The following is a 133,576-nucleotide window of genomic DNA, read 5'->3' on the forward strand; positions in this document are numbered from 1 at the left end:
ACACCGTCAGGTGGCGTCTTTAGCCCAAGCCTCGCTCATAGCATCCATCCACATCGAAAAATAGCTCTCCGAGGCTCGCCTGGCTGTCGTACCACGTTCCCCGCTCGCCCTGTGAGAAGTAACGGCCAGGCTAGAGGGAATACACGACGGGCGTAGCGTTTCTCTTCGCATTTCATGACGCTTTGAAGGAATGCTTATTGAGTATCAGTGTTTACTATGTGCCTGTTAATGCCATCTTTGCGCGGGATTCACCCCATATGCGGTGTCCAGGTATACCTTGACAACTTCAGCTACCGCAAGGGTTAAATCGTGATCATGGCTGTTAGTCGTCGGTACGGAGATGTGTCACTAGGTGTCAACCTAAGTGCGTCCGCATCAAGCGGTGCTATATCTGCCAAACAACTCTCATATACAAGCTCTCATATACCAGTGCACTACAATCAATCAACTACTTCTGTGACGACACGCTTCACTGTCGTGTTATACCGACTCCTATGAAGGAGGGATCAGCCATCTTTTTTTAATTATTATTTCTTTGATGCGCACCAGCTGTGGGCGAGCAGGCTATTTTTTTTTTTTTGAACGCGACCATCACAGCTTCACAGGTCAGTCAAGAAAAACTTCGCTTTAAAACAGCGTGTTGGGCTGGTTCGTACTACATAGTTCGAGGTTTACCGCAGTGGAACGAAACAGGACTACAGAAAACACGAGAGCGCCACAGTGATCTGTCCTTGCGTCTTCTGTCGCCCTGCGTCATTTCTTCGTGTTACACCACAAGATGTGCACGCAATAAATGCCAATTTATAGTGGCATTCCATTTTTCCATACCATTCCAGCAACACTCATTGTTCGACAACTTTTTATCACTTCAAGCATTCAACATAGCTTGAACTGCCATCTTGTTTGGTTTTCCACTATATTCGTTCATCCATTCTCTGGTCATTAGCTCCAATTATACTGAGTAGTTAACAAAGCAAATGATATAGTTTATCAGTAAAATTGTTACGCGCTTATGTTTTTCGTGTTTGTCCCACCAACCAAATGAATAGGGTCGTGCATGAGTATAACCTTAGCTCCGCCCCTTTTGAAACTGCCAGCCGAAAATGCAGACTAATCGACAACTAAAAGCCGCATCGAAAGCGATTAATGGCTAAGTCTGTGAAGTGTTAATCGCTAACCGATGAAAAAAGTTAATCAGCTATCCCTAGGCCAGAACGTTACCTCGCTGCAGATCGCTGGACTCGCTCTGCTTTTGGCGTTGTCCGTGGGCGCCATCTAGTCAATCGCCTGCCAACGTTCTGTATCTAAACGCTCGCTTTCCGAACAACCACGCCCATGCCCTCGAAGATGACATAATTTATGTTCCGCTTTTCTGCCACGACTTTCTGGCGATAGCGGGGTCGCATGATAAGCCAAATAATGCTCCCGCATTACCGTAGAGATGAGTTAGAGTACTGTTTTCTAGCTCACTGTATACTCGCCGACAACTTTTCTTGGCAATGAAGCAGAGCCAAATCGCACGCATCTTACAGCTCATTTATGTAATCCCACAATTGTGCCCGTATTTTGTGCGTGAGTATAAAAAAATGATCGCCATCCCGCCCTGCGAACGTGAGTGTCCAGCGAAGCTGTATCAAACACCACACGTGCTGATTGGGAAGGGGGGTACGTTTTATTATTGCTTTAGAGTAATGGTAGTGATAACCACCTTGTAGCCGCTGTTGTAGACCATGATGGGTTCCGCGACCATTTTCAGCAAGACGAATTTGTTCTTTTCGTCGAGCATTGTACTCCCGCTGTTCTTCCGGTGACCCTAATTTCCGTGGTCTACCCGTGGCAGTCTTAGAATGAACTCGCTCAGTTGCTAGGCTGGTCTCCCTTTTATATATGAAAGCGGAAAAGACACGCGAGGAGAAGGAAGGGCCGTTTGACGTCATTCGAAGACCTCGTGTGAAGTGCAAAGCAACTGCAACCTAATCTTTACCGGGAAAGGGTGAGAGGGTGTTTCCATTGTTCACAGGCGCCTTATCATCCATCATGCGGATTTGATTGGTTTTTGTAGCGTTAGCTACACTTGCCTAGCCAGAGCAGGTTTCGCGGGGGTCATCATGAGCCGTGCTGCGCATGCGCGCGCGACTCGCCGCTGCTGCTCTCTGCATTCGAGAGGGGTGACGTCGTAGCCATGGCGCGCGCAGCTATTAGATGCGAAGTATCTTAAGGCGGAGCTCAATCCGGTGGTGGTGTGCGGCGTGACCACCCTTACTGCGCATGAGCATACCCTCTCCACACACCTCCTCTCCTCTCCCCCTCACCATTCCACATGTCATCTACCCTCTCCCATATACCCTCTCCACTCACCCTCTCCGCTTCCCTTCTCCACTTTCTCTCTCCCCTCCCCTCTCCCATTACCCTCTCTACTTCCCCTCTCCCCTCCGCCTTTCCACTCTTCCTCTGAAACGCGGACTAGACATGCCGAAATTCTCTCCTGCGCAACGCCGCGATGAGCTCGAGCGCATGCGCGTCCCCTCCCCTTCTCTCTCCACTCCTACGCTGCCCCCTCTCGCCCGCCTGTCGACCGCGTTCCCCGCTCGCCCTGTGAGAATTAACGGCCAGGCTATATGGAAGATACGACGCGCGTAGCGTCGCTCTTCGCGTTCCACGACGCGAGCTCGGTAGCATGCCCAACGAACGCCAACGGAACGCGATCGTGCAAGTGCTCCGGCTTCGCATCTACTCATGGTCCCCTTTAGCGGGAGATGGTGCATTCGCCTTCGCTGTGCAGTCCCCGTCTGAGAGTGCGCTGGTGCCGCTGGATAGCGCCTGTCACTGGCGTTTGCAGGTGGGTAACGCCATGGAGAAGGAGAGCGCAAATGCTGCTCAACGGCGCAGAAGAGCCGAGAAGCTTATGTCATCGGATCCAGAAGCAGTTGTCTGGCAATTAGCGGTTCAGCGTACGAAGAATGAACAGAAGGCTAATAATTAGGGGTGTGCGAATATCAAATTTTTCGAATACGAATCGAATACGAATACCCACCTTCGAATATCGAATCGAATATCGAATATCAAAGGAAAAATACCTCCACAGTAACGATATTTTATTTAACATGTAGTTATTTGAAGAAAAAAAACATTAATAGCCTAACTGGCAACACAACATACACTGCTATCTCCAGAACACAATGTCCAGGCTAGCACAATGCACATCACAACACAAGCAAATATCACGGCACAATGAAAGTAATGACTACATGTTATCATGAAGAAATATGAGTTGCTCCACATGATCAGGCAGCAGGTGCTCTCTTGCAACAGAGACACCCCCCCCCCCTGCCACTGAAAAGGCACGCTCGCTTGGAACAGAAGCTGCTGGTATAGGGAGTTACATGGGGCAAAGCTTTGCCAGAGTGGGGTATCTGAAGGTGCCTACAGTCCGCCACCAGTCACATGGGTCACTGTCTTTCTTCAGAAGTGGTCCCGCATAGTGAACGAGTGCTAGTGCGGCACGTTACGGCCGCATAATATTAAAAATGTACGGTTACGTGATCGCCAACAGCGCTGCACGTCGGAGATGCACCAGCAATAAATCATACGTATTGGGGCGCTCGTCGCAAGCAGATATCATGCCTTCGTGTACTTACGATGTTTATCGCTCCTCTCGGCAACATTTTTAGCGATACGAACGCAGCAGAAATGTGGAAGACGAGTTATTTTATGCATGATAATCAAATCGCATATTCGAATTTTTCGAATATTTGAAGTTATCGAATGTTCGAAACTTTTCGAATACAAGATTTTCGAATCGAACACGAATATTTCGAATGTAATATTCGACGTATATTCGAAACTTTCGAATATTCGCACACCCCTACTAACAATCCTAGACAATCTGGAAAGCTAAGAATAATCAGCTGAACCTTTGCTAACGCTACGTATATCCTGGCATAGCCGAGCTAAGCCACTGCAATTTTTTTGTGTGTGGGTTTCTTCAGTGAAATGAATACTGAGATCCATGCTGTATACCTGATTGCAAAGAAAGATTTACCGTTTGCCTTCAATTGCTAAAGGGCCCCCAAACCACCCAGAGGTCGAAATTAGTTTGCGGCGTTGCAGTTGCGCACGAGTCTACAGCGATCGCTAGCACAGTTACAGGCGTTTGCTCGTTTCGCTCTTTCCTTCGCTACGCTGCTTTCGTCGGCTCCTCTGTCCACCAGAGGAGGCGTTGGTCCACCTCTCCGAATGCACTTCCACAGCTTCCGAGGTGAAAACGCAAAGAGCGCGCGCATCTGTTAGCAGCGGAGCACGCGGACGTCTGTGGTGAGTAGTGGTATTCGCACAATTTATGTGGCACATACGCTCCATAGGAAGTTTGTGATGACGCCACGAAATTTTTAGACCAACCAGAGGCATTCAGCTTCTCCGTAAAATGCTCCTTTATTTTTCATATGTAGCTGTTTAAGAGACGACGCAGCTCACACCAGTGAAATATTTGTATTTGTTTTATTTTATACGTCGTCACTTTGCGCTTTTGCACGTGTGAGAAAGTCGCGCCTCTGACGTGTACCTCGAGCGCTTAACGGCTTCGGCGTCGATATACTGCACTATACATATATACTAAGCGTAGGAGTACACGGGCAGAAACTCCGCCCCCGTAGCCTTCCCTGGCTCTTAATTCGTTGCCAAGAACAGTTGTCATTATGGGCTTGGCAGTATTTCGTGGTACTGGTCAGCTGAGTCTGTGTTTAGGAAAACTCGAAACAAGACGGAAGCACTGTTTATGGAGCCAAACATACGCATGCGTGCCCAGCCTAAGTTATCTTGAAAAGCCTCCGTGCTCGATCTGGTTGCGTTCCAGAGTTTTGCTACCTATCCAGTTAGCTCTACTCATAACCTGGACAACAAAAGGCTCCGAAAAAAAAGAACTAAGGTTTAAATGCCATCCTTTAACCAAACGATAACAATGTAATTACAATGTCTAGAATGGAGCTCTTAAAATGTCTACTGCGAATTACTCACCAAGGAAGGAGCAGGTTCAACCAAATGAAGCACCGATACCCACAGCTATAGGGAATCCAAGCTCAAGTTTCGGCGCGACGACAGCGCCGCGCCAGCCGCGCTGCGGCTCTGTCGGAAAGCTCTAAACCTTCGGCGCGGCCGACTCAGCCCCTTCCACGGTAGCGGTAGCGCACGTGCGCACGCGTTCTTCTCTCGGTGCGGGTAGAGTGTACTAGAACAGGGGAGTGTCCGGAACGAGCTTCGAAAAGTGAAGCCCAAGCAGGGTCAATCCGCTTGTAGCGCTGCGATCGGTAGTCTGCAATGTGCCGTCGTTTAAAAGATGCGCGCTGCTCCGCCGAAATGGTGCAAAGGTAGAATGCCCGCTTCCCACTCAAAAGGCCCGGGTTCGAATCGCAGCTGCAGGTGGTGGGTTTTTATTCTTAGTGTCACCTTTTGTAGCTGCATTGGTTTTCCTTTGTTTCTTAAAACTAGCTTAAACTGCTACGTGTTGGTTCAAAAAGTAACGCAAAATGTGAAGTAACATAGAAGAAATTTGAGAGCGAGCGCAGTTATTTGCAGCGCCACCGCCCGGGATTGAACAAAAACGTAAAGTATAGCCTCCGAGATTATCGCGAAGACGAGACTCGAAACAAGATTTCACATTTTACGTTACTTTTTGTAGCAATACGTAGCAACAGAAGCTAGTTTTAAGAAAGAAAGTAAACAACCAACGCAGCTATAAAAGGTGACACTAAGAATAGAAACCCACCATCTACAGCTGCGATTCGAACCCGGGCCTTTTGAGTGGGAAGCGGGCATTCTACCTCTGAACCACTTTGCCGGAGCCGCGCGCAACTCTTAAACGATGATACATTGCACACTACCGATCGCAGCGTGCAGGCGGATTGACCCTGTTTGGGCTTCACTTTCTGTACATTGGCGCTGCGGCCGTTCCGAGCACTCCCCTGTTCTAGTACATTCTAGTGCGGGTAACTGGGGGGCCGTCAGCTGGGTACGTTGAACCAAGAGGCTTGCTGTGCGAAGCTGCGCATTTCAGCGATGGCAGAAGCGACCCCGCGGAAGCGCAAGCGTGGTCCGAAGTATTGCGGTTTAGCGGCCAGCCACAACAGTGCAGACAACACCAAGGCACGCGATTCACGTGTTAAACTGTATCGTTTCCCGGGCGTGTCGTACGAGAAATAAAGGCGGCAAGCGTGGATAGCTGACAGCGCTGTCTCGCCTTCTATTTTTGGCTGTCTGAGTTCATCGCTTTCGTTCGTTCCGACTACCTGAATCGGTAAGTAACGCGGCGCATGCACGCAGCGACTACAGTAATGATTACTCGCTGTCTTCTCGCATTGTTAAAGTCCAGTTACGGTTGTAGGTTAAGCAACTTTGTGTTTTGATTCCCCGTGTTCGTGAGACCTACCAGTCATTGTTGAACGTTCACATTCGCGTTATACCGTTAGCATTGCGCGGTTGGTTGAATTCAACTGAACTCGGCACATCGTCAGAAGTTCGGCGCCTGCATTTCACGCGTCGGGAAGGCTGCTTTATCACGCCGAACGGACGTCTGTGCATTTGCAGCAACTTTGACATCGTTCTGCAGGTCTGCTTTGTTTTTGTCACTTTATTAGGGTGATATATATTTAAGCCGTTAAATATAACTGGCACTTAATACATGCTTTGCAATTGCAACCTTGAAGTAACCACCTCCTGACTTTGTGCGATTTTCTAGGCGCGTTCACGCAGCAGGTTTTATACGCCTGTCAAGCCGATATCATAAAAAGAGACTGCAAGCGTGACGCGAGAGCCGAAAAAACGAGGCGAGCAATTCATCTTGCTTCACAGTGGTTAAAGCTCAGCTAGCTGCCTCGCGTCTTAATCGGCGGGTGATTCTCCAGCGGCACGGAGGACATGACTCTAACCTTCTCAGGAAGCAGTGCCATGGCCGTATAATCTTTTTTTCGCACGCCGCAAACGTTTGTTCACGAAAGTACACGGCTGCTACTGTAAGCATGCCATATCAAAACAACAAACATATGATTCGTAGTCCACGCCGCAGAACATCGATAGCGTATACGGCTTCATTTCGGAGTGCATGTGGATCATTATTCATCTTTAACATGACAGAATGAGACTTACCTCGAGGTATACGTCCTACACGGTGTAATCGCGACTTGGGAAATGCATTTCGCTTTGAGTCGGGCGTGGTTGTCGTCGATCGTCTGCTCTTCACCGTTAACGTGATTGACGAGCTTTCCTCATTTTATCAAGTTCGCTTTGCGGAAGTGCCAGTCAAGCTTGAAGATCCTTTTGAAGCCGCACTGCACGCGGTACATTGGGAGACGCCGCAAGTGCACCGCGAGAGCTCTGCACGTGCACGGGGGGGGGGGGGTGATTCTTAAAAGGAAGAAGGAAATGAAAATGAAAATTGGGTGTAGAGTGCACGATAACTGTCTCTCAAGTGAGGACACCTCAACCGATACACTCACGGGGGACTGGGGATTGAAGGGACAGTGAGAGTGAAAAGAGATGGTAAAAGAAAAAAAAGGAAGGTATGAGTGGAAAAAAAAAAAGGTGAGGGGGGGGGGGCAGGAGAACGGGCGTCCGAGTCACCGTGGTGAGCGGCTAGAAAATTCGTTCGACTAGGCCGGCATCCTCGAGAAAAGCGAGTAGGGCCGCAAGGGCTGATCGGCGACGGTGCACGTGGCCGGTGGGATGGAGCAAGTCCTGTAGGGTCGCACACGGCAGTTCGACGAGTCGGTACTTCATGACGAGCCGCTTCCGCGCGGTGTTGAGAGAAGGGCAGTCAAACAATAGGTGGCACAGGGTTTCGATCGCGCCGCAATCGGTGCAGTTCGGTGCAGCGGCGCCGCGAAGACGATGCCTGCGTTCCGCGGGCCACACTGACCCGGTCCTCAGGGCAAGAAGAAGCGCGCGCTCGCGGCGAGTGAAAGCGAGCGGCAACGCGGTGGCGAGAAGGGAAAGCGCTCGCTGATCACGCCCCAGTTTCTCTTTTTCTGCCAGAGATGGCGCTGCCTGTCAAGAGCTAAACGTTGCTTGGGAAGCCTATAGTGTACTAGACACTATACCCATAGCAATGAATGCACGACTGAATGAATGAATGAATGAATGAATGAATGAATGAATGAATGAATGAATGAATGAATGAATGAATGAATGAAAACAATTCCCGCAGGTCTCGCGCGTTGCGGGAATTGGTTTCATCCGAAGCAGTCAGCAAGTAGCGTAGGTTGCGGCAAGTAGTATACCGGATTTCTTGCTTTGAAAAGCCCAGCGTTACGAGGCAGATGGACGCCTTTGTGTAAGTTTAGTAGCTGTGTGCATATCGTGGGCTTGTGAGGCACGTCGACTTCCCGGAATAGGATCTGGCCACTCAAGCATGCAGTGTATTACAGAGCAACTCTTTGGTTAATTTTCTGAAATAAAAATGTTTTCTACCATATTCAGCGACATCATACAACATTACAGACTAAACAGACGCAAATACCTTCCACCACACGACAAATTAAACAAAAGGCAGGCTTTAACTTGGATATTACTACAAACAGACACTTACCCCAGCCCAGCGATCCTACGCATCTGTTATCCGAGCTTATACCCGACGGACGCGTGTAAAGCGTGCGGAGAAAGAGCCACACTGCGGCACATGCTCTGGGAATGTGCCGGGAGAGCTAATGTCGCTGCCGCCGCTCACTTCGCGACGCATGTTAGGCAGGGACGAACTGCTACCACCGCGCGAGGGCAGGGGCCGACCGCCGCCGCGGCTGTGGTCACTGCTGCGGATCGGCTGCGTCGGCTTCGCTGCCGCTGGGAGGCGGCACTCACCAGCGACAAGCTGACCGACCAACTTTGGGCCGTCCGGCAAGCCGAGGGTGCCGCCCGGGTCCAAGGGCTTCAAGCCGTCACCTGACGCCATTATCATCGACGGAGAGTGGGACGGGACAGGGGTTAATCCCCTCTTCCCCCGCCTCGTCCGGACTTTTAATAAAGTTTATTCACTCACTCACTCTACCACCACCACTCACTTTCAGCTGATATGTTTTTATGGCAACAAAATGCACGCTACGGTCCGATGATGTGCATGCGCTCTATTAAAGAGAACGAGTAAAAAGGACATCTTTTTGTCTCACAACGGCAATAATCTCACGTGCCTTTCCTTGCGTTACCCCTGCGCGCCCAGTAGTTTTAGGTCATGAACAGCATGCATGTTATCAGCGTGACATGGAATCCTTGATAGGAAAGTGGTGAGCGCCGAGTTTTCAAGAAAAGAAACCCAAGCAAGCCAGCTCACGATTATTGTTGTGGGACGAGAAGACACCCTTTTACGGGTTTTTTTTTCACAAGAAAGTGTCTTATGCCGGGGTCGACCAAGACTTTTGTGACGTATTTCCGTCACGGATATGACGTTGATAAAATGGACGCCAACGGATGAGAAAGAAACCAGTTCCCCCGCCGGGAATCGAACCTGCGACTTCTCGGCCGCAAAGATAAGCGCCCGGCGCTCTACCGACAAAGCTACCAAGGCAGATGCACGCCACTCCACCAACGCGCCTTAAATCTCTCACACATTCTCTCTCGCGCGGTGCTCTCTGTTGGCAGGGCTAGGAGGGATGGGGTGGTGCCGCCGTCTGTGAGAGGAGAAGTGCAGTGATGCGGCATGACATTTAGTAGCGCCGATAGAGAACAATTCGGCGACGACGAAGTTAAAGCATGGCCTCGGAGATCGCGTGCCGGCGCACAATCTCGAAGGCCATGGTTAAAGCGTCTCGATGCCACTGGTCGCGCTAGCATCGGGGAGTCGCCCTAGACGCAGTTACATTCTTTGCCTTTCGCTTCGTGCTAGCGTGTGACGGTTCTTTGTCGGAGTAGTGCAGCTTCCAGATGCACCAACGGTGTTTCGCCGCCGACTGCTTCGAGTGCAATAAATAGCATAATGAAGCTGCTGCAGTAAGAGCTGCAGAAAGGCAACGATGTCAACGAGTGAATGTCGTGCCTTGGTGAAGCGAGACAGAAGCCAGCGGGACGTGGAACTGCACGGCTTCGCGGCTCAAACTGCGAACCTGCGCCTCCCGTGTTGCTGAAGCGCAATATGGTAGTGTATGCATGAGCACAGGCGCAGGTTGCCCTATCACTCGGGAGCGCACACCGTGCCGTTTTTCTTCTCAATTGACGACGCTTCGAAGAAGTACACATCGAGTACCGGTGTTTTTATGTGCTTGTTGATGTCATCCTTGCGTGGGATTCACAATACGCCGTGTCCAGGTATATGTTAAAAACTTCAGCTACCACAACGGTTAATTCATGATCATGGGCGTTAGTCGTGGCTTTGGAGATATGCCACTAGGCGTGTATATGTATATGAGTATAAATTGCTCCGCCTTTTTGAGCCCGCCTGCCAAAAATGTTAAATCGAATGATCGATTAAAAAACTCTCATCGAGAGAGATTCATTGATTAAGGGCTGAGGTGGCGAACTATTAATCATCAATCGACTGAAAAGATCAATCGGCCATCGCTACTCTAGGTGCTTCCGCCTTCACATTCTTAAAAAGTTCTAAGCATGCCCCGTAATTTTTTATCAGTCCGAGAAAAAATGCGTGCAGCTGACTCACTTAAGTGGTCTTTCCGACGCACTAAGAAAAAATAGAGTATGTGTTACCATTTTTCGCGAATACTTACTCGCCACGTAAATGACACTCTTTAAAGGGTGACGTTAACTCTCTCTTGGGTCCAACGACTCTCCGACGAGAGAATAATGATCTCCAAAGAGAACTCTTGTGTTGTCCTTAAAGAGAGTCATATACGTGGTATGTCAGAAATGAAAAAAAAAATTGAAGGACTCTTTTTTTTTAGATTGTAGCGCCTACTTTAATGCGCATCAAGCTCATTCTCCCTTTGCGAAGAGTGACCACCTCAGTCACGTTGGTATTAAGGCGAAAGCCCTAGGTGCTCATCAAACGCTAAAATTTACCGTCGGCGTCAGCGGCGTCAACACGAGCGATCCAAAAAAAAAAAGAAATCATCGTCACGCGATGACGTCATTGTGAAGGCACATATTGCCGAAATTTGTGACGTCATTATGACGTCACCATGACGCAACATGATGACTTCATCACATGACATCGTCGCTTGGTCGAAGGTGCGCCGATCCCGGGGGCACTGCAAAATCACGTTACGTGCAGAAAGCTTTCATTGCCTCCGATCCCGAAGGAAATGCAAAACCACGTTGGATGCAAAAAAAAGGAGGGTGGGGGGGGGGGCGGGAGGACTAGTAGATCGACTGAGAAGAAACAGATGGCTTTCGCCTTCCAGTCATCTTGGATGAATGCATAAGAGACCATGAGGAGGCTCCCTGGCGAGCACATTTTACGTGCGATGTTACAAGCAGAAAATTGCGAGCGGATACGCACCGTTCGTGGTCGTCACCGAAGCGGAACCGGAAACGGGCCTTCCCATTGACCACATCGCTCATCTGGGTGTCCCTCAAGCAACGGTCATCCGTTCCGAAGGCTCCTTCTTTCACGGTACGGTAAAGCACGTACCAGGTGGCGCCCCGAGTCGCGCACTGCGACCAGTGAACAGTGGATATTCAGTAAACCGTGGAATTGTTGGTGACTGCTAGCGACATCATGAGTATATGACTGCCAGTGAGACCTACTTACACAAGTTCTAGACCTTTCCGTGTAGACCATTTCTACACCTTTCCCTGTAACATTAAGCATATATCATCTAACCTAAAGTCCCTAGATTTTTCCCTGTTCTTTCTTAAGTACCGACAACCATTGAAGCGCCGCCGACGAATCTCATTGGCTAACGCTCGTTTTCGGTAGCCATGTTCTTCCTAACGCTTTCCCAGCACCCGGTGAAATGCGTTCCCCTTTCACTAATGACAGGGGGTTGACGGGAGGAGAAAGGCGCGTCGCGTTAGCATATTGTCCGCTGAAAGATGCGTGGCTAATCTACTTAGACGCACATGGCTGTGTAAATCTTCCATGTTAGGAAGAAAATGGCGGCAGACGCCAGCTGCGCGTGAGAGAGGGCCGGGAATGGAGGCAGTTGTCGGTACTTAAGTAAAAAGGAAAAATCTAGGGACTTTAATCTAACCATACCGTACACGGGAGGCCTATAGTTTCAATGTGAAAGCATTAGATGCCTCGTCAAACGCGAAAATTTACCGTTGGCGTCGGCGGCGCCAACACGATCGCGTGACGGTAAAGATCATCATCACCCCATGACGTCACTATGTGACGTCGCCACGTGATAACGACTCACAAAAAGACGTCACTATGTCACGTGGTTCTGGCGTCACCATGACGTCACCATGACGTCTTCGCATAATATTGTCGCTTGGTCAAAGGTGGGCCAATCTGGGAGGCAGTGCAAAACCAGGTAACGTACAAAAAACCTGCAATGCCTACGATACGTAAGACTGACAGTTGGGCGAGTTGGTGCGGATGCATCATTAAGAAAACGGCGTGGACAGAGAAAGAAAGACTTCCTTGTTCTGGGCTTTTAAATAAAACTTCAGTTCTGAGTAAAGTGGCTCTTGTGCCTGTGCGGTAAAAGTCTTTTCGTTTTCTGTCGCGCCGTTTTCCTAATAATGCCTACGATCCTGCAGGCAGTGCAAGACCACGTTTGGCGCAGAAAGCTTTGGCCTTTCAGTCGCCTTGAGCGAATGCTTAAGGGAACCTGCGAGTTTTCTCTAACCTTTAACTATGGCTTAAATTGCTTTTCCCTTCATTTGCCCTCATCAAAAAGGTGTCTGGCAATGACATGACGAATATAAGAAAGCTCATAGTTGCATTATCTTTTTTCTTCGAGACAAAATCTCTCGCTCTCTCTCTGTCCTCTTTCTTACCCCTATTTCCCCACCCCTGTGCAGGGTAGCCAACCGGTCACTCGCGCCAGGTTAACCTCCCTGCGTTTCCTTTTCATCTATTTCTCTCTCTCTCTCTGTTCTTCGAGACAACCTACGGGATCGATGTCTCTTATACCCGCATATTTGTTTGTTTGGCAGTCCGTAGGTTTCTCAAGACACTAAGCCAGCCCCATAGCTCCAAATGACCTAGCTTTTTCTTTTTCTCCCGGTGTTTTCTTGGCAAGGTGTAGCGGACACTCTTTTCACAAACTAGAATCTTCTGCAACCGTCTTGAAAGCTCATATGTAGATTGTAGATTGTCACTGTTTGCATATTGTAGCATGTAAACTGGCTTTTCGTAGTCAGTGCTTAGATTATCATCGAATGAAGCTGTTTCAGACTTAAATGGAAAAAAAAAACGGAAACTCTTAGGGCATCATGTAAAACTGCAATCAGAACAAAATATACACTAGCCCGCAAACTGTACTTTCACGCCTGTTAGCGGACTTCAAAAAAATTATATTACATTTTTTTTTTCGAACACACATAAAGTATTGTTGAACCCCCTACCCCCTCAAAAAAATTCTGGCCACGCTACTGCAGTGAACACCTTACAAGGTAAATTAAAAACAAAACAAAAGCCGCGTATACATCACATTTTTATGTCTTTTTTTTCTCTTCACTCTCCTTTCTGATGACGGCTCTCCGTGGCATAGCATTCGCGAACCGCTCGCGCAATGTCAGTGCGGCGGCGAATGCCCGCCGGCGCGTCCGACTTCACTGCTGCTATATTGTTGCCGGGAGTTGTTCACCTAGAGGACTAGGTGAAATGCCATAGTTCCGAATAGCCAATGTTGCGCGGTAACGTGAATAACGGTCTCAAACAGCACCCGGGAGCGAAACTTGAGGCTAAATAGTGTTCATATATGCTCCGATTTTGAAAATAGGCATTTATAGCCATTTTTAAGCATTTAGGCACAAACCAGCAAAATAGGCATTTAGAGGCACTTTAAAAACGCTATATACGCCCTTCTTAACCTCTAATTCATGCTCGCATATCAAAGTAGCGCGATAGGAACGCAAGGAACAAAATAGGCATTTGCCTAAAATCCGGTCCCTACTCATTACGATGCCACATAACATGGCGTCACATGATGACCTCCACATCGTCGGTTCGTCAAAGGTGGGCCGACCCCGGCGGCATTGCGACGCCACGTGATGCGCAGAAAGCTTCAGGGCGGCGAGAAGCATCAATACAATTGACTAAGAAGGAAGAGATGGCTTTGCGTCGTCTTAGGCTAAAAGGGGCATGCGACCTTGCTTTCATGACTGCAATAAACCTGTGAACTGTTAGTTCAACGCCTGTCCTGCGTTCCTTGTGTTCAAAGCTTTTACTGTACCGCCTTTTTACTACGAATATCAGCCAACCCACCTAATTTGATACCCCTATGCACTTCATCTTTGTGCGGGGTTCGACATCTCTCTTTGCCAAACTTCTTGCAACATAATGATAGACGCCGCAGCGGTCTCACCTTCCCGATGTCCTGGTAGGTGGCGAGATCAGACCTTTTGTTCAAAAAATCAAGCTTAGGGGGTCCAGAGGCCCAGCAGCACGCGCAATATGCGCACAAGGTGGCCACCAGCAGCCACGCCGAAGCCATTAGAATCAACACGAACGTACTGCAGAACGGAAATTTCTAAGTCGATTGTGGGCCCGGGCAATGTTGCGTGGTAGCTGGAACGCTGCTTAATTTACAGCCAGCCGAGCATTGTGTATATATACCCATTTCAATTAGCCCTCTATTTTTTTGTGCTTGTCGCATTCAAGGGTTCACTGAACTCACACGCCAGGAGCCACGCGACGGTCTGGCTCACACTTGTGGCGCACCGCCAGCGTAAACATTGGTGCACACGTGTTGTACGCGCCATCTGTATTTGCGTGGTATCGGCTGTGTAGGCGAGCACGTTGACCCTCACGGACTCGCTTCCTGCGAAACTGCGATGCACCCAGGCACGGAAATGCGCAACCATCGAAGCGCGTGCCGCCTGAGGTGAATGACCTTCCGTCGCACATTTTTTTTGTAACAGAAAGAAACAAGCATATTAAGCGCCCTCAAATTTCGAACGTTTTATTCATCTTATGTTACTTTACAATGCCAAAGCATTCCGCACCACACTACATGCATACCATTCTGCACCATATTGCATGCATACTAGGCATGGCCGATTAATTTCCTTAGTCAATGAAGGATTAATCTTTTCCCACTTTAGCCCTTAATCGGTGAATCCTAATCGATGAGCGATGTTCGTCGATTAATGAATTTATTGGCATTTTTGGCGGGCGCATTCAAAGACACTACTTAACTTCTGGGGTGTACGTGCAAAACCACAATATGATTATGAGAAAGGCCTTAGTGGAGGGCTCCGGAGAGCTCGAGCACCTGGGGATCTTTAACATAAATTTCACTTAAATTTCACAACACGGGCGTCTAGCGTCTTCGCCTACATCGAAAATGCAACCGCCGTGGCCGAGATCGAACACGCGACGCTCGGGTCAGCAGCCGAGCACCTTGGCCATTAAACACCGCGGTGGCTGCTATTTCAAAACGTCTGATACAGTTTACCCTCGTACACAGTTTATACCGTTCCACCTTCGGAACAAACAGTGTTCGGGCTCTATTTATTTGTATGGAAGGTGGAGAGAAGATGAAAAACACTAGTGGGTAACAGTTTGATCAATCATATTTAGTTTGTTAAAGACTGGATGTAATTGGTTAATAAACAGTCAAGCGATAAACGACATATGATGTAAAGCCAATCGAGACCGCAATTCAGGGTATGATCGGGACGTGAAGTGATTAAAAACCGTCGAACAAGGAGTGTCGCTGGAGTGTTGTGGAATTGTGAATGCCGCTATGAAATGGCACTTATTGAGCGTATATAATCCGGATTAAAGCCAGGGCTTAAGCCCAGCAGTGCCAAGAAAATTAATTTTCTTTTATACATTCTTTTTTTTAGCGATGATCGTCTCAGGTGGCGGATGGACGGACGGACTGTCTGTTTTCTCGTTGAGTCAACACAGGAATACTTACGCATTTAAAAGCCCCCTCTTGGACAAGATGTAAACTTAACATGGAGGATTTTAAACGTCAGCAAAATTTGTACTCCGCGAAAATTTACTGCGAAACTCGCGCTTCCATGGTCGCTGGGTGCGGCTACTCTGCGGCTGTGTCAGACGTTGACGAACGCTAGGAAGATTGTGAAAGACACTATGCCGATTCCGACCGAAAATTACCTTCTATGGGAAACTGCGACCTACAATAAAGCTCTACGCTTACGCATGGCTTAGACAACTCCAAAGAGGTTAAATAAACCTCCGTGGACGCTTATTTAACCAGTTGTTTAACCAGTTGTGAACAGCAGTTGTTAGTTCGCGCTCGTCCTGTGTATGTTCTTTTCGTGCGTCCTTTCTGCTTTAGAGCGCGCTGCAAGTTTCGAGCTGCTTGCCGTTCTTCCGGTGACATTACAATTTGTTGCTATGACATTCATTCCTTAGCACTTGTGGTGAAACAATGCACAACAAACGCTCAACTACCCCTGTGAAGACATGTTTCACTTTCGTGTTATACCGATTCTTATGAAAGGGGTATCAGCCATTCTCTTTTTTTTCTGGTGTGCCCCATTCAGAGCTCCGCTAAGTGTATGCGTGTTATGGCGCTTGAAATGCGAAGCATTTCTTAGCCAACCCCAGGGACCTTGAGCATTTCTATCTATCTATCTATCTATCTATCTATCTATCTATCTATCTATCTATCTATCTATCTATCTATCTATCTATCTATCTATCTATCTATCTATCTATCTATCTATCTATCTATCTATCTATCTATCTATCTATCTATCTATCTATCTATCTATCTATCTATCTATCTGTCTGTCTGTCTGTCTGTCTGTCTGTCTGTCTGTCTGTCTGTCTGTCTGTCTGTCTGTCTGTCTGTCTGTCTGTCTGGACGCCTACGTCTGGGTGCTCTCGTGATCGCCTCCTTAACTTTGTGTAGACCAACATTAGCATGGGAGGGTCAGAGGGTTTGACGAATATGACTGCCGGATTATCAGGTTATTCATGCCGGTGATGGCATGAATAACCTGATAATCCTGTCGCGTACGTTGTCAAGCCCTTTCCTCTGGACACGTGTGGCACATACCCGTATACTACGGGCCACGGTAAGCGGGTGTGCGCCACAGGTGATTGACAGTTTATATTTCCCGGGAGCGGCGAGAACAGATATCGGTAATTTGAATTCGAGAGCTTATAGAAAAGCCGACATCGGCAGCGTTGACCGGACGAATGCAAAGAATAAAAATCAAGATCCCAGCAGGAACCGAACCAAGCTTTCTGCGTGGCAGTGAGGTGTTCTACGACAGAGCCACACCACGCCTTGAATTAGCTTTGGAAAAAGACCTTGTGCAGGCGTAACGTCGGTGCAGCGTCAATTGTGGTTGCAGGGCTGGCTATCTAATTTTATAACACAGCAATAAACATTACATATATGCAATCCTAAGATACAGGCACCATGCCGGGTTAACGTCAGTTGTGGTTCCAGTGCTGGCTCCGTTTTCACAGAGGTCTAATAAACATCACATTTGCATTCCTATGCTAACGAAAGTTACGTATCATATTCACATCATCGCCCTGTAAGGCGCGCTTCATTTCGATAATACTCCCGTCACGGCTGTAAAGGGAGTGCTGACGTTACGTCAGACCATAAATTACCCTTTAAACGCCAGTGTAGTCGACGTGTCTGGTAAGACCACGACGTGCACACAGCTACTACGCTTGCAAAAGCACATTGATCCACCTAGCAACGCTTGACTCAAGGCCAAAAAAAAAAATCAACAGAGACAACTACTCGCTCATTGCTTCGCATGAAACCGATTCCCACAAGGCGTGGGATCTGCCGATTCTTTTTTTTCGGGGATGGGTTTCGCGGTCCCCCAAAATGGCTTCGCGGACAACCTGGGGTCTGCGGACCCCCATTTCAGAACCACTAAGGTAGGTCCTGCCTTTTATTTGGGGACGAATACGTAACACACATTTAAATGGCATCATTCCAAGCATTTTCTTTACCTTCTAACCACTTGCTTAAAGGATAAAATGGAAACTTAATTCGTTTTTATGTACATTTTATTGCGCAGGTTACAAGTGGAGCTATGCCGAATAGGCAGCCGAACTCGGAAGTACTGCCAGACCTAGCACGGAGGGTTTTCATGATGATTCAAGCTTGGTGTGTCGTTTCTACATTCGGCTCCAACGATAGCTGCTCGGTCGTGCTTCTATGCCTTCCTATCTCACATTGCAAAACGCATCTTTGGGGACCTGTACAAGGAACAATCGTGAGTTAATTTGATGCCGCAGATGCGAGCTTATAGGCGGCACTACTCGTGTTCGCCGCATTCTCGATTGCGCAGGTAGTAGTGTCTTTTAGCAAGTTGCGGAAGTACGTACGCAAATACGGTAAGGCAGTAGGGTAACGCTCCTCCTCTCCCGCTCGTTGTGCTTGACCCGCTCCCTGTTCCAGTGACAGTGCGCCCCCCGAACGACAGGTTCCTCGTCAACAATTCGTAGGCTGACAGGCAACAATGAGGCGTGACAACCCCATAGTAATTTTTGAAAAAAACTTTTGAGGTGTTGGGGTGCCTTCAGCGGCAAAAACACAACGAGCGGGAAAGGAGGAGCGCTACCATACGGCCTTACCGTATTTGCGTACCGTATTTCCTTAACTTGCTAAAAGACTGTAGTATCAATTGCCAACTGATATAACATATGAACTTGCAAAGCCTATAAAATGAATACATGCCGCACGAAAACCGCTGTGTTAGGTGCGAAGCACCTTTTGCGCTCGGGCTGTCGGCGTCTCCTGTCCTCGCCCGTCACGGTAAATCAAGCGGCAAATAAGACGGCGCGTTAGCTCAGGAAAAGCTCACGAGAACGCGCGCTCGTCCGCGGGGGACAACGCTACGTGCGCTTCTCCGAGTGGCAAATGAGACGTCGTTGACTCAGGAAAAGCTCTATTTCTGCGATGGGCGCTGGACGCTGTCTGCAACGCTGTCTAGCAATGAGAAAGCGCTGCCCGCTCATTGCTATTGACGTGTCCCTATGGGAAACACCAGTGCTTCGCATCTCCCCAAGTTTCAGGTTAGTGGAACTGTCTTGCATAGTATAGTATAGTATAGTATAGTATAGTATAGTATAGTATAGTATAGTACAGTATAGTACAGTATAGTATAGTATAGTATAGTACAGTATAGTACAGTATAGTATAGTATAGTATAGTATAGTATAGTACAGTATAGTATAGTATAGTATAGTATAGTATAGTATAGTATAGTACAGTACAGTATAGTACAGTATAGTATAGTATAGTATAGTATAGTATAGTACAGTATAGTATAGTATAGTATAGTATAGTATAGTATAGTATAGTATAGTATAGTATAGTATAGTATAGTATAGTATAATTAGTATAGTATAGTATAGTATAGTATAGCAAGGGGTGGGAAAGGACAGTTAGGGTGAGGAGGAAGGATGAGAGGAGGGCAACGCCACCAGCTCTGCCGCTGCCTTGGCCATTACTATATTACGTAGCTGTTTCAATTTTTTTTAACACGAAAGTGTTTTATGCCAGAATCCAGCAAGACTTCATGAGGTATTTCCGCCACGGAAATACGTCATCAAAATGCACGGCATCAGATGGCAAAGGGAAAACTAGAAGAAAAAATGGAATGTAACGAGAAGAAGGGAAAGCAGCTCGAAATTGTCAGCGCGTCGCTCGAACCCAAAGGACGCACGAAAAGAGCGCACACAGGACGAGGGTGAACTATCATGTGTCACAGCTCGATACTTGAAGCGCACTGCTGAAACATAAAGCAGGACGCACGAAACGAACGAACAGGTATACACAGGACGAGCGCGAACTAAACGTCGCAGTTGTTACTCATTTCTGTTTGAACAGCGCGCTCCTTTCGCAAACGCGGCTGCTGCAGCAAGCGAAGTGACCGTCGTAGGCTCTGTGACTTCAGCGCGGACATCGCGGGGAAAGCACAAGACATACAACCCCCCGCTCTACCCGCACCCGCCCCCCTTCTTTGCTTGAGATAAGCGCACGAAGGCGACCATGCCCTGCAGGGCAAAGAGCATCGGCGTGCTCCTCGCCCAGCGCGCTCCTCGCGCCATCTCGCTGGTAATGAAGAAACGCTTATAGGCGCCTGCCGTCTCTGAGTCCGGCCAGCGGTAAAAGGTGTGTATATAACGCTCGCCGTTAGCTACGTGGCCGATCTCCGTTCCGTGGCGTAGTGGCTAGCGCTACGCGCTGCCGAGCGAGAGGTCCCTGGTTCGATTCCGAGCTTCGGAAGCATTTTTCTGAGTTATTTTTCTGTGGGGCGTTTATATATATATATATATATATATATATATATATATACTTATACGGTGCATGACGGCGGCGGCAACGGGGACGGACAAAAACCAGCCGAGACTGTCCACATAATTGCTCTCGCAATAAAAGGTCTCAGTCCGCGACAATAGGTGACGGACGCTCTAACCACCGTGCCACGGTCACGCATGCAGGAAGTGTCACGAACGCGCCTTTTATCTCTCGCAATTTCCTCTCACAGCGTTCTTGGTTCGCGGGGTGGTGTCGCCTTCTGGGAGCGCTAAAGTGAAGTAATACATGGCTTCCGCGACTAGCTCCGGCAACGCGCCGTTGCACCGTTGCTGCGGCCGTTCCATTCGGCGCGTTTCTAAAACAAATGTAATTTTGTCAACGCCTTACACCCCGAGGAGGCGGCTTTAGCTCAAGCCTCGCGCATAGCATCCATTCATATTTAAAAAAATTGACAGCATATCCACGGAGTGAATGATGATGAGTGGGCGAAGCTGCGAAGGTTCATCGGTAAACCGTGAATCTTCCGTGAATTCTGCCCAGTACATCATCACCGACGTGAGATCGGGCGCGTTTATACTAAAGGTTCGATGAGAGTTATGACGACTTCCAGCTGACTTTAGTTTTACATGTACGCTGTGAATTTTCATTGTTTAGAAAACCATTGCTTTAGAAAACATCTGGCGTCTTTCGTTAAGCAGCTGGCGTCTTTTCGTTTTGCTTTAGAAACATCTGGCGTTCTTTCGTTTTGCTTTTAGAAAACATCTGGCGTCTTTCGTTGGTTTATTTCATCAATCAACGGCGTTTTGAACAAAATTTTTATTGTTTAATCACGCACAGGAGAAATCTCACCAGGCACTACCTCGGAGGTAAACAATGGCTGCTAATGGGAATGAGAGACAGAAGAAGTCGGCTTTTAGCTAACACTTACACTTCTACTTCTACTAACGTTTCCTACTGGAACATGCCAATGGCTGCTAATGGGGAATGAGAGACAGAAGAATTCGGCTTTTAGTTAACGCGCACGCTGCGAATTTTTTATTAGATGCGAAGTATCTTAAGGTCCAGCTCAATCCGGCGGTGGTGGTGGTGGTGGTGTGCGGCGTGACCACACTTACTGCGCATGCGCATACCCTCTCCACACACTTCCTCTCCACTCACCCTCTCCACCTTCCCTTCCCCTTCCCCTCCTCACTTTCTCTCTCCACATTCCCTCTCCACTTTCCCTCCCACTCTCCTCTCCACTTTCCCTCTCCACTCTCCCCCTCCCATCCCCCTCTCCCATCCCCCTCGCCCCTCCCCCTTTCCACTCTTCCTCTGAAACGCGAGCTAGACATGCCGAAATTCTCCCCTGCGCAACGCCGCGATGAGCTCGAGCGCATGCGCGTCCCCTCCCCTTCTCTCTCCTCTCCTACGCGCCCCCCTCTCGCCCGCCTGTCGACCGCGTTCCCCGCTCGCCCTGTGAGAATGAACGGCCAGGCTAGATGGAAGATACGACGCGCGTAGCGTCCCTCTTCGCGTTCCACGACGCGAGGTCGGTAGCATGCCAAACGAACGCCAACGGAACGCGATCGTGCAATTGCTCCGGCTTCGCATCGCCTCATGGTCCCCTTTAGCGGGAGATGGTGTAATTTTTGTTCAACAACGCACAGGAGAAATCTCCCACCGGCACCACCTTGGAGGTCAGGATCTGGTACTAGCGTTAAGACTGGTTACGCACTACGACGGGGACGAACGGGTGCCGCTTTAAGGAGCTTCGCCCCTAAAAAATAGCTCTGCGACGCTCCCCTGGCTGTCACACCGCGTTCTCCGCTTGAGCCGTGAGAAATCGCGGCATGACTGCAGGGGAGTTACAACACGCGTTGCGTTTCCCGTCGCCTTTCTAGCCCGGCCGTGGTGTGATCTTTCTGTTAAATATTTAACATTCCCCCGGATGGCGATCTCAGCCCAAGCTCAGTAAAGAAAATCAGCGTTCAATAACCGACGCTCTTCTGGCTCTCACATTGCTTTCTCTTATCACTCTCTCCCCGTGCAAATGAAACGGCCTGAACAACATTAACAACGGCGTGTTGTTAGAGCTAATTGCGGAGGCAAGGAGTAGTGCATCATGGCACTAACAAGCAGCGACTGCGAACGGTTCGGTAGTCTCAGCGCAGTGGGGGCTTTCGTTGCAATACTGTAGAACACTCTTTGGTCGGTGAAGTGCGGCGTCCACGGTTCTTCGATTCGATGACGATGAAGTACGCGATTCACCTTTCGCGTCAGCGTGTGACGCCTCCTCGCGAGCGTAGGGCCACTTCCAAATGGACTAATGGTGCTGCTCTTTCGCCTACAGCTTCGAGTGCGCTGGCATCGACTACTAGGGATCGCACACCTTCCCGTTTCTCCTCAAATGACGACGCTTTGAAAGAGCGCACGCCGAGTTAGTGTTTATTATGTGCATGTTTAAGCCATCTTCGCGCGGGATTCATTGTATGCTGTATCCAGTTGTATGTCAACTTTACAGTTACCACAAAGTTGCCAGAACATCCATAATGTTCATGGATGTTAGACGCCGGGATGGAGATTTGCCATCAGGTATCAACGTGGGTGCGTCCACATCAAGCGGTGCAATAGCGGCCAAACACCAATAGACAAGCTCTTGTATATCAATGTATAGAAAACATTCAGCTACTGCGAGCACACGCTTCACTTGTTATACCGATTCCTATGACGGAGGGAGCAACCATGTTTTTAACACGAAAGTGTTTTATGCCGGTGTCCACCACGGCTCCACTGACGTATTTCTGTCACAGATATGACGCTGTAAAATATACATCAACCGATGGCAAAGAAGAAACTAGAAGAAAAAGTTCCGTTGCCGGGAGTCGAACGTACAACTCCTTGCTCCGGAGCGCGCGCCGCGAAACCAGTCGGCCACAGAGCGTACGTTGGTAAGCTTACTAACGGTGAGCTATTTATATACACCATTTACCGTAGGCGGTACTCGGAGCTCGGTGGCTTCAGCGTGTCCTTGTTATCACTAGCGAGATGCTGCGAAGGGCGGGGAGGTCGTTGCCCCGCGCATTGCGATGCGAGCGCGTCTCCACAGAGGGTGTCTCTCCTGTGCGCGCGCTTATCTCGTGATGAGGGCGGTTTGTACATACGTCTTGTGCTTTCACCGCAACTTTAAGCTGACGTTACAGAGAGCACGAAAGTCACTTCTCTTGCTGCAGCGGCCGCGTTTCCGAAAGGGGTGTGCTGCCCACACACAAAAAAGTAACAACTGTGACAGTTGTTAGTTCGCGCTCGTCTATGTATGTTCTTTTCGTGCGTCCTTTCTGCTTTAGAGCGCGCTGCAAGTTTCGAGCTGCTTGTCGTTCTTCCCGTCATATTACAGTTTGTTGCTATAACATTCATTCCTTAGCACTTGTGACGAAACAATGCACAGCAAACGCTCAACTACCCCTGTGAAGACATGTTTCACTTTCGTGTTATACCGATTCTCATGAAAGGGGCATCAGCCATTTTCTTTTTTTTTTCTCGTGTGCCCCATTCATAGCTCCGCTAAGTGTATGCGTGTTATGGCGTTTTAAAGGCGAAGCATTTCTTAGCCAACCACAGGGACCCTGAGCATTTCTATCTATCTATCTATCTATCTATCTATCTATCTATCTATCTATCTATCTATCTATCTATCTATCTATCTATCTATCTATCTATCTATCTATCTATCTATCTATCTATCTGTCTGTCTGTCTGTCTGTCTGTCTGTCTGTCTGTCTGTCTGTCTGTCTGTCTGTCTGTCTGTCTGTCTGTCTGTCTGTCTGTCTGTCTGTCTGTCTGTCTGTCTGTCTGTCTGTCTGTCTAGACGCCTACGTCTGGGTGCTCTCGTGATCGCCTCCTTAACTTCGTGTAGACCAACATTGGCATGGGAGGGTAAGAGGATTTGACGAATATGACTTTCTCGTAATATCACGAATAACGTGAAAATCCCGTCGCGTACGTCGTCAAACCATTCCGTCCAGACACGTGTGGCACATACCCGTTTGCCAAGGGCCGCGGTAAGCGGGCATGCGCCACAGGTGATAGGTAGTTTATATCTAACCAGGAACGGCGAGAACGGACATTGGTAACTTAAATGCAAGAGCGGTAAGAAAAACCGATATCGCCAGCGTTCACCCGATGAATGCAAAGAATTAAAAAATTGGGGAGGGTCGAAGCATGTAGGGAAGGGTGTTTCAGCTCTGCAACGGCTATTCTGGTTATGGTGCTGGCTATCTAATTTTATAACAAAGCAATGAACGCTATACATATCTACTCCTATGATACAGGAGTCATGTCATGTTAACGTCTGTGGTTCCAGTGTTGGCTCGGCTTTGTAGTAGTCTCATAAACATTACATTTGTATTCCTGTGATTCAGCAAGCAATATCCAAACGTTGCTCGACCCCGGAGGAATACGTTAACGAATGTTACGTATGATATTCACATCAGCACTCCGTAAAGTGCACTTCGTTGCGATAATACTGACGTCTGGGCTCTAATGTGAGTGCTGACGTTACGTCAGACCATAAGATAACCTTTAAACGCCTGTGTTGTCGACGTGCCTGGTAAGCCCACGATGTGCACACAACTCTTCCATTTACAAAAAAACACGTCGACCCACCTCGTAACGCTTGGTTCAAAGCTAAAAAATACAGCATAGAACTAATCGCTGATTGATTCGCATGAAACCGATTCCCACAAGGCGTGGGACCTGTCGAATTTTTCACTGGGAGATCCAGAGCGGCCTACAAAATCCTCGAGTGACCACTTGGACTGCACCGAGCCGGATCTGCCTTTGAAACACAGGAACGCTCCGCGCGAGATCACGTCAGAAGTTTTTACGCACACGTAACATAAACCGGTTCCAGTAACTGTTGCTGCTGCGCTCTGAACGTTTTCGCGGCAACCTTGGTCACTGTAAAGCGCGAATACAGTTGCTAGCAAACTGACAGAAGTGATCTATGTCGTTCTTTCTGCTTCCGAACCGGATCCGGACTTGGCGATGTTACAAAGCAGATACGAGGGTCCTGAGCCAGCTGTCCCCAAGCGAGTTTTCCCGTATCTTGGACCCCCCCCCCTTCATTTCGGAGAACGGATTTGACACCACACCTGCCGTCTTTTCCCTGAACTGGGCGCTTCGACTGGAAGCTGGCAGCTACGCGCGGGTCTCTTCCGTGGAACACGTGTTTGCAACGAGCTTGTTTTGGTGAAAGCTGATGCCTTTGTTCGTAAAGGGATTTTCAGTTCCCCGAAGTGACATTGCCCCCCTTTCTTCCGAACTGGTCGGACGTGGAGAGTGAGAGTGCAGTGGTCCCTGGCATTGTTATCCTGGGGGCGGTGACCAATGTGTCGAAGAGACGGACCATCTAAAGGCACGCATGTTTGTGATTGGACGTTTGCTAGTTATGCAGCTTCAAAGGCATGCACGTTTGTGATTGGACATTTGCCGATTAAGGAGTTTCCCTATCTTGGGAATGAAGCGTATTTAAGGAGCAGCAGAGCGTCTGCTCGGGACGTATCGGTCGGACTAGATGTCGTTCTGACGATCCTGTCCTCTACGATGTTGTAAATAAACGTCTGTTAAGTTTTCCTCAACGCCGGTCTCTCTGCCTCAGCTTCCTGCTGTTCTGGACATCCCTGGGCCTGCGGTACGACTCCCGCCCCTCAGCTCCACGCTACCCCCTGGGTCCGCGTCGGCCAACGTCGCCGCTCGTAACAACTCTTTGGCAGCGGTGGGATGGATCCAAATACCCACCCGTAACAGCGGCGGAGCAAGTGAGAGCAATCCGGCGCGAAGAGAGTTGCTCTGAAATGACCCGTCGAACGCGCGAACCCGCTGAGGATCGACCAGCGAAACACGCCGCAAGTTTCGTCTGTTTGTTTTTCCTAAGATTAGCTACAGATTAACTCCCGTTTCGTTAGAATCTCCAGCCTTTTTTGGCACTGGAATTCTCGTTTGCTTTACCTGCACCAATACAAGCAGTGATTCGCCCAAAGATTTGGATCGCCAATCCATCATACCAGCGCAATTACGAGGAAATATCCATCGGAGAGGGAAGTGAGCTGTAAGACTGAAGGAAAATGAGTGTCGGCCCAGCACACGCTGCCGCTCTACAGACAAAGTTACGGCGTCACAGCCGCACAAGTGAACATCGATTAAAAGCTACCCCAAATAAAATATTTTTATTGATATGAGTGGGCTCTATACAACGAGGGAACACACACAGTAAAAGAAGTAATCTGAGCTAAAAGAGGTACTTGGGCTAGTTGGTGGTAATTCATTGTGCAATAACATCGCTAAAAAAGACAAGGACCAAGAAAGAAGACTCAGCGCCTCTATTCTTTCTTTCTGTGCCCTTTTCTTTTTTAGCGGTGTTGTTCTCGCAGCAAAAGTTTTGACGAAGTGTTCGCTCGGAAAGGCTGGCTGCGTGACCTAATGTATGCTCATTGTGGTGGGAGAGAGGGAAGGCACTTCACTCGGACGGCTGTGCCATCACTCTAACTTGAGAAGGCAGTCGGCACTAGAGAATAGCTCTCATACGCCCACCATGCACTCGGCGAAGCATCACACTCGCGGCTCTTGCTCAGCATTCTATTACCATTTCAAAACTTTTGCTTAACTCTGTCACTATCTGTGAATTGATTTTAAAAAAGATGTTAATCGATGAAATGAAAGGCGGGCATCGATGACGAATAATCGTTTTGTCGGACACTTTTCATCGATTAATCGATTATTCATTCATCAGTACTACCAACCCACTACACCACACGGCACCATACTGCTTTATGATGCTACACCATACTGCATGTAGTTACGACCGGCTCTAGAATTCACGATGGCAGGCGCCATTGTGCATGAACCTGTCAGTCTGCAGGTGGGTCGGCGCTCGGATGGAGGCACGGGGCGCCGCATTTTCTTGGAGGGGCTTTTGCCGAGCGCGCCGGGAAGGCCGCTGTGGACGGGTTCCCAGCAAAACGACTGGGAATTCACGGGCATCCCTTCCTTTGCGCGGCGTTTACAATTTGGGATGGTACCTCTGGCAAGGTTCTCATCAAACCACTGCATTCTTCTACTCGAACGCAGACATAAAAGTTTGCACGTGCTCGAGTAAGCTGTCTCTATGTCCACCGAAGTCGACAACTCCCCTTCTGGACTCTTCTTCCTCGCCGAGAGCTCTCGGGATCTGGGCGCTCCAAGTGTGGGACCCGCGCGTTGACATTGTGCGGCGCGCTTGTGGCCCGGTTGGACATCGTCTTCGGCCAGGCCCTTCACCAGGTGTATACATGGCTTGCACGTGACGTCACCGTTGCTGCGGTCCTACTGCGGCGGCCATATTGGTTAACAGCCGCGCAGAAAAGCCGTACGTACTTACCTGCCGTACGACTACAGTGTTCTACAGTACGACGGAGCTGACGGAGCCCCACTGCCACGCTCACTTTCTTTTTCGCGAGCCGTTTCTTGTGCATCGTGTCACCAGTTGGCACAAGGCAGACGCTAAATGCGGCATACTATTCAGAACTGATAAGGCAAGCGTGTATTCGCTATGAGGAAAAGGTGCGCTTGTGCGATGGAGTGGATCCCTAGACGCTTCGACCCGGAACGGACACGACTTCTAACATCTCCGCCCTCCCAGAAGTGTCGCACGGCGACATCGTGAACTATTTGGTTTTCAGCACTAACATTGTTACTCTGGGCGAAATAAAGGCGTCACCGGAATCGCACAACTACTTTATCAGCGGCTGGATAAAGAGCCTGTCTGCAAAGGAGCTTCGTGACCGTTAATTTGATCGTGCTTGCAGAGGTAGGTTGAATGGTTCATCAAATTGACCCATTCGCCAGCCCCGAGTTATCAAATAGCGATGCACGAACCGAGCTAAATCAACAAATGCTGATGTTTGCGCTCAGTTCTCATGCGAGAGCGGCGAGGCGCTCACGCGGCAGCGCGTTTTCCGATCGCGCGTCCCCCTAGTTGTCTGTTTATAAACACGGAGGGATGTATGTACGTGTTTATGAACTTAGTGCTGAGGATTTAGTCACTGCATGCGGACCGTCATCGTGAGCGAGCCGCATTCGGCTTCATCAACACGCATCTGCCTGTGCTCGGCGCCGTTCGGCCTCCGCATGCCGCTTTTCGTGAAGCTGTTTTCCGCTCACTCATGTCGAGCAGCGCCTGCATGCTTAGAGCTGTAGCCGAGTCGTAGAGACGGCGCCCTGTCTGGGTTCGTCTCGTCGAACAACGCGGACGGCTTTTCTACGAACACAAGATCATCCGCGTTAATTAGTGTCTTCATATCTCTTTTCGCTTGCCTACTACGAAGTGCGCTCCACATACACGAACGCTGGGGTTTTCTTCGTCGAAATTTGCACGCCTTATGTACGCTAGCCAGGTCCTCCGACGGTTGGCGCTGAGGAGTTTCGTACACTCGCACTGGCATTCAATAACCTTTGGTATTTGAAAGAAGCTCCTACTAGTGGGCTGCTTCTTTCTTCCGCAGCTGTCGCTACGATTATAGCCGCCGACAACTGCTCATATAATCATAGCGGAGGAAGAAACTCGCCGGTGCGGCGAGGCAGCGCTGAGCAAGGTCTAACCGCTGTTCACCATTATGGCCGACCCGCTCCGAGCTGTGACATCAAGTGACGTAGGCGCAAGCCATGTATTGTGTGTCGAGAAGAAACTCAGGCCGGTAATTTCAGATAAGGAAGGGTATTTTGTAATTATGCCGGACAGTTTGTTTTCAGAAAAAGCATTTACAGCCATAGAAAAGAATTTTAGGACGGTAAAACTTAAGCCATCGGTAGTTAGGCAACGTGCTGTCGACCTTTTGTTAAGACATAATCTTGAGAGAATAGCTTGTAATGTCAAGAAGGCTAAATCACTTACTTTAGAATTGTTTTTTTTTCAGCCAAAACACATAAGAACGAGATTCCGTTTCGAGCAATCGTTTCAGAGCAAGGCACCTGGCAAGTCGTTGTATCTAGTTATTTGCAGAACTGCTTAACCTCTTTGAATTTTTCAGACCCTTTTCGTATGCGTAATTCTCAGGCGCTAGTTCAGTTCCTCTCAGAGGAGAACCCGGCTGTTGTAAGGCCTTTAGTATGGATATTGAAGACCTGTATTATTCTTTGCCGCATGATGACTTGTTAAAAATGTGTTAATGAATGTATTAACGAACAAGAGCACCAGACGGTTTTCACCGAAAAATGTGGTATTTCTACCGGTGCATTTCTAGAAATCCTTTCCATGTATTTAAAGTCGACGCTGGTAGGTTGGAAGGAAGGCGTTTATGTGCAGAAATCAGGGATATGTATTGGTTCTAAAGTTGCTCCGGTTCTTAGTGATCTATACCTTAGCAAGATTGACAATCTTTTGGAAGGCGCCTTAGGTAATTCGGTTATTAAGGTTTTTCGTTATGTGGACGATTACTTGATTTTTTGTAGTGATGAGGACTTTGAAAAGGTGGTAACTTCCGTGAGCGAAAAATTTGAATTAAATGGAGGAGGGCTGAGCTTTACTAAAGAGGTGCCTCAGAATAATGGAATACAATTTCTAGACATTTCGTTAACGTTCCGGAAGAACCACGTGTGCTGGCAGTATTCTCCTAATCTTCCAAACCGCTGTTAAATTTTTCGTCGAAGCACTCGAAGGTTGTAAAATACGGCATCGCCATGCCTTGCCTTAAGTCAGCCCTCACCAAGTCGTGTGAGCACAACATGAGTGATAGCTTTAGCGCGCAGGTTACGCGTCTTTTAGATGTAGGGTATCCTCGTGATGCACTGGCCACGGTCGCTGAGCGTTTAAAGAAGCCTATTTTGTTAAGTCCGAGCAAGGTTGTAGAAAGCGATAGGAAGAAACGTGTCGTAGGTATACCGTACATTCATTGCATATCTCACAGGCTAAAGAAAGTAGGAAGTAGATACGGCGTTAATGTTGTTTTCACGGCTGCCATAAGCTAGGTAAGATTTGTGCCGCTGTGCAGAGGAAGAATGAGGGAGTAAAAGGCAAGAAGCGGACCGATATTTGTTTAGTAAAACACACCAACAAATTCACTGATTGCCGTACGAGTGTGGTGTATAAGATCCCTTTCAGCTGCGGCCGCTTCTACGTAGGACAGACGGGCCGATGCATTAACCAGAGATTGTTGGAACATAAGAGATCGCTAACAGGAGGCTCACCTTCTAATCTATCTTTACATTGTCGAGATTGTAAGTGCACGCCAAAATTCGATGAATGCGCAGTGTTGTACCGTCATAGAAATGAAGAAACGCGCCTGATGATTGAAGCATGGCATATCGAGATTACTGGTAGCGCATGCGTGAGCCAACCGTCGATTAACTTGCATAAAGATAAAATCAAATGCCGTAACAGTACCTTCCACGTAGACCGCCACGCGTGCCGGATTGATAGATAGGTTCGCTGGTTGCATGGGCATGCGCAGATAAGTTTTCGTGCCTTCTTTCTTTTCAGCCGTTGTGCGCCTCTTCAGTTGTTAGTCGGCGTTTGTGGCGTCCTGATCTCTTTCTTGTGTCCGTGTTTGCACGCCCTGTCTCTTTTTAGAATGTCTGTCGGTATCGTTGAACAAAGTGTGTTAACAACCCAGGATGGACAATTTGTACTGTGTGATTTTGCCTTACATGGTGTATGTTGGCGAATAATATGTGTGTATGCTCCAAACATCGTACAGGAAAGAAATACATTTTTTGATTATGTGGCCAATCTTTTGACACCTGACAGAAATGGGGTTCTCCTAGGAAATTTTTAATGTGTTTGCATGCCGGAAGGTTGTGTACAGAATACGAGAGGTAGAGATACGAGTGCAATTAGGCTTCATGAAATCGTCTCGAATTTTGAGTTAGCCGATGTCGGAAACATCTTAAGTGGAAATGAAGTTTTCTACACTCACTTCCAAGGGGAGAGCCATGCTCGGCTATACCGGATATACATTAAGCGGGTCTTGTGCCAATGCTCACGAACTACGCAGTGAAACATGTGAGCTTTAGCGACCACAGCATGGTGGTGTGTACGGTCGGGAAAAAACACAGTGGGTCGAAGTTTAACTAGGAACTCTGGAAAATGAATGGTAATATCTTAAAAGACGAATGCTTCGTGAGAGCTATAATGGAAAAAATCCAAACTGTAAGAAAGGAGGCTGTGTCAAATATAGCGGAGGCATGGGAGAATTTTAAAAACGAAGTAAAACTACTTGCGATCGAGAGGACGACGGTGATACGCCGCAAAGCAAAACAAAGGGAAAAAGAATTAAAAAACATGCTAGGTTACTTTCAAAACGCCGAGTTCACTGTACCGGGATTATTTTGTACAGGAATAAAAACGACCAAAAGCGAACTTGAAGCGATGGATGCGTAGCGTTATCAAGGCGCAGTGATAAGGGCACGAACGGAGCGATTATGGCAAGGGGAAGCGCCAAAAAAACGCGCATTCGGTGAAGAGAAGGGTTACGCATCAAGTAACCATATTAAATAAATCTGGTTCAACGACGCTTTGTCGGCAGACCAATGTACAATAGAGACAGCCTTTGTTGAGCATTACCGTTCATTAATTTGTTAGGCAGACAAGTCAAGGTATCCGAAGAGTTCGTAGATACCTTTCTGGCGCTTCTGCCAAAGGTAGATGACGAAGTGAAAGAGGGACTCGAAAGGCCCATCTCAGTCACTGAAATTTTACACGCGATAGAAACCCTTGGTAGCGGAAAGTCACCAGGACCTGATGGGCTGGGAGCGCTCTTCTACAAAACGTTTAAGAGGGAAGTTGCTGAAATACTTCACAGCGCTATAGCAGAAGCATACGAACTTAACCCTTTGTATCCCAGCGTTCACATATTTGGACAGAACATATTAGCAAATTTGAATTAAGCTGGCTAACGCTTTGCCTTAAAATAGATTTGAAATTTTGGCATTACCCCATGCAGGAATAATGGCACCGTTTCAAATCGATTTTAAGGCAAGGTGTTGACTAGCTCAATCATGATTCCCGAATATGTTCTGTCCACATATGTGGACAATGATAGCTACCACCGTCATTTAGAAGAAGCCACGTTGTGCTAATACTTAAAACAAATGACCCAATTAAGCTACAGTCAGTAAAGTGATATAGACCTATAAGTCTCACGAATGTGGATTATAAAATATACATGAAGGTACTAGGGAAAAGACTACAGTCTGTTATTAACACAATAGTTGGTCCTCACCAAACTTGCGGAGTAAAGAAGAGAACAATATTCACTAATATTCACGTCGCTAGAAGTATACTGGAGTGTTGCGACTCGAGCCTCGGGTGCGTTGCAATGGTCCAGCTCGATCTGGAAAAAGCTTTCGACAGAGTTGCTCACAGCATTCTTATGGCCACGTTAGAATACATAAATGCGGGGGGAATCATTCAAGACGGTGTCGCCATAGCTTATGAAAAATGCTCTGCTCAACTGATAATAAATAAGCGACTGAGTGAAAATATACCGGTGCTTTCAGGAGTGCGTCAAAGGTGTCCCCTGTCGCCGTTTCTCTTTGTTATTTTTCTCGCGCCTTTCTGTTTAAAGATACTTGAAAACCGAAATATCCGTGGCTATCGTCTAATAAATCAAGAGGTAAAAATACTAGCGTACGCAGACGACATTGCGCTGTTCTGCACAGACCAAGAGAGCATTCGGGAGGCAATTAAAGATGCTAGACAATTCTGTAGTAGCACTGGTAGTGTCATAATCTGGCAAAAAAGCTTAGGCTTCTGGCATGGCCAGTGGAGTAGTAGGCGGACGGTTTTCGTAAGCATAGCGTTCACCGACACCCCAAGCAGTTACCTTGGCGTGCCTCTGCAACATTACCAAGATGCGAATACGCAGTGGACAGAACAAGCTGAAGGCGCAAACAACCATGTGGGAAGGCAGGAGCCTCTCAATATTTGCGAAATCGGCAGTGTGTAATGTATTTCTTGTCGCCAAAGTGCTTTAGATGTTACATGTATTATGCATGTCCCGAAGGAGTGTGCAGAAGATGCACAGAATTTTGGCTGTTTTCGTGTGGGGATCTAAATCGGAGCGTACAATTCGTTTGAATTTGTTTCATTCATTGAAAAAAGATAGACTTGGATTACAAAACTTGTTTTTCAAGCAGATAGTGGCTAGATTCATGTTCGTGCATGATGAAAGTAATGGTTTCTTGCGATGTGTCATCCACAAGCGACTGGGTGACGCAATGCCAGATTTTCTAGTGACGTCAAGCGCAGCACCAAAAGTGTCAGTGAAAGCGTTTTGGTATGAGATAATAAGTGCTTATCGGTTCCTCAGAGCGCACTTTTCGTTAGAATAATTGGGCTCTGTCAGAAAAAAAGCGATTGTACAGAGATTTGGTGGATGTTATGTGTCCAGTTCCAAGATACCGGGCGATATATGCACTCTGGAATGAAAAGAACGTTTTAAAACGGGTTAGAAGAATGCCAGTGAGGGCTACCACAAAAACGTTTTTCTTCATGCTGCATACGGGCGCGCTTCCTATCAAACCGTGGCTAAAAGAGAAGGGAATATTTCTACCTTGCGGTGTAAACTGCTACATTTGCAAGAAACCTGGGACCACTGAGCATATTTTCTTGGATTGCTGGGACTCCGTCTTCCTTTGGGATATTCTACAAAGGACATTTGAAAAATAATTCTCATTAACATCATTCGCTATCCGGTTTTTACCATTTGAAGAAACAGCAGGTGTGCCCTACGACATGGTGATGCTACTTTGTATGCACAGCGTGTGCAAAACACGAATGGCTGTGCGAAATGAAGACGTAGATATAAGGCCTGCTAGTGAATACTTCAAAGAAAATGTTCTGTTTATTCGAGATGTCTACAAATATCTTAGTGAACCACCAGAGCGCTTACCTGCATTTGAACAATAGGCTACCATGAAATACTATTAACTTATTTCAACAAGACTTACAATCGCTGATTGCACAGTTTGATATTTCGGCTCGGGCCGATAGTGTCTGTGGTGTCTAATGTCTGTATCGCTGTGAACAGATTTAAAAAAAACGCGTCTGACTCCAGATCACAAGGTTGCGTGTTCGAATCACGTCCGGGTCAAAAGTGCTTTTTTCTCCTTTTAGTAGGAAAATTACTACTACGATGATGGTCTCTGCCCCAATTAAGAAATGCGCCTTTTCGGTGTCCCTGGATGTACGGTCGCTTGGAGTTCATAATAAATCAGCATTGTTCGCGCCTGCTGATCAATGTCCTTTTGGAGAAGCCGGCGAGTCTCAAACATTGGCAGTCTGCCGTGACTCGGTGGCGCGGATTCTACTTCCGGCCACCGTAGGGTGCGGAGGTGTCTGACATGAGCTCCGTCGGAGCGGCCCAGCAGGGCCACGGTTCAAGGTTTTTTGCCAACGAGGCTCCGGATTACCAGGTACTCTTGCCTCAACTACCGACAGGGCGACTCGTTAATAATACGTTATTTTTACACGCCGATGTACAGCGGTGAGCACTCTTAGGGTGAACACGCGAGCGCGTGGCCGACGGCACTGTCGGCGCCGCGTAACGGTCATCGGTGGAAACATTGCGCATGCGCATCATGCGTTCTACGAAATACTCTTTCCACCGCGCGCACACAAGCGTATCCCCAACAAACATATCTATGACGCAGTGCGCGTGGTGTAAAGAATGTAACGCAAAGCACATGCTGCGCATGCGCAATGTTTCCACCGATGACCGTTACGCGGCGCCGACAGTGCCGTCGGCCACGCGCTCGCGTGTTCACCCTAACAGTGCTCACCGCTGTAAGTACGTGCAAGGCCATACGGGGTGGAACATTTCCGTGATATGCTGTCAAGCATGAAATTGCTGACGGACATGGTTGCCCTGGGGGCGTATCGAATGAGTCACGTTTGGGCCGTAACGTTCAAAAGCTGTGACGCAGTGAAAGAATTGTTACGGGCGAAAGAAGTGGATGTGAAAGACACCCGGTGGATCGTCATTGACCCCGGCAAGCCAAGCACTGCACCTGAAGCTACATTGGATGCTGCATACCCTGCCGGATGATGACATTCGTGAAGCCCTGGCACCCTACGGCCGAGTCATCGACGTGGCGAGGGAAAAGTGGCGTGTGCTCGGCCTTCAGGATAAAGGCTCTTCGACTCGACTGGTCACCTTGGTGCCGAGGAAGGGCCTGGGGGCGGATGACGTACCCCATCTGCTACGCATAGCAGGTGAGGAAGCCCTAGTAGTTCTTCCTGGAAGAGCACCACTCTGCCTTCGGTGCCGCAACACAGGACACATCCGGCGCGACTGCCGCGTCCCGCGCTGCACACGTTGTCGCCGTCACGGCCATGAAGAGTCGCAGTGCGCGAGGACGTACGCAAACGTGGCAGTGCCAACGGCCGCAGACGAAAACGCTGAGCTTCTTATGGTTGAAGTGGAAGCTAAGGAAGCCTCAGGCGGAAGCGCCAAGGAGGCGAAAGCCTCTGCAACGGAATCGGCGAAACCGCAGGGACAAACGGCCGGAGCAGCGCGTGGGCCAGGAACACCTTCAAGACATGTGAACAAGGACCCCACCATCGACGTCCAAAAAAGGACACCGCGACGAAGACAGCGCCGGACATCTCGTAATCAGCTGGCAGCGAACCTATGGACGTTACCAAGGCTGGAGGCTCAATAGGGAAGAGGACGCGAGAGGAGTCAACGAACGACGGCACGAAGACCGACGCAATGAACAGCGAGGAACCACCGCAAAAGTTGGCGGGAAGGCGCCGGTTGTCAATACGGCCTCCGCCGAATATCCCGCTGGACAAGAGAACGACGGAAATGTCACCTAAGTAGACTGAGAGACTTGCTTTTGCGAAAGCGCTCGGTCGCGCCCTCGAGTGCTAACCAATACCGAAGGAATGGCGTGGACAGTGGCGCCTCGAGAAAGGTACGCTGTGAACTGCATCTGTGTAGAAAACCAGCTGCTCTGGCCGTAATGAACACTTGTTGACATAGCTATGAGTAGAGTTAACAATACATAATCACGCGTAGCACTGTTATGTGTTGTGTTTAATTCTTTCAAGTATTAGCAATGAGTTTGTAGAGAGGGAATTAGAGTCGCTACTATTAATGTGCGCGGCCTCGCAGCAAGGCGGAGGCAGTACCAGCTGAGCCGTCTATGCGTTGAAAAGGACCTTGATATTATCGCCATACAAGAGACGAAAGTTGAAAGTGAGGAGCAAACAAACAAAATGGTAATGCCCTTTAAAACATATTACAACGTATGCATCTGTCACGCTGTTGGCACGTCTGGTGGCTGCGCTGTCTTGGTTCGAAGCGGCATTGGTATAAGTGAAGACGCCGTCACTGTGAACGAAAACGGACGACTGATAGTCCTCGACTTTCATTTTAGCGGATCACAATGGAGGCTTATCTCTTTGTATGCCCCAAATGATATAAACGAAAAGGAAGTTTTCTTCACGAATGTTGAACGATACCTTCAATGCGACAGACAGATCATTTTTCTGGGTGATTTTAACTGTGTGTGCTATGCAGAAGGTCGCGCTAAACGTACTACCGCTCGTGACAAGAGTGCAGTGTTCTTAAACACTTTAATAAGCGATTACAACCTAGAAGATGTAGGTCGCCTTATGGCCAGTACATTGCAGCCGCGATTTGCGCACTATCAGCGAGATAGCCAGGCAAGACTCGACAGAGCCTATATATCGTTAGATCTAGTGCATTTTTGCGATAGCTATGTTGTACAGCCGGTGTCTTTTAGCGACCATAGCATAGTATGGTTTACACTGGGCACCAAGTCCAAAAAACTGCGGTTTGATTGGGCGATGTGGAAGTTTAACGAAAAACACCTGGATGATGACAAATTTGTGAATTATGTTACCAGCCAGATTAGAAACTTGTTAAGAAATAAGTTTATTACATTACGCGGAAGCATGGGAAGACTTTAAGGTCCACGTGAAGATGACTGCGATTGAGATAGGCACCACTAGACGCTATAATGAAAAAATGAAAGAAAACGAGCTCCATAAGGAACTCAATTTCCTTATTTCAATGAATAGTGCGCAGCCACGAAAGTATCGCGAAGAAATTAGAAAAATAAAAATCGAGATGGAAGCCATTGACACAGAAAAATATAGAGCAGCGATTATTAGGGCACGTGCGGAAAGACTATGGGCTGATGGAACGCCGAAAAAACGCGCTCTTGCTGATGAAAAGCGGTATGCGAGAAAAATAAGATAGGACAGATTACTTATCGTGATGGTGTTATTTCCGACAAGAATATGATAGAACAGGCCTTCATAGAACATTACCGCCAATTGTTCGGGGTCCCAATCCATGCGGGAGATGAATATGAAGCATGGTTTTTGAATTTCATGCCACGTGTCGATGACGAGGTCAGAGCTGGTCTGGAGGAACCGATAAGCGCGCGGGAAATAGAACGCGCAATCGAAGAACTTCCTGCAGGCAAGTCGCCAGGTCTCGATGGATTAGGAGCTGCTTTCTACAAGGCATTTGCACCTTGGCTTGCTAAAGTATTGCAGCATGTATACACGGAGGCATACGAAAAGCAACGGGTGCCACCGTCTTTCAGGAGTGCGCACATTGTTTTAATACCTAAAACATTTGACCACAAGACGCTCTTATCGGTGGGTGGTTACAGGCCAATCAGCCTTACAAATACCGATTACAAGATATTCATGAAGGTGTTGGCAAAGAGACTTCAAGCAGTCGTAACTGAACTAGTCGGCCCGCACCAAACTTGCGGCATTAAAGGTCGCACGATTGCTACAAACACTCACGTAGCACCAAGTGTTCTAGAGTGTTGCGATGCTTTCGCTGGACGCGTTGCTTTGTTGCAGCTTCACCTGGCGAAAGCCTTCGGCCGCGTGTCCCACGATGTTCTTTTTCTTATTTTAGAGTACGTGAATGTTGGAAAAATAATTTTAGATGGCGTGAGAATGGCCTATGACCAATGTACTACACAGATTATAATTAACAAGTCTCTCAGCGCAAAGCTTTCAGTGATGTCTTCCCTCAGACAAGGGTGTCCTCTAAGCCCATTGCTTTTCGCGCTATATCTCGAGCCCTTTTGTTTAGCAGTGATGCGCAATGAAAACATCTGAGGTTTCAAATTACAACGTGCGGAAGTTAAAATACTCGCATACGCTGACGACATCGCGGTTTTCTGCGAGGATCGCGACAGCGTTCCTGAAGCTGTAAGCCTCGTAAAGACACACTGTGAGCAATCTGGAGCTCAGATAAATTGGGAGAAGAGCCTCGGGATTTGGCACGGTCACTGGGACAATACACCAGCTCATTTTGCAAACGTCCGGTGGTCAACAAGGCCGGCTAAGTACTTGGGTGTCCCCCCCTCGAGCACTATAAGGACAGTAAGCAGTATTGGTGTGACGAGGCACAGAGAATGAGGGAAAAAACAAAAGCTTAGCAGGGGCGCGATTTATCAATGTTTGGACGCGCTACCGTGTGTAATAATTTCTTAATGGCGAAAGTGTCGTACGTCTTGCAAATCCTATCCATGTGTCGTTCAATGTGCAAAAATGCACCGTGTTTTTGCCGTATTCATATGGGCTTCAAGTTGGGAGAGGGCAAGCAGAACCAGTTTGTTTCGTTCCGTCCACAGTGGTGGGCTAGGTCTGTCACATTTCTTTATCAGACAAATTGTGTCTCGGTTTCTTTTTTTGCGTGAGCAGACAAACGATTTTCTGCGCATAGTGATTCAAGTTCGATTGGAGAAAGCACTGCCGCAATTTCTTGTACCTTCCGCAGATATGGCGGGAGGAAGCGTCACTGGCTATTAGCTTGAAGCGGTTGATTCTTTCCGTTTTTTATACACTCGCTTTTCAATGGAGTATTTGTGTTCTGTGGCAAGAAAAACACTGTACAGAGATTTAGTTGATTAAATGTTGCCGATACCTTTGTACAGATCTGTAAACTGGGGAGGCCACGGAGACGATGTATTGAAACGGGTTAAAAAGATGCCAATTAGACCTTCTCAAAAAACGTTTTTCTTCAAGCTACATACAAACACGCTACCCGTAAAAACATGGCTGGATGAAAAAGGCATAGATGTTTCATGGACTGTAAACTGCTTACTTTGCAACAAACCAGAAACCATCGAACATGCTTTCGTCGACTGCTGGGATGCAATCTTCCACTGGGACGTCTTACAGCGGATCCTTAAAAAAGAACTACCGATTACGCCTTTGGCAATTCGTTTTTTGCCAACAGATAATGCGGGGGGAGTTCCGTACGATATGTTTATGCTCCTTGGCCTCCACAGTCTGTGGAAAACTAGAATGACAGTTAGACATGTTGATGTGGATGCCCGTTCGACGAGAGTCAACTTCATCGGAAGTATTGCGTATATTCGGGAAATATATCGTGCGCAGAGTGAACCACCCGTGTGGGTGGAGATTCTTGATGATTTAGTGAAACTTAAGAGATTTTAATAATGTCATGTTAGCCAAAGTGTGGTTGACATGTTTTAGCATGTACATATGTATTCCTTTGTTATGCATGCAGGCAATAAAGAAAAAAAAAGACTCGGTGGCGCAACGGTAGCGCGTCTGACTCCAGATCAGAAGGTTGCGTGTTCGAATCACGTCCGTGTCAAAATTGTTTTTTTTTTCATTTAGTAGGAAAATTACGACTACGATTATGGTCTCTGCCCCAATTAAGAAATGTACCTTTTCGGTATCCCTGTATATAAAATCGCTTGGAGTTCATCAAAAATCACCAATGTTCGCGCCTGCTGATCAATGTCCTTTTGGAGAACCCGGCGAGTCTCAAACATTGGCAGTCTGCTGTGACTCGGTGGCGCAACGGTAGCGCGTCTGACTCCAGATCAGAAGGTTGCGTGTTCGAATCACGTCCGGGTCAAAATTTTTTTTTCATTTAGTAGGAAAATTACGACTACGATTATGGTCTCTGCCCCAATTAAGAAATGTACCTTTTCGGTATCCCTGTATATAAAATCGCTTGGAGTTCATCAAAAATCACCAATGTTCGCGCCTGCTGATCAATGTCCTTTTGGAGAACCCGGCGAGTCTCAAACATTGGCAGTCTGCTGTGACTCGGTGGCGCAACGGTAGCGCGTCTGACTCCAGATCAGAAGGTTGCGTGTTCGAATCACGTCCGGGTCAAAATTTTTTTTTCATTTAGTAGGAAAATTACGACTACGATTATGGTCTCTGCCCCAATTAAGAAATGTACCTTTTCGGTATCCCTGTATATAAAATCGCTTGGAGTTCATAATAAATCACCATTGTTCGCACCTGCTGATCAATGTCCTTTTGGAGAACCCGGCGAGTCTCAAACATTGGCAGTCTGCAGTGACTCGGTGGCGCAACGGTAGCGCGTCTGACTCCAGATCACAAGGTTGCGTGTTCGAATCACGTCCGGGTCAAAATTTTTTTTTCATTTAGTAGGAAAATTACGACTACGATTATGGTCTCTGCCCCAATTAAGAAATGTACCTTTTCGGTATCCCTGTATATACAATCGCTTGGAGTTCATCATAAATCACCATTGTTCGCACCTGCTGATCAATGTCCTTTTGGAGAACCCGGCGAGTCTCAAACATTGGCAGTCTGCAGTGACTCGGTGGCGCAACGGTAGCGCGTCTGACTCCAGATCAGAAGGTTGCGTGTTCGAATCACGTCCGGGTCAAAATTTTTTTTTTCATTTAGTAGGAAAATTACGACTACGATTATGGTCTCTGCCCCAATTAAGAAATGTACCTTTTCGGTATCCCTGTATATAAAATCGCTTGGAGTTCATCAAAAATCACCAATGTTCGCGCCTGCTGATCAATGTCCTTTTGCAGAACCCGGCGAGTGTCAAACATTGGCAGTCTGCCGTGACTCGGTGGCGCAACCCACTTCCGGCCACGACAGTGAACGGACGTGCCATCATGTGCTCCCGTGTAGGGGCGGTTTCAGCGGCTCGTGTGGGCCGCGGTATCAGGTGTACCGAAAAGCCAGGCGAAGATTTCCAGGTTGTTCTGCCTCATTTGCCTTCAGGTGATTCTGTTTTGCACACGGTTTTTTTGCATGGCAATTTAAAAGCCAGACCGTATCGAGTGGAGCATGTCCGAGACAGCCTTGCTCGTCTTTCGCTGCTGCCGGAAGTGGTCGCCCTTGGGGCATACCAAATGAATCACCTGTGGGCAGTGACGTTCAAGGATGATGAAGGCAAAAAGAAGATGCTGGCGGCGGAGTCATTCGACGTCAAGGACCATCGCTGTATGGTGATTGACCCCCGTGACCGTGGTGTGCGGCTAAAGCTATACTGGCTGCTTCATGGCGTGCCGGACGAAGACGTGCGAGTTGCCTTGACGCCTTTCGGAAAAGTCACCGAAATAAGCAGAGACAAGTGGAAGGTCCAGGGTTGCAGTGACAAAGGGTCAACTACCCGCTCGGTTACAATGAAACTGCATGTGGGCGTTACTGTGGACGACCTGCCACACCAACTGCGTGTTGCGGAAGACATGGCGCTCGTCGTCATTCCTGGCAGAGCACCGCTCTGCCTCCGATGCCGGGGCATCGGGCACATTCGACGGGACTGCCGCGTGCCGCGTTGTGGGGTTTGTCGTCGCTATGGCCACGATGACTCTCATTGCGTGCGGTCATACGCCAGCGTTACCGGGCCAAGCCGAACGGATGAAGTCTCTGAGCACCTGATGGACGCCGCGGACGCCGAAGAAGCGAGCAGGGAGGACGACAATGTGGAAATGCCTGTAAAGCCCCTTGAACCTTCTTCAGGAGCCGCACAGGAAGGGACCAGTGAAAGCGACAAGCCCCTTGTTGCGCCAGGAACGAAGGCAGAGAAAAAAGCAGGAGACGACGACGCGAAAGCCGCGAGCGAGTCATCGTCAGCTGCGCGAGAGGTCGGCCCGGGTGCAACGGACGTCGAGATGACCGCGGCAGGAGCCATCGCTTCAAAGCGGGCTCGTGAGGCATCTGACAGCACAGGAAACGTGGGCACGTCAGGCACCGGAGAACCTCCAAAAAAGACAGCGACTGGTCGGCGGCCTACCTTGAAACCAAGGCCAAACCTGCCGCCTGACCGTGGGGAGACCCCAACGCCGCCTCCGCCTTAGCGGAGGAGACGTTCCAGAGGAGCACAAGTACCCACTGCTGCGACGTGAGTAGGACACCCGGCCAAGCAACCATCACGAAATGGCGACTAACTTTAAACCTAATATGCGCGTTGCGACGTTGAATGCAAGGGGACTGTGTTCACGCAGGAGGCAATGCCAGATTAGTCGCATTCTTTTGGAAAACGACGTAGACCTTTTGGCTGTACAAGAAACTAAAATGGAAAGCGAAGAACAAACTGAGCAAATGGTTCAAGTTTTTCGCCCTAGGTACAATGTATGCGTTTGTCATGCTGTGGGGCGGTCAGGAGGTTGCGTCGTTTTCATTCGTAGTAGCATCGCGGTTGTTGAAAATGTGTCCACCTGCGATAGCGGTAGGCTGGTTGTGTGTGATTTTATTTTTTCTGGAATGCCTTGGCGTGCCGTGTGCATTTATGCACCGAACAGAGCGCACGAACGAGAAGAATTTTTTAAGGCGGTTGAGGGGTTTTTAAAAACAGAAAGAAGTGTTGTGTTCCTAGGAGACTTTAATTGTGTCTGTAGAGCTGAAGATAAAACGACGAATATCAGTGTGCGTGATAGAAGCGCAGAGTTGTTGAGCGCAATAGTGACCGAGAGAGAACTGGAAGATATCGGTTACGTAATGACGCGAGAGGGCCAAGTACGGTACACGCATTTTCAAGGTCAGTCGCATGCAAGGTTAGACAGAATATATTTGTCGGCGAAGTTGGTACCTCTATGCTCATCCTATGAAACGCAGCATCTTAGTTTTAGTGATCATTGTATGGTCACGGTTAATATTGGCGAAAAACGAAAGGCTGCGACGTTTAATTGGTTTCTATGGAAATTTAATGAAAAGCTACTGCAAGATGAAGTATTTGTCACGAAAACCAAAGAATGTCTTACAAATGCTCTTCGTTTAGAAACCAACAACTTCATGTCTGTGTGGGAGCAGTTTAAGTGTGACGTAAAGATGGTTGCCATCGAAAGAGCCTGTGTATTACGTCACAAGGAAAGGCAACAAGAGAAGCAATTACAAAGTGAGCTGGACTACATGTTAAGCGTAGAAAACGAAGCGCCGGGAAAGTTCAAAAAAGAAATAAAAGAGGTGAAAGCAAAGCTCGAATTTATCGACGAAGATAAGTACCGCGGAGCAATGATAAGAGCACGCACTGAACGATTGTGGATGGGCGAAACGCCCACTAAGCGAGTGCTCAGTGAAGAAAAGAAACATGCCGCAAACAAAGAGATAACTGAAATACGGTATCGCAATCACACTACACGTGACCGTGCAGAGATAAATCTTGCTTTTGTTGAGTTTTACACGGAACTTCTGAGCAATAAAATTAACGACCCCAAGCGCTTCAAAGAGGACTTTCTGGCCCTTATGCCAAGATTGGAAGACTCTGAGAGGGAGTTAATAGAAGCAGAAATTACAGTGGCGGAAATTGAAGCAGCTATAGACGGTCTAAATAACGGCAAGTCACCGGGGCCGGACGGCCTGGGTGCTGCCATATACAAACATTTTAAGACAGAAATGGCAGTAGCATTACATCGAGTTATCACAGAATGCTATGAGAAGAAACAGGCACCTCACTCATTTAGGACTGCTCACGTAGTATTGATACCCAAAACTGAGGATCCTGCAAAGTTAAGTTCAGTAGAGTCTTATCGGCCCATTAGTCTGACCAACACCGACTATAAAATATACATGAAGGTGTTAGCTACACGGCTCCAAAGTGTTATCATGTCCCTAGTCGGCCCACATCAGACATGTGGTATTAAAGGCAGAACCATCTTCACGAACATACACATAGCCAGAACTATCCTGGAATGCTGTGACGCAATGCATGACCGCGTGGCCATAATTCAGCTAGATCTGCATAAAGCGTTTGACAAAGTTGTACACGAAGTTTTGTTTTTATTGTTGGAGCATGTGAATGTTGGATCTGTTATTACCGAAGGTGTTAAAATGGTGTACCATGAGTGTACGGCTAAGCTAGTAATCAATAAAGAATTAACTGCTTCTATTCCAGTGCGCTCGAGCGTGAAACAAGGATGTGCTCTGTCGCCTCTCCTTTTCGCGCTATACTTGGAGCCATTTTGTTTACGTATGCTTGCAACCCCTAGTGTAAGAGGGTATTCCTTTTTGAGTAGCGAAACCAGAATATTAGCCTATGCTGACGATATTGCCGTGTTCTGCACTGACAAAGAAAGTGTGCAAGAAGTTGTAAGAATAGCTACAGATTTCTGCGCAACGACCGGTAGTGCAATCAGTTGGCCAAAGTGCCTTGGCTTTTGGCATGGCAATTGGCAGAGCACACCTGAGGTTTATTGTAATATGAATTGGAAAATCACGCCGGGAAAGTACCTCGGCGTTCCTTTAGACCATTACCGGAATGCTACTGAGTACTGGTCTGAGGAAAACAAACGCATCAAAAATTGTACCGACAAGTGGGGTGGCCGCAATTTCTCGATGTTTGCAAGAGCGTCTGTTTGCAATGTATTTTTGATTGCCAAAGTTTTTTATGTTCTGCAAGTGTTAACCATGACCCGAACTTCGGTTCAGAAAATGCACCGAGTATTCGCGACCTATATATGGGGATCGCAGTGGGAGCGCACGAGCCGGTGCAATTTATTTCATAAGGTGAAAAATGGTGGCCTAGGGCTATTGCATCTGTTCCTTAAACAGCTGGTGAGCAGATTCGTTTTTGTTCGGGATCAAACTGATATTTTTTTGAGAACTGTGATCCAAGCGCGATTGCAGAATCCCCTACCCGATTTTGTTGTGTCGTCCTTTTCTTTTGAAGCTGGACCGCTGAGTCCTTATTTGCGTGAAGTTGTTTCGTCTACACGCCTGCTCAAGGAAAGATTTTCTTATGAATACTTGTCTGATGTCACCAAAAAGAAACTGTATCGTGATCTTCGGGATGTGTTTTTGCCAGTACCATTATATCGAGCTCCGTACAGGCTGGGTCCTGAGCGCGATGTGTTAAAGCGTGTTAAAAGAATGCCGGTTAGACCCTCAGTCAAAACCTTCTTTTTTCAGGTGCATACCGGCACTCTCCCTGTGTTGCCATGGTTAAAAAGTAAAGGGCTCTTTGTACCCTGGTCAGTGAACTGTTTAATATGCGGGAAACCAGAAACGATAGAGCATATTTTCCTCGATTGCCACGATGCTGTATTCTTGTGGGATGTGCTACAACGGACACTAAAAAAAGAATTACCTATTAGCGCATTCGGAATTCGCTTTCTTCCATGTGCAGGTACAGGGGAAGTGCCGAGTGACATGCTAATGTTGCTTTGCATGCATAGCGTATGGAAGACAAGAATGGATATCCGACATGTTCATATAGAGGCTCACTCAGCAAGGGACTATTTTGTTGAGAGTATGCTGTACACACGAGACTTGTTCAATGCACAGCCTGAACCTCCAGAGTGGCTACCTGTACTTGATCAATTGGCTTCTGTGAAGACTCCAGATCAGAAGGTCGCGTGTACGAATCACGTCCGGGTCAAAATTAGTTTTTTTTTTCCATTTAGTAGGAAAATTACGACTACTATGATGGTCTCTGCCCCAATTAAGAAATGTGCCTTTTCGGTATCCCTGTATATACAATCGCTTGGAGTTCATCAAAAATCACCATTGTTCGCACCTGCTGATCAATGTCCTTTTGGAGAACCCGGCGAGTCTCAAACATTGGCAGTCTGCCGTGACTCGGTGGCGCAACATTCCACTTCCGGCCACCACAGTGAACGGACGTGTAAAGATGAGCTCCCTCGGAGCGGCTACAGCGGCCCAAGGCCGCGGAATCAGGACTGTTGAAAAGCCGGCTGAAGATTATCAGGTTGTTTTGCCGCATCTGCCCACAGGTGAATCAGTTTTGAATACCGTTTTTTTGCACGGTTGCCTGAAGGTACGGCCTTATCGTGTAGAACATTTCCGAGACGCCCTTGACAAGATGTCGCTCCTGCCCGAGGTGGTTGCCCTAGGGGCGTACCAGATGAATCACCTGTGGGCAGTAACGTTTAAAGACGAGGAAGGGAAAAATAAGATGCTTGCAACAGAGGCCATTGCTGTCAAGGATGAGCGCTGCATGGTCATTGACCCTTGTGACCGAGGCGTTCGACTGAAGCTTTACTGGTTACTGCGTGGTGTGCCCGACGACGACGTGCGAACGGCATTGGCACCCTTCGGAAAGGTGACAGAAATTTCACGAGACAAATGGAAGGTGAAAGGCTGCGTGGATAAAGGGTCAACCACACGCTCAGTAACCTTGAAACTGAAAGTGGGCGCTACCGTTGATGATTTGCCTCATCAGCTGCGAGTCGCTGAAGATGTCGCACTCGTTCACGTCCCAGGCAGAGCCCCGCTCTGCCTCCGATGCCGCGGCATCGGTCACATACGTCGCGAGTGCCGTGTTCCACGTTGCGGGCTCTGTCGTCGCTACGGCCACGACGAGACCCAGTGCGTGCGCTCCTATGCAATGCGCTCCCGGGGAGACGCATTGTCCGAGCACATGATGGATGCAGCTGATTCAGAAGAAGCCACGCGAGGACATAGCGAAGAAAGGAAAATGACGGCACTAGTAGGTTTGCACACTCCGTGCGAAGGCGTTAATAAATCGGAGCCGAAGAAAGTCCCCGAACCCGACGCTACGGCTGAGAAGCCAATGACATCACAGAATGAGGAAAAGCACGTCGAGAACCCCCCAGAAGTCTCATCGCCCGACGGGGAAGAGAACTCGAAAATCACCGATGTTGACATGGCAGCAGCCAGCGGACCTGGAAAGCGGACTCGAGAAGAGAGCGAGGAATCTTCGACTTGTGCGGCCGGGGGCAGCGGGGAACCTCCCACAAAGACTGCAGCCTCCCGACGACAGTCTTTGAAACCCGCGCCCAATCTGAACGTTGCCCGACGGACTACGTCAATACCGCCGGCTACATAGCGGCGGGCTCTTCCCACCTCCCCCTCCCTTACCCCCCTTTTTTTTTTTCTTTTGCTTTTCTGTCACTCAGATAAGTGTAGTACATGCGTGGGGTGCACTAGAATTATCATGAACATCAAACGTGTCACTGTGACCATCGATAAGCCTGTGTTGCACTGCTCGACATACAGACGTGAGTAAATTTATTTTCTTTTGTGTTAATCACAACCTAGGATGGCTATGAACATTACAAATCCCCTGCGTATCGCAACACTCAACACAAGAGGTCTTTCTGCGCGAAGGCGGCAGTGTCAACTAAGTCGTATTATGTTAGAAAATGAAATCGATTTGTTAACGGTCCAGGAGACCAAAATTGAAAGCGAAGAACTAACTGATCGAATGATTCAAGTATTTCGTGAAAGATATAATGTATGTGTAAGTCACGCAGTTGGAAGGTCTGGAGACTGTGCTATATTTATCCGCAAAAGCGTTGGCATTGTCGAGTCAGTGTTATCTTGTGAAAGCGGCCGCATGATTGTTTGTGATATTAATACTTTTGGAAATCCTGTGCGTGTAGTTTGCATTTATGCACCGAATAGAGTGAGTGACCGAGAAGTTTTTTTTAATAGCATTCGCCCTTTACTAGAATGTGGAAGAAATGTGTTTTACAGCGAAAGCTGTTATGAGATCATTTCACCGGCCGTTTTTGGCGCCGTAGTTGTCCGCCGCCGCCGGCGCCGCCGGTGTCCGTAACCAGTATCGCTCGAAATAAGAAAAAAAACTAAAGAAGAAAAAAATTGGCCGCGTATCTGCGTGCTTCGCTGCAAATGTCGTCTAAAGACGATAGAAGAAGCGCTGCGTTAAAGTCACTGTTACGGGAAAAGTACCGCGTTCCTTTTCTCTTCGCCGCCGCGCCCTTTCGGCGGCTTCGCCACATAAATGGTCCAGCTCGCTCGCCTCGCTAGTGTCTCCCGGCCGCAGACGCACGGCGCTTTAGAGGGCGATTGTTTTTATAGGCTCAGGAAAGCGTATAGGAACATTACGACATCCCGTATCGTTTTGAGACTTCATCGAAAGCCTATCGAGGCATCGAAGAATGCCCGGGTAAGGCTCTCTTTGCCATTCCCAGCGGGAAAAAGGATGCCAAACGACGGGCTCTGTGGCTGCACAGAATTAGGCGGGAAAATTTTGTTCCCACGACTGATACCCGCATTGTGAGGTAAGCGCTTCATTGAGAATTCGCGCATGTTTCGGGGAATGTTGGCCCCTACCCTGCACTAGTGCAGCTTGTTCGCGTGGTTGTCGCAGGAGGTTCATGCACAATAACATTTTATTATGTTTGGCGTAAAATTGACGCTTTTGGGCTCACATATAATGATCAGCGCGCCATGAAAACTGACTGCTACAGATTGGTACTGCCTGACGTGACTGTATGACGAACACAAATAACAGATGGTAGCATGAAAATAATGGATGATGCTCTCGCGGCCGGTTCGCTTGTTTGATATGCCCCGAAATCGGTATTGCGTGACGTGACTGTATGACCAACATAAATACCGTGCGGTAACATGAAAATAATGGTACGCATGTCATGTAAGGCAGGATCTACATGCCATGCTCATGATGCTCTCGTGGCCGGTTCGCTTGTTTGATATGCACCAACATCGGTATTGCGTGACGCGACTGTATGACCAACATAAATACCGTCATGATTTTCACGTTACCACTTGTCATTCGTGTTCGTCATACAGTCACCTCACGCTATACCAATTTGGGTGCATTTCAAGTTAGCGAACCACCCGCCATCGCAGCATGAGCGTGGCAAGTAAGTCATGCCGTACATGACATGGAAGTCATGATTTTCATGTTACCACCTATCGCTAACGTTAGCCATACAGAAATAGCTCGTCATAAAAAAATTGGTATATATGCATTTCATTAAACGACCGCGAGCGCCCCGAAACCATGTCGTGTAAATCACGTTTTACATGGCATGTCTGTCAAGATTTGTACGTTATAACCAGTCACTTCCCTACTGAAAATTCCTATATATACAGGACCCATACATATGATGTTATTGGATACAGGTCGTATAGGGGATACGGCTTTATAGGTGATACAGGTTTATAGGTGATACAGGTTTATAGGTGATATAGGTTGTATAGGTGATATAGGCGGTATAGGTGATACAGGTAGGTTGATTATATGGGTGTTACAGGTGATATGGGTAACATGGGCCGAATCAGCGATTTGAGTCACAAATGACGTGCGGCAAAGGAACATATTGATAAAGACATGCCAGTTTATTAAGCGTGTAATAAAAGCAAATATATACAGCAATTCAAGCTGTAATGATATCTCGCAGCAGTCTAATTATAAGAATGTAAGAATTCACTCTTGCAATTACATATATACTTCAAGAAAAACGATCAGGCAAGAATATTTGGTAACTGATTATTTATTTAAATCTCATCTCCGCAATAAAACGGTTCATCTTTTTCAAACATTCAGCTCCCGGCACTTCGTTGCGCTTCTCGGCCACATACTTGTGAAGGCATCTGTGGAATAATGAGCAGGAATGTGAAGGAATTTTAAGCACTCATAAGTTCACATGTATGGTAAAATGGAACTATTGACCAGCTATTGACTGTGTGTACTTAGTTTCAATTGAAACAGTTTAGGGGAGTGTATATTCAACCCTTGTTGGGTTCAGTCAAAAGCACCTGGTATGCAAGCGCGTTACGCAATTGTCAAAAATGGTGGCTGAGTTCCTCAGCGTTTAGGATCCTAGGTTATTTGCGACATTTCTTGAAAACTAGTCACTTAAATATTGTGTTTTAGAAGCGGTACCCAATTATATACATTAAATGCTATCAGTGTATTTTTTAAGCATTTATAAGACTGATCATTCGAATTTACTGTGCCAAACATGAAACAAATTCTGCATGCCGCCTTCAAGACATTTCCCTAGTGAGAATTTTTCCTTGTGTGCGCTGACGTTTCAATTGTTCAATCCTACGAACAAGGTAAAAACTGGGAGAGAAGTCGCAAATTAGTACACGGGCACACTATTCACATGAATGGCACCATACACGCACATGCACAGTGATGCAGATGCTGTGATTTCTTCATTGTGTAAGCTGCAGCGGACCTTCGGTGTTCTGTAAAGTGTTCAAGTCAAAATGGAAAACACAGATCTGTTAACATCTATATTTATTTTTACGAAAACTCCAATAGGGACGAATGCCATCATTTAGTTGGCGTAGCGCCTGTTTCCGAATAACCAGGGCAAGGCCTGCCTGTAACAAATACAAAAAAAAGACAGAAAACCTTGTCATAAAAAATAAAATAGCTAGAAGAGGACGGTTTAATAATGTAAACCACAATAGTTACGTAGTTGCATGCTGATACAGCATCCAATGACTTTTTTCAGTTTTCATGACTTTTGAGTAGAACGTACGAAGGCAGTGAAAATGATAAACTTACCTTCAAAGATAATCAACAGAGGCGCGTGGTTTGGAGATCCAGCAAATACAGAAAATGTTGATGGCACATCATGGTGACGGTATCTGTCTCTGCAGCTTTGCAGAAGGGAAGCTGCGATGGAGTCTTGCATGTAGGCTGAGGTGTCCATTTTTCCGCAGGAAAGTTGCGATGCTGGGTCTGGTGAACAACCGTTCCGCCGAAGCAAACTTCCATGTACGGCCACAATTGCAGCACATGAGCGAAGTATGTTCTTCACTCTTTCGCTGATAGCCTGTGCACATCGCGATACTCGATGTCCACGAAATCAGAGCAAGAGAGATCGCAAGTGACGAACACGACCCGCACTCGTGACGCTGGTGAGCAATTCTGAAGAAGAAAGTGCGGCGCGGAGGGATACACAACAAGAACTAAAGTGACCGTCAGAAATTTACACTGGTGTAACTGCCAATAAATTCTGCTAAGCTTATTTGTGAACTATCAAGTTTTCATGGCGCAATATTAGCACCCTATAAAATACAAATAGATCTTTTCTCGCGTTATTTTCTTGATCGCAACAGTAGACAGGCCACCTTGCACCTGTGCAGCGAAAGTTTGCGACATGCGTTCTCAGAATTCTTCCCCCCTCATGGTCTCGCCACGTGCAAAGACTACCGCCCGCGACTTACCAGACAGGCGAGTTTCGGGACAATAGGGCGCGCCTTTTCCCCACCACGGCCGGTCTGGAGGCGCGCGCTCGCTCCACGAGCGCGCGCCTCTAGACCGGCCGTGTCCCCACACGGGGAGAGCAGCTTAAAAATGCACGACCGTTGAAAGACGCGTTCGTCGAATCCGCATTCTTTTCCCGTAAGCCGGCTATACTCGCGGACAACTTTTCTTGGCAATGAAGGGAAGGCTAGAGAGCCGAACTACGCGTGTGCTACCGCTGAAGATTATAGTCCCACAATTGCGTCCGTGTTTTCTGCGTGAAAATAAAAACAACAACATTGCTTTATTTTCTACGGGGCGCTGTTTGAAGAGACGGTCAGCGCGCACCAAGGAGATATTTATATTTGTTTTGATTTACGCAGTGTCATTTCGCGTTTTTGCACCTGTGAGAACGTCGCACCTTTTACGTGCACCTCACAGTCAAAATGGCGCCTTCGTCTTCAGGTGAGCGCTCGTCACCCTCCAGATTTTCCGACGACTCGCCGAGGGAGCCTGTGACGAATTTCACTAACAAATGGCTGTGTAAGCCTGTGACGGCCGCTCGAATAATGAAATGGCCGTCACAGGAGGTACGGAAGGTTCACAAACAAAACTAAATTCGAAACGCGCGCCGAACCGGACTACTTCGCGGAGCAGTACATGTGCAGTAGCTCCGCCCCCGTAGCCTTCCCTTCATTGCCAAGAAAAGTTGTCCGCGACTATACCACGACGTGTTTTATCCACATTTTTATCGTACTTCTCATGAATAAATAGTAATAAAATAATAATAATAAAGACACTGCCTGTCAAAGCATTGAATACACATCCCGATAAACACTGAATCAAGGGTATTTTTGCTAATTTTGGAAGGCAGCGTTTTAGCAAATCATTGAAGCAAATGCACGTGTCGCACTTGACCGCGACACGATCGGTCTACACAGTTCAGAAACACGTGCGCCGCACAGTCAGTGCCTGAAAGCATATGCTTGCATGCAGTTTTATGTAATACAACGCCGCTCCACTGAGTGCTGTAACTGTATCCTCAAGTTTGGTTTATGCCTAATTCAGGACCCTTATTAACGAATGTGTCTCACAGAAAAATGGAAAAATATGCGTAAGAGAAAACTGCAGCCAATAGTGGTGCTGGCCATATGACACACACGCACACACACGCACGCACGCACACGTACAAACACACACACACACACACACATAAGTTTTGTGAATTCTACCCCAGAAGCTAATGTAGGTGTCAACATCCCTCATTGAGAGCGCTCAATACTAGGTCAATTAAATGTGCAGTGACCGTGGGTCAATTAAAACTTTCTTAATGTATGTCAATTAAAAATAAAATGAGTGAGAGTCAACTGAATATTTCAAACCTAATGTCAATTCAATGTTTATTGAGGGCACTCGATCATTAGAAGCTGCCGTTTATTTGACCAGCTATTGAGTCAAAAAGGCCTCGGTTCGGGGTCAATTGACACGCAAAGTGCATTTTTGTAAGGGGTGCGCGTGCAAAAAGATGTTGTAAGAGGTGTAGATGAAAGCGGATGATTATGTGCTGCACTGCCACTTGTCAAGATAAAAAAAAAGCCAGCTGGTTCGAGAGCTAGATTGAGATGAAAGGGTATTTCAAAGATAACATTGAGAATTAAGTGCTCTCCTGCCACTTATAAAGATAAAAAGGCGAACTATTGATCAGGAAGAGATTGAGAGAGGTTTCAGTGAGAGCGGATGAAAGAAAACAACTCCTGTGTTGATCCTATATGCCGCCATATAGGCCCTGGGAGGCCCTATTTGTATCCTGTAACCGCCATATGGGTCCTCTGGAGGTCCTATTTGAGTCCTATATACCGCCATATGGGTCCTCCGTAGGTCCTACTTGCGTCCTATATACCGCCATATGGGTCCTGTTTAGGTCCCATTTGGATCCTGTTTGGATCCTATATACCCCCACACGGTCCTATACAATTCCTATATTTAGTCCTGTAAGTCCTGTATAAAATTATACGGATCCTGTATGAAACCATATAGGTTTTTTTCAGTAGGGTTATGTTCGTCCTACACTCTTGTAACGCCATGCCAATTTTGTTGTGTATCAAGCTATCGAAGCGGTCGCGAGCGCACCATGAGCGTGGCATGTAAATCATGCCGTACATGGCATGCATGTCATTATTTTCATGTTATCACCTTAATTTAAATTTGTCATACAGTCATGTTATGCCATACCAAATTTGGTGCACTTCCCATTAACGAAGCGGCCAGGACAGCACAAAGTCGGGGACAGATAGATAGATAGATAGATAGATAGATAGATAGATAGATAGATAGATAGATAGATAGATAGATAGATAGATAGATAGATAGATAGATAGATAGATAGATAGATAGATAGATAGATAGATAGATAGATAGATAGATAGATAGATAGATAGATAGATAGATAGATAGATAGATAGATAGATAGATAGATAGATAGATAGATAGATAGATAGATAGATAGATAGATAGATAGATAGATAGATAGATAGATAGATACGTACATAGTCACAAAAATTCGCTAAGAAATGATTCGCATTTAATAAATGCAGACAGCCGAGCGCGTAAATGCCGCGCAGTTCGCATTTCTTTATCGCGTTAGTACGCGTGCGTGCGCATGTAGGCAAGTGAAAATTGCCGCTATTTCTTTCCTAATTAGTCAGAGAACAACGGTATGCTTCATTCGGGGCTGCAAAATCGCACGCAATGCAAAAAACATGCGTTACTCCACGCGAAATCAACACCGCACCGCCGCAGCTTCGGCGGCGCTGGACCAAATATGGCGGCGCGCACGACGGTCGCGGTACTTTTCCCGTTCCAGTGACTTTACGCTGCGTGAGATATGGACGCCATCTGGCAATACGTCGGGAAACACGAGTACTGTGTTGCGGGCTGGTACTCCCGGCGCAGCGGCAGGCGAAGACCGGCGGTGACCAACGCGACCGGTGGGGACGCCGGCCAGCCCGAACACGCTGTTTGGCGCGATGCGCCGAAGGAGAAGAAACGTCCGCACTCAACGAGTACTCTCCACACACTCTTTTATTTACACGTCGCCTGGGTAAAACAGCAATGCCAGAGCGGCGCCCCCTGTCATTCGTACAATGCAATACTGAACCGAAACCGAAACACAACATGAGCTTGTGCAGAGGGCACGGAGGAACACAAGTTTCAGCGCAGTCGCATTTTCAGCGCAGCTTAAGAAACTAGGGTTGTAACATTGTAGGGCAAGTAGGGCCAGAAGGACCGTCACGACGAAAACCTGCCTCCTCAGTCGTATTCGCCTGGAACGTTGGTGTGGCTTCGCGTTCCCTCCTCCACTCCTGGCCTTTCCACAAAGCTACTGCCTAAGTACGAAGGCCCCTACCGCGTCCTACGTCAAGCATCCCCAGTTAACTATATGATTGAGCCTGTTCAATCATCTACGGGCCGCCGTCGTCGCGGCCGCGAGACTGTTGACGTCGATCGACTGAAGCCGCATTATGACCCACCAGCTGTACCTGTTCCTTAGGTCGCCAGGATGGCTCCTTTTCCGCGGGGGAGTGATTTGTAACATGGTACGGCGCAGACAAGAACGCCTGCGAAAGAAGAAGACGAAGACGGTGGCTGTTGGCGCTCGCGCTTGCTCGGCTTGGAGCGCTGATCGCTTCAGCTGTGGCAATCTTTTAATAAACGCGTTACTGTCTCAACGTTAAACGCATACCATCAAGGTCTTTAAAATTGCGTATCTATGTATTTTCTGTTAAAGGAACACACCGCCTAATGCTTACCTAGTGATGTTGCGCCTCAGATATGCGTAATGTTTGCTTTTTGATCAACAATGTACACAAGTATGAACCTAGTCAGCCGTTCACGATGGCTGGCCCTTGGGCAAGTGGTTCAACTTTGGCCGAGTGGTTGAATCGAGGGACGTGCCGACAAACAGAAAGACAGACAGAAAGACAGACCAAAATTTCTGCTTTTAAGTTCCCCAAGAAAGACTATCGTCTTTAAAATTCCAGGATGGAACGAGGTTCGAACCTGGGCCCTCTGCGTGGGAGCCCAGTATTCAACCTCTGAGCCATGCCGGTGCTTGAAACTGCTTTGCAAAAAGGTCCTGTACAGGCTTCATGTCGGGAAGGAACCACATTAGCATATGCAATATAGCGTGGTAGAAGAGTAAAATAAGCACCAAGCGTCGCCCAACGCGAATTCTGTAACCAGGCGTCACACAATGCGAATTGCGTAACGAGTATGTTGTTGAATGCTTCCAACCCATTACAAAGGGCTCTGCCATAATTCTTCATCGTCATCAGGCACAGCATCAACAAAGTGCGCATAATGCCTTACATGCGTTTAGCAGGTACCACGGCTCCCCATACAATGACAAAAAATGGGACAGTGCCTGCTGCCCTAATTCTCAAAAATTGCAATAATTTATGCGTAGTGGGTTCCTCGCAAGCGCGTTTGTATTAGTTGCCAAGGAAGCCCGTAAGCGCATGATCCGTTTCCTCAGGGTCTCAGCAAAATTACAGTGATTTAGAGCGTAGTGGGTTCCTCGCAAGTGCACTTGTATTGGTTGCCAAGGAAGCCCATAAGCGCATGATTCATTCCCTCGGGGTCTCAGTAAAGTTCTTTGCCCCCCCCCCCGTCCCTCTTCCACGTCAACGTATGTTATACAGCATGATGGGAGAGGGAAATAGCGCCGGGCGTCACCCAATGCAAATTACATAACTGGTGGGCCGTTCAAAGCTTCCAACCCATTACAAGAGCTGAGCCATAATTCTTCATCGTCATCAGTCGTCGCGTCAACAAAGTGCACATAATGCCTTACAGACGTATAGCTGGTGCCTCGCTTCTCCGCAGAATGACGAATAATGGCTTAGTAGGTGCTTCCCAACTTCACAAAAATTGTGATTTATGGCGTAGTGGGTACCTTTCTAGTGTACTTGTATTGTAGTCGCAAGAGAGCTTACAACGGGCTCTAGAAACGCCGCTCTTCCAGCTTTCGCTGTGACTGTGCTGCGGTTTCAGCGCAGGCCTGGCGTTTTTTTGCTTGGGGATTTCAATTGTGTCTGTAGACCTGAAGACAGAACGAACAAGCCCAACCAGAGAGATAAAAGCGCGGATGTGTTACGAGAAAGGACAGATAAAAATGAACTCGAAGATATAGGTTCAGTGTTGGCACATGTCCAGAAAGCAAAATACACTCACTTTCAAGGCAACACTCATGTTAGATTGGACAGAATATATGTTCCTTTAAACCTGGTGTCTCTCTGCTCCCATTATGCTACACAATATGTTAGTTTCACTGATCATTCATTAGTAATGGTTACCTTAGGAACTAAGAAAAAGGTGTCGAGGTTTAGCTGGGAGCTGTGGAAATTCAATAGCAAATTACTAGAGGATGAAATTTTTGTTGAAAACATAAAGAAGTATATCGAGGATATGCTGTCGAGTCACACAAGTAAATTCATGGGACTTTCGGAACAATTTAAATGCGAATTCAAGATCGCCGCCTTGGAAAGAGCGAGCGTGTTAAGGCAAAAAGAAAAGCAGCAAGAAAAGCAACTGCTTAGCACGCTAGAGTACATGTTCGATGCAGAAAGCAGCAAACCTGGCTTGTTCATGAAAGAAATAAAAGAAGTAAAGGCGAAGCTTGAGGCGATAGATACGGAAAGGTACCGCGGAGCGATGATAAGGGCTAGGTGTGAGCGGCTTTGGTTGGGTGAGACGCCCACCAAGCGAGCACTCAGTGAAGAGAAAAGACATGCCTTGTCGAAGGAAATTAGCGAAATTCGTTTACGGGACAGCATTACCCGCGAGACTGAACAAATAGAGCTTGCTTTCACCGAATACTACAGAAACCTTTTCAGCCTTAAAACATGTGACACCGAAAGATTTAGGGATGTGTTTTTGGCACTTATGCCTAAACTAGATGATGAAATAAGGCTATCACTTGAAAGGCCGATAACGGTCTCAGAAGTTGAGCAAGCCATAGAAGAACTGAGCTCCGGGAAGTCTCCAGGGCCAGATGGTCTTGGAGCCGTGGTGTACAAGTTTTTTGAAAGCGAATTGGCAGAAGCGCTGCATCGAGTTATACTTGAATGCTATGATAAGAAACTTACACCTTCGTTTTTTCGAACATCTCACGTTATACTGATTCCCAAAGCTAAAGAACCATCGAAACTGCTTTCAGTAGAAGCATATAGACCGATAAGCTTAACAAACACCGATTACAAGGTCTACATGAAAGTTTTAGCTCACCGCTTACAAAGTGTGATAAAGTCCCTTGTTGATCCTCACCAGACCGGTGGAATTAAAGGCAGATCCATTTTTACAAATATTCACATAGCAAGAACAGTTCTCGAATGTTGTGATGCCATGGAAGGTCGAAGTGCAATGATTCAACTAGACTTAAATAAGGCTTTTGAAAGAGTGATACACGAGATATTGTTTTTAATACTGGAACATGTGAATGTGGGATCAGTAATTCTGGATGGTGTTAGAATGGTATATGACAAATGCACAGCGCGGTTAGTGATAAACAGAAAATTGAGTGAATATATTGCAATTGAAGCATCTGTTAAACAGGGATGCTGTCTGTCGTCCGTCCTTTTTGATCTGTATTTAGAACCCTTTTGTTTAAAAGTTCTTGGGAATCCAAGTATTCATGGCTACACTTTTTTTAATAGTGAAGACAAAGTACTCGCTTATGCGCATGACATAGCTGTCTTTTGCAGAGATGAGCAGAGTGTTCAAGAAATCATTGAAGAGGCTAAGGATTTCTGTAATGCAACTGGAAGCATGATTAGCTGGACAAAATGTCTCGGCTTCTGGCACGGAAACTGGGAGCATACTCCAGATATGGTAGGCAGTATACCTTTCAGCACAATCCCTGGAAACTATTTGGGAGCGCCTCTCGATCAATACAATGGAAGTAAAGACTACTGGACAGACGAAGCAAAAAGAGTAAAACTGCAAACAGAAAAGTGGGGTGGGCATAATTTTTCCATGTTTGCAAGAGAAGCTGTTTGTAACGTCTTTCTGATCGCTAAAGTCTATTATGTGCTACACGTTTTAAGCATGGCTAGAGTATCAGTTCAAAAGCTGCAGAGGGTTTTTGCAGTGATTATCTGGGGATCAGCTTGGGAGCGCACGAGCCGATCCAATCTTTTTCTTCGGGTTAAAAACGGTGGTCTCGCGTTATCTCATTTATTTTTCAAGCAGATTGTAACAAGATTTCTTTTGTTAAGGGACCAGAGTGACCCTTTTCTTCGCTCGGTAATCCAAGTGCGATTACGAGATTCATTGCAAGACTACGTAATTTCAACGCATTCCTTGGGAACTCCGAAATTGCCTGCCTTCTTACGTGAAGTTGTAGCCTCAATGGAGATTCTTAAGGCAAGATTTCCCTTACAGTACTTAGCAGTTGTAGCGCGTAAACGTTTGTATAGAGATCTACTAGATGTTTTTTTGCCGGTTCCAATGTATCGGGGATTATACCACTTGGGCCCTGAACGTGATGTGTTCAAACGGGTAAAACGAATGCCAGTGAAACCGTCAATGAAATCTTTCTTTTTTCAACTGCACACGGGAACCCTCCCTACAAAGCCATGGTTGCAGAGCAAAGGCCTCTTTGTTCCATGGTCGGTTGACTGTCTTATTTGCAGAAAACCGGAAACCATCGACCACATATTTCTGGACTGTCATGACTCGATTTTCCTTTGGGATGTGCTTCAACGGACTTAAAAAAAAGACTTGCCTTTAAGCCCTTTCGGAATTCGCTACCTGCCATGCACGGTAGGTGATGAAGCGCCATGCGATATATTTATGCTTGTGTGTATGCTTAGTGTCTGGCGTACGAGAATGGACGTCAGACATGCGCATTTGAAAGTGTTTCCGGCAAATCATTAGTTTTTGGAAGAAGTAATCTATATGCGTGATGTGTTTAAGGCACTAAGTGATCCTCCAGAGTGGATAACAGTTCTAGATGAACTTGTTAAAGCTAAGTACTTTTTAATATAAACGATCTAGCCAAGTGCTAGTGATCTGACCTTTTGCATTGTTGTACACTTCATTTTTTTATGTACTGTTTGAGTCAAGGCAATAAAGAAAAAGAAAAGACTTGGTGGCGCAACGGTAGCGCGTCTGACTCCAGATCAGAAGGTTGCGTGTTCGAATCACGTCCGGGTGAAAATTGTTTTTTTTTTCATTTAGTAGGAAAATTACGACTACGATGATGGTCTCTGCCCCAATTAAGAAATGTACCTTTTCGGTATCCCTGTATATACAATCGCTTGGAGTTCATCAAAAATCACCATTGTTCGCGCCTGCTGATCAATGTCCTTTTGGAGAACCCGGCGAGTGTCAAACATTGGCAGTCTGCCGTGACTCGGTGGCGCAACGGTAGCGCGTCTGACTCCAGATCAGAAGGTTGCGTGTTCGAATCACGTCCAGGTCAAACTTGTTTTTTTTTTCATTTAGTAGGAAAATTACGACTACGATGATGGTCTCTGCCCCAATTAAGTAATGTACCTTTTCGGTATCCCTGTATATACAATCGCTTGGAGTTCATCAAAAATCACCATTGTTCGCGCCTGCTGATCAATGTCCTTTTGGAGAACCCGGCGAGTGTCAAACATTGGCAGTCTGCCGTGACTCGGTGGCGCAACGGTAGCGCGTCTGACTCCAGATCAGAAGGTTGCGTGTTCGAATCACGTCCGGGTCAAACTTGTTTTTTTTTCATTTAGTAGGAAAATTACGACTACGATGATGGTCTCTGCCCCAATTAAGAAATGTACCTTTTCGGTATCCCTGTATATACAATCGCTTGGAGTTCATCAAAAATCACCATTGTTCGCGCCTGCTGATCAATGTCCTTTTGGAGAACCCGGCGAGTGTCAAACATTGGCAGTCTGCCGTGACTCGGTGGCGCAACGGTAGCGCGTCTGACTCCAGATCAGAAGGTTGCGTGTTCGAATCACGTCCAGGTCAAACTTGTTTTTTTTTCATTTAGTAGGAAAATTACGACTACGATGATGGTCTCTGCCCCAATTAAGTAATGTACCTTTTCGGTATCCCTGTATATACAATCGCTTGGAGTTCATCAAAAATCACCATTGTTCGCGCCTGCTGATCAATGTCCTTTTGGAGAACCCGGCGAGTGTCAAACATTGGCAGTCTGCCGTGACTCGGTGGCGCAACGGTAGCGCGTCTGACTCCAGATCAGAAGGTTGCGTGTTCGAATCACGTCCGGGTCAAACTTGTTTTTTTTTCATTTAGTAGGAAAATTACGACTACGATGATGGTCTCTGCCCCAATTAAGAAATGTACCTTTTCGGTATCCCTGTATATACAATCGCTTGGAGTTCATCAAAAATCACCATTGTTCGCGCCTGCTGATCAATGTCCTTTTGGAGAACCCGGCGAGTGTCAAACATTGGCAGTCTGCCGTGACTCGGTGGCGCAACGGTAGCGCGTCTGACTCCAGATCAGAAGGTTGCGTGTTCGAATCACGTCCGGGTCAAACTTGTTTTTTTTTTCATTTAGTAGGAAAATTACGACTACGATGATGGTCTCTGCCCCAATTAAGAAATGTACCTTTTCGGTATCCCTGTATATACAATCGCTTGGAGTTCATCAAAAATCACCATTGTTCGCGCCTGCTGATCAATGTCCTTTTGGAGAACCCGGCGAGTGTCAAACATTGGCAGTCTGCCGTGACTCGGTGGCGCAACGGTAGCGCGTCTGACTCCAGATCAGAAGGTTGCGTGTTCGAATCACGTCCGGGTCAAACTTGTTTTTTTTTTCATTTAGTAGGAAAATTACGACTACGATGATGGTCTCTGCCCCAATTAAGAAATGTACCTTTTCGGTATCCCTGTATATACAATCGCTTGGAGTTCATCAAAAATTACCATTGTTCGCGCCTGCTGATCAATGTCCTTTTGGAGAACCCGGCGAGTGTCAAACATTGGCAGTCTGCCGTGACTCGGTGGCGCAACGGTAGCGCGTCTGACTCCAGATCAGAAGGTTGCGTGTTCGAATCACGTCCGGGTCAAACTTGTTTTTTTTTCATTTAGTAGGAAAATTACGACTACGATGATGGTCTCTGCCCCAATTAAGAAATGTACCTTTTCGGTATCCCTGTATATACAATCGCTTGGAGTTCATCAAAAATCACCATTGTTCGCGCCTGCTGATCAATGTCCTTTTGCAGAACCCGGCGAGTGTCAAACATTGGCAGTCTGCCGTGACACGGTGGCGCAACCCACTTCCGGCCACGACAGTGAACGGACGTGCCATCATGTGCTCCCGTGTAGGGGCGGTTTCAGCGGCTCGTGTGGGCCGCGGTATCAGGTGTACCGAAAAGCCAGGCGAAGATTTCCAGGTTGTTCTGCCTCATTTGCCTTCAGGTGATTCTGTTTTGCACACGGTTTTTTTGCATGGCAATTTAAAAGCCAGACCGTATCGAGTGGAGCATGTCCGAGACAGCCTTGCTCGTCTTTCGCTGCTGCCGGAAGTGGTCGCCCTTGGGGCATACCAAATGAATCACCTGTGGGCAGTGACGTTCAAGGATGATGAAGGCAAAAAGAAGATGCTGGCGGCGGAGTCATTCGACGTCAAGGACCATCGCTGTATGGTGATTGACCCCCGTGACCGTGGTGTGCGGCTAAAGCTATACTGGTTGCTTCATGGGGTGCCGGACGAAGACGTGCGAGTTGCCTTGTCGCCTTTCGGAAAAGTCACCGAAATAAGCAGAGACAAGTGGAAGGTCCAGGGTTGCAGTGACAAAGGGTCAACTACCCGCTCGGTTACAATGAAACTGCATGTGGGCGTTACTGTGGACGACCTGCCACACCAACTGCGTGTTGCGGAAGACATGGCGCTCGTCGTCATTCCTGGCAGAGCACCGCTCTGCCTCCGATGCCGGGGCATCGGGCACATTCGACGGGACTGCCGCGTGCCGCGTTGTGGGGTTTGTCGTCGCTATGGCCACGATGACTCTCACTGCGTGCGGTCATACGCCAGCGTTACAGGGCCAAGCCGAACGGATGAAGTCTCTGAGCACCTGATGGACGCCGCGGACGCCGAAGAAGCGAGCAGGGAGGACGACAATGTGGAAATGCCTGTAAAGCCCCTTGAACCTTCTTCAGGAGCCGCACAGGAAGGGACCAGTGAAAGCGACAAGCCCCTTGTTGCGCCAGGAACGAAGGCAGAGAAAAAAGCAGGAGACGACGACGCGAAAGCCGCGAGCGAGTCATCGGCAGCTGCGCGAGAGGTCGGCCCGGGTGCAACGGACGTCGAGATGACCGCGGCAGGAGCCATCGCTTCAAAGCGGGCTCGTGAGGCATCTGACAGCACAGGAAACGTGGGCACGTCAGGCACCGGAGAACCTCCAAAAAAGACAGCGACTGGTCGGCGGCCTACCTTGAAACCAAGGCCAAACCTGCCGCCTGACCGTGGGGAGACCCCAACGCCGCCTCCGCCTTAGCGGAGGAGACGTTCCAGAGGAGCACAAGGACCCACTGCTGCGACGTGAGTAGGACACCCGGCCAAGCAACCATCACGAAATGGCGACTAACTTTAAACCTAATATGCGCGTTGCGACGTTGAATGCAAGGGGACTGTGTTCACGCAGGAGGCAATGCCAGATTAGTCGCATTCTTTTGGAAAACGACGTAGACCTTTTGGATGTACAAGAAACTAAAATGGAAAGTGAAGAACAAACGGAGCATATGGTTCAAGTTTTTCGCCCTAGGTACAATGTATGCGTTTGTCATGCTGTGGGGCGGTCAGGAGGTTGCGTCGTTTTCATTCGTAGTAGCATCGCGGTTGTTGAAAATGTGTCCACCTGCGATAGCGGTAGGCTGGTTGTGTGTGATTTTATTTTTTCTGGAATGCCTTGGCGTGCCGTGTGCATTTATGCACCGAACAGAGCGCACGAACGGGAAGAATTCTTTACGGCGGTTGAGGGGTTTTTAAAAACAGAAAGAAGTGTTGTGTTCCTAGGAGACTTTAATTGTGTCTGTAGAGCTGAAGATAAAACGACGAATATCAGTGTGCGTGATAGAAGCGCAGAGTTGTTGAGCGCAATAGTGACCGAGAGAGAACTGGAAGATGTCGGTTACGTAATGACGCGAGAGGGCCAAGTACGGTACACGCATTTTCAAGGTCAGTCGCATGCAAGGTTAGACAGAATATATTTGTCGGCGAAGTTGGTACCTCTATGCTCATCCTATGAAACGCAGCACCTTAGTTTTAGTGATCATTGTATGGTCACGGTTAATATTGGCGAAAAACGAAAGGCTGCGACGTTTAATTGGTTTCTATGGAAATTTAATGAAAAGCTACTGCAAGATGAAGTATTTGTCACGAAAACCAAAGAATGTCTTACAAATGCCCTTCGTTTAGAAACCAACAACTTCATGTCTGTGTGGGAGCAGTTTAAGTGTGACGTAAAGATGGTTGCCATCGAAAGAGCCTGTGTATTACGTCACAAGGAAAGGCAACAAGAGAAGCAGTTACAAAGTGAGCTGGATTACATGTTGAGCGTAGAAAACGAAGCGCCGGGAAAGTTCAAAAAAGAAATAAAGGAGGTGAAAGCAAAGCTCGAATTTATCGACGGAGATAAGTACCGCGGAGCAATGATAAGAGCACGCACTGAACGATTGTGGATGGGCGAAACGCCCACTAAGCGAGTGCTCAGTGAAGAAAAGAAACATGCAGCAAACAAAGAGATAACTGAAATACGGTATCGCAATCACACTACACGTGATCGTGCAGAGATAAATCTTGCCTTTGTTGAGTTTTACACGGAACTTCTGAGCAATAAAATTAACGACCCCAAGCGCTTCAAAGAGGACTTTCTGGCCCTTATGCCAAGATTGGAAGACTCTGAGAGGGAGTTAATAGAAGCAGAAATTACGGTGGCGGAAATTGAAGCAGCTATAGACGGTCTAAGTAACGGCAAGTCACCGGGGCCGGACGGCCTGGGTGCTGCCATATACAAACATTTTAAGACAGAAATGGCAGTAGCATTACATCGAGTTATCACAGAATGCTATGAGAAGAAACAGGCACCTCACTCATTTAGGACTGCTCACGTAGTATTGATACCCAAAACTGATGATCCTGCAAAGTTAATTTCAGTAGAGTCTTATCGGCCCATTAGTCTGACCAACACCGACTATAAAATATACATGAAGGTGTTAGCTACACGGCTCCAAAGTGTTATCACGTCCCTAGTCGGCCCACATCAGACATGTGGTATTAAAGGCAGAACCATCTTCACGAACATACACATAGCCAGAACTATCCTGGAATGCTGTGACGCAATGCATGACCGCGTGGCCATAATTCAGCTAGATCTGCATAAAGCGTGTGACAAAGTTGTACACGAAGTTTTGTTTTTATTGTTGGAGCATGTGAATGTTGGATCTGTTATTACCGAAGGTGTTAAAATGGTGTACCATGAGTGTACGGCTAAGTTAGTAATCAATAAAGAATTAACTACTTCTATTCCAGTGCGCTCGAGCGTGAAACAAGGATGTGCTCTGTCGCCTCTCCTTTTCGCGCTATACTTGGAGCCATTTTGTTTACGTATGCTTGCAACCCCTAGTGTAAGAGGGTATTCCTTTTTGAGTAGTGAAACCAGAATATTAGCCTATGCTGACGATATTGCCGTGTTCTGCACTGACAAAGAAAGTGTGCAAGAAGTTGTAAGAATAGCTACAGATTTCTGCGCAACGACCGGTAGTGCAATCAGTTGGCCAAAGTGCCTTGGCTTTTGGCATGGCAATTGGCAGAGCACGCCTGAGGTTTATTGTAAAATGAATTGGAAAATCACGCCGGGAAAGTACCTCGGCGTTCCTTTAGACCATTACCGGAATGCTACTGAGTACTGGTCTGAGGAAAACAAACGCATCAAAAATTGTACCGACAAGTGGGGTGGCCGCAATTTCTCGATGTTTGCAAGAGCGTCTGTTTGCAATGTATTTTTGATTTCCAAAGTTTTTTATGTTCTGCAAGTGTTAACCATGACCCGAACTTCGGTTCAGAAAATGAACCGAGTATTCGCGACCTATATATGGGGATCGCAGTGGGAGCGCACGAGCCGGTGCAATTTATTTCATAAGGTGAAAAATGGTGGCCTAGGGCTATTGCATCTCTTTCTTAAACAGCTGGTGAGCAGATTCGTTTTTGTTCGGGATCAAACTGATATTTTTTTGAGAACTGTGATCCAAGCGCGATTGCAGAATCCCCTACCCGATTTTGTTGTGTCGTCCTTTTCTTTTGAAGCTGGACCGCTGAGTCCTTATTTGCGTGAAGTTGTTTCGTCTACACGCCTGCTCAAGGAAAGATTTTCTTATGAATACTTGTCTGATGTCACCAAAAAGAAACTGTATCGTGATCTTCGGGATGTGTTTTTGCCAGTACCATTATATCGAGCTCCGTACAGGCTGGGTCCTGAGCGCGATGTGTTAAAGCGTGTTAAAAGAATGCCGGTTAGACCCTCAGTCAAAACCTTCTTTTTTCAGGTGCATACCGGCACTCTCCCTGTGTTGCCATGGTTACAAAGTAAAGGGCTCTTTGTACCCTGGTCAGTGAACTGTTTAATATGCGGGAAACCAGAAACGATAGAGCATATTTTCCTCGATTGCCACGATGCTGTATTCTTGTGGGATGTGCTACAACGGACACTAAAAAAAGAATTACCTATTAGCGCATTCGGAATTCGCTTTCTTCCATGTGCAGGTACAGGGGAAGTGCCGAGTGACATGCTAATGTTGCTTTGCATGCATAGCGTATGGAAGACAAGAATGGATATCCGACATGCTCATATAGAGGCTCACTCAGCAAGGGACTATTTTGTTGAGAGTATGTTGTACACACGAGACTTGTTCAATGCACAGCCTGAACCTCCAGAGTGGCTACCTTTACTTGATCAATTGGCTTCTGTGAAGCCTTTTTAAAGCATACGCGCTGGCTAAGCTAAGCCAGTGCTTTTATAAAATGTATATATTCTGTATGTGATCATTTTGGTTGTGGTTGTAAAAAGCAATAAAGAAAAAAAAAAAAAAGACTCGGTGGCGCAACGGTAGCGCGTCTGACTCCAGATCAGAAGGTTGCGTGTTCGAATCACGTCCGGGTCAAAATTGTTTTTTTTTTCATTTAGTAGGAAAATTACGACTACGATGATGGTCTCTGCCCCAATTAAGAAATGTACCTTTTCGGTATCCCTGTATATACAATCGCTTGGAGTTCATCAAAAATCACCATTGTTCGCGCCTGCTGATCAATGTCCTTTTGGAGAACCCGGCGAGTCTCAAACATTGGCATTCTGCCGTGACTCGGTGGCGCAAGGGATTCTACTTCCGGCAGCCGAGCTGTTCGGACGGGTGAATCATGGGCTCCGACGGAGCAGCTTTTGCGGCACCAAGCCGCGGTAACAGGCTTATCGATGATAACGAGGAAGCGAATTATCAGTTTATTTTGCCACCTCTGCCGAAGGGACATGTCGTAAAGAACACTGTGTTTTTGCATGGCGACGTGCGAGCAAGGCCCTACAGGGTCGAAGATTTCCGCGACGCGCTCGACGCGACTGGATTGTTGCCGGAGGTCGTGGCCCTTGGGGCATACCAGATCAACCACGTGTGGGCAGTCACCTTTTCGAGCGACGACGCGGTAAAGAAATTGCTGGCATTCAAGGAGCTCAACGTGAAGGGGCGTCGCTGCGTCGTCGTCGACCCTCAAGACCAGCAGGTATACGTCTCCGCCTTCATTGGCTACTGTATTGGGTGGCGGACGAAGATGTAAAGACAGCGCTGGCAGCCTTTGGCAAAGTCATTGAAGTGACACGAGAACGTTGGCGCGTCAGAGGCGTCGGTGACAAGGATTCGACGTCACGGACGGTACTCTTGAAACTGAAGAGCGGATTGAAAATCGACGACCTGCCGCACCAAATCCAAGTTGCAGGTGAACTGGCCCTTGTTGTGGCTCCGGGACGGCCTATGCAGTGCCTACGGTGCAAGGCAGACGGCCACGTTCGGCGCGAGTGCAAGGTGCCGCGATGTTCGCGATGCCGAATCTTTGGGCACTCTGAAGACCAGTGCGTACGCACCTACGCCGCAGCCGTGGGGCCACCAGCGAGTGAAATACACATGGAGATGAGGATGGATGCTGCTGAAGCCGACGACGCCGCCAAGGGGGCTGGGGTCCAGGAGACCGCCAGCGACGGGGCGGAGACATCGAAGACAGAGGGAGGTGCGGAATGTGAACCTGTAAACTCCGAAAAGAAAGACCGGGCGACACCGAGTCATGCAGAAGAAAGGGAAAACCGCCCTTTAGTCGACGATGCCACGCACGGACCAGAGGGAGGAAACCCGTCCCAGAGCAGCGACGATATGGATACAAGTGGCCACGCTTCTTCCAAAAGACCGCTGGACACTACCGACGAGAAAACTACTGAGAGCCACGCCGACGGGCCGCCTGCAAAGACAACTGTGACGAGAAGGACCAGCATCAGGCCCCGCCCATACATCCCGCGAGATAGAAAGGGCGGCGACAAGCCACAACAGACTACGGACCACGCCAGACCAACGGATGGTCCCGGAGACGTCTAGCCACAGGCTAGACGTGGTGGTGAGCACCGAGCTCCGGGCCTCTCTTTCTCTGTCCCGTCCTAGCAATGGCAACCTACCCGACGCTTAGCTTAGGCACGCTAAACGTGAGAGGTCTGGCCGCCAAGCGTAAACAAAGTCAAGTGTACAGGATGATGGTGGACCAAGACCTCGATGTTTTAGCCGTGCAGGAGACAAAGGTCGAACGGGAGGAGGCGACCCGGAGCATGTTGCTAAGGTTTACGTCGATGTACTACGCGGTAGTGAGCCACGCTAAAGGAACATCAGCGGGCGTTATTTTATTTATGAGGAAAATGCCCGGGCTATCTATCGAAAATTATTATTCGTGTCCTTCGGGCAGACTAGCGTACATTGACTTTACTGTTTGTGATGTTATGTGGCGAGTGTTGTGTGTATATGCACCGAATAGTTGTGATGAACGCACTCAGTTTTTTTCCTCCCTAAAAACGCACATCTGCATGCAGAGAAAAGTTATTATTCTAGGAGATTTTAACTGTGTACTCAGAGATCGAGACAGAACAGGCAGGAGAACAAATGATAAAAGCTGCCATGCACTCAATGAATTATTGGCAGAGTGTGACTTAGACGACGTGGCGGAATGCCTAGTCGGAACACGCGATGTTCAATACACGCACTTCCAGGGCAATAGTCACGCTCGTCTGGACAGGATGTACGTGTCTCTAGACGTGATACCCCTGTGCCGCAGCTACGCAGTGACGCCTCTTTCATTTACAGATCATTGTTTGGTAAAGACATGTATTGGACACAAAAGAAAACGCAACACCTTCACGTGGGAGATGTGGAAAATGAATTCCAAATTGTTAAAGGACGAGCTTTTTTTAAGCAACGTGCAGGAATACTTGAAAGAAGTAGAAAATAACAAGGTGCAAATCACTGAAAGGTGGGAACATTTCAAACAGCGAGTTAAGTTAACCGCCATCGAACGATCATGTAAAATAAGGCAGGAAGAAAGAGCTAAAGAGAAAGAACTAAGGACGGTATTGGAAAAATTAACGGCTTTAGAAAGCAGCCAACCGGGCGTTTACAAAGATGACTTGCGCAGCATTAAAGCGAAATTGGAGCTCTGCGATGAAGAACGATATCGGGGAGCGATTATTCGCGCTAGGGCCGAGGCACTGAGAGCAGATGAGGCGCCAAATAAACGCGCGCTAGGGAAAAGTCGCATGCGCGGCGCAACCATATAGATGCAATAGAAGTAGATTGTCACGAAATACCTGGCTGTGAGGGCATAGCACATGCGTTTTTCGAGCACTTCCAACAGCTTTATGCATCGAGAACTGTTGACGTAGACGCTTTTAGATCTGCCTTTTTGGGACGTATGCCGCAACTCAACGATGATACGAAGAACAGGCTAGAGGCACCGATATCAGTCCACGAAGTTGAAAAAGCAATCCACAACTTAGAAATAGGAAAGTCGCCCGGTCCAGATGGCCTAAGTGCTGCCTTTTATAAACAGTTTAAGTCAGAGTTAGCGCCCCTGCTTGCGGATGTGTTTAACAAAGCGTATGAAGTAAACGCACTGCCTTATTCTTTCGGGGAAGCGCACACCGTGCTCATCCCCAAGTCGGATCAGCCTGCGAAACTGAAACATGTTACGTCGTACAGACCAATATCGCTTACGAACAGCGATTACAAAATATTCATGAAGATAATCGCAGACAGGTTACAATCAGTAATGAAAACCATCGTAGGCAGGCACCAAACATGCGGCATCAAAGGACGTACCATCAACACCAACATACACATAATGAGATCGATTCTAGAATGCTGTGACGCGTTGAGGGAGCGAGTCGCAAATCTCCAACTTGATTTGGAGAAGGCCTTTGATTGTGTTGCTCATATTATTCTAAGAGCCATTCTTGAGCATATAAACGTCGGGTCCATAATTGCTGACGGGATAGCCATGGCGTACCGGAACGGCACTACTAAGCTCATAATTAACAAGTCACTGGGGGCCCCCATCAGCATACAACGTTCTGTTCGTCAGGGCTGCCCAGCCAGCCCACTTTTGTTCTGTATTTATCTAGAGTGTTTGTGTTTGGCAGTGATTGAGAACAAATGTATTCAAGGATTTACAATGCAAGCGACAGAAGTCAAACTCCTGGCCTATGCTGATGACGTAGCCGTGTGTTGTAAAGACAAGCAGAGTGTTTTGCAAACGATAAATGTTGTTAAAAACTTCGGTGAAATCACTGGCAGTAGAGTGAACTGGAGCAAATGCCTCGGTATTTGGCATGGGGAGTGGCCTGAAACCCCTGCTATATTTGCCAATGTCAAGTGGTCGACAGTGCCAGCAAGGTACTTAGGCGCACCGCTTCAAGCTTACAAGCAAAGTGACGAATACTGGCAGGGCGAGCATAGAACTGCTAAAGAGAAGGCTGAAGCTTGGAAAGCTAAGCACTTTTCAGTATTTGCCAGGGCTACTATCTGCAACTTGTTTTTCGTCGCTAGGCTATGGTATGTTATGCAATTCATTTTCTGTAATAGGGTGAATGTGCAGAAATTGCACAGAGTGTTTGCCGTGTTTGTGTGGGGTTCCGGATGGGAGAGATGTAGTCGCAACAATTTGTTCAGAAGGGTGAAAGATGGAGGGTTAGGGCTGGCCCACCTGTTTGTGAGGCAACTAGTTGGACGGTTCCTATTCTTCCGCGACAACGAGGACCCATTTCTGCAAGCAGTCTGTAAAGTTAGGCTCGCGCATTTGTTGCCAGAATTAATTGTATGTTCTCAAAGTGTGCCGGCGGCAGTGTTCGGTTTTTACCGATAAATTGTATTCAGCATTCGTTTCCTTGCTGTACGTTATTCGAAAGAATACCTGTTTACGGTCACAAGGAAAAAGCTGCGCAATGATGTATTGGACAGCCTTTTTCCCCCGCCGCTGTACAGGGCGATATACAGTCGAGGTCCAGGTCAGAATGTCCTCAAACGTGTCAAAAGAATGCAGATGTCGCCAGGTATCAAAAGTTTCTTTTTCAAACTGCACACAGGTACACTTTCAGTTGCAACCTTTTTAGAAGAAAGGGGCTTTTACATGCCATGGGGATCGCAATGTATCATATGCAAACAACCTGAGACAATAGACCACGTATTCTTAGACTGCTGGGAGGGAGTGTATTTTTGGGACATTTTACAGCGAACAGTAAAGAAAGAATTTCCACTTGACCCCCACGGCATCAGATATTTGCCGATAGGAGATGAGGACGGAACACCTTTCGATCAGATAATGGTAACTGGCCTCTACTGTATATGGCGCTCACGCATGGCCGGCTTCTATTGTGATCCCGATAGAAGACCAGTCCATGTGTATTTTCGAGAACAAATAACTCGTTTTCTTGATGTGATGGCTGCACAAGAGTGTCCGCCACCATGGCTGGCCAGAATAGAACCCCTGGCCAATCTTAAGGAATTCTAAACAACGCCTGTTCCGATTTGACAGGTGGCAGTTGATTATTTATTTGTCATGGATAAGCATTCCATTTATTTATGTACATATGTTGTTTATGTTGATGCTCTCATGTACTGCTGATTACAGGCAATAAAGAAAAAAAAAACTCGGTGGCGCAACGGTAGCGCGTCTGACTCCAGATCAGAAGGTTGCGTGTTCGAATCACGTCCGGGTCACAATTGTTTTTTTTTTTTTTTGATTTAGTAGGAAAATTACGACTACGATGATGGTCTCTGCCCCAATTAAGAAATGTACCTTTTCGGTATCCCTGTATATACAATCGCTTGGAGTTCATCAAAAATCACCATTGTTCGCGCCTGCTGATCAATGTCCTTTTGGAGAACCCGGCGAGTCTCAAACATTGGCATTCTGCCGTGACACATGGCAGTTCGCCATGCTGATATCAATACACTGCCCATTCGTGAATATTTCCGCCAAATGATCACGAAGTTTATTGAAGAGTGTGAAACTAAAGACCCAATTCCAGAGTGGCTCGAACATCTTGAGCCACTTATCCGTCTAAAGGAATTTTAGTCACTATGTAACCATTCCGGTAATTACCTCTGTATGTACTGTTTATGCACTGTAATATTATTGTATGAGGTGCAAAAGTAAGTAATAAAGAAAAAAAAAACTCGGTGGCGCAACGGTAGCGCGTCTGACTCCAGATCAGAAGGTTGCGTGTTCGAATCACGTCCGGGTCACAATTGTTTTTTTTTTTTCATTTAGTAGGAAAATTACGACTACGATGATGGTCTCTCCCCCAATTAAGAAATCTACCTTTTCGGTATCCCTGTATATACAATCGCTTGGAGTTCATCAAAAATCACCATTGTTCGCGCCTGCTGATCAATGTCCTTTTGGAGAACCCGGCGAGTCTCAAACATTGGCAGTCTGCCGTGACTCGGTGGCGCAACGGTAGCGCGTCTGACTCCAGATCAGAAGGTTGCGTGTTCGAATCACGTCCGGGTCAAAATTGTTTGTTTTTTTCATTTAGTAGGAAAATTACGACTACGACGATGGTCTCTGCCCCAATTAAGAAATGTACCTTTTCGGTATCCCTGTATATACAATCGCTTGGAGTTCATCAAAAATCACCATTGTTCGCGCCTGCTGATCAATGTCCTTTGGAGAACTCGGCGAATCTCAAACATTGGCATTCTGCCGTGACTCGGTGGCGCAACGGTAGCGCGTCTGACTCCAGATCAGAAGGTTGCGTGTTCGAATCACGTCTGGGTCACAATTGTTTTTTTTTTTTCATTTAGTAGGAAAATTACGACTACGATGATGGTCTCTGCCCCAATTAAGAAATGTACCTTTTCGGTATCCCTGTATATACAATCGCTTGGAGTTCATCAAAAATCACCATTGTTCGTGCCTGCTGATCAATGTCCTTTTGGAGAACCCGGCGAGTCTCAAACATTGGCATTCTGCCGTGACTCGGTGGCGCAACGGTAGCGCGTCTGACTCCAGATCAGAAGGTTGCGTGTTCGAATCACGTCCGGGTCACAACTGTTTTTTTTTTCATTTAGTAGGAAAATTACGACTACGATGATGGTCTCTGCCCCAATTAAGAAATGTACCTTTTCGGTATCCTTGTATATACAATCGCTTGGACTTCATCAAAAATCACCATTGTTCGTGCCTGCTGATCAATGTCCTTTTGGAGAACCCGGCGAGTCTCAAACATTGGCAGTCTGCCGTGACTCGGTGGCGCGATTCCACTTCCGGCCGCGCTAGCGATAGGACGTGTTTTCATGTGCTCCGTAGGGGCGGTGACAGCGGCTTTGAGCCGCGGAAACAGGATGGAGAGCAGCAGTTCTGAGGATTACCAGGTGGTTCTACCGCAGTTGCCTACAGGTCCGTGCGTTTTAAATACTGTTTTTCTGCACGGGGACATAAGAGCCAGGCCATACCGGGCCGAAGATTTTCGTGACACGTTGGCCCGTCAGGGATTGCTGACCGAGGTCGTGGCCCTCGGAGCATTCCAGATGAACCACGTGTGGGCGGTGACTTTCTCAAGTGCTGAAGCAGTGAAAAAGGTACTGTGCCAAGGTGACTTGAAGGTGAAGGACCGAAGATGCCTCGTCGTGGACCCGTGGAGCCAGGACGTTCGTCTTAAGCTCTACTGGCTACTGCACAACATTCACGACGAGGAAGTTTGCTCGGCACTAAGCCCGTATGGGAAAGTGAAAGAAGTAACCCGTGAACGCTGGCGCATTCAAGGCATCCAAGACAAGGGATCATCGACGCGCACTGTTTGCCTGAAGTTAAAGCCGGGCGTGACTGTGGATGATTTACCGCATCAGCTACGCATCGGCGGCATCATGTCGCTTCTGGTCGCACCCGGACGAGCCCCGTTATGCCTGCGATGCAACCGAACGGGACATATAAGAAGAGACTGTCGAGTGCCCCGCTGCGTGGTGTGTAAACGTTTCGGTCATGAAGAAAGCGAATGCGTGCGAACCTACGCCAATGTAGCTGGCCCTCCGAAAGGTGATGAAGTAACCCGCGAACACTTAATGGATGAAGCAGACGCTGAAGAAGCCGCCAGTGGATCAATGATGGCGCCGCAAGCTACAACTCCGGAAACGGTGGTGCATGCAGCGGACAAAGAAACCCCGAAGTTGCCTCCGAAGATGGCCAAAGTCGACACCGATGAAAAGACAGACAGGAGCTCGGAGAGGGATTTGAAGACGACTACCGATGAGACGTCGATGGATACAAGTGGAGCGCCGTTAAAACGAACCCTTGAAGAAGACCCTCAAGGAAGTGTGGGTGATACCAGCACTAAGGAACCGATGCCAAAGACGCCATATCGTCGGATGACCTTGAGGCCGCAGCCTAATTTGCCAGCGAGCCGGAAACCGACGGACACAGCACCAACTTAGAAGGTCTTTCTTTTTCTTTTTCTTCTTTTTCTTTCCTTTTTTTCTTTTTCTTTTCTTTTCCCTTTTTTTTCATTCTTTTACATTTTCGACCGTAAAAGGTATTTCGTATCACGTGCTAAGTAACGGGCTTGTGTGTAGCTTTGTCCGCCTCTTCGTCACAACAAAATGATTCGCATAGACAAGCCCTTGCGATTAGCTACTATCAATGTAAGGGGGCTGTCAGGACGAAGGAAGCAATATCAGCTACGACGCCTTCTTGACGATAAAGATCTTGATATTATTGCATTGCAAGAGACAAAGATAGAAAGTGAGGAAGGGACGGACAGAATGGTAAATCTTTTTACGTCGCGCTACATTGTGTGCGTATCTCATGCATGCGGAAGAGCCGGCGGCTGTGCACTCCTAATTAGAAAAACGTTGGGTACAACAATTGAAAGTGTTATAACGGATGAAAATGGACGCCTGGTTGTGTGCGATTTATTGTTATGTGCAATGAAGTGGCGCGTTATTTGTTTGTACGCTCCGAATGGAATAAGCGACCGGACGAGCTTTTTTGATATGTTGGATGGCTATTTGAGAGTAGAAGGGTGTATTATAATGATGGGCGATTTCAACTGTGTGTGTAATGTGGAGGATCGTGTACATGCACCACCGATTTATGATGCTAGTGCAAGAACTCTTGTCAGAATGATAGAAGAGCATGAAATTACAGATGTTGGTTATGTATTTGCAAATACAAAAATTCCAAAGTTCACACACTACCAGCGAGATAGTCATGCGAGGTTAGATAGAATTTATGTTTCAACCCCAATTATATCGCACTGTAGCGACTATGGCGTATCAAATGTGTCATTTAGTGACCATAGTGCAGTCCATGTTTTGATAGGTCCGAAGAAGCCCTCAAAGTTTAATTGGTCACTGTGGAAATTTAATGATAAACTTTTAGAGGATGAAGTATTTGTTAGCAAAGTAAAGAATGGTATTAGGGCGTATCACGAAAGGCACAAAACAAGTTGTTGCGAAGCGTGGGAATATTTTAAGGAGCAACTCAAATTAGACGCCATTGAAAGATCGTGTGAACTAAAACAGAAAGAAAAAAGGAAAGAAAGGGAACTACAAGCTGAGCTAGATTTTCTCTTGAGCAAAGTGAGAAGTGCTCCTGGAAGCTCAATGTTAGAAGTACAAAGAAAAAAGGCCGAAATGGAACGATTGGACGTTGAAAAGTATAAAGGTGCTATTATCCGCGCACGCGCAGAAAAGTTTTGGTGCGGCGAAGAACCAACGAAGAGGTCAATATCTGACGAAAAGGGCTATGCTGCAAGAAATGAGATAAATATCATAACGTACCAGAATGACGTAACCTGGGATAAAGAAATAATTCTACGCGCTTTTGAAAACTACTATGAGGGAATGCTGGGGCAGCAAATGTCCTTTTCAGAAGGATTCGATGAAGTTTTTCTTCAGAAAATGCCTAAACTCGATGATAGCGAGAGAGAAAACTTGGAGGCCCCTATAACGGTCGCGGAAATAGAAAAAGCCATAGAAAAATTGAGCAATGGTAAGTCACCAGGACCAGATGGTTTCGGTGCAAGCTTCTATAAGACGTTTAAGGAAGAGCTAGCCGGTATCTTGCATGATGTAATAACGGAGGCGTATGATAAGCAAGTACTACCTCCATCTTTCCGACGAAGCCTTACAGTGTTACTCCCAAAATCGAGTGATCCTGAAAAACTACTATCAGTGCGACAGTATCGACCAATTAGCTTGACCAACACAGACTACAAGATATATGCGAAGGTATTGGCAAGTAGGCTGCAAAATGTAGTAAGAAAATTAGTAGGTCCCCACCAAACGTGTGGGATAAAGGGGAGGTCTATAACAACAAATATTCACGTGGCAAGGACGATCCTTGAGTGCTGCGATGCCTTCTCGGAAAAAGTTGCGATGATACAACTAGACTTGGAGAAAGCTTTCGATAAGGTGGCGCATGAAATTCTTCTCCTTGTCATGGAACACGCCAATGTAGGATCTGTCTTACTGGAAGGGGTAAAGATGTGCTACCGCAACGCATCGACGCAAATTGTAGTTAACAAAATGTTGACTCACAGCATTAACATCAGGACGGGTGTAAAACAAGGATGTGCTCTCTCCCCACTACTATTTGCAATATTCCTAGAACCGTTTTGCTTAAGTGTGATGCATAATAATGACATCAAAGGATTTAGTCTTGATACCAGCGAAATAAAATTACTAGCGTACGCGGATGACGTTGTAATATTCTGTAAAGATAAGGAAAGCGTAAGCAAGGCGGTTGAAGTGACTGCAAAGTTTTGTAGCATGACCGGCAGTGCTGTAAACTGGAGCAAATCGCTGGGTTTATGGCATGGAGGCTGGGAAGCTACTCCAATGCTTTTCGAAAGCATGACATGGACCACGACACCGATGAAATACCTTGGCGTACCATTAAAACATTACAATGACACAAAAGAATATTGGCCACAGGAAATCGATGAGGTGAAGGAAAAAACGGCTAAATTCGGAGGCCGCAACATGTCTATATTCGCACGAGCGACAGTGTGCAATATCTTTCTGGTCGCGAAAATATGGTATGTACTGCAGTTTTTATGTATATCAAGAATGAGTATCCAGAAGCTACACAGAGTTTTCGCTATGTATATATGGGGTTCAACTTGGGAGCGAATGAGCCGTACTAATTTATTTCTACCACTGAAGGCAGGTGGTCTCGGATTAGCACATTTATTTTTGAAACAGGTAGTGTCACGATTTTTGTTCTTGCGGGATCAAAGAAACAACTTCCTGCGCACAGTTATTCAACTAAGATTAAGTGATGCTCTCCCAGAATTTGTTGTCTCATCAGATTATAGAAAGGGTTTGAGAATAACAGGATTCCTGCGTGAAGTGGTATGGTCCTTTCGGTTTTTGCAAGCGCGTTTTTCATTGGACTATCTTAGTAGTGTTACAAGGAAAAAATTGTACAAAGACGTCATTGACGTCACTTTACCGATGCCAGTATACCGATCCATGTACGATAAAAGCTGCAGTGCAAACGTGTTGAAACGAGTTAAGAGAATGCCAATACGTGCGTCGTGTAAAACCTTTTTCTTTCAGCTACACAGTGCGACATTGCCTGTGAAACCTTGGCTAAAAGAAAGAGGGATTTTTGTGCCGTGGACAATCAATTGTCTCAGATGCAGAAAGCCTGAGACGATTGAACATATATTTCTGGATTGCTCTGACGCGCTATTTCTGTGGGACGTGCTACAACGCACCTTGAAAAAGGACTTACCAGTAACACCATACGGCATACGCTTTTTGCCAACGATCTGTGACGATGGTGTGCCGTATGATATGTTCATGGTGATGATGCTACATAGCATATGGAAGACTCGTATGGCAGTGCGCCATGAAGACATCTGTATATTGTCACCGAGAGAGTACTTCAATGAGAGCATTGTTTATATACGTGAAAGCCTTAAACACATGACGGATAAACCAGAGTGGTATCATCTCCTAGATAGTTTGATATGCCATAAACCTTTTTAATGTCAAGCGTTGGCCAAGATTGGTGAATGTTTGTTTTATCATTTGTATCATGGTTTTGTATTGCAACATCGCAATAAAGAAAAAAAAAGACTCGGTGGCGCAACGGTAGCGCGTCTGACTCCAGATCAGAAGGTTGCGCGTTCGAATCACGTCCGGGTCAAAATTGTTTTTTTTTTTCATTTAGTAGGAAAATTACGACTACGATGATGGTCTCTGCCCCAATTAAGAAATGTACCTTTTCGGTATCCCTGTATATACAATCGCTTGGAGTTCATCAAAAATCACCATTGTTCGCGCCTGCTGATCAATGTCCTTTTGGAGAACCCGGCGAGTCTCAAACATTGGCAGTCTGCCGTGACTCGGTGGCGCAACGATTCCACTTCCGGCTTTCGAGCGAAACGGTCGCGGGATGTTTGGCTCCGATGGAGCGGGTTCAGCGGCCCGTGTGGGCCGCGGTAACAGGGTTATTGTGCCTAGTTCTGAGGATTATCAGGTGATTCTGCCCAATCTGCCTTCCGGACGCATCGTTGCGAACACGGTTTTCATGCATGGCGATCCAAGAGCCCGGCCCTACCGCATCGAAGATTACCGGGACACTTTGGCCAAGCTTGGTGCGCTCGCCGACGTTTTGGCGTTGGGGGCGTATCAAGTGAATCACGTGTGGGCTGTGACAATGATGAGTGCTGACGCTGCTCGGAAATTGCTCTCCGCCGTCGACGTGAAGGTAAAGGATCGCCCATGTTTGCTCATCGACCCAAAAAAAAATCACAGCATATCCACGGAGTGAATGATGATGAGTGGGCGAAGCTGCGGAGGTTCATCGGTAAACCGTGAATCTTCCGTGAATTCTGCCCAGTACATCATCACCGACGTGAGATCGGGCGCGTTTATACTAAAGGTTCGATGAGTTATGACGACTTGCAGCTCACGTACGCTGTGAATTTTCATTGTTTAGAAAACCACTTGTTCAGAAAACCAGGTACTCTGCTATAGTTAGCCATGCCGTAGGAAATTCTTCCGGCTGTGTGCTCTTCGTCCGGCAGAGTCTGGGTGCTGAAATAGAAGCCGTAACGTCATGTCCGTCTGGTCGGCTCAGTGTGCGTGATCTCTTGCTTTCATCTTTGGAATGGCGTGTAATTTGTTTGTACGCAGCGACTGTTGCCGATGAAAGACGCGCATTTTTTGAACACCTAAAACAGTATACCCAGTGTAACCGGCTCCTTATCATTATTGGCGACTTCAACTGCGTTCTTTCAGCCAATGACAAAACTAGCGCTCGACAGTACAAGGATGCAAGTACCGTTGTACTAAGCGATATAATAAGTGACCATGGCTTGGAGGATGTGGCCGAATGTCTCGGTGGTGGGAGGACTAAGCAGTACACCCACTTTCAGGCAGCCAGCCACGCCCGACTAGATAGGGCGTACGTCAGCCTTGATTTGGTGCCATTTTGCAAGGAATACCGTGTTAGCGCCGTTTCACTTAGTGATCACTGCTTGGTGAGCTTTCTAGTAGCTAGCACGAAAGAAAGGAAAAGGGGCTTCGAGTGGCAACTATGGAAATTAAATTCGAACCTGCTGAGCGATGAAAAGTTTATGGCAGAAGTAATGACGGAAGTTGAAGAAATGAAAGTGGTGGGTAAGAAGATGTTCAGAGAAAAATGGGAGAACTTCAAGCAGGCGGTTAAAATGAAGGCTTTGGAGCGCTCGAGTGCTATAAGCAGAGAAAAAGGAGCAGAAGAAAAGCAGATGCGCAGAAACCTGGAAAAATTGATCAGCGAAGAATGTAGGATGCCCGGCATGTTTATTGACGATATTCTAGCGTTGAAACGCAAAATAGAACACTTCGATATCGAAAGATACCGTGGTGCTATGGTGCGGGCAAGGGCCCAGAGATTGATAATGGGAGAAGCACCGTCAAAAAGGGCGTTGGGCTCAGAAGAGTGGCACGCGCGACGTAATCAGATAACAGAAATTGAACACGATGGTAAAGTCAGCGATGCAGGAGACGATATTGAGCGCGCTTTCTTTGAGCACTTCAATGGCTTATTCGCCGCCTGCTCGGTCAACGTCGACCGTTTTAAAAAAAGTTTTTAACGCTGATGCCAAAGCTAGACAACAATACGAAAGAAATATTGGAGGAACCCATTTCAGAAGAGGAAGTAAAAAGTGCTATTGAAAGTATGCATCCGGGGAAGTCCCCTGGCCCTGATGGTCTGACTTCCGCCTTTTATAAATGTTTCAATTTAGCAATATCACCAGTCCTAACCGACGTATACAATGAGGCATTCGAGCTGAAAGTGTTACCCCCGTCCTTTTCTTTTTCCCACACTGTTCTTATACCGAAATCGGAAGACCCCGTTGCCCTGCGCAGAGTAACTTCTTACCGCCCAATCTGCCTCACTAATGGAGATTATAGGCGATGCGCAAAGCGCCGACCACGCCATCTGCCGCCATGGCTCGGAAGCGCTCGCGGGGCCAGGCGAACAGTGTTTCAGCGAGCGTCTACGCGAGTGCACGGATTGATGTGTTTTTCAACGTGATTTAACGACTCTCTCGGGCTTCAGCGATGTCGAAAAATGACTGCTGCGTTGTCGGCTGCTCAAACACATACAAAAACTCGCCAGGAACGCACTTCTACATGTTTCCGGTGCTATTTCATGAGCGAGAGCGACGGCGACGGTGGATTGCGGCTGTCCGACGCAAAAGGTAAGCAATCGCGCTTTGTTTAGGCACTGTTAGAACGATTACCGTGTTTTTATTTCTCCATTTATGTCGCTACGTCTTCAGCGAACGCTACTACGTTTACATTTGGTCGCCTCGCCTGCATTGTAGACGCTACAATGCACATGAGGTTATCAATGATAAGACGCGATGCCTAGGCTCTCTTGAAAAACGAATGGCGCGAAGCGCTATGCCAGAGAATGTGGGGCAGGTGGCGGCTACTTTACAAAAATCACAGTTTCCCCGCAAGGGCGAAGCAATGAATGCGATAGCAAGAAACTAATGCTATACGAAGTGAGGCTGGCCAATGGATACTCTCAGTTTTAACAGCGCTCCTGTTGCAAAGGCGGCCGAAGCAGTGAAGGAAACTAGCGTGCTTCAAGTGTCGAGCTGTGACACTTGATAGTTCGCGCTCATCATCTCTTTGTTCGTTTAGCGGCGTCTCTCGAGATCGAGTTACTTTCGTACGCTCCGTAACATGAGCGCGGACATCACGGTGAAAACTTGAAACATCCCTCTTGCCCTCACCACGAGAAAACCGCGCGAGCAGACAACGGAAGGCCAAGGTTCTCCCTGCGCAAACATACGAAGAAGCGAGCGAGCTCGCCGACCACGTTTAAATGCGCCGGTCGCGCTCCTAGCGCCATCTCGCTGGTAATGAAGAAACGCTTATCAGCGCTGCCGTCTCTGAGTCCGTCCAGCGGTAAAGGGTGTGTATATAACGCTCGCCGTTAGCTACGTGGAGGACCTGCGTTCCGTGGCGTAGTGGTTAGCGCCACTCGCTGCGGAGCAAGAGGTCCCTGGTTCGATTCCGCGCTTCGGAAGCATTTTTCTGAATTATTTTTCTTTGGGGCTTTTATATATATATACATACTTATACATATAAGGTGCATGACGGCGACGGCGACGGCAAAATCCAGCCGAGACTGTCCATATAACTGCTATCGCAATAAAAGCGCCGTGGAATCACACGTGTGTTGCACGAAATGGGCTGCATTCTACCTAATGACGGCACTGGAATGCGATCACCGGTGCAGAATGTTCGCTGTGCGCTCGCCTCAACTGTATGCATATTGGCTGTAAAACATGGCACCTGTTCGCACTGAAGGCTTTTGACAGGACATTCAACCGATTCAACCTCCCTTTGAATGCCTCGTAACAAGACTTCATGCTAATAAAAAACACCCTTGATGTATCCCACTAATACTCATTCGCTTTACACAAGCTGTGTTATGAGTGGGGCCATAGGCGTGCTCACGGGGCGTGGGGGCTTTCCTATTTGCCTAAGAGGGGGGGGGGCGCAAAATCTGCCCCTTCTGCCCCATCTGTCTGTCTGGCGCGGCTAAGACGCCACTCCTCCTGAAGGCGCACGCCAGAAGAAGCCTCATCCATCAGAGAAACCGACATTTTGTGCCAGAACTGTTTCAACCGCTTCAAACAGATCGCCGTAGAGTCTCTGGATGCATCTCATTCTGACGAAAATTTTGTTCCCGAACAAATTGCTGTCGAAGAGCTACACGTATTCGTGAAGACAACAAAATATATTTTTTTCAGCGAAATTACAGGGGGTCGACGGACATGCACCGACGTTCTTCTCTGAAGACACCCAGCAAATACGTAGCCAAGCTGCTATGACAAGCTAGGTGACCACCAGCTCCGCAGTGACTCAGTCCCGCGCCACTAGCGCAAGCTGCCGAGATATTTTTTCGCAAGTTTATCGTGCTGGTTTCAAAGTTTCACCAACGCTGACCCTTCGCGTGGCCGCACCCGTGAAATCCATGCGCCGGCGCGACAGCGCTCCCTCAAAATCTACTATATAAACACATGGCGCGTAAACGAAGCTACTGTGTCGAGAAAAAATGTTGGTTCATGCGTCAACGCATGCAGGCATTAGTGATCGGGACGTTGTAAAGAAAGCGGTGTACTTACGATGAGCTCCAATTCGTAAGGAAGCTTTTTGACGCTTGTCTGTGGCAAACACTTGGCGCGTATAGTGACAGTGTCGTCCCACACAGCTGTTACATCGGACACATGTCCACTGTTATAAAGCGCGGCTCCTTTGCGCACACTATCGCCGCAAAAGTAATTATCAGGGACGCGCACAAACGGCAAATCGCACGCGCGCACTTCCGTCATGCTTGCAGTGAAAGGAGGCGTCCGCTACGCGACCCGTGTGCGGTTCCAACGGCCGCCGCTACGCAGCTTTCAGTGGCGCCCCTATAGGCGCTGCGCATCGCGAATAAAATATTTATGAAAATCCTAGCTAAGAGGTTGCAAACGGTCATTACGGAGCTCGTGGGGCCGCACCAGACGTGCGGCATTAAAGGCCGAACTATCTTCACCAATATACACGCAGCACGGAGTATCCTCGAATGCTGCGACGCTATTGGTGCACGAGTGGCAATGCTCCAGATCGACCTGGAGAAGGCTTTCGACAGGGTGCCTCATGAAATTCTTCTGTGCATTTTAGATCATGTGAATTTAGGTAAAATAATTAGAGAGGGGGTTGCCATGGCCTACCGAGACTGCTCAACGCGGCTAATCGTTAACAAGGCGGTGGGGGTGCGCATCCCAGTCAAGCGTTCGGTCCGTCAAGGTTGCCCTCTCTCGCCACTATTGTTCTATTTGTACATAGAGCCCTTTTGTTTGAGTGTCATAGAGAAGGACTGTGTTCGTGGGTTTAAGCTGCATGAGGTTAAAGTCCGGCTTTTGGCCTATGCGGAAGATATTGCCATTTTTTGCGCTCATTCAGACAGCGTAACACAAGCTGTCAAATGTGTTAAAAACTTCTGTGCTGCGAGCGGCAGCGCTGTAAACTGGGGCAAATGCCTGGGCTTTTGACACGGTGACTGGCCAGAAACCCCAGACAGTTTTGCCAGCATGAGGTTCGTTACGACACCGGTGAAATACTTGGGTGCCCCCCTCGAGTGCTACAAAGACAGCGATTCCCACTGGAGGAGCGAAGTGGATAAACTGCGGGACAGAGTAAATAAGTGGAATGGCTGGAATTGGTCTATGTTTTCTAAAGCCACCATTTCCAATACTTTCCTAATGAGTAAAATTTGGTATACCCTACAAGTCTTACATTGTTCAAGGGTAAACATCTAAAGATTTCACCGTGTGTTCGCAGTGTTCGTATGGGCATCGTCTTGGGAAAGATCAAGTCGTACCAATTTATTTCTTCGAGTGCGAAATGGAGGACTGGGCTTGTCGCATTTGTTTTTGAGACAGGTAGTCAATCGGTTTTATTTCTTTCGGGACGTTAACAACCCATTCCTTCGCACTGTCTGTCAACTTCGCCTGGGGCAACACTTGCCTAACATGGTTGTCTCAACCGGCAGTGTGCCCGGTGGTGTTTATGGTTTTCTTCGCGAAGTTGTGCTTTCCTGTAGGTTTCTGTCAGCGCGGTTTTCACTTGAGTACTTGGGTGAAGTCAAGCGTAAAAAACTGTACAAGGACCTATGTGATGTATTTCTACCAGTGCCTTTATATCGGTCCCTTTACAATGTAGGCCATGGGCACACCGTACTAAAGCGCGTCAACGCGATGCTAATACCGCCAGGCGTTAAGAATTTCTTTTTGAAATTACACACCGGTACGCTGACTGTCAAATCATGGATGGCTGAAAAGGGGTTTTATATGCCTTGGGGCACGCATTGCATAATATGCAGAAAGGAGGAGACAATTGAGCATGTATTCCTGGACTGTTGGAATGCTGTCTTTCTTTGGGATGTGCTTCAGCGCACAATCAAAAAAGATTTTCCTCTTGATGCACATGGGATCCGCTATTTGCCAATACAAAGTGACGACGGTACCCCATGCGACCTGATAATGCTCATGGCTCTTCATAGCATCTGGAAATCCAGAATGGCAGTCAGGCACGTTGATGCAGATGCACGACCGCCTACGCAGTACTTTTTTGAGGAACAAAAGTTGCAGGAATTTACTCCAGAGTGGTTGCGACACGTTATTATTTATTATCGACGATGAAAACATTTTAACGCATGTGCGGCCACTACATTTGAGCGGTCGTTTTTAACGTTGTTTTGATTGTGTTGTGTAAATATTTGTAAATATGTATATTGTTTATGTGGGCCAAAGACAGGCAATAAAGAAGAAAAAAAGACTCGGTGGCGCAACGGTAGCGCGTCTGACTCCAGATCAGAAGGCTGCGTGTTCGAATCACGTCCGGGTCGAAATTGTTTTTTTTTCATTTAGTAGCAAAATTACGACTACGATGATGGTCTCTGCCCCAATTAAGAAATGTGCCTTTTCGGTATCCCTGTATATACAATCGCTTGGAGTTCATCAGAAATCACCATTGTTCGCGCCTGCTGATCAATGTCCTTTGGGAGAACCCGGCGAGTCTCAAACATTGGCAGTCTGCCGTGACTCGGTGGCGCAACGGTAGCGCGTCTGACTCCAGATCAGAAGGTTGCGTGTTCGAATCACGTCCGGGTCAAAATTGTTTTTTTTTTCCATTTAGTAGGAAAATTACGACTACGATGATGGTCTCTGCCCCAATTAAGAAATGTGCCTTTTCGGTATCCCTGTATATACAATCGCTTGGAGTTCATCAAAAATCACCATTGTTCGAGCCTGCTGTCAATGTCCTTTTGGAGAACCCGGCGAGTCTCAAATATTTTCAGACTGTCGTGACTCGGTGGCGGGATTCCACTTCCAGCCACCGTAGCGCGCGGTTTTGTGATTCATGGGCACCCAACGAGCAGGTACAGCGGCCCCCCAAAGCCGCGTACACAGGTCAACGTATATGCCTTGCCAGGACTGCCAATTTGTTTTGCCGACTCTGCCCGCAGGTACGACCACTGCGAACACTTTGTTTCTACACGCAGACCTAAAAGCCAGGCCTTATAGGGTGGAGCACTTCAGAGATGCGCTCGCGCATATTTCGCTACTATCGGAAGTGGTCGTGCTAGGTGCTTATCAAATGAATCATGTGTGGGTGGTGACTTTTTGTGACGACGAAGCGCAGAAGAAAATGCTGGCAGCAGGAAATATCACTGTGAAAGACCGACGGTGCGTTGTTGTTGAACCCTGCAACCAGGCAATACGACTGAAGATGTACTGGTTCTTGCACGGCGGCCCCGATGAAGACGTGCGAACTGCATTGTCTCCGTTTGGGAAAGTCGTTCAAGTCGCCAGAGACAAGTGGCTTGTGCAAGGCTGCAACGAGAAGAGCTCCACAACGCGGTCTGTAACCCTCCAGCTCGAAGCAGGCATCAGTATTGAAGACTTGCCGCACCAACTTCGAGTGGCTGAGGACTTAGCTCTCGTACATGTACCTGGCAGAGCACCGCTCTGTCTCCGGTGTCACGGCACCGGTCACATACGACGAGATTGTCGAGTACTGCGCTGTGGCCATTGTCGCCGCTACGGCCACGATGAATCCACGTGCGTGCGATCGTATGCCTCGGTGATTGGACCACCCCAAGGCCAAGACTTTTCGGAACACATTATGGACCTAAATGACGCCAAGGAAGCTGCACGAGATCCCGTACCAGAAGACGGCGACAACACCAAGCCACCGGAAGCGCAAGAAAATAGCAAGGACATCGTGAATAATAAGGACCCCGACCCGATGAAACTCAAGACAGACCAAAAGGTCGATAGTGTAAGTGACCTCAATATCATCCCGCCTTCAACAACGACCTGCGACGCCAAGGAAACTGTCGACGCTGAAATGGCAACAGCTGCGAGCACATCGACGAAACGGTCACGCGACAGAGGCCAAGACGACGTTGGTAACAGCAAATAAATGGGTATCGACGTATCTCCAGCGAAAGCGTTTCCTCTTCGGCGAGGAAGCCTCAGATTCAAGCCGACAATACCGCCTGACCAGAAACCACCGCCAGCAAATCCCTTGCCTTAGCAGGGGAACTGTTCTTGTGGTACAAACTCAAACACTGGGATCACTGATCGGACACCCTTTTCGTAACAAGATGGCTCCAAACACAAGAAAAAAAACCGTGTATTACAATTCAGCAAAACCCACGCCTTGTTTAGGTGCACTGCAATACCGACCCACAATGTGAGTAGTATGTATTGATTGATTGATTGAATCACTTTATTGAAAAACAGTCCTGAAGCTCGGTCTTTAGGCCGAGGCGGGCCGCGTCCACGTCGGCACCACCAGTCCGAGACGGGTGGCGGCGTCGTGGGCCTTCTGGACAGCCCTTAATTGATCGTCGAGTTCGTCGCTCTTGATGAGCCGCATCCACTTCTCCCATTCTCGGTCGGGATCGGCGAGAGAGGCGGGGCATCCCGCCATCATGTGTCTGACTTCCATGACGCCATTACATGCATCGCACGCTGTCCTTAATTCCAGCTCCGGATAAATTTTATTCACGTTGTACGGTGTCGGGTAGGTACCCGTCTGCAGTAACCGCAGACTGACCGCCTGTGGTCTATTTACTTTTAGGTGAGGCAACGGAAAATGCCTACGCTCCATGTAGTAGTGCTTTGTAATTTCGTTGTACTATACTGCATTACCAATTTACTATGGCTAACAAACTTAATACTCCTTTGCGTATAGCAACAGTAAATGTCCGCGGTCTGTCAACGCGCAGGAAACACTACCAACTGAACCGCCTTCTAACTGAAGATAGTCTAGACCTAGTGGCCGTACAAGAAACAAAAATTGAAAGTCAATAACAAACCGATAAAACGGTCGAAACGTTCAGGTCTACATTTAATATATGTGTATCTCATGCTGTTGCTGCGTCTGGAGGCTGTTTGATATTATACCGGCATTCAATCAAAATTGTTGAAGTTGTTACCACGTGTGAAAGAGGAAGGCTTGTTGTGCTTGATTTATGTTTTGCGATAGGCTGTGGCGCGCAATATGTGTTTACGCACCAAACAGAGAACAAGAAAGGCAGAAATTTTTTGAATGTGTACAATCATATATAAAGTGTGACCGCAATGCTGTTCTATTAGGAGATTTTAATTGTGTGTGCAGACCACAAGACAGAAGTAAAAAGTTGCTGTCCAGAGATGAAAATGCGATGTACTTAGATGAGACATCATACGAATGTCACTTAGAAGACGTAGGAAGTGTGCTTACGTCTAGAAGCAACATGATGTACACCCATTTCCAGGGAGACTGCCACGCAAGATTAGACCGCATCTATGTGCCAGTTGAATTTATACCGCTTTGCACCAGCTATCTCGTACAGTGCGTCAGTTTTAGCGATCATTGTCTAGCAGCTGTTACTATCGGTGAAAAGGAAAAAGCGTGTCGCTTTAACTGGCACACATGGAAGCTTAACGATATGCTGTTAGAAGATGAACCTTCCCTTCAAAAACTGAAAGAACAGGTCGATAACTTACTAGACGATGATTGTGATAACTTTTCGCCCTCTTGAGAAATGTTTAAATTTGACGTCAAACTCATGGCAATAGACAAAGCGTGCACACTACGCAGAAAAGAAAAAAAATCACAGCATCTCCACGGGATGAACGATGATGAGTGGGGCGACCCTCCGGAGGAAATCATCGGTAAACCGTGAAACTAGTCTGTGAAATTCGCCCAGTACATCATATAAAGAGTGTGAAACACCGTGTATATAATAAACATCAAACTTTTATTGTACTGTTGGTTAACCTGATCCCTTCATTATCACCGCTTTGTGGTAGGTGAAATGCATGGAAAGCGTCCGCTCCCGAGCGAAAGAGAAAGCGCGCCAAGAGCGAGCGCCTTGTCTGCCTCCACCCGGCGACTCCGAGCGACAGAGAAAGCGCGTTCGGCCTCCCCGTTCTCAAACGGCTGGATCTTCGCGACGCTGCCGTGCCGCTTCGGCCTCCCGTTCTAGCACTGCGGGGTTTTCCCGGCGTCGCCGAGCAGCCTGACGACACGCTTCGGCCTCTCGTTCTCGCACGGCCGGATTCTGTCTGCGAGCGAGCGTTGCCGCCGCTTTGCGCGCTCGTCGCTCCGCCGCCTTGTCTTCCATCCGGCGACTCCGAGCGAAAGAGAAAGCGCGCCAAGAGCGAGCGCCTTTTCTTATTATAACAGCGCCATCTATCATCTTTAATCATCAACGTATACGAAAAACCACTAACACCGTGTAGTGATACTGCCGCGCCTCTTGTGTTTCATGAGTTGAAGCTACACTCCCCAAGACTGTCGGCAACGCTCAGCGCAAACCGCGCCACATTGTTCGCGAAGTTTCCGGATCACTGTAGATCGTTTTGTTAAGATTGCGCGCCGCACGCGAATGTTCCAGCTTTGCCGAGAGATAACGCCGCCACCAGCGATATCGCTGGAAAGTTCGATAGCGCCTTTATAAAAGCCGACACGCTTGACCGCTTGTCAGTTGATCGACGGCCGACGCTCTGTCCGCCGCTATCAGCGTATTGCTGTAGCTTTCAGTTTCTCGGCCACGAGTTCGGCCTAATAAAGAGTTTCATCTCGACTTGCTGACTGCTGCCTTCATCGACGTCACGACCACGTGACATCTGGTGGAGGTGATGCTTCATGATCCGGACGCCACCGCGGGGTGCTGACCCAAGCCCAAGCCGCGACAAGGACGACGGCAAGGAGAGCCCGGATCGTCGAACAAGCCGCAGGCAGAAGGGACTGCAGCCAGAGCACAGGCTCCTTCCCGAAAAAGACAGACAGCCGCAGATCCCAACATCGACCGCAGCGACGATGACCGACCCCGCGCAGCCTGCGCCGATCCTTCTTCGGCAGCCCAAGGAACCGCCAACCTTCCGTGGATCGTCGTTTGAAGACCCGGAAACCTGGCTTGAAACATACGACCTTGTCGCCGCCTTTAACAACTGGACCAACGAAGACAAGCTGCGCCACGTCTACTTCTACCTCGAAGACGCGGCCAGAAGCTGGTTTGAGAATCGGGAGTCCTCACTGCAGACCTGGGATCTTTTCCGCAGCGCATTCCTGTGTCGTCCGCAGGGAAAGAGCCGCTTCTTTGCTGGAGACCCGGGTGCAGCTGCCAAACGAAAACGTCACCATCTTCACAGAAGAGATGACTCGACTTTTCCGTCAGGCCGACGCTACGATGGCGGAAGACAAAAAAGTTCGCCTGCTCATGCGGGGTGTCAAACAAGAACTTTCGCGGGACTTGTCCGCAACCCGCCCACGACGGTCGCCGAATTCCTCACCGAGGCTACGACTATTGAAAAGACACTGGACATGCGGACGAAACAGTACAACCCCGCAGGGGCGTCTGCGCAAGCAGGCGTTTGGTGTGTAGCGACACCACGGACCCGAGCTAACGGGGGGGTTTTGACCCTTTCCCACGCCTCGCCGTGCGTGGCTTTGCCGTGTCCGGGGAAAAGGGGATCGTGGGGGTTGAGCCGACGCCGGGTGATTGGACCTTTAAGGCCCCCCGGCAGAGGCAACACACCCCTTTGGCCCCGGCTTCACGTAGACGGCACCCCTGGGCTGACCCACCCAGGGGAAATCGGCAGTCGCCTTTTCCTATCTCTCTCACACATCTTCGTCTTTCTCTCTCACTGTTCACCTTTCCTGTCCTCTACTCTCTTCAACTTACTTCCTTTTTCATGGCGGCAAGGGTTAACCTTGTGTGGGTAGCCAGCCTTGGATACGCCATATTTGGTTAGGCACTGACTACGGTGACGGGGCCCGTCAGCGCAGTACCGTCGTAAAAGTGACGGGGCCCGTCACCGTAGTGCGAATTGTAATAGTGACGGGGCCCGTTATAATAGCGAAGTACTTATAGTGACGGGCCCCGTCGTCGTAAAGCGGTGACTGCGGTGACGGGGCCCGTCAGCGCAGTACCGCCGTAAAAGTGACGGGGCTCCTTTACCGTAGATTTTTGGTCGTTTTAGACGTCCACGTCGTGTGATGTTCATGGCGTAGTTGGTAGGAACCGTATAGTTGGTTGGCGCGCTCTCCATAGTGTTATGGCTGCAGGTCGTCAGTTCGATTGCTCCCGCTTTTCCTTCCTTTTTTTTTCAGGTTATGCGTCAACATCAACGTTACTGCTCTGACGGAGTCGTAACTTTTTCCTTCATGTCTGCGGCGGTTAGACAGCCAGGCTCCGTGCAGACGTAACTCCGCCGCCAATGAAGGCACCCCTAGCGGCAACAAGCGCACACTTGACGGGATACTCTCACCCGCTCGCCCTGCTCGCTCAACGGTTCCGGATGACGGCGCGCGGCCTTCTCGCAAGCTGTTCGTTTTGTGTCGGTTATGCTAAACTCTAAGAATAATTGCTGCGTTGTTGGGTGCAGTAACACCTACAGAAATTCTCCAGGTACGCGATTTTACTGGTTTCCAATGAGAGACCATACGCAGTCTGCACGTTTGCCTAGCATATGTCAATTACCCTGTGCGCCTTGGAGATACAAAAAAGAAAAAAAATGTGCCGGCCTAAATAAGTGCACTAAATGTACATCGCAGAGCAGACTCATTGCCAAGACGAAGTGTCAAAAGGTATTACTTCACACCTTTGTCGCAGTAATTATGCAGAAACGCTCGTTTGACGAAGCATTTCTGTTTAATAACATGCGTGCTGACAGTTTGGCCACTTCCTGATGTGGCACTTCGACATACTGCTTGTATATACTCAGCAGCTTGCCTGAGAGCCTACATAAAAATGAGCAAATAATCCGTTTCAAAACAAACAAGCTCAGCGTTTGAGTAGAGGCAGGAAGGAGCATGAGGTGGGACTGCGATATGCCGCGTCGCTGGCCTCTGCCCGGAGCACGTCAGACAAGGTGCACTCAGTGCTGCCGAAAAACCTCAGCACGTGCTCGACGTCGATGCTCTTTGCCCTAACTGTAGAGGCAGAAGTTCCTCCAGATTATTTGTAATGAAGCTGACAAAAGGAGAGCAGAAAAAAAACTCGCTCACTTTCTTTTCTTTTTCTTTGTGATTGCCACAGTTGAGTGTTTCGGGTAGACGTTTTTAATTAAAGGAAAGCCCCATTATCGCGGTTTCATTGTCTTCGATGCGCAAGTAATTTTATTCAGGCGCAATGGAACTGCCGCGGCGGTTTTATACTTTCCTGCGACTCCGGCACGGCACTCCCAGTTGGCCGCACGGATGTCCCTGCTTTAAGTGATAAGAAAACATTACATGACCTGTAACTAAGAAAAAGCAAACTTAAGTGACATACCTCGATTTTCACGGATCTTCCCTGGCGCGTTCAGAAGCATCTGTGGTGCGCACTTCCCCGTGACTGACGATCCGCCGTGCAACGTCTCTTCCACGAAGCCGTGAACCTCGCCAGCCTCGCTTAGATCGAGAATCTCTCTGCCCTTATTTAGATTAGCTCCTCGGAAGAAACCATATATAGCACGTAGTTCTCTGAACCCAAATGTAACAATAATTGACACGCTTTGCAGTGCCATGGCTAGCTAACAGCCGCTGTGACGACCGCTCGGCTGCACTGGTTGAAATCGGTGCAGTGAACGCAATGCAATCGCCGGTGTTGTCGTCTCTTTCAAGCAGCCGCCAAGTCTGCTGCCACGTTAGCCTAAGGGCGACAAGCTGTGATCGTTTAGTGAACGAAGCGGCGCGCAGTTTCGCTCAACGAGCCCGTAGCCTCCGTGTCCTCTTCCCTTGCTCATGCATTTTATGCTGCCGCGTTCCCCTGAGGGTGCACGAGGTCTGGCGAAAAGAAGCATACCCTCTAACATCAAGGGTTTGTGGCAGCTGCTAACAATTTAACGTCTTTTGAAAGCGAACGGAAACGAAAACGCGTCGAGCGAAGCAGCAGAACACGGCGCAGAGGCTTGCTGCCGCTTGCGTCGTCTGCTCCCGTATCCCGTCAAGTTTGCTGCCGTGGCCGCTATGGCGTTGGAGGCCGCGCGCGACTGTGGCGGCTCCTAACGTATGCACGGTGCCTATGCAACCTCGGTTCTAATCGCGCTGAATAAAAAAATTTTTTGTGTCTTTTTTTTTCTTTTTTCAACATTGTTTCACAATAGCGTCCCGAGCTTCCATCTAGTCAACACTAGTTACTCCTTCGTGGTAGCACGGACTTAGCGTGGGAGAGCGGAGCCCGTTAATCAGCATGTCGCTGTGCCGCTGACGCTGCATATCAGCATGCCGCCAATGTCACTGCGTCGCTGCTCCCCCCCCCCCTCCCCCCCCCCGAAATGTTTTCGTACTGACGTGCACCGCCGACCAAAACAGCCACCTGCGCCTGAAGTCTTCTTGGATTTTTTCTAGAATTGCTTTCCATGGTCGAAAGAGATCTCGGAGGGAACATTGCTGATTTGACTGGCTGTCCTCGCTGTGCCCATCATGGCATCGCATGACCGTCAGCGGCGCAGCGACATGCTGATTAACGGGCTCCGCTCTCCCACGCTGAGCCGTGTCACCACGAATGAGTAACTATTGTTGACTAGCCGGAAGCTCAGGACGGTATTGTGAAACAATACTGAAAAAAGAAAAAAAAAAGGAAACATTTTCTTATTCAGCGCGATTAGAACCGAGGTCGCATAGGAACAACTATAGGCTTGTGCGAATAGTAAATTCTAGGTCCGAAGCGAATTCGAAGAAACTTTGAGTAGTAGCAGGATTTGACTTTCGGTGAAATGCAAGTGATAACCTGTAAAATATGTTAATTAAAATTTACTATAATTAGAGCATATAAACCGGTATAACAATAAGCTTTTAAACTTAAAGAATGATGAATCGATGTGAGGGTAATACAGTAAAACCTCATTAATTCGAAATTTTATTTCGAAATCCCGCATAATTAGAAGGATTTCTATGGCCCTGTATTTTTCAATGTAAATCTGAGTGGATAATTTGAAGCGGCAGTGAGTACCACCCCGGTTAATTCAAAAACTTTGGGTGCCATGTGCCAATTCCCGATCCCGATTTAGCCGCAAATCCGCAGAAACGATGGCCCTTAGGAGCTACAAGGCAATGCATTGTAGCGATACTAATGAGTGACAAGTGAAGCATCCCAGCCTCGCTGCTGCCAGCGCAAGAAAAAAACAAAACGAAAGGCGGTCTCGTGCCAACTGTAATGTACGCCTGTGGAAAAGAAAACGTGCTTCACTGCAACACAGCGGTGACACGCGGGCAGCATGACGAATGCTTCTCTCAACGTCAGTGCGTCATGATTTAACCATTCTTTCAGGCAAAATAGAGAAATTAATAAAGGGCGGTCTGACGGAATTCGCGATGTGTGTGAACCTCCGATTGGCGGTTGCTCCGGCAATTTGCGCACTTGCACTGCTGGCGGAGTACTTGCCCGCAACGCCTACTTCGAAAACTCAGTTCGAAAGCTTCAATGATCCTCTTTTTCCACCCAGAACACATCGCGAATTCCGTCACACTGGTCATTATTACATTCTTTATTTTACCAGAAAGAATGGGCGAGTGGCCGCATCATGACGCACTGACGCTGCGAGGAGCAGGTGGCATGCTGCCCGTGTGTCAACACTGTGTTGCAGCGAAGCACGTCTTTTTCACAGGCGCGCATTTCAGTTGATCACGAGACCGTTTTTTTTTTTTCCTCTTTCTTTTTTTTTTCTTGCATTGGCCTCAGCGAAGCCCGCCGTTTCCCCGGTTTAGCGGCAAAATTCGGACCAAGTATTGCTGGAAAAAACCCTTGTAGCCGCAAACTAGCAGGCACAGCAAACGACCACCTCTGATTACTTCCAGTAATACAATGTTCCTTGCATCTCGCCTTTTGTATGTTTGGTTAATTCGAAAACCCGCTTAATTAAATTTGTCACAGTCCCAGTGACTCTGAATTAACAAGGTTTTACTGCATGTTCATTTAACATAGAAGTGGGGCTTCGCGGCAGTGCGGATTTCTACTGAAAAGGTGTGTTCACGGTAAAGCACACCTCTATTGCAGTGAAACCACCTTTACAGAGAGTTACATGCGGTTTTATATATATGTTTATTCGTTCATTTCGAATACTTCGAAATTTCCTAGAATTTAAATTCGTTTCGAAGCGAATTCGAATACTGTAATGTTCGTTCGAATATTCGAACTGCTCGAATATTCGCACAAGCCTAGGAACAACGCATCATCCGAACGCTAGGGCTGTCTAACCGCCGCAGACATGAAGGAAAAAGTTACGACTCCGTCAGAGCAGTAACGTTGATGTTGACGCATAACCTGAAAAAAAAAAGGAAGGAAAAGCGGGAGCAATCGAACTGACGACCTGCAGCCATAACACTATGGAGAGCGCGCCAACCAACGACGCCATGAACATCACACGACGTGGGCGTCTAAAACGACCAAAAATCTACGGTAAAGGGGCCCCGTCACTTTTACGGCGGTACTGCGCTGACGGGCCCCGTCACCGTAGTCACCGCTTTACGACGACGGGGCCCGTCACTATAAGTACTTCGCTATTATGACGGGCCCCGTCACTATTACAATTCGCACTACGGTGACGGGCCCCGTCACTTTTACGACGGTACTGCGCTGACGGGCCCCGTCACCGTAGTCAGTGCCATTTGGTTATAGCGGTAACGTACAGCTGGCGCTTGCAGGATGTGCTTTTCACACTTCCTGCAGCGTCCCCTAGTTGGGCTCCGTGGTGGGTGGTTGGCGTTACTGCCGAAACATACGACATCCTATGGATAGCTCTTTCCCGAAACTTCCCGATCGTCCCCATAAGAGGGGGCGCACCGAAGATGTATTTCGCTTTGTTGGACACCAGAAAGAAACCTTTCCACGTTATCATGTCGTACATTCCGAAAAAGCAGGAAAGACAGTGAGAATGATCTCACCTTTCCTGGTCTCGAAAACACTGTCAGATATAATTGGAGCAGGCTACAAAGCATCGAGAATGGCAAATGGAGATCTCCTCTTAGAACTCCGCGACCGAATGCAGCATCAGAAACTGTCGAATCTAACATCATTTGGGGACGTCCCAGTGACAGTCACCCCCCACCGCGCGATGAACACATCCCGTGGTGTTGTCTCAGATGATGACCTCATGGGACTAACCGAGGCTGAACTTGTTGAGGGCTCGAGTGACCAGAATGTCCTGAATGTGAAGAGAATTAGCATGAGGCGCGATGGAAAGGAAATACAGACCAAGCATCTAATCCTTACTTTTGGCTCCAGTATCCTGCCCGAAACGATCGAGGCAGGGTACATCAAACTCAAAGTCAGACCCTACATTCCAAATCTTCTCCGATGCTTCAAGTGCCAGCGATTCGGCCACAGTTAACAAAACTGTCGCGGCCGCTCTACCTGTGCAAAATGTAGTGCAACTGAACATCCGTCCGAGTCCTGCGAAAATGCTGCACACTGTGTGAACTGTGATGGGGACCATGCCGCGTACTCGCGATCGTGCCCATCATGGAAGAGAGAGAAGGAAATAGTTGTAATTAAGGTCAAAGAAAACATCTCCTTCAAGGAGGCACGCAGGCGTATTTCCTACCTACCGAATGGTAGCTTTGCCGATGTGGCGCGACAGGGGGCAGCGTCACAACGGCTTCCGGCGGCTGTCCAGCGCACACGCAGTGAGCTGGCAGTGACGCCAACTTCCCCCTCGGCGGCTGCAGCCAGGGCTGCATCGCCATCTCTAAAAAATGACCCACCAGCCTCTGAGCAGGTGGGCCCAAAGGCTCTGCCTCCTGAGGCGAAGCCTCTTCGGCGAACATCCAACGCCTCGCAAGAGGTGATGGACACTAGTTCGAGTGAGGCGGCGCGGAAAGCGCCAAAGGAGCGGCGCGACTCTGTCGACCGCTCTAAGAAAGGAAAAATTCCTATTACGGGGCCTAGAAAGAGCTCCGTAACTTGAGGTTTCTCTAAACACACAGCACTAACCTGCCATTCAACATGGATACGCAGGTATTGCAATGGAACGTCAGAGGTCTTCTGCATAATCTAGACGACGTTAATGAGCTCCTGCGTAAATTCAGTCCAAAAGTGCTGTGTGTTCAAGAAACACATCTTAAACCGACACACACAAAGTTCCTCAGACAATATGCCATATTCCGCAGGGACCGTGACGACGCAGTCACTTCGTCCGGTGGTGTGGCGCTCATAGTTGATAGTAGCGTTAGCTGCAGGCAACTCCATCTGAGAACACATCTAGAAGCAGTCGCTATTCAAGCGGTGCTTTTTAACAAGCTAATCACTGTCATCTCATTATACATTCCCCCAGGCTATAGACTTAGTAGAACTGAATTCCAAAACCTAATTGATGAGCTTCCTGAACCCTATTTACTAGTTGGAGATTTCAATGCACATAGCACTCTTTGGGGAGATTCTCGTTGTGATGCGAGAGGAAGACTGATAGAAAATTTCCTATTCTCTACTGGTGCATGTCTGCTCAACAAAAACGAACACACATACTTCAATGCCACGCACCAAACATACTCATCTATCGACTTAACCATCACATCCAGTACTCTAGTTCAGTATCTTGAATGGCAGGTTATTAAGAACCCATACGGAAGCGACCACTTCCCTATAGCGATAAGCTTAACAAAACGAGACAGTGGTTTCCCCCCAGCTTCCTCGTTGGAAAATTAAGTCGGCAAACTGGGAGCTGTTCCAAGAACACACATATCTACAGTGGGATGACATTGCTTCCTCTAGCATAGACGACGCTGTGGCGTATATAACACATTTTATTATAGACGCTGCTGAAAAATGTATTAAACAAACCAACAGACAAGTCAGAAAACGTCGTATACCCTGGTGGAATGAAGAATGTAGGGAGGCAAGAAAAAAACAGAACAAAGCTTGGGCTCTACTTCGGGACCATCCAACAGCTGAGAACCTCGTTAATTTCAAGCAAACAAAGTCGCAGGGCAGACGAGTCCGTCGACAGGCTAGGAGAGAAAGCTGGCAAAAGTACATATCTAACATAAACTCTTATACGGATGAGGGTAAGGTGTGGAATAGCCTAAACAAAATAAATGGCCGGGAAACACAACCACTACCCTTAGTAAATACCGAATGCAATAGCATGGAAGACCAGGCAGACTTTCTGGGTGAACACTTTCAACATATTTCTAGCGCATCCCACTATAATCCAACTTTCCTGAGGTTCAAGGAACGCGCTGAGCGGGAACGCCTTGAACGAAAGTGCGCAAAAGATGAACCTGACAACCGTCCGTTTAATGTAGCCGAACTCAAGGCCGCTTTGAACTCCTGCCACAACTCAGCACCAGGTGGTGATCGTATAATGTATGAGATGATCAGGAACTTACACCCCGAAGCACAGAACGCACTTCTGTCTCTGTACAACACCTTGTGGGCAGCTGAGTACATTCTAACGTCTTGGAAAGAAGCCATTATAATTCCAATACACAAGCAAGGGAAAGATCCGTCCTTAGCTAGTAGCTATAGGCCAATAGCATTGACGAGCTGCTTGTGCAAACTCTATGAAAAAATGATAAACCGGCGATTAATCTATCTTCTCGAAAACAACAACCTACTAGACCCACTTCAGTGCGGCTTCAGGGAGGGTCGCTCAACACTAGACCACCTTGTTCGCATTGAGGGAATAGTTAGAGATGCCTTTATCCATAAACAGTTTTTTCTTTCCGTATTTCTCGACCTCGAGAAAGCCTATGACACAACATGGCGATTTGGAATCCTCAAAGACCTGTCCGCGTTGGGTGTTCGGGGCAACATGCTCAAAACAATAGAAAGTTACCTGTCCAATCGCACTTTTCGCGTTAGAGTGGGAAATGTCCTGTCAAAACCGTTCACTCAAGAAACTGGTGTGCCACAAGGAGGAGTGCTTAGCTGCGCCCTCTTCATTGTAAAAATGAACTCCCTTCGTACGGTTATTCCTCCCTCAATGTTTTACTGTATATATGTTGATGACGTCCAAATAGGCTTCAAATCATGTAACCTTTCAATCTGTGAGCGACAAGTTCAGCTTGGCCTGAACAAAATAACTAAGTGGGCAAATGAAAATGGTTTTAAGATAAACCCCCTTAAAAGCTCATGTGTTCTTTTTAACAGAAAAAGAGGCCTTGTATCAGATCCTGAGGTTACGCTGGATGGACAACGCTTGCAGGTCAACAAAGAACATAAGTTTCTAGGTGTCATTCTTGACTCAATACTGTCCTTCATCGCACACATCAAGTACATTAAAACAAAGTGCCTAAAAACAATGAATATCCTAAAAATGCTGTCACACACAACTTGGGGAAGTGACAGGAAGTGCTTAATGAACCTCTACAAGAGTCTTGTCAAGACACGTTTAGACTATGGAAGTGTGGTGTATCACTCTGCCGCACCAAGTGCACTGAAAATGCTTGATCCGATTCACCATTTGGGCATACGCCTAGCCACTGGCGCCTTCAGGACGAGCCCAGTACAAAGTCTCTATGTGGAATCAGACGAGTGGTCACTCAGTTTGCAACGGTCATACAATATCTTCACGTATTTTCTGAAAGTGAATGCACAATCTGAACACCCTGCTTATCCTACTGTAAATGACACAGGATGTGCCACACTATTCCACAAGCGACCGGCACTAAGAGAGCCGTTCTCACTTCGTGTCAGGAAGCTTAATGAAGAAATGGATGTCTCGATTGTTACACACCATGTAATGCCCCCGGCGAGACCACTCCCGCCATGGCAGTGCCAACAAATTGACTGTGACATATCCTTCACCAGAACTTCCAAACATGCTCCACAAGCGCATATACATACACATTTTCTTGAATTACAGGCAAAGTACTGTTGTGCTGAGTTTTTTACTGATGCTTCCAAGTCGCATGCCGGTGTTCATTATGCAGCGATCGGTCCTTCATTTACAGAATCCGGCGCTATGCACCGAGAAACAAGTATCTTCACAGCAGAAGCCTTTGCACTATTGACTGCTGTGAAATATATCAGCAAAGAAAAGTTAGAAAAATCTATTATATTCACAGACTCTCTCAGTGTGGTGAAAGCCATCATGTCTCTCCGAAAGAATAAAAACCCTGTAGTGATAGAACTATATGCACTCCTTTGCACCATGTATGCATCTGGCCAACATGTCGTGTTATGCTGGGTGCCTGGACATAGAGACATTGAAGGCAATGTCTTGGCTGACCAGCTAGCCACTTCTGTCCACGTAAATGCTACTAATACATCTATGGGGGTTCCCGTAACGGACCTGAAACCCTTTTTAAGGAAAAAGCTCAGGGCCTTCTGGCAAAGGTCATGGGATCTAGAACCAGATAACAAATTACACTTGATTAAGCCACACCTTTGTAGTTGGACGCCCACTGCAAAGACACGCCACACCGAAGTAACATTATGCAGACTTAGAATAGGACACACACGCAGCACACACGCGTACCTTTTATCCGGTGGTGAGCCACCCAGCTGTGATAAATGTGGCCAGCCACTCTCAGTCCTTCACGTCTTGTTGGAATGCCGAGAACTTGAAGTGCTTAGGAGAAAACATTTTCCAGTACCAGTCCGACAGCAAATCCCACTACACCCAGCAATGTTGCTAGGCAAGGATCCGTTTTTCAAATATGAAGATCTTTTAAGATACTTCAAAGAACTTCGTAATTTTCACGTCATATACACAGGTGATCCGTAGCACGGCCTCTCACAAGAGGTCGATGTTGCGGTAGTCTCTTAAGAGAAAGCACCTACCTCAGACCCTTGGTCTCAAGGGCGTACGTGAGGTTTTCGTGCTACCTCCATGCTCTATTTTAGTAACACAAGCACTACTGATTTATCCTCACCACACAATTCACGCCACTGTCATGATTTTAGCCATTATACTTTTTACGCACCATCACTGCGAACAATTTTAGGCCCTTATACAGCCATCTAACATCCTCATTAATCACATCCCATACCATGACCTGGCACTCTTTGGCCACCACTGGCGCTTGTGCCAAAAAATACCATATAACAACAACAACAACGAAACGGTACAACCGCTCGCCGCTGTCTGCAACCTATTCCGAAGTGCACTCACTAGCCACCGACGACTTGCGCGAAACCATTCGAGCGATCGTGCGGGAGGAGTTGCTCAAGCTGTTACCCTTCGGCGCAGCCTCAAGTGGATTCGATCGCAGACATTGTCCGCGAGGGAATCAAAGAGTCACTGGTTGTTGCTCAGCCGGCGCCGCCGCAGCTTCAAGCAATGAGTTATGCTGCTGCAGCCCGACGCAACGCCCCCCCTCCTCGCCCGCGTCAAGACGCCGCGCCGCCCCAGCAGTTCCGCCGCCAGGCACCACCGCCGCCACCACCGACGCCATACCGCCCGCCAACCGGCCAGCGATACACGCCGAGGAAGACCGACGTTTGGCGCGCCCCCGACCATCGTCCACTCTGCTACCACTGCGGAGAAGCCGGCCACACCTACCGCCGCTGCCAGTATCGACGGATTGGACTGCGCAGGTTCGCCATCGACGCGCCGCGTCCACAGCAGGGTGAACGATCACGTGACATCGCCGACTATCTGGCAGGAGCGCAGTGGACCTCCCGAGGACCTTCCCGATCGCCGTCGCCAGGCCGCTACGCCTCTCCCAACGCCGCCTGTACACTGGCCCATTCCGGGGCCGGTCGCCTAGCCCGTATCCGGAAACTAAGGGCAGCAACCGATGGAGGTGCGGTTGCTGTACGACGAAACATCGAAGATCCTCCGCCGCCGACGACGACGCCACGACGAAACCTTGAAGACCCGACACGAACCAGACAGAGCCCTGACGACGAAGCCTCGCGGACCGAAGTGGACCTGACAGCGCAACGGGGAAGCAGCGGAACAAACGGACGTAGCCGTGACCCGACGCCACGACCTAACTGCAATGCAAGACGACGAACTAGCGACCTCGACGTCCTTATCGACGGCCACAGCGTTACAGTTCTCGTCGACACCGGAACCGACTATTCTGTCATCTGTGGACCGTTTGCCGCGAAGCTGAAGAAAGTTAGGACATCCTGGGAAGGGCCCGAAATCCGGACAGCTGGAGGTCATCTAGTAACACCGGAGGGAATCTGCACAGCGAGACTCACCATTAACAACCGCATTTATCCCGCGAACTTCGTAGTCCTTCAGCGTTGCTCGAGAGAGGTCATTCTTGGTATGGACTTCTTAAGCCTTCATGGTGCAGTCATCGACCTGAGATCCAAGTCGATAACACTATCCACAGAAAAAGCACTACCGGGGTACACGCCGCCAGCGAAACACGCCTTGAATGTGCTGGAAGACCAGGTCACCATTCCCCCTCGCTCCAGCGTCATCATTTTTGTCGGCACTCAGAAATCAGCAGACCTGGAAGGCGTCGTCGAGGGCGATCAGCACCTGCTTCGGAACCGTCAGATTTGCGTCGCAAGAGGCATAGCCGAGCTGCGCGATGGCAAAGGAAAGGTAGTGCTGACAAGAAGAAGCAGATGCTTTTAATGAGAAGAAGGAGGAGAGGTCGGCCTGGAAAGCGGGTTCTAGCCTGCTACTCCTCACGGGGGTACGGGGAAAGGGGAAAGAAAGAGAAAGAGGGAGGTGTGATGATAGGCGACGATGGTATGGCAAATGAGTCACTGTACACACTGTTTTGCACGGGGACAGGGCACGCGCAACTTCAGCCACGAATATAGGCACCTGAACATTGGTACGACGGTCGCCTACATCGACGAATTCGTGGACGCCAGCAATGCTTTCGCCTTCGATGCTACCGAACCTGCTTCGAAGGATCGAGATCCCCAAACAGATTTCGACGTCAAACCGAGCCTCCTGAAGCACAAGCAAGACCAGCTTCAAACCCTGCTCCTGCAATTCAAGGACTGCTTTTCGTCGTCGTCAAGAATTCGACAGACCCCGTCGCGAAACATCGCATCATAACAGAAGAAGGTGCCCGACCAATCCGTCAGAGCCCGTACCGAGTTTCGACGCGGGAACGCGAGGCCGTTAAGAAACAGGTCGACGAAATGCTACGCGACGACATCATCCAGCCGTCGAAGAGTCCGTGGGCATCCCCAGTGGTGCTAGTGAAGAAGAAGGATGGAACTCTACGTTTTTGCGTCGATTATCGTCGCCTGAACAAAGTGACGAAGAAGGACGTGTATCTCCTTCCCCGGATAGACGACGCCCTGGATCGATTACACAACGCAAAGTACTTTTCGTCGATGGACCTGAAGACCGGTTACTGGCAAATCGAAGTCGACGAGAGAGACCGAGAAAAGACTGCCTTTATAACACCAGACGGCCTGTTCGAGTTCAAGGTCATGCCCTTTGGTCTTTGCTCGGCACCTGCGACATTTCAACGCGTTATGGATACAGTACTGGCCGGCTTGAAGTGGCAGACGTGCCTCGTGTACTTGGACGATGTCGTTGTGTTTTCCTCAAACTTCGACGAACACCTTCGGCGCCTTGATGTTGTACTTCAAGTAGTCAGGACCTCCGGACTCACCCTGAAGCGTGAAAAGTGCCGCTTCGCGTACGAGGAGCTCTTGTTTTTGGGTTTTTGGCTTGTGCGCCTACTACAGACGCTTCGTCAAGGAATTTTCACGAATAGCCGAGCCACTAACGCACCTCACGAAGAACGACGTGCCATTCAAGTGGGAAACGGCGCAAATCGAAGCATTTCAAGAACTTAAAGGAAGCCTTCAGATGCCTCCGATACTAGCGCATCTCGACGAAGACGCCGATACGGAAATCCACACCGACGCAAGCTGCGTAGGACTCGGCGCCGTCCTCGTGCAGAAGACTGACGGGCTGGAAAGGGTCATCAGTTATGCTAGCCGGTCGCTATCAAAGGCAGAAATCAACTATTCCACAACAGAAAAGGAGTGCCTGGCCATCATCTGGGCTACATCGCAGTTTCGGCCCTACCTCTACGGCCGGCCCTTCAATATTGTGAGCGAGCATCACGCCTTGTGTTGGCTAGCTAACTTGAAGGACCCTTCAGGTCGCCTCGCGCGGTGGAGCCTACGACTGCAAGAATTCGACATTACCGTCGTATACAAGTCCGGACGAAAACGCTCTGACGCCGACTGCCTGTCTCGTGCCCCCGTCGACGCGCCGCCGCAAGACGACGACGATGACTGCTTCCTCGGAACGTTAAGTGCCGATGACTTCGCCAAAAGGCAACGAGCCGACGCAGAACTTGGGGGCCCTATGGAGTACCTCGAGTGCAAGACCGCCGATGTTCCGAAGGTATTCAAGCGAGGACTGCCGTCGTTTTTCTTGCGGAATGGCGTTCTCCTGAAGAAGAACCTCTCGCCCCTTCGAGCCGACCACATTCTTGTCCTGCCCTCATCATTGCAACCAGAAGTCATCCAGGCCCTACACGACGACCCGACGGCTGGACACCTCGGTGTTTCCTGCACGCTCGCCAGAATACAGGAAAAATACTACTGGCCACGCCTTGCTGCCGACGTCACGCACTACGTTAGGACTTGCCGAGATTTCCAGCGACGGAAGACACCGCCGAATAGGCCAGCGGGACTTCTGCAACCAATCGAACCACCTCACCGGCCGTTCCAGCTAATCGGGATCGACCTACTGGGGCCGTTCCCGACGTCGACTTCCGGCAACAAGTGGATCGTCGTAGCAACTGACTACCTCAACCGCTACGACGAGAGGCCTTGCCCAAAGGCAGTGTGGCCGAGGTAGCCAAGTTTTTCGTGGAGAACATCGTATTGCGTCATGGCGCCCCAGAGGTCCTCATCACAGACAGAGGCACCGCCTTTACTGCGGACCTCACTCAGGCGATCTTCAAATACAGCGAGACGAGCCACCGTCGCACCACCGCCTACCACCCGCAGACTAATGGCCTCACCGAACGTCTAAATAAGACCATCGCCGACATATTGGCCATGTACGTCGACGTTGAGCACAAGACGTGGGACGCCGTCCTTCCGTACGTGACCTTCGCTTACAACACGGCCGTCCAAGAAACGACGCAGATGACGCCGTACAAATTGGTCTACGGAAGGAGCCCGGCGACGACGCTCGACGCCATGCTACCGAACGTCACCGACGAAGAAAATCTCGACGCCGCCGCTTACTTACAACTTGCCGAAGAAGCTCGACAGCTCGCCCGCCTGCGCATCAAGACCCAGCAGAACACCGACAGTCGTCGCTACAATCATCGACGATGCTTCGTGGAGTACCAGCCCGGCGACCCTGTCTGGGTCTTGACACGAATACGACGACGCGGACTGAGCGAGAAGCTTCTGCGACGATACTTCGGACCGTACAGGGTACTTCGACGTCTCGGCGCACTCGACTACGAGGTTGTCCCCGACGGCATCACGAACTCTCAGAGGCGCCGAGCTCGACCCGAGGTCGTGCATGTGGTGCGCTTTAAACCGTACTATGCACGTTAACGCACCAGAGGACTCTAATGTTTGCTTTCTTCATTAGTTTTCTTTAGTATTGCATGTATTCATGTTCTGTTTTAAAATGGGGGGGGGGTTAGACTGGACAGAGGACGATGGCTAGATTGGTGCGCGTCTGTCGGACCCTCGTCACGCACAGCCTCTGTCTGGCGTACGTTTCGTGCAATGGAGAAGGGCCAACGTCAGCCCGACCCAACGGCTTCGGTGCTTCTAGCCACTGCGGATACCCCGTTGAATGCTGCACAACCAATCGCCCGGACGTTGTTCCCACACTATGATGTACTTCCTTCCCCTATAAATGACCACGTGACCCTGCCTTCGACGATAGGCCAACAACCTAATTCAGAGGCAGTTACTGGAATCCAACCACCATTCACAATGGCCGAGTTGATAGCAGCTATCGACGCGTCTAAACCACGGACGACTCCTGGACCGGACGGATTACCTTACGAGTTGTTCAAAAACCTAAATGAGACATCCTTGGCCTCGCTTCTGGATAACATCAACCACGTGTGGGCTGAAGGCGATATTCCTGTTTCTTGTACGCACGCGGAAATCATACCGATACCGAAGCCAGGAAAAGACCCTACTGTAGCGAAGCGTTGCAAGCCTGTAATGGGTCGCCCTCTCGAGCGCTTACTAGTGGGTCGTCCTCTTCCGCTCTTCTCGGACAGCACGCTCCTCGCGCTCAGAGTCGGCACCCCGCCTTGACTGTCGCAGTCGTGTATCATCGCCGAGTGCCCGCTAATAAACGTCGTTATACTACTAATATTACCCAACCTGCGCCCTGTCGCCTTAACAACGACTGTCTGCAAATTAACGGAGAAAATGCTCTTTACGCGAATAACCTGGTGGCTTGAACAATTCAAATGGTATCATCCTGCACAAATTGGATTTCGCACGCACTTGGGCACAGAAGATGGACTTGGAGCACTTACTAGCATGGTCTTGGCAGGCAATAAATAGGACACGCCGGGTGCGAACAATATTAGCCATGGATGTGCACAAGGCATATGATGAAGTTAGCCACAGTGCCATACTTGCCATTATGCGTTGCGTGGGACTACCCGAGCGCGTGTGTACCTTCGTACACAGGTTCTTGACTCAACGAACGTTTGCTATTCGTGGGGCGGGAAACGCAACCGGCACCTTAAACTCAAAACGGGGAGTGCCACAGGGATCAGTACTTGCACCATTGCTCTTTAACCTGGCAATGCTACCCCTCGGATGGGCTCTGGCAGCGATCTCGGGCGTGTATTACATCATATACGCCGACGATATCACAGTGTGGAGTGTTCACAACGACCTTCAACGACAGGAATCGGCCTTACAAGAAGCTCTTAACACAGCCGACGAGTGGTGCAGATGCATAGGATTGACCCTCTCAGCAGACAATACTCTCCACATGTCGGTTACCAACAGCTGGGGCCGGCGACGACTTGTAAACACGCCTATTCAGCTGAAATTATCTGGACGTCATCTTACGCCAGCTCCCCAGCTACGCATATTAGGCGTTGTCATTACGGCAAATGGATCTGCAAAAGCTTGGATTCGCGAAATTAAGCAACAAGCGCACCAGGTGCTCCATCTGATACGACGAATCAGCTCCAAGGCTGGAGGTGCCCGCACGAAGATTGCCCGTTTACTTGTTCGAGCAGTGCTGCAGCCTCGCCTTATTTATTCGGCTCAATTTCAGCACCTTACAGTGAGAGATTGGGCCCGTTTAGAGGGCATCAACAGAGAAGCGATGCGCGTCGTTACCGGGCTTCCACGATGCACACCTATCCCGACACTTCAGGAAGAGGCGCAACTAAACACCATCGACGAGTTGATTTATCAACGCCGGCAAGCAAGGGAACTCAAGCCGTCATTTCTACCACCTGCTGCTGACTTAGCGGCATATATGGGCAATCCAGTGTCTGTCTCGCCACCTTCAATAGTAAGCCTTCCACCGTGGGATCACCGGCAACTAACGGATAACAAACCTATTGGCCGCCTCCGAAATCCAGTCCCTCGTCCAACGACTACCTTCCAGCGCCACATTGAAGAAGCAGATGCCGCACTCCCGACAGGATCAGTGGTGGCCTATACTGATGCGAGCTGCACGGACACGCAGGTGGTTACCTCAATCGTGGTGCCGGGGCACGAAAACTTGTGTGTCAATTGATTGTACCTCCTGAGAGCTCCGGTTTCATCGGTCAGTGCTGAACTTCTGGCAATACGAGACGCAACAAAGTTGGTGAGCGCGGCTTCCGCATCGTCGTCATCCTTTACTATAATACGCACAGACGCTACATCAGCCATAAAGGAGCTCCGCAAGGTATATAACGCGCACACTTTCGCATGTGATATACAGCGTATAATTGCACAGATGCCTGGCCAGATAAGGATACAGTGGATACCACGGGACACCATTTCTGCTCACATACAAGCTGACACCGCCAGCCACAGTGAGCTGCCACGTACTCTAGAAGCGCCTTTCCCGAGTGATCCCCGGGGTGAGTTCCTCCACCGCAAGGAGATTCTCCGCCGCACCACACCAGATTTAATTCCACCGTGTGGTTTAAACCTCCCAGGCGGGCTTACCCGCCAGGAGGAGGTGGTGTTGCGGAGACTTCGTGTGGGGGCGGCACTTACTCCGTCGGTAACATATGCCTGGCCACAACATCTGCATGGACCATTTGGGGATACTTGCCCATTCTGTACCACCGAAGCGTCCGCGGTTACAATCAAGCACCTGTTGTGGACATGCCCTGGCCTGAATCAGATACGGCGGCGCTACCTGAGAACAGTGGGCCTTCATCCGACAAGACCACCAGATTATGATTTATGGCTCTTCGGGCCCCACCATAGAGCATTGTTGATGTATATAGCGGAAGCCGGCCTCTACCTGCTTCTACCTGTATATTTAACTATGTATGCCGTTGGGCAAACTCTCGAAATTAAAAAAAAAGAGCCCGCTCAAAACTATCTTGGGGAAACTAATACAAGTACACATGCAAGGTATCCACTACGCCATAAATCATAATTATTGTGAAGTAGTGAAGTATGGAAGCACCCACTATGCCATTATTCGTCTTTTTGCGGATAAACGTTACCCGCTACGCATCTGTAAGGTATTATGTGCACCTTTTGCTGCTGCATGTAGCTGATGACGATGAAGAATTGTGGCCGAGTACTTTGCAGCGGGTGGGAAGCATTAAACCACCCACTCGTTGCGCAATTAGCATTCTTTGATCACTGGCTGGTATTTTACTCTTCTGCCACGCTATATTACATAGGTTAACGCGATGCCTTGCCCGACATGACGCCTGTATACGGTATTTCTGCGAAGGAGTTTCAAGCCCCAGCGTGGCTCTGTGGTAGAACACTCGACTGCCACGCAGAGGGCCCGGTTTCAAATCTCCTTCGATCCTGGATATTTTTCTCTTATTTATTCTTTCTTATTTCGCGCGACAGTGTTTACGGACACCGGCAGCGGCGGACATCTGCCCCACTGCCGTTGTGATCTGATAATAGCTTTCGATGTAAAAAAAAGACAATGATGAATTTCGTGCCAGGCGATGTCCCCTTACCTCGAACCGAATGCACCCAATGAGAAAAAGCGTCGAGAAGCTTATTCACGCCTATATCATCGATCTGGAACGAACCACCTTCTATCGGTACCTTCTATCGGTACAGCCACCTTCTATCGGTACAGCATCGCCACCTTCTATCGGTACAGCAATAGCCACCTTCTATCGGTACAGCATCGTTATGAAGGCATACACCATTAAACACCGAAAAAAGAGCACGGCACAATCCGTGCACAACCGAACCTACGACGACACCCCACAAAGAGGAGCTCTAGGGGTGATATTGAAGAGTAGCATGGTATTCGGGAACGAGCTATATTAATTCTGCAAAGGTCCGCAAAGACATCTGAAATTTGCTCCAGTGGTGAAGTCTAAGAAAAACGAATGCCGACGCCTTCACAACTCGCAGGGCTGATTTTGTGCGCCCCTGCGGCTACCGCAAACAGCGAGAGCAACTTCAGCGCTGCAGGATATGCGATGCAATAGCGTAGGGCGTGCTTAAAGCCAGAATCTCACAATAACTTGCTTTTTCGCACAATAACACATGAGGACGTAAACTGTAAACTATGCAACAAAAATCTTATAGTCTAAATACTATAGCAGTGTAGTGATGCATGAAAATAATGGTACCACGAATAGTGTTTTCTTTTTTCTCTTCGGCTGGGCCTACGACTTTCAAAAAGTACACGTGGTGCACGTCGTTCGTAATAACTTTTATCTAAGTTAGCATATTTTATTAAATTTCGCTTTTTTTCCTCTATTTCTCTTGCGGTCGGAAGGTACTACTACGCTGAAGACAGGTGCTACAGAAGTGTGTACCATTGGGTTTGTTGGTAGAGCATGCTTTAACGTTCAATATAGAGCGCCATAAAAACAGAAAGGAAGCAGACTATGTTTGAACAGACTATTGGGCTCCCTACTGAAACTGAAGTCATGCTGCAAATCACTTTCTTTGCTAGAATATCTGCTACAAAACGCTTATGACGATTCCACTCTGTATTTGCAGAACAAAATAGGTACCGTATGCCGCTGCTGAACAAACGTCCATCGTACCTGGTATGTCCACTCAACTATATTTCCATCGTGAGAACATTTTGTACAAGGAATTACCGTAGGTTAATGTATACATGTTAGCAAAGCATGCGCCAGGAAAACGTAGGTATTTGCTACTTAAAACGTCTTGCTGTCGATTCCATATGCGGGCAACACCACCTCGATTACAGGCTCGGGCCCATGTCAGGCCCTATCTGCGGTCGGGCCGGGCCGGGCCGGGTAGGAGAAATTTTTTCTCGGGTTCGGGCCGGGCCCGGGTCTCGCTTGGAGTCACCGGGCCGGGTTCGGGCAGGTAAACTTCAAGGACTGTCGGGCTCGGGTCGGGCCCGGGCCGAAAATCGCGGCCCGTGTAGTGCTCAAATATATATATATTGTAGCGACGCGTTCCGACTCAGTAATGGGTCGTCCTCTCGAGCGCCTTCCAGTGGGTCGTTCTCTTCTCTGAGAGCACGCCCCTCGTGCAGAGAGTCACCCCGCTTTGACTGTCGCTGCCGTGCGCCGTCGCTGAGTGCCCGTTAATAAACGTCTTGACAGTTTGGTGGAGAGTGCTGTGCCCTTTAAACAACTACGGTCCGCATTCGATGCCCTTGGAGCTACGATCCCGTACCGTGCCTGCTACCATGACTCAAGACGCCGCCCAGCAAACGCCTCCTCTTGCACCGACGCCATGTCCGGGTGTCCCCCGCATCCGCGACCCTCCTATCTTCACCGGTGCGGATGGCACCGACGTCGAGGACTGGCTCGCAATTTACGAGCGTGTGAGCGTCCCCAATAAATGGGACGAGGCAGGCAAACTGAGCAACCTCGTTTTCTATCTCGCGGGTGTGGCTAGTCTATGGTACAACAACCACGCATCCGATTTCGCTACGTGGTCCGCTTTCAAGACCGCCATCATCGACGTGTTTGGGCGCCCTGCCGTTCGCAAGCTGCAAGCCGAACAGCGTTTACGTGAACGAGCCCAGCAGTCCGGCGAGTCTTTCACGAGCTACATTGAAGACGTGCTCGACTTGTGCAAGAAAGCCAACGCAACCATGACTGAAGCCGGCAAGATCCGCAACGTCATGAAAGGCATCGACGACGATGCCTTCACCATGCTACTCGCCAAAAACCCACGCACTGTGGCAGAGATCATCACGCTGTGCCAAAGCTACGAGGAGCTACGCCGGCAGCGGCTTATGACGCGTCGACCTCCATCACGCGACGCCGATCTCGCTGGCTTGTCGGCCGTGTCGGACCACTCCGGCTTACTCGCCGAAATCAAGTCATTCGTGCGGGAGGAAATCACCCGCCAGTTCTCCTTACTGGCCTTCTCTCACCCGCAGGATCTTGTACAGTCGTCGACCACACTGCTGCCTCCCCTACGCCGGGCTATTGAGCAGGAAATCGCGGAGGTTATGCCAGAATACCACCAGCCCCCTCCGGCGTCTGCGCCGCTCAGTTACGCACAAGTTGCAGCCAGGCCACCCCCAGCGCTCCCTGTGGTGCCCCCGCTGACATACGCTGGAGCCGTCGCCAGGCCTCAGGCCTTCGAAGCGAGTGTGCCGGCTGCGTACGCCGACATCGTCCATACGCCCCGACTGCAGCCCACCATGCAGTCGTCATATCAGCAGCCGCCCCGTCCCTCGCGTCCTGCCACGTGGATGGGACCTAGCCCGGCAAACCGATGGCGCACTGCCGACAACCGCCCGATCTGCTTTGCGTGCGGTTGCGCCGGTCACGTCGCCCGCTATTGCAACCGCGTGCAGCCGCCTCGAATCGGATCAGCCGTCACCAACCAGTCCAGCCGCCCGTATTATGACCCGCTGCCGTCTATGTCGCCGACGTCACGCCCAGGTCCATCTACCCGTCGTTCACCTTTCCCACGACGCCGCTCACTGTCACCGATGCGGCCTCGTCCGGTCGCACGAGACCAGGAAAACTAGTCGTCGCAGTCCAAGAGGCAAGGGCTGCGACGCTATCGAACAGCCAAAGCCCTCAGCAAAGCCCATCAAACGTAGTGGACGTGTTTGTAGATGGTGTGCGCACATCGGCCCTTGTAGACACTGGAGCTGCCGTTTCCGTTATGGACGCTAAATTTAGCCGACTACTACGAAAAGTGACGACGCCACTTTCCGGGCTTTCCCTCCGTACAGCCAGCGCTCACAGTATTCACCCGACAGCGGTGTGCACAGCCCGTGTCATGATTCAGGATGCTCTGTACGCCGTCGAATTCATAATAATTCCCTCATGCTCTCACGACGTCATCCTGGGATGGGATTTTCTCGCCCGTCACGCCGCCGTAATTCGTTGCGCACCAGCCGAAATAGAGCTCTCACCGTTCTCAGATTTGACGCCGGTGGACAGTCCACCGGCTGCGACCAAGGTACTCGTCAAAGACGACACCACACTTCCTGCAAACTCGTCAATGGCTGTGTCAGTCTGCTGCACCGGTCTCGCCGACGCCGTTGCACTCCTCTCTCCATCTGACCGCGTATTCACTAGAAAAGGCTTATTGGTACCATTTGCGACCGTGCAAGTCATTCAGGGCGACACCGATATTTTTGTTACGAACCCATCCCCGTACATTGTTAGGTTGGTGCGAGGAGAATGTCTCGGCAGAGCTGAAGCCCTCGAAGACGCACAAGTTATGGACGCACCGAGTGACACGCACTGCGCCAGCTCCCATTCGCTCAGTGCTGCTTCCACCAACGTTACTAGAACAAACTCAGTTTCAAAGCTCCGTATCTCCGCCAGCGGAGGAGGGTGGTCCGAACGGCGGTCGCCAGAACTAGCGGCGCTGCAGTTCCGTCTTGCGCCACTATCGGCGCATCGTCTGCTGCCACGGCATAACGCTGCGGTCCGCCGCGCAATTGCTCGCGGCAACTTTCGTATTGTACTAGTTAGGTGGATACTTAGGTGGATGTGCATAAGGTCGTCTGTATGCATTGGCCCGCGTGCGTTGTTCATTGATTGGCTAAGAATCGATGTTCGGTCTATATTGCCAAGCCCACTTGTTTTATTTTGATGTATTCGGGTTTGACCAGCAAGGTCGGTTATCAACGCTCGACGCTGTCCGCGAAGCAGTGTTCGAGAAGCTTCGCATTTGTAGTAGATCGTTTTGATAAGATTGCGCGCCGCACGCGAATGTTCCAGCTTTGTCGAGAGATAACGCCGCCACCAGCAATATCGCTGGAAAGTTCGATAGCGCCTGTATAAAAGCCGACGCGCTTGACCGCTTGTCAGTTGATCGACGGTCGACGCTCTGGTCGCCGCTATCAGTGTATTGCTGTAGTTTGACTTTCAGTTTCCCGGCCACAAGTTCGCCCAAATAAAGAGTTTCATCTGGGACCTGCTGACTGCTGCCTTCGTCGACGTCACGACCCTGTGACAATATTTGAGCTGTGTACATTGCGCTTAACTTCCAAGCATAGGAGTTTCTAAACGAATGAGGGTTGTCAGAGTAATTTTTATAACTACCACCACAATTTTAGCCAATGCCGTCTAATCTAGACCAAGAACAACCCAACACGTTTGTAAAAGCCTTTATAGTGTACAAAGAAGCGTACTTACTCCAGATACAAAAATGTTCTAGAAAAACAGTACTCATATTTCTACAATTTATTGAAAAAAACTTACTCGAAAAACATCACCAATGCTTTGAAATGTTTACAAGACACGTTTTCGCGACGGTTAAAGGGATACTGACCCAAAATCGGGAAATTTTACGAGAACTCGGTAAATGAAATCTCAGTGTGCGATTACATCGAATAGATGTCGTCTCTGAGCAATTTTTTCAGTGGATATTTGTATTTTCGGTGTCTAATCTTTCTACGTCGCATCCTTCTACGGTGCCTTAATCAATTCGAACAGATCGGCCGTGGTGTGAGCACCGAGCTGTTATTCGCGCGTACTCTGTCGCTAGAAGAGTCGTCAGTATTCAACTTCAGTTTTTCAACTTCACCGAGCAGATGTTTCATGCCCGCAGCACTTCTTACACTGTACGGCAGCAATAGGCGTGCGCAGGGTACCCATTAGGGGGGGGGGGCAAAGGTTCATTGCAGCGCCCCCCCCACCCTACTAAGTCCATGTATGGGGCAGATTTTGCGCCCCCCCCCTCTTAGGTGACTAGAAGGGTCAACGTACGGGGCAGATTTTGGGGCCCCCTCTTGGGTGATTAGGGGGGGCGGCCGCTTCCCCCCCCTGCCCCCCTTGTGCGCACGTCTATGACGACAGCCGTTTGCGTTTCGTGCTGTAGCCGTTCACTACGCAGTTGAAGGGACACTAAAGAGAAACAATGAATTGGTTTAGATTGATAAAGTGTGTTCGGAGAACTCATGTGTAGTTTATTTCACCACCATAGGTTTATTATTACAGGAGAAAACCAAGTTCAAAGTTTCATTTTTAAATTTCGCGCCGAACTTTGTAATTCGTGACGTAAAAGACTTCAAAGAGCATTTAACGTAATTTGGCGCCACTGGCTCGACGAAATTTCCACAAACTCGTTATGTCAAGTCTCTGGCCCCCTCAGAGGAAAATGTACTTCGATTTAACCGATTACGAACTACGTAGGCCCAAGCAGGCGCCGTCAATAATATGTGACGTCACGGCAAACGGTGCGGGAATTCCAAGGTGGCGTCGCCACCTGTATTTTCTTTTTGCGCGTTTTCTCGCTTATTAAGCGTCTTCGCGCAGAAAGCGTGGTGTTTTTGGTATCGTGGAAGACTACTTTACTAATGCGAGAAAAATCGTTTTGCTCTTTAGTGTCCTTTTAAACTGCTCGTCAACTACAATTATCTTTTGTACAAGTAAGTCTCCGTTCCCGAAGCAAAGCGTGGGATTGGGCTAGTTGGTATTCTATTATTAAACAGCTCAGCGCAAAAAATTTGGCACGGTACACATAGAAAAGACGAGGACCAGCGCTAGTCCTCGTCTTTTCTATGTGTACCGTGTGAAAGCAGCCCGTACCCGAGCCGGCGAGTGTAAATTATTCCGCACATCTTGTTCGATACCTCGTCGTAAAATCTCTCGAAAATCCACTGCTTTAAAGGCATAGCGACAGCTGACAACTGATCGAATGTCAGTGTGATGCAACTCTCAGTCTCGGTAGCGAATATAGGTAATCGCCTGCCTTTCGTTTTGCTGTTCTATTTCTGGCGGCTCCTCCAAACTGGGCGCTGGGCTTTCGCGGGACGCCGTGCGTTTTTTTTTCTTTTTTTTTTTGGGGGGGGGGGGGATATGCGCCTAAACCCCGAACATTTTGGCTTTGGAATGTGTGGTGGAAGTGCTGGGAACAAGCGCGGCACGGCACCGGGTGCGAGTTCCCGCTTTCCACGTGGTATCAAAACTTCTTGTCCCGCAACGACACGACGATAGTGCTTTACAATGTCGTCACTCTCAAAATGAACGTCACAGACCTTGCATTTCGCAGTAAGCTTTTTATCTTTGCGATGCAAAGCTTGAATGGCGTAGGGTATTTTGGAGGTCCGAAGAAGTGTCGTGAAGCGGAGTCGTCGCTGCGGTAGCCGCTCTTTCAGCCGGCGCAAGTCGGCATACCGCACTGTGAATCTGTTCGCCCTCGTTACGCTTCGCACATCATGCACGTGTCTTCGTACAAGACGCTAAGCCTGGTCAAGAACAGCCGCAAAAATGACGAGCGGACAAAGCGCAGACGACGCTGTAACCAGTGGAGTGACATACCCATAGGGCCAATGGGGACGTTTTTCCGCTTCCGGCGACGGTGGCGGTTCCTGGGAGCGGCGGGGATTGACTGGATTTTGGATTTCTGCTGGAGGCGAGCCAATCCGAAAGGAAAAAATCCAATATGGCCGCGCCCGTTCGCGGTCGCTTCCTCGCTCGTGGTGCCGCCGGCCCCGCGGCCGCGACGTCGGTTCGAGCGTTTGCGCACTAATTGCTACTGCACTGTCTTCTCTCTTTATTGCCGATGTACGTACGTAATGTGTGTAGTTGTTTTTCTGCTTCGTTGTAGCCTCTGTGGTAGCATGGCGAATGGTGGCGAGCGGCGCCGTCGCAGCTGCATAGCAGCCGCTTTCGGCGCTCGCTCGAGAAGCAAAAAGCGCATATAACTTTCTTCACATGACATTTTATTGAAGGAAACGTAAATTGCTGCACGTTTAGGCAATATTTGGGCTATAATATCGGTAACAATAACAAAAGAAAACGAAAAAGATTCGAAATACTGCTGTGGTAAAACCTGAATACAGGAATGCGTACATCGAGCACGCGTACAATATAAATAGGATACGAAAACGCATAATACAGCATAATACAATCACATAAGCAGGGTAAGCATATAAAGTGCTACATCAGCGTAAATAAGTGTACACATACGAGTTGTACAGATTATGACTAGCAGCATGAAGCGAAACAATCCCGCGCATTGAAATATATCATAACAAAACAAGTTGTTCGAATGGTTGGTGCATACTGTGCAAAAGATAATGACGCAACGCAAGCCGAAGAAAACAAGGGGTATAGGAAAAACACCCTTTCCTGTACTTTTTTTTTTATTGCCCTGCGTTGTGTCACTCCCTTTTGCACATACACACACACACATACTTTTGCATATATGTACACAGAAAGTGCACCTAACAGTCATAGCCTTTGGCTCATGTAGACGAACCCATGGAGCATAAGTAGATCAATGTCATAATATGCTGCAGTGCTACAGCATATTATTTTGTAAAAGCAGTGAGACAAATCTACCGTTTGGCTCAGCTATCCCTGATCATGTTTTCCTCCAGGTAAATGTGTTGCAGGCAAGCTCACGTGATGTGAACAAGACACGCAATGCTTTAATTTTCAAGTAATAAAGGGAGAAAAACGCAACGAAGAATGGTCTAGACTCAGTTGCAGAGGTGACCTTTGAAATTTGTGGAAACATTGTGGTTGTGACTGGTGAACAACAGGAATGATCACAGGTCATTAGTCAAGTTGGAAGTGGTGCGAAATACTCAAGGTAACATGAAATATACACGAAGATAAGCATCTTATCAAGAAATAAGTAGAGTAAAGTGCAAAGTTGAACGCAGCTTCCCTATTATTTTTCTACCAGGTATCATGTTGGATCCATCACAATGTCAGAAGATTTTCTGAGCAGTACTTAAATTGCAGATGGGGAACGCTGCACAGTTTCATCATAATGTGTCATTAACTAGAACTGCATCGCTTGTCATTCGTTGGTTCAGGAAGTGGAATGTCGGAGTTTGCAGAGTTTAGTTAAACAAGAAACACAGTTGCTCTACACAAACAGTACGTTGTGAATAGTTTCAGTGAGTATGGATGCATGCTTTTATTTCAAACTAACATGCATGTCAACCGAGTCGCAGCTTCTGCACAAACCCCTCTGGAATCCTCACAGAGCTGAGCACTTCATCAATGTATCTTTTATGCCTGTGAATAGCTGACACCATCAGTTCTTTGCAGTGGCACAACAGTCATGACCAGAGGTTTGTAATTGAAAAGTGACAGAGCCCCTGGGTGCTGAAAATCTTTTGGACTTGGCGAGCACCTGAATTCATGCATGCTTCAACCTTCGTGGCCCGTCACAGTGGTCTAGTGGTTACGGTGCTCAACTGCTGGCCCGAACGTAGTGGGATTGAATCCCGGCTGCATATCAATGGATGCAATACGCTTGAGGCCCATCTGCCTAGATTTAGGTGCACGTTAAAAAAACGCCAGGTGCTCAAAATATTTGAAGTGCTCCACTACTGCATGCCTCATATTCGTATCATGGTTTTTGGACATAAAACCTCCACATTTTTTATTAATCAACCTATTTTTGCAACGTTCATTGTGAATTAATCACACTGTTACTGTTTGTAAAGACTGCTTCAGTGTAAAACGAGTCGTCAGTATTATATAAATTTTGGCATTTTTTGGGAGGCTGGATGTTTGATTGCCTTCCAAACCATGTCAAGCAAACAGAAAGAAAGCAGAACGAGCAGGGTTTTCCAGTGCATTTTGGGAAGTGTTGGCATTTCCCAATACTAAAGCAATCCAGAACCTCTGGTTGTAATACTCATGCTGATAGGGGCACACAAGGCTTCAAAAAAAAAGTTAGTCGGTTAAACTTGTATAATACAAAAGTAACGCAGCAGGAGCAAAAGTAGTCAATGCATTACATACAACCACAGCAGAATTATAAATACACATATATAATATATACCCACATAAAATATACATATATACATAAAAATACGTACATATACACATAAAAAAGAAATAGTGCAACACATCTAAAAAATGGATAGGAAATGGGTGCAGAAGGCTGCACTGGAAATCCAATTTACATAATCATGTTCTAGAAAGGCACAGGATAAATTTAGCCTGCTACTTTACGTTATTGCTGGCAGAAGCACTGTGCCTTGACTTTGTTTCTCGTGTGTTTTTGTTTACAAATGTAATGTGCCAATGTAGCCTTGTGCGGCAGAATATTAAGAAATTTCTCAGTGCAGCCAACTGAACAGAAAATAGCTTGCCGGATTGGCATCCTTTCCACCAGATTTTTGCACACATTGGAAAAATGTGCACAATAGTTGATTTCATGTCTGAAGGCCGAATCTAATTCCTTTATGTAATTCAGACACGATTCAGAGGTTACTGCAATGGAACCGAGGAGTTTCTCGGGTACACCACTTTCCTTGAGTAGTGCAAAGAATTGGTGTCGTCCATGGAGAGAGCCTCCATCCACTTCAAGGAGTGTTCTCTCACATATGCACTCACTAGTCCTCAGTTCAAGAAAGCTGTTCACAAGAGTACCAGCGACATGGTACACAACATTTTCATACACCATGTCGGTCGCATCTTGTGAAGATGCCTGCACATCAGATGAATCAGAGGCCTGCTGCGTGCTGTGGCTTGTGGTTGGTGTGCTGCTATAGTTGACAACAATGCAGATGCACTCTCCAAGTTGTTGAGGAAAGCAATTGTTGTCACCTCACAGTTTCCTTGAGAAAGCTTGAAGAGCTTGCCAATCCAAATATGTTTTAGAGCCGCCACGAATTGGTACACATTTGGTGTCTCATTGCAGCCATGTTTTTGACAAATGATTCCAAAAAAGTTTTCTAGGGGATCTTGCTGCAATCAACGTGTGAAAAGATGAGTGAAATCAAAGTCCTCTTTTAAACCAGTCCACAGCAACAACAAGGCTTTGATTCTAATCTGCCAACCTTTAACAGTGCGCGGCTGCTTGTCCCGAGGACTACCAAAGTGTCATTGGGCAATCCAACTGATGCATGACTCAAGGGAAGCACGGTGTTCCGACCCATCAATCATTGCATACCGCAACTTATCATCCTGATTTTTTGGGGTCGAACTGTTCTGGCTGTCAAAAATCTTATCCATTCTTTCTGTGAACAGAGCTGTAAATTTAGCATCAAGAGGAAGCTCTTGAATGGCAATGAGAGTGGGGAGTGCCACAGAGACAGATTCACTGAATACTTGTGTGGCATACTTCACTCTTATGTCAGCCACGGCCGCTGGATGAAAAAGCGCACTTTTTTCCAGCGGCCGTGTGTCAGCAAAGGGCATCTTGTAGATATGTTGCTCTTTGAGCTTCCTTAGCAATCTTTCTTTTTTAGATGTTCAGTTGGTGTGTTAGAGGCGTGATTTGCGAGTATTTTTGTAAAAGGTTTCAATGTACGCCCAGTCAACAACCTCGGAGCCAATCGTGACCTTGTGTTTTCTGAAATTATTCCGCGTGCATTTTATCAGGTGTGGGATGTCAAACATGAAGTATAGTTTGCAGTTGTTGACAGTAAAACATGGTTCATGAAGAGAATGGATCAGCATTCTTGACAGGCTGACATTGTTTGACCCTTGATCATAGATGACCACTTTTACCAAAAGACCTTTTTTTTTTCAAGCTGCATAATTACATCTAATAGCAGCTTGTGCATTGCAAGAGCTGACGTTGCATTGCGGGACACTGCAAAGGCTACTGGCTGCATCCAAATTCTCCATATGCCAGACACAGCCATTAGAATGGCTGCATTTGCCACACGAGAAGTCCTTGTGTTTCCATCATATGTGTAGCCAATCACTATATCTTTTGATTGATCGTACATCAAATGTCTTTTCAAGGCTATTTAATCGAATAAAAGACAGCATGCTTTGTCTTGCAGAGGCCAAGCTTTAATGATTGATTCTATTGCATCCATGGCACCTGGAATGATACCAGGTGTCATTGGGATGTCTGCCAGCCAGCACCTGGGTGTCCGCACATGTGGCAAGTGAAGCATTTCTCTGAGGAAGCGTGAATTGAGAGTGAATTGTTTCATCCATTTGGACCAATGTTTTTTTTTGGGGGGGGGGGGGGAATGTACCAAGCCTGATTCGTGCTTTAAGCAGTTCAAAAAAGGTCCTTTGACAAATCCGGTTCAAGCTTGTTTAAAACCTCCTGCTGCGTTACTCGCCTCGCCTCGTCCCTTTTTTTCATCTGACCGACTGCCTTGCGGTACCTTTCACTTCGTGAGTGAAGTGTTAGCAGCTTCTTTTTGGTGCGAAGGGTGTGCACAGAGCTGCGTTTTCTTCGCCCACTTTCTTGGCGTTTCTTGCATCTGCTCCGCGCTGCTGCCCTCCTTGGAAAATTGGAGGCCGCTCGGACTAGGCTCAGCTGAAAAAAAAAAGACATGGAAGAATGCGAAGGTATAGGCTTTCATCAGTCTTGTAGAGAAAAAAAAATCACGATTAAGCTATCAGGGCGCAATCACAGGGCTACTAATATACGGACCACTATGTGCTGCCATGCCATTTTTCATTGGAAGCAATGTGTATTCTGCGACTGAGACAGGAATCATAATTGATTTATACATTCCAAGCATTTTATCTTCTAAGAATCATCCATGATTAAGGAAATATCACAAAGCATTGCAAAAATGAACATTTCATGAAATGCTGAACAGAGGCAATGACATTTACAAAGTGGAGGATTTTGAATTATTCATCTCATAAATAGCTATCTGGGCTGCATAAGCCACATTTACATGAATGCACACCTTGATTGTGCATCATATTCCGCTGGCCTATCTCGCAGAGCTACGCTCATCACAACAAATCGGACAGCACAATTTTCAGTGTGAACTATGTAGGTCCAATTGCACCCACCTTATATTTGAAATATAAATAATTGCGTGAACCAAATCACGGGTTGCAGGCCCTGAACTATATGTATGGTTTTGTCAACACTATAGGTTGTGACAATATTACACAGGCTTAGGTGTCCATATCTACTAGGAAAACATCAAGGACTACTGGTCCATGCTTCCTTATGCAGATGCAGGATGTGTACTTTGCAATAATTCTCTCTCTCACTTTTTGCACTTACCATCACTTGGTGAAACCTGTGACGGTAGTGTGGGCCTTCTTGTGGTTGTGCTTGGCGAAGCGGCTGTTGAAAAAGAAATAAATATGCTATAAAAGGCTGGCAAACAGGTATTTTAATACCCTCACTTTGCATTGCACGTGTGAATACTGAGCAACAGACTTATGAAGCAATTTTCACATGTGCCTGAGGAAAACTACTCAGTGTTTTCATCTCTATGGAATGAGCTCAACAAAGAAAGCACTGAGTCTATGCACTGATGTAGAAAAAGAAAAGATATCTATACCACGCAACAAAGTTTTCTTGCAGGGAGGTTGGTTTGTTGTGAACTCATACCGAGCTCCACAAACACTAGAGGAGTAAGGACGGAAACAGGACAGAGTACAAACTATTTATACTGTGAGATGCCAAAAGCCATTTTCGCTGCTCTATCTCCCTGTTTCTTCATTTGCGTTTGTGCAGCATGCTATCAGTTCATCCATACCATGTAAACAGTGCACTCAGACATTCTTACTGGAAAGCATGCAAAATGATACTCTATGAGTGCAAGCAAACAACATTTTTTTTCCCCTAGAGTACATTTCCTGCATTTAAGGTTTACGTACAGCAATTGTTCTCATAGCACTGGTAATTGAAAAACAGCTGTGGCATTTCTACCTACTGTTCTAATTTCAGAGAACAATCTGCTCGAGTGTGCAGGTGTAGAATACAAAATAGTACCGCTCTTTGTTTTTATTTTTTGCAAGCTATTCGTGCAGTATTACAGTGGCACCACCAACCAAATATTCTGTACCCTTTCATTCCAAGCAGAAAGGTGAAACAGATCCTTGTTCGGTACACCTACCTTCCACACTAGGGGGGCAGTCTCAGCAGCAGGGACGGCAACTCGCTTGCAGTAAACTGGTTGTCTGCAATTAAAGTACTCGAACTTAGTCACGCTACAGTGAAAAAACAGCTGGTAGAGTAAATACACTTGCAAGCTTTTAAAGGCATGGCACTAAGCTTAATAAATGTGCTTGCTTTTAATCTCCACTAAATTATAATTACAGATAATTACATATATCCCGACAATATTCTCTGAATTAAAACTTGATATATGAAACACAACTCGATCGAGTTCTTGTTTTTCCACTGCTTTTGCGAGTCGAAACGATATTGAAAGCTTATAAGGAATTATGGTGTGTAAACGCTAAGCGCAAACAGCGCATTGAAAAAAAATACAGAAAGTGAAAGGGTGGCGGTGGGGATGGGTCCAGATTAGAGAGGGGAAAAAAAAAGTGGCCCCGCGCGATAAGCGCGGCCTGTTTCATGAACATCCAAAACCGAGCTTGGCCATGCCTTCGCCCGTTGGAAGCATCACGAGGGAGTAATGAAGAGATAAGCGAAACTGTTTCCGGTAGCTTCCCGAGAGCGAAAAGGGGCAGGTGGGTATCACGCTTGGTTCAAGGTCCCCCGTCGAGCAGCGCGGCAAGGTACGCCGAAGGGAAGGAATGCGGACAATTTACGGCGACAAAAATCCGAGCAGGCGGTCGGTGTGTAAACAGACACACAGATGAGGAACGCGGTGGTTTTCACTTGTGCAACACCGCAGCACACATTCGAATCTGAGGGCAGTGTCCCGAGTTCGCTACTGGGGCCTCCGCAATAACTTTGCAAGCGATACTTTCGTCGGCTGCGAGCACCACCCATAAACTACACGGACATGATGTATACGCACGCATTAAAGCGCTTAAAAAAACAGCTGCAGCGAGCACATCAACTATCCCACTCCGTTAATGTTACTAGCACGCATAAGTTAAAGTAAGACGTAACAAAACACCCTGAAGACACGGTTGCATGACACGGTAATCCGAATTGGTTAGATTCATGAGATAGTAGAGGTAACGTCAGGCAGTGAGGCACGCACATATATACTAACGTGAGCAACCATAACTAGCGAACAGCTCCGCTTTTGAGAGGTGACGCGCGTCGAGCCACAAACTGCAGCCCGCCCACTAATTTTAACTTATTATCGTAACCATTTCTCAAACAGATAGCTGCAGCAACGAATGGCAGCAAGAAAACTCGCTGTTCATTCAGCAGTTTCAAATCATAACGGTCAACGACCAGTCAAATCAAAACTTTGCGAACATCTTGGGAAATATATAATAGTGAAAGTATAAATACCTGTGGTCAGCAGGGATTCTGAAGAAGTGTTCGCCTTCATTCCCCGAGGAATCGCACCACTTCACGCCGCAATAAAGGTGCGACATCGCTGCTCCCTCGCTGCGGTGGTAAAGTTTGCGTTTCTATGCGCTCTCGTGCTTGCTTGCGCGACGTCTGCTTGTGCGCTGCGCAGGCGTGATGGCGGCGGTTACCTAGCGGAGCCACGCCCAGTCATGTTTACAAAACTTCTTTAAAACTTTGCCTTGTAATACGCGTGGCTGGTTATAGTTTAATGCAGAAGCCACGTTTTTATTTACTACTGTGTACTACCGTGGCAGCGTTATTTTATTTTAATTAGGCTTACTGAGGCCTTCAATTTCCCCGCCCGTACCAGGTTTCGCTGCAATCGTTTCGACGGTAGCGACGCCCCATGGCTCGGACGCCAAACTGCCATCATGCCTCGGGCCTGCTGTAACCCACGTGTGCTCGTACATCGGCGGCGCCGATCACAACAAGCGCCAGCCGCGGGACACGCGGGAGCTAGACGTGACTGCAGCGCCACTAGTTCTCACGACCGCCACGCGGACCGCCTCTCCGGCGGAGCTTTTAAACTGAGTTTGTTTCTAGTAACGTGGTTTCCACATCTGTTCCACACCGGTCTCGCCGACGCCGTTGCACTCCTCTCTCCATCTGACCGCGTATTCACTAGAAAGGCTTATTGGTACCATTTGCGACCGTGCAAGTCATTCAGGGCGACACCGATATTTTGTTACGAACCCATCCCCGTACATTGTTAGGTTGGTGCGAGGAGAATGTCTCGGCAGAGCTGAAGCCCTCGAAGACGCACAAGTTATGGACCGCACCGAGTGACACGCCCTGCGCCAGCTCCATTAGCTCATGCTGTTTCCACATCCTGATTCGTCCACCCGCTGATTTATTAAATGCGAAGCATTTCTTAGCGAACCTCTGGGCACTTTGAGCGTTTCTATCTACGTATCTATCTATCTATCTATCTAGCCGCCTACGTCTGGGTGCTCTCATGATCGCCTCCTTAACCTTGCCCTGTAGACCAAACTTGCATGGTGAGGGTAAGAGGATTTGACGAATATGACTGCCGGGGTCATGACATGAATACGTTAAAATCTTGTCGCGTACGTAGTCAAACCCTTTCCACTTAGACACGTGTGGCACATACCCGTTTACCACGGGCCGCGGTTGTACGGGTATGCGCCAAAGGTGATTGACAGTTTATATTTACCCAGGAACGGCGAGAACAAACATTGTTAACTTAAATGCTAGGCGGTAAGGAAAACCAACATCGGCAGCGTTGACGCAACAAATGGAAAGAATGAAAGTAGGATCCCAGCAGGAATCGAACCAAGTATTCTGCGTGGCAATCAGGTATTATACCACTGAGCCACGCCACGTCTATAATGGGTTTGGAAAAACAGCCTACGCTGGCGTAATATCGGTGCAATGTCAATTGTGGTTGTGGTGCTGGCTATCTCGTTTACAAGGAAAAGCATCAACACTAACATGATACTCCTACGATGTGTACTCCTACGATACAGGCGTCGATCAGATTAACGTTGTAGTTCCAGTGTTGGCTCCGCTATTATAGCAGTCTAAAACATTACGTTTGTATTCCTATGATGCAAGCTATATTTAAACATTGCTCGACCCCGGAGGAATACATTAACGAAAGTTACATATGATCCACATCACCGCACCGTAAAGCGCACTTAGTCCGCCCCGAACGACGCAGTGTCCTCTTCATTTCTTACGAGGCTGTGCGATGGCCTCATGCTGACCGAGGATGACGCCAGAGTGATTGACAGCCGCTTTGTAGACTAGGCTACGTAGGCCACATACGCCCCGGTAGTCTACAAATACGACAAACACCATCCACTGATGTTGGTCTACGTAGCACTATTCAGGCCTACGAGCCTAGACGGCTTATACTTCACCAACGCGAAGGGTGGCTTCCGGTTCCGACATGTCGCCGTCTCTGTCGACAGACGATTTGTCGACGAAATGACCGAGGCATCCACGAATTCCAACCGCTCTACTATACCACATCTTCACTACACACGGACCCCTCGTCACCACGATCACGACCGGATCCTATAACAAGTCGTGACCAGCTGCTGGTGCTCACTGATCACGGTGATGATGCCCTTGTTCAAGAACTGTCAAGAACTTCTTGCACACATGCACACGGGTTCGTGAAACGTGCGGCGTTCTCGGGACACGTATAAGCACTCTATCAGCTTACCTCTTCTGGTGTGGTAATACCCACGTCGCCAGTGGCAGCATTACCCAACCGTAAACAACTGGTTAGATAACACATATGCGGCCTTCAACATATATAAGTGTGCGTATAAAATTTATACAAATCTTAGCGTCATTTTGTACGTGTCGCTCAGTAAAAAAAGGTTACGCCACAGTCACCTACCAGCCACATGCTTCGCATAACATCGACTCCCACGGTACGTGCGATCTGCCGAATTTTTTGGTTCCTCGATTGCTGAACACCTTACGGCGGTCGAGCGTTCCCAGCTTCTATGCCTGTTGGAGAATTTCGTTCTTCGTTCGATGTAGCGCAAACTTCTCTCGGCCGCACGTCTGCTGTCACGCATCGCATCGACACTGGCGCCCAACCACCACTGCGGCAACGTCCATATCGCGTGTCGCCACCATAGCGTCGTGTAATTACCGAGCAAGTCGAAGACATGCTTCGCCCGATGTTATTCGACCCTCAAACAGCCCGTGGGGTCTCCTGTCGTTCTCGTTGCGAAGAAGGACGGCTCTGTGCGGTTCTGTGTGGACTACCGACGACTCAATAAGATCACCCGTAAGGACGTTTACCCTACCTCGAATAGACGATGCCATTGACAGCCTGCAAGGAGCAGAGTCTTTTCATCGCTCGATTTGCGCTCAGGGTACTGGCAAGTCCCCATGGGGATGACGCTCGACAGAGACAGCGTTGTCCACACCCGACGGCTTGTACGAATTCAACGTCATGCCGTTTGGGCTGTGCAATGCGCCCGCGACCTTTGAGCGCATGATGAGACCGTTCTGCGCAACTTGAAATGGCACACGTGTCTATGCTACCTCGACGACGTCGTCGTTTTTGCCCCGGACTTCTCAACACACTTCAACGCCTGCGGCAGGTTTTGACGCGCTTGAGCGACGCGGGCTACAACTGAATCTCAAGAAGTGCCGATTTGCAGTACGGCAGCTGACGATACTAGGATACGTGGTGTCCAAGGACGGCATCCTCCCAGATCCAGCAAAGCTTCGGGCCGTGACAGAGTTCCCCAAACCTACGTCCGTCAAAGAACTGCGCAGTTTTGTAGGACTATGCTCCTACTTTCGGCGCTTGATCCGAAACTTCGCGACTATCATATCACCGCTGACGAAGCTCCTTGGAAGTAACGGGCCCCTCAATTCGTGGTCGTCAGAGTGCGACGACGCTTTCGGAAAGCTCCGTCATTTGTTGACGTCCTCCCATTCTACGCCACTACGACCCTACGGCCCCTACAGAGGTACAACGGACGCCAGCGGTGTTGGCCTCGGTGCTGTCCTTGCGCAGCGCAAACTGGGTTCCCGTAATATGTCGTCGCATATGCAAGTCGTACGCTACTAAGCCGAGACCAACTACAACCGTCACGGAGAAAGAATGCCTGGCAATCATTTGGCCTTACAAAGTTCCGACCTATTTGTATGGTCGCCCATTTGATGTCGGTCACCGACCATCATGCACTGTGCTGGTTGTCGTCATTGAAGGATCCCTCAGGCGTCTTGCCCGTGGGCACTTCGCTGCAAGACTACGACATCCGCGTGCTGTACCGCAACGGACGTCAGCATGCTGACGCCGACGCCCTGTTGCGCTCTCCCTTGCCTGACGACAATGCCCACAACTCCGCGTCTCACTTTGTCGTTCTTCCATCGATATTCACACCATCGCTAACCGAGCAGCGCAAGGATCATGGATTGCCTCACTGATAGACTTGCTGACTGATCCATCGAACCACACCATCCACTCGCTTGTTGCGTCGTCAAGCCCCCCATTTCGCCGTTCGCGACGACCTGCTCCACCGACGCAATTACAACGGCGACGGCCGCCAGGCTACTAGTAATACCCCGCAGTCTGCGTATGACATATGCGAGTCGTTCCACTCTGATCCGCAGTGTGCACACCCTGGGGTATCGAAAACCTACCACCGCATCCGCCCAACGTTACTTTTGGCGAGGGATGTAACCGCTACGTGGAGAAGTTCGTTCGCTCCTGCATCGATTGTCAGCGCCGCAAAACTTCAACGCACCTGTCGCCAGCAGAGGTCTGCAACCTCTACCTTGCCCTGACCGACCGTGGGCGCGTTTGGCATCGATTTATGGGACCACTTCCCTTGACGTCCGCTGGTAAACCGCTGGGCCATCGTCGCTGTAGACCACCTCACGCGATACGCTGAAACTGTGCCCTCCCTGCGGCCACAGCGAGCGATGTGGCCTCCTTCCTGCTCCACCGATTCAGCTGCGTCACTGTCCACCCCAGGAGCTGCTCAGTGATCGAGGCCGTGTCTTCTTGTCGGAAGTCGTCGAAGCCATTCTCAAAGAGTGCAACGTTGTTCACCGCAAAACTACTGCTTACCACCCGCAGACGAATGGCCTCACCGAACGCTTCAACCGCACGCTAGGCGACATGCTCTCGATGTACGTCGCCGCCGACCACACGAATTGGGAGTCATTCTGCCCTTCGTCACGTACGCCTACAATACCGCTCATCAGAGCACTACTGGTTCTCACCATTTTTCTTATTGTATGGCGGCCCGTCGCACACATCGACACAATCCTTCCCTACAAGCCGGATCGATCTGAATGTGCGCCTATTTCTACCACAGCCGATTTGCTGAGAGTGCGGAGCTCTCCAAGACCTTTACTACGCATAGCCAAGAACAGCAGAAAAAGTTTCGCGGTGACACCACCAGTTCTGCGCCCGCGTTCCTTCCTGGAGCGCTCGTATGGCTCTCGGTCCCTACCACTGCATCTGGCCTCTTCCGAACTACTGCCCAATACGGAGGTCCCTATCGTGTCGTCGAACGCACATCCCCGGTGAACTACCTGATCGAACCCATCGATCCATCTTCGGACATGCGCCGTCGAGGGCGCGACATTGTCACGTGGCGCGCCTGAAGCCCTACCATGACCCGCTCATAGTGACAAGTTGCTAGGTCGCAGGCGGACGTCCCTTTTGTAGCCGGGGTGTATTGTTAGCGACGCGTCCGACTCAGTAAGGGTCGTCCTCTCGAGCGCTTCCAGTGGGTCGTCCTCTCTGAGAGCCGCCCCTCGTGCAGAGAGTCACCCCGCTTTGACTGTCGCGGCCGTGCGCCGTCGCTGAGTGCCGTAATAACCAGCGACCTCTCGCTCCCAAGCGCCTTCGTTAGAACCCAACCACTGATGCCTGCGCGGCGAATAACGGAGAGCTATTTATATACACCATTTACCGCGGTGGTGCGCAGTTCTCGGCGGAGCTTGGGCGTGTTTCTATCACGCATTGCTCCTACATTCTTTCAGTTGATAACTCCTTGATACGCACACAAAAAGTGCCCCTTTCTTTACCCACTCGTGATGTGAAACCGAAAAAAAAAAGAACACCGGCACCTTGCGTCAGAGCCCCCGTGTGGCAGGAGGACGCAGAGGGTCACTCCACGCGCCGCCATTTAAAAGAAGAAGAAAATTCTAATCGCGTCTGATTCTCATTGTCGACACTTGCAGCGCGTTGCTCAAGCACAAAGACATAACAACTGGTGGCAGTTTAGTTCACGCTTGTCCTGTGTATACCTTTACGCTATGTCGCGCCACGGCGGTCAAGGGTTATGGCGCTTGACTGCGACCCGGAGGGGTCGCAGGATCGAATCCCGGCCGCGCGCCTGCATTTTCGATGGAGGCGAAAATGTTTGAAGCCCGTGTACTTAAATATAGGTGCACGTTAAAGAACCCAGGTGGTCGAAATTCCGGAGTCCTCCACTACAGCTTCTCTCATAAATATCGTGGTTTGAGACGTTCAACCCCAGATATAATTATTATTATACCTGTGCGTTCTTTTCGGGCGTCCTTTGTGCTTCAGCGCGCTGCAAGTATCGAGCTGCTTGTCGTTCTTCGTGTCACATTCCACTTTCTTGCTATGTATTCATGTAGCGCCCTCACGGTGAAACAGAACTTTTAGATGCGGAGCAGCTTTTGTGCTCGGCTTGTGCCGTAGTGCCATTTGCGACCTCCGCTTACGAAAACTACCTAGCATCTGTAACATATTGAGCGCGCGCTCGCGCCAAGGAGAAGTCTTCTTCGTCTTGTTCTTCGACCGCCTTGATGATGATAGGCAGAACATTTTAGGGCCCGGCTGCCGTATGCTGCCCTAGCTTGGCGAACGAAGACAAACACGTGTGCTGGCACGCGCTAGCGCGTTCGGGCCTGTATAAGGGGTGGGTAAGACGATGTGGCCTCTCCCTTACAATCTCTCAGCAATCACGCGATGGCGCGGGGAACGACATTGTGCAGACGCGCGATGAAACCACGTGGCGTGCTCAACAAGAGTTCGGGTCGAGTAACCGCAACAGCAACTACAGTGAATTCATGTTGTGCTCACATGCAAGGACGCGTTAACATCGGGTAAGGTGCGCGTGATGAACGGAATTTAAGTCGACCCATGCGATCCTTCGCATCCCCACATGGTTCCCCTTAGGGGGAGATGGTGAAATTGTTTTACTTTTAGCTGACCCCACACTGTGGGTGTATGAGCCATCTCTCTGGTAACAAAACGAACTAATAACAGAGTCATTGTTGCCGTCATCAAGCCATTTTACCGCCAGATTCCCCACAAATTATCTTTTTAGGATTTTCTTTATTACAAATCCTACTGCCGCACCAATTCATGCCGATCCCCGTAGTGGGTGAGCCATTCCTTTAGGAACCAACCAACCAACCACGCCCACTTTCGCCGATGCCGCTGAGTGGGCGGGTTCCAATCATCTCAGGAACAGCTGTATCATAATAATCAGATTCACGGCCGATACCCTGGGTTCGGTTGCGCCAGGTCGCTGTGGAGCCAGCAAACCATCAGCGCAGTTCCAATGCAAAACCCTCATCCGCCGGAGTCTCGACGTTCATCGAACGCGAGGTCACCCAGCAGCAGCAGTCGCGTCATCCGGATGTCAGTAGCGCGCGCGACTCGCACAACCCGCTACCAGCCCTGCCCGACTCCGGGAGCAAACAGGGCCGAATCCCGCCGGCGCATCCTACGCTCCGGCAGGGCCCGGCAACATCCAAACGCTGGTGCGAGACACGGTGAGCTGCACGACTCTTGCCATATTTTACGAATGCGCTCTGCGCGAACGACGCAGCTGGTCATTCGTCATCAGGCTTCTGATGTATGTAGTACTTACGTCTATTTAACCACGTGGTTTACAACCTCCACATGCCAGGGCCCCAGGAACCTCTTCTACAGTTTCTGGATCTTTACTGGTGCTCTGGTGGTAGACACCGTACCCAATATTTCCCTGTCATCGTGAAAGGAAGCTCTTCGGGCCACAGGCTCGGATGATCAGCGACGTGGACTGGTTCCGTCCATGAGATGTCATCCAAGGGGTAGATACCGGAGGTTAGGGTCCACTTTAAAACAGGTCCACCTGTTCTACGGGCCGGCTGTCCTTTTTCTTCATCGCTCTACTCTGTCCGCGCGCTCACTGTGCGAGCTTCCGAAACCTAGTGCCGTTCCGCTTCATATACCCTTGACCGCGCTGCGAGCACATATAAGGACCTGCCAGAAATGTGTCCGGCAGTGTCGAGCCGCTCGCTGAAGATTCCCATCGTAGCTGAACAGTGGCATAAGAGGTATTGGATTTGAACGTTAACTCTCGCACTCTATGACCACGGCAGGCGACAGTGGTCATCGTGGGCCATGGCTACGTGCGACTTGATATGCGAGGTGCCAGAAATATCTCCGGCAAAGAGAACGAAATCTGTTGTCGTGCTCGCAGGCTTCGCGGGCACGACACACAGATTTCGTCTCTCTCGCAATATTTGTACTCCGACTTGAATCAGTCTTACGTCGCTGACCTGCTGAGTAGGCAAACAGTTCTCAAACTAAGAATACGTGCGAGCTTGCACAGGCCGTGTGGCGGGGTCATTCGTGACTTTAATCGTATGTGACGAAGAAGCTCCGCCTTTCTGTCACCGCACTCGTTGTTCTGCGTTCAGTTCGACAAACGATGATCTGCGGTGGCTCCGTATTTAACGTAGCCACTGGACGCTGTTTCGCATTATCGCGTGGGCACCGAAGCGATGAGGCGACGGGGCTACACACCCCAAGAGATGCCGATATCTACGGCCATTCAAATGCTGTGAATGCAGCGGAATGCAGGCCTTGCGTAGCGTTCTGCAAAATCGCCGAATATTTGAAAGGAACAGTCAGAAGCCGCCACACACGAAGCTTCATGTTGAAATCGTTGGACGCAACATCGTCGCGCATACACTGCACTAAATTAGGAAGAAAAGGAATCATTGGTCTAATTGACAAACAGGGACTACGAAAGAAAATGTTCCTACCACACGTTTCACGCAAGATCGTAACAAATTCTTCAATGAAGCGAGCAGGAAGTCCATACAGGATTAAACTGAAAATACGCAGCAGAAAAGCAAAATGCAGCACCTTAGTATTGCGTGACCAGTAAGCACCCTCTTTACTGCTCTGCATGGTCAGCGGCTAACCTGTGAAAACGGAGCATAAATTCCTCGGCGTAATTCTAGACACGAAACTAAGCTTCATATCACACATAAAGTATATAAAAAACAAGTGCATAAAACATGACATTCTAAAGGTACTGTCACGCACTACGTGGGGTTGTGACAGAAGTGTTGATGAATCTTTATAAAAGCCTCATACGCACGCTAATTATGGGGGCGATAATATATCAGTCTGCGACAGCAAGCGCGTGAAGATGCTTGACCCTGTCACCACTCGGGCATTCGTATTCTACGGGTGCTTTTTCGCACCAGCCCGTGGAAAGCTCTACGTCGAACGAACGTGTGGTCGCTCCACCTGCAGCGATCTTAATGTCGTTTCTTACTATCTCAAAGTGAACGCCAGAAAACGAACACCCCTCAACCCCCACAATTAATGATATCTAGTTCTGCCCTTTTCGACCACCGTCCGTCGATGCGACAGCCCTTCATTCGTGTGAGGGGCTTAGCTCAGAACCGGGTGTGCACTTTCGAACACTGTCTATTGGCTCCGCTGCACAATACGCCGTGGCCGGTGGCAGATTATAGACTGCGATCTTTCTTTCATGGAAGTAACGAAACCGCGCCTATTGCACATATCCGTATACTTCCTTGAACTACAAAACAAATACACTGTGCAGAATCTTTACAGACGCTCAAAAGCCAATACTTCGTGTCTTACGCAGCCGTCGGGCCATCCTTTACGGATTCCGGTAGTCTACACCCTGAATCAAGTATCTTCACGGCAGAAGCTTACCGATCTTGCGGCCGTTAAACGCATTCACAATTAAACTACAAAAGGCAGTGATTTACACAGATTCTTAAGCGTGTAAAAGCCTAAAAACTCTTAAAAGACACAAAAAACCCCGTCTTTGCTCGCTGATTCTCTTTTAAGCACGATTATACGCACTCGAACAACATGTCGTAGTGTGCTGGGTGCCAGGGCACCGCGAGATTCAAGGCAAACGTGTTGGCGGACCACTAGCAGCATCCGCCCACGAAAACAGTCACAACACATCTTAGCTATTCCCCACTAGACCTAAAACCACTTCCTGAAAAGAAAGCTCAGAGCCTTTTGGCAGACCACATGGGATATGCATACACGAAATAAGCTAACGTTGTCAAACCGCATCTCGGTAACTGGCCGCCAGTATCAAAATCACGAACACCAGGACACTCTGCAGACTTAGGATCGGTCACACATACCCATACACAACACACTTCTGTCCGGTGGCGAGCCACCTTAGTGATAGATGTGAGTCGCACTCACTGTCTTCCGCCATTCAGTGCAAGGAACTCGATGCTATCAGAAAAAAAAGCATTTTATTACCCTACCGCAGCAATTTCCATTTTCATCCTTCAATGTTCATCGGTAGGGACCCGCTTTTTACATATCAGTGCACTGTCTGATTTTTTAAACGACGTACGGAGTTTGTCGTCTATATCAAGGTGATCCGTAGCACGGCTCTAAACAGAGGTCGCTGCTGGTGAATACCTAAAGACAGCACTTGCCTCGCGGCCCTGGATCCAGGGCATTGACGAGGCAGTCGTGTGATGTCATATCTTCATAGTCGATTCTTGCGACCACTTGCCATTCATTCC

The 133,576-nt window shown here is 48.3% G+C and overlaps 3 protein-coding genes and 22 non-coding genes across 25 annotated transcripts; all 25 read left to right on the plus strand.

Annotated features, from left to right (window-relative positions):
- The first annotated feature begins 39,886 nt into the window (after window positions 1-39,886).
- On the plus strand, window positions 39,887-39,958 carry Trnaw-cca (transfer RNA tryptophan (anticodon CCA)). The gene has a single exon. It is a non-coding gene; the product is annotated as a tRNA-Trp (tRNA).
- Window positions 39,959-40,153: 195 nt separating this feature from the next.
- Window positions 40,154-40,225, plus strand: Trnaw-cca (transfer RNA tryptophan (anticodon CCA)). The gene has a single exon. It is a non-coding gene; the product is annotated as a tRNA-Trp (tRNA).
- A 191-nt stretch (window positions 40,226-40,416) lies between these two features.
- Trnaw-cca (transfer RNA tryptophan (anticodon CCA)) lies at window positions 40,417-40,488 on the plus strand. The gene has a single exon. It is a non-coding gene; the product is annotated as a tRNA-Trp (tRNA).
- Window positions 40,489-40,679: 191 nt separating this feature from the next.
- On the plus strand, window positions 40,680-40,751 carry Trnaw-cca (transfer RNA tryptophan (anticodon CCA)). Its single transcript has one exon. It is a non-coding gene; the product is annotated as a tRNA-Trp (tRNA).
- Window positions 40,752-40,942: 191 nt separating this feature from the next.
- Trnaw-cca (transfer RNA tryptophan (anticodon CCA)) lies at window positions 40,943-41,014 on the plus strand. Its single transcript has one exon. It is a non-coding gene; the product is annotated as a tRNA-Trp (tRNA).
- A 227-nt stretch (window positions 41,015-41,241) lies between these two features.
- On the plus strand, window positions 41,242-42,446 carry LOC119397307 (uncharacterized). The gene has a single exon (XM_037664737.1). The coding sequence runs from the start codon at window positions 41,259-41,261 to the stop codon at window positions 42,444-42,446; it is 1,188 nt and encodes a 395-aa protein (XP_037520665.1). The 5' UTR covers window positions 41,242-41,258.
- Window positions 42,447-59,684: 17,238 nt separating this feature from the next.
- Window positions 59,685-59,756, plus strand: Trnaw-cca (transfer RNA tryptophan (anticodon CCA)). The gene has a single exon. It is a non-coding gene; the product is annotated as a tRNA-Trp (tRNA).
- Window positions 59,757-59,951: 195 nt separating this feature from the next.
- Window positions 59,952-60,023, plus strand: Trnaw-cca (transfer RNA tryptophan (anticodon CCA)). The gene has a single exon. It is a non-coding gene; the product is annotated as a tRNA-Trp (tRNA).
- A 195-nt stretch (window positions 60,024-60,218) lies between these two features.
- On the plus strand, window positions 60,219-60,290 carry Trnaw-cca (transfer RNA tryptophan (anticodon CCA)). Its single transcript has one exon. It is a non-coding gene; the product is annotated as a tRNA-Trp (tRNA).
- A 194-nt stretch (window positions 60,291-60,484) lies between these two features.
- Trnaw-cca (transfer RNA tryptophan (anticodon CCA)) lies at window positions 60,485-60,556 on the plus strand. The gene has a single exon. It is a non-coding gene; the product is annotated as a tRNA-Trp (tRNA).
- A 194-nt stretch (window positions 60,557-60,750) lies between these two features.
- On the plus strand, window positions 60,751-60,822 carry Trnaw-cca (transfer RNA tryptophan (anticodon CCA)). Its single transcript has one exon. It is a non-coding gene; the product is annotated as a tRNA-Trp (tRNA).
- A 194-nt stretch (window positions 60,823-61,016) lies between these two features.
- On the plus strand, window positions 61,017-61,088 carry Trnaw-cca (transfer RNA tryptophan (anticodon CCA)). The gene has a single exon. It is a non-coding gene; the product is annotated as a tRNA-Trp (tRNA).
- A 195-nt stretch (window positions 61,089-61,283) lies between these two features.
- Trnaw-cca (transfer RNA tryptophan (anticodon CCA)) lies at window positions 61,284-61,355 on the plus strand. The gene has a single exon. It is a non-coding gene; the product is annotated as a tRNA-Trp (tRNA).
- Window positions 61,356-61,550: 195 nt separating this feature from the next.
- Trnaw-cca (transfer RNA tryptophan (anticodon CCA)) lies at window positions 61,551-61,622 on the plus strand. Its single transcript has one exon. It is a non-coding gene; the product is annotated as a tRNA-Trp (tRNA).
- A 229-nt stretch (window positions 61,623-61,851) lies between these two features.
- Window positions 61,852-63,056, plus strand: LOC119397308 (uncharacterized). The gene has a single exon (XM_037664738.1). The coding sequence runs from the start codon at window positions 61,869-61,871 to the stop codon at window positions 63,054-63,056; it is 1,188 nt and encodes a 395-aa protein (XP_037520666.1). The 5' UTR covers window positions 61,852-61,868.
- A 3,589-nt stretch (window positions 63,057-66,645) lies between these two features.
- Trnaw-cca (transfer RNA tryptophan (anticodon CCA)) lies at window positions 66,646-66,717 on the plus strand. Its single transcript has one exon. It is a non-coding gene; the product is annotated as a tRNA-Trp (tRNA).
- Window positions 66,718-71,775: 5,058 nt separating this feature from the next.
- Trnaw-cca (transfer RNA tryptophan (anticodon CCA)) lies at window positions 71,776-71,847 on the plus strand. The gene has a single exon. It is a non-coding gene; the product is annotated as a tRNA-Trp (tRNA).
- A 456-nt stretch (window positions 71,848-72,303) lies between these two features.
- Trnaw-cca (transfer RNA tryptophan (anticodon CCA)) lies at window positions 72,304-72,375 on the plus strand. Its single transcript has one exon. It is a non-coding gene; the product is annotated as a tRNA-Trp (tRNA).
- A 197-nt stretch (window positions 72,376-72,572) lies between these two features.
- Trnaw-cca (transfer RNA tryptophan (anticodon CCA)) lies at window positions 72,573-72,644 on the plus strand. Its single transcript has one exon. It is a non-coding gene; the product is annotated as a tRNA-Trp (tRNA).
- A 195-nt stretch (window positions 72,645-72,839) lies between these two features.
- On the plus strand, window positions 72,840-72,911 carry Trnaw-cca (transfer RNA tryptophan (anticodon CCA)). Its single transcript has one exon. It is a non-coding gene; the product is annotated as a tRNA-Trp (tRNA).
- Window positions 72,912-73,108: 197 nt separating this feature from the next.
- Window positions 73,109-73,180, plus strand: Trnaw-cca (transfer RNA tryptophan (anticodon CCA)). Its single transcript has one exon. It is a non-coding gene; the product is annotated as a tRNA-Trp (tRNA).
- A 218-nt stretch (window positions 73,181-73,398) lies between these two features.
- LOC119397309 (uncharacterized) lies at window positions 73,399-74,562 on the plus strand. The gene has a single exon (XM_037664739.2). The coding sequence runs from the start codon at window positions 73,429-73,431 to the stop codon at window positions 74,560-74,562; it is 1,134 nt and encodes a 377-aa protein (XP_037520667.1). The 5' UTR covers window positions 73,399-73,428.
- A 3,652-nt stretch (window positions 74,563-78,214) lies between these two features.
- Window positions 78,215-78,286, plus strand: Trnaw-cca (transfer RNA tryptophan (anticodon CCA)). Its single transcript has one exon. It is a non-coding gene; the product is annotated as a tRNA-Trp (tRNA).
- Window positions 78,287-84,973: 6,687 nt separating this feature from the next.
- Window positions 84,974-85,045, plus strand: Trnaw-cca (transfer RNA tryptophan (anticodon CCA)). The gene has a single exon. It is a non-coding gene; the product is annotated as a tRNA-Trp (tRNA).
- A 194-nt stretch (window positions 85,046-85,239) lies between these two features.
- Trnaw-cca (transfer RNA tryptophan (anticodon CCA)) lies at window positions 85,240-85,311 on the plus strand. The gene has a single exon. It is a non-coding gene; the product is annotated as a tRNA-Trp (tRNA).
- Window positions 85,312-133,576: the final 48,265 nt, after the last annotated feature.

The sequence above is a fragment of the Rhipicephalus sanguineus genome, chromosome 6 (assembly GCF_013339695.2).
Source record: "Rhipicephalus sanguineus isolate Rsan-2018 chromosome 6, BIME_Rsan_1.4, whole genome shotgun sequence".
Classification (NCBI taxonomy): domain Eukaryota; kingdom Metazoa; phylum Arthropoda; class Arachnida; order Ixodida; family Ixodidae; genus Rhipicephalus; species Rhipicephalus sanguineus.

Excerpts from the sequence above, each read along its gene's own strand:
- LOC119397307 (XM_037664737.1), top strand. The coding sequence starts at position 41,259 with ATGTGCTCCCGTGTAGGGGCGGTTTCAGCGGCTCGTGTGGGCCGCGGT.
- LOC119397308 (XM_037664738.1), top strand. The coding sequence starts at position 61,869 with ATGTGCTCCCGTGTAGGGGCGGTTTCAGCGGCTCGTGTGGGCCGCGGT.
- LOC119397309 (XM_037664739.2), top strand. The coding sequence starts at position 73,429 with ATGTGCTCCGTAGGGGCGGTGACAGCGGCTTTGAGCCGCGGAAACAGG.